We start from the raw sequence: 144,179 nt of genomic DNA, 5'->3' as shown, positions 1-144,179 counted from the left end.
ATAGGGTCCTTTTGCTGCTCCATACCCAGGATAGCTGCCCTGTGAGCTTCCCACGATCCTTCTGTCTCTGCTTCCTATCTCTTTGTGATAGAGCTAGAACTATAGACACATCTAGCTATACTTCCTTTCCTTGGATTTGATCTCAGATCCTTATGTTTTCACAGCAAGACCTAGACCAACTAAACATTTGCCCCCACCTCCTAACTTAGAGCTTCCTGAAGCATGGGCTCATGTTCCATATTGACAACTAAACCATCAGAGCTTCTGTTGCTATGGAAAATAATGTGTCTGTTGCTAGAACACAATTTCCAAAGGGTAGCAAGCCTCCAAATCTCCATTATGGATCACAGAGGGGGCAAATACTTTTGACAGTCTCCATTCCTCAACTACCAAAGTTTTGAGTTCTTCTGATACATTACTAACTTTAGGGCATTTTTACTTAAGTGTTTGTGATGATGATTTTTCTTTGTTGTTAATATAATAAGTATTTTTGTAATCCATCCCAGTTCATATAATACACACATTTCATATCATTAAAGCATGTTTTGTGTGTGTGTAATGTTGACTAGTTTTTTGATTTTGGAATCTTTCCTCATGTTTGATTACAAGGCATTCAACCAGCTGAAGCAATAATCCCATCTCAATGTGTAATTGCCAAATATTTGCAGTCCAGAATCCAAACTCTGGGATCCTTTGGAAGCCACCTCAAAACAAGAACCCACATGCTCCTTTATTAACCACAGAGGCACAAAGTTGAAAGTAAAAGATTAATCAGTGGACTCAATGCACCCATCTCTTTTGAAACGGTAAGCATTCTGAAGGGCAGAAAGGTCAAAAGGGATTAACCTTATTGGTTCAATCACACCCTCCTTTAGCAACCATGGAAATAGCAACGTTATAGCAGTCTATGTTCATGGAGGCCTGCTACAGCACCCAACACACACATTAAAATCTAAAATTTCCATTGCTTTTATCAGGTGCATATATTCACTATTTAGCTGCTTTCTGTCCTCTCCACCTGTTCACATAGGATACTTTGTCACAGATGACTTTCTAGTACATACAAAAGTGTATGTGTGTGTATTGCATGTGTATATACTATGGCATGTGTGTAGGTTTGAAGAGAACTGTCAGAAGTCAATTCTCTACTTCTCCATGTGGATTTAGAGATTCAATTAATGTTCTCACACAACAAGGGAATTTTAGCTACTGAGGCATCTCATAAGCTCTTTTATAGGTTTTGAAAGATATTATCCCAAGACTCAATTCAATATCAACACTGTGTTTAGGTAATTATCTGTAGGGTTTTTTTTTGTTTTTGTTTTTGTTTTTTTTGATAGAAACAGTCTCTCAGCATTTTCTTGGAAAGAGGGGGATTCTTGCCATTTACACAGAACATCAGGGGGATGTTTCATTGATTAAGAGCTCTTGCTGCTGCTCCAAGAATATACATCAGATGGTTCAGACTCATTTCTAACCAGCTCCAGATCTAATCCATACTTCTAGCCTCCTTTGGTACCAAAACACATGTGACAGACACAGATACACACATACAAAAAATTTTAATTTTAATTGAATTCTCTAAGAATGTCAGCTTTTCAAAACATCTGTCAATGCAAATCTGTTGAAAGCTCTTTCCTGAGAAAGTTCTCATTACATAGTGTATGGGAATGATATGATGCCTTTCCAAAGGCTTAAGTATGTGATCTCCATTTATTTCAGTGTTAGGAATGTGAATTTTCCTCTATTTGCATTCACCTATCAATAAGTTCATGGCCTCTCCCACTTCACTGAAGTAAAACTGAACTTCCAAAAGAATTTTTCTATAGTATTACAATTATTAACCAAGGACAGCAGTCATCTGTATTTATGATTCCCGTGGGTTTGCCCATTTGTCTCCTCTTAGCACTGTGTCCTCTCACTGCTTGCTTTTGTGTTTACTAGACTATAGCAAAGGAGAAATAATGTTTGAACTTCTTTCTTGATGCTGTTTTGTTTGGATTTGGTTATGTTTTCCTATTTGCTTTTGGACAGAACTTTACCTAGATTGGTTTCATAGTACATTGCCATCCCATTTAGTAGAAACATGAGACTCTGACATTTTACTCCAGCTAATAAACCCTTTTCTGGGAACATATATGGATAATTTATTGTTTAAGGTTTTTTTATCCTTTACTAAGATATTCTATACAAATCCAGCTCTTTATATGTTAGCATGCATAATCCTTGTATGAGGAGAGAGAGCTGATGGGCTGTCTCAGGGAAAGGAAAGCTGGGACTGGAGAGATGGATAGATGGTTAAGAACATAGATGAACTTGCTGAGGACACGTTCAATTCTCAACATAGTAGCACCTAACCACATATAACTCCAGTTCAACGGGATCCAACATCCTCTTCTCATCTCTGAGGTCACTTTACACACATAGTACACAGAAATACATGCAATCAAAACATGCATACACATCATTTTAAAAAAAATATTCTTATACCTTCCATCCAAACTAAATTTTCCATACCCTTTCTCTGCCCTCTACCTCCTACATCTCCCCCTCCCTCTCCTTTCACTTCTCAGCTATTTCCCTCTAAAAAGGACAGGCCTCCCAGGGATATCAACCAAACATTACATATTAATTTCCAATAAAATTAGGCACTTCGCCTCATATTATGGATGGGTGAAGCAACACAGTTGGAGGACAAGGGTCCCAAAGCAGGCGAAGGCATCAGAAACAGCCCATTTCTTCTGTCCCACAAAATCACCAAGCTATACAATTATAACATATATAAAATGGGCCTAAGTTAGACCAACACTGGCTGTCTGATTGTTGGTTCAATCAAAGAGAGCCCCTAGAAATCCAGGTTTGTACATCCTGTGAGTTTTCTTGTGGTGCCCTTGTCTCCTCTGGCTCCTATAATACTTGTCTGCCCTCTTCAGTGGGATTCCCCAAACTCTACCTAATGGTTGTCTGTGAGTCTTTGCATCTGTTTACATTAGTAGCTAGATGAAAGCCACTCTCATGACAATTGGGTTAGGCACCAATCCATAAGTATAGCAGAACATTATTAGACATCATTTCATTGAGTCGTGTGTGTGTGTGTGTGTGTGTGTGTGTGTGCCAGTTTTGTTTGGTTCTATCCTAGGTCTCTGTACTATCAAGCCTCTAGTTTCTTCATCTACCAGACAGTGATAGAGGTAGACTTACTGTTGTGACATGGTCTCAAGGGAGAGCAGTCACTTGTCAGCCACTCCTACAGTTTCTATGCCACCTTTACTCCAGCATATCATGATGCCAGGACAAATTGTATGTCAAAAGTTTTGTGGCTGGGTTGATGTCCCAATCACTCAACTGAAAGTTTTCCTTGGTTATATGAGATGGCTAGTTTAGGCTTAGTATCCTGAATTACTTGGAGTCTAATGGTCACCCTAATAGATTCTGGAAGTTTCCACTCTGCTTGGTTTCTACTTTGCCCCTGTTCCAGTTGTCTTTCCCAGTACTCTTTCCCTCTATACTTTCCCCGCCTGATCCCTCCTGTTTCCATCCCTCTAGTCCACCTACAATATTTATTCTATTAACCTTTCCCAGGGAAATCCATGCATCCCCTCACCCCTCCCCAATCCTTCTTGTTGCTTAGCCTCTCTGGGTCTGTAGATTATAGCATGGTTATTCTTTATATTTTGTTAATATTCACTTTGTAAATAAGTACATACCATGTTTGTCTTTTATGGTCTGGGTTCCTCACTCAGGATGATATTTCTAGCCCCATCCATTTGCCTGAAAATTTCATGATGTCACTGTTTTTGGTAGCTGAGTAATACTCAATTGCATAAATGTACCATTGCTTTAAATTCAATCTTTGGTTAAAGGATACCTAAGTAATTTTCAATTTCTGACTATTATGTATAGATCATCTATGAAAATAGTTGAGCAAGTATCGTTATAACATCTTTTGGGTATATGCCCAGATATAGCTTGGTCTTGTTTATCAAGTCCCAATTTCCTGAAAAACAGTCATTGATTTTCAAAGTCTCCATACAAATTTGTACTGCCACCAGCAGTGGAGAAGTGTTCTTGCTCCACATCTTTATGAGTCTGGGACATTACTTATGTTTTAAATCTTAGCCATTCTGACAGGTCTAAGATGAAATCTCATTAGTGTCATTTTGGTTTAAATTGCCCTGACGGCTAAGAATGCTGAACAGTTCTTCAAATACTTCTTAGACATCTGTGATTCTTCTATGAGAAGTCTCTGTTTATATATGTACCCTAATTTTAATTGGTTTATTTGGTTTCATGATAGTTAGTTTCTTGAGTTCATTACATATACTTAGAACTCCTGCCTCTGTTAGATATAAATAATAATTTTCAAATGAACAATAAAGGAAGCTGAAGGAATTTTGAGGTAAAGGAATGTAAGACAGCATGTATATGTCCATGATTTTCTTACTGATGGGAACAAAGTCACCTACAGAACTTTAAGTGATCAAAATATCACAGGCCACTCAAGTAGAATGGAAAAACTAACCACAGAGACCAGGAAAACTAGAACCAAAATTAAAATAGAAGTAAGTGAAGAGTCAGTGGGTCCACCTGATTTTCAAGTGTGAGATTGAGGATAAGATGTGTTTTCAAAGAAGTTAATCAAGAGCACAAGATGTGTGCTATGTATATTTTCTTAACTTGAAAGGAAGACAAACATAGATGCAGGTGTCCACCTCAATCTGACAAACTGACAATTTTGTTTAACATGGATGCACACATGAAAGAATCTATGCATGCATCCAGTAAGTAAAATTTTAAAACATTGACTGTGAAGACAACTTCACAGTCCCTATTCCTGTTACTGCAAGAAGAAAAGAAGAAACAAAGAAGTTGTTTAAAAATGTGAAGGAACAACATGATTCATATGAGAAGCTGATTACTTAAGGATATCAAAGGTACTAAAAATATAAAGTATATTAATACAATGGGATCTTATGAAAAACATTTGGAAGGGTTTTCTGGTAGGAGGTATGAGAAGTAAATAAAATTCTGCATGTGAGTGTGTGTGTATGTGTTTGTTTGTTTGTGTGTGTGTGTGTGTGTGTGTGTGTGTGTGAGAGAGAGAGAGAGATCACTTATGTCTGAGTGTACCTGTGTGACATGTACATATGGAGGGCTATTTATGTTGAGAATTTTTCTTGATCATTCGCTACCTTCTTTATTGAGGAAGGTTCTCAAAAGCAAATCCTACTTCTAGTCAAGCTAACCAGTTTTGCCAGAGAATTCTCTGTATCCAGGGATTATCTGCCATCACATGGGTCCTGGTTTGACCAAGGCTTTGGGGATCACACTCCAAGTCTTCCTGCTTGCTTTGTAAGCACTTTAGCTACTTTAGTGAGTTGTCTTCCCAACTCACAAGAAGTAATTGCTTAAGATAAAAGGTAGGGCCGACCTAAATGCAAACAGATGAGTTGTTTTAATAAAAGTGTCAGTGATGAGTCAGTGAAGTAGAAAACTTCAGAATTGCTAGTGAACAAACACTTGTTAAACAGGATGTGAAATCTTCTCAGCCAAAGCACAACAATTTTTCAAACAGGCCTTCTGGAAACTTTTAGATTATAAAGTTAGTGTTTCACAAATATACTTAGCACTTGACAAGCTGTGTACTCATCTCTCATTACAAAGTCAACATTTTAAACTGTCTTTATATTTCTCCTTTCTCTTGTCCCCATGCTTGCACACAGGAGTCAATGAAAACTTAATATTTAGCCATGGTGAAGCTGGGATGCTTCTGGAATAATTGCTGAGACTTCAGGAAAGTTATAGTTCACAGTAAGTAAAGTAAAACAGTCAGAATTCCCAAGGGAGATAACAGAAACAAACTTTGTAAAAACTCAAAGTTAAGTCTACAACCATACCCTCCATCAGTTTATCACTGAAGAATTCCAAACACACCTGTTATAGTAAACACTCTGAGAACCTCTCTGACTCTGGCCCTTGATGGCCACAGATGGCTCTGAGAGGTTTTATCCTAGGGGATGAAATGATGGCTCAACAGTTAAGCACACCTACTGCTCTTGCATGAGACTGGTATTTGGTTCCCAGCACCTATACAGTGGCTCATAATGGCCACTAACTCCCATTTCTGAGGATCCAGTTCCCTCTTTAGCCCTCAACAGGTACAGCATGCACATACATTCAGGCAAATCACATATACATAAATAAAGATACATCTTTGAACAAAAAGGAAAGTGCATTTTATTACAAGGCTCTTTGAGAATCAAGTAGAGATTTAACTGTAAAACAACTGAGGATAGTAGATAGCTGGTAGCATTTAAGTAGCACATGTAACTTGGTAGAACTAGTCAATACTAATAACAAGCATCAAGGTTAGCATATTGGTCCATATTTTGTTGTCAATGGAATCTTGCTAAAGAATGCTCAGATTAATATTTTAAAGAGGCTTATTTGAGCCCAGTGATTTTGTCTAAAAATTATGTATCTCACATAGGACAAGGCCTTGGATTTGTGGAGTTTTGACAGCACAAGGAATCATATAGTCAGAAAACATGAGGCATGACAGACCTAGGCTTTTATAACACAGTCACTCAAGATAACTTTCATTAATTAGATGGGTGAATTGATCCATTCACAGGGCAGAACCCTATGTCATGACTTCTTGATCCAACTTGCTTGCTCATGATTTCTCTCACCAGCTCATGATGGAGATTAAGTTTCCATATCAGATGTGAAAGGGCCAACCCCTGTTCAAACACTATCAGTCAGTGTCTTCACAAGTGCTCCTATCTAAAAAGTCTGCTTGAGGTTAAACTGAAGAGATTTGGATTAACTACCTTGGCAGAAATTTTCAAAATAGCCTAGTATTGACTCTGTAGTACGGTTATTAGTGTTCACTATATATGCAGATTTATAATGAAAAGGAACAAATTGAGTAAAGAAAAACACAAAATGTACAGTTTAAGAGAGAGGGCATCAGGAAGAAGAGTATAGTTAAGTCCTGAGTTCAAGGAGATAAACAGATTAAAGAAAAGTCTGATATTCAATGGTATAAAAGAAGTGGTGACCCCAGGGCAAGATCTCACCTGGTAAGCTCCCACTTTCTGAAATGAAAGAACAGCTCAGGTCCAAGAATGGTGGTACATGCTTTTACTACCAGCACTCTGGAGACAAAGGAAAGCAGATCTCTGATTTGGAGGCCAGTTTGGTCTAAAGATTGAGTTTCAGGACAACTATGCTCTTCCATCCCATTGAAACAATCCCATCTCTCATACACTATCCCACTGAATCTTCAACGTGAAATATGTGTAATTTCTCATAATGGTTCTTATGATCTTTTGGCTGATTTTAGGCCTTCATTGTATAAGCAGGACTGCCCCTGACATCTCCTCCCTTCTCTAACTATAGAAGGGCTGTGGCGATTCTAATCTTCTGAAAGCGAGGATAGGGGCCCGACCTCCAGTAATTGAAGGGGACCTGGTAATGGCTCCAGTCCCCCTGTCATTGTCCAGTGAGGCATGAGGGCCAAACCCATCCCAATGTCTTTTTTGTGGAGATGGGATACTTTTGACATCAAAGTTAGTCAGCCTATTTGAGGCCCAGGGTCTAGAAGAAATAAGCAAAAATAGCCCAAAGATGGTCCCAAGATGGGAGGAAGTAGGGTTGACAACCTTGGAGAGGCTAAAAACCAATTCTTGTACCACCACTCATCTTTCTCTTTCTATCTCTGACTTTTCTCAGGGCCTTCTCTGATGTTTTTCATGCTCTCTTTAACCATCCCTGTCTTGTCTATGTAAAGGCAACATTCTTCTTTAAGGGTTGTACACAGTCAAGAGTTGTACACAGCCTTTTCTATTGTAATAAAGTAAATTAAGTCCTATAAGGGTCTTTGCAATTTTTGGAGGTCTCTTCAGACAGCAAAATGAGGGATTTCCTCAGATTAGTGATGTCAATCTCTAGCTGTTTGATGTTCTTGTCAATGGCCGATCAAAGGTCTGAGTAGTATAAGTTCTGAGGCCAGCATCTGGATTAGAACTTCTAACAGCAGGCATCACAAGTGATTCTTATTTACCTGGAAAGGAAAAAGAAGAGAGTTCTCAGGGAGATTTTTCTTCCCTGGATGGCAATTGTTATTCATCTTATTTATGGTTGGGCCTGGCTTTGTGGGGGGTATCTACTTACTTTATTAATCTTTTTGGTAGCCAGTTTGGATTTCCTAGTGTTGGGGGAATTCGAGAGCAGGGAAATGGGACTGGGAGGATGTTTGGAGCATACCTTCATAAAAATAGGAGGAGAGGGTATGGGATAAGAGGTTTTGGGGGAGAATGGGAGAGGAGATAACATTGAAAGGTAAATACGTAAAATATCCAATTAAAAAAAAACAGATAAAGGGTCCAAAAAAAATGACAGAGTTTACTTATTTCAATTTATTTTCAAAAGTTCCTAGGAGATGCTAATTGGCTAAGATCTTATTTTAAGCTCTCCACAAAAGAATTTAAGTCCCTGTTTAATATTCTCAAGAGAGATGTAAATCCTAATTTCCCTCAACAAATAATTGACAAAAGAGAAGTAATCTCACAAAAAGTAGAAGCTATTATTAATCGGTAAATTATATAGTCTGAATAGTTGATGGCTGTGCTATAACAATCCTTTGATAGAAGAGATTATTAATATAGATTTATATTTCTTTAAATAGTGTCTTCATGACTCTCTGTGGAAGGAGTGGATGTTGGCACTTCTGCCCTGATTTTATAAGAAGTCTGAAAAATTGGCTTTAAAAACAAAAGAGGGGGAACGGTACCCCCCAGAAGGAGTCCCCCTGAAATACTCTCCATCATGCCTTGTTCACTTTTATCTCTCTAAAACGAAAAGCTCATGGCAAATGTGCTGCTGACTGCCTCTGACATAACCGAGACCAATAAAAACTATGCCACAGCTATGTGGAAAGATCCTCTTACCCTTAAAGGGAATGGCCCAGACCCGGTTATCTTATGGGGCCGAGGATTGATATGCCTATTTGATACGACAGAAGGCACAGCTAATGACAGTGCTTTACTAGTGAGGACACCAAATACAAATTCAATTCACAACTACATTCCTTTGAATTATTAAAACTTTCAGTTTCTTGTAACAGTTTGTAGATAGCTACCAACTTCCTTTAACTTTGAGACTGCATAGAATTAATGTCAGTATACCAGTGGTTAAAGTATCATCTCAAGCTCATGAAGTTAACTTAATGCAACTCCTTAAGAGAATATTATTTTTAAGAATTTAATTTCAGCCAGATATTAGTAGTACATAATCCTAGCCCTCTGGAGGCAAAGACTGACTGATCTCTGTGAGTTTCAGGCCTGGATTACAAATTGAGTTCAAGGACAGCCAGAGAAATCCTATCCTGACAAATAACACAAAAATCATTTATTTTTATTATTTTAATTATGTATATATGTGTATCATCATGAGAGTATGTACATGGGAGTACAGGTGCCCACAGAGGCCAAATGTGTCAAATATGCTGGAGCTGTAGTTACAGGTAGTTTTAAGTTTCTCAACATAGGACTGGGAGCTAAACTGGGATCCTCTAAGAAAACAGTAAGTGCTTTCCAACACTGAAGCCATCTCTCTTCCCACCTTGAAAGATACTATCATGTAGGTAGATAAACATGTTAAAATACAAAATACAACCTCCTTTATGAGTTCATCTAATCTTGGGATTGACAGCACAACAGTGGTGGGACAGAAAGTCTCTTGATACACAAAAGCAAATAAATATCCATGGTGCTAACTGACTATGGTCAAAGGCTTCATTCCCCCCCCCCAAGTTTTTGTAAAAGACGAATTATGATTCATCAGCACAGGTTAATATAATTACATGACATTCTACATTAATTACCAACCAGGCCATAATTATGAATTTGTGAAAACGTGTCTGTTTTCAGTTTCATCTCCACAATACCTGAAATGGTTTTGGTTATTATGCAATGTAACAAATAGATGAAATTTATTCAGATTTTTCTTCTTTGAAATCCCATTGACTCTATCAGGACGCAGGAATGCAGTTATTGCTTTACTTTCCTCTGGATTACAGTGTCCATCTACCTGATGCAATGATAACTAAATCAATACCAATCCACCATTTTTAGGTTGCTGAAAATTTCCATGCTTCTCTATGAGGAAGCATTGAGGACTTAATCTTTAACATGTACTTTAGGATGTGATCTGGCTGTGAAATCTGCCATGCAGAGTTACCAGGGTTAATCCAGTTAATCTGGCTGGCTACATATATATACTTTTCTACTCATTCAGTGCAAGAACCTTGCCTAAGGATAGTGCTATGTACAATGAACTGGCTTTTCCACCATCTAGTAAAGTAAAACAATTCCAAAGATATATACCTGCCAATGTAAATACTTTCTTATTAAGACTCTTCTCCAGCTGAGTCAACATTGTGTCAGGGTGACAATTAAATCTAGCCATTGGCACCAGTATAAGCTATATAGATAGGTTGTTGGTCATCCTGGATATATAGTAAGACCCTGTCACAAAACAACCAAAAGAAAAAAAGAAAATGAAAAAGAAATGAGAAGACAAAGAAAAAGGAATGAGATCGGTAGAAGTTATTCCTTTCCCAAGAAGTAACACCCTTTGATTCTGATAAAATTACAGCTGAACTTTGAGAATTGGTACTTTTATAAGTAACGTCATGCATTTTCAAAATTTATATAAATCTAATTCACCAAATGACTGAAAAATTAAATTTTATATGAACTGCCTTTGAGGAACTTATACACACCAATAAGAGGGAAATGAGCATAATGTCAAACAAAGCTTTGCCCACCACTCCACAGACCTCAGCAGATCTGAGCAACACAGCAACCTGACACACAGTACCTTCCACCTGACCTACTGTCCACAGCCTTTCTTGTTAATCTTTAGTCTAGCTGCCAGCAAAGTCACCTAATTAGTAAATTCCCCTCCCCGCCCCCCCCCCCCGCGGCCGCGCCCGCGCCGCTCCGCTCCTGTCCTCTCCTCTTCTCTCCTCACAAACTTGTGAACATGTGGGTACATGTACCTATGCACAAGCAGGCAGAGGCCAAAGAAAGACATTTGATGCACTTCTTTATCAGTCAGCTTTATTACCTTGACACAGGGTCTCTCACTGAGCCAGAGGATCTACTTAACTCTACCTCCCCAGTGTTAGGGTTACAGGTATGTGCAGTAATACCTGACTTTTTTACATGGGTACCAGGGATTTGAACTCAGCTCCTTGTGTTTGCACAAGTGCTCTTGCCTTCTGAGACATCTTCCCAGCACCAGGTTTTACAGACTTGATCTTCTTTCTCTCTCTCTCTCTCTCTCTCTCTCTCTCTCTCTCTCTCTCTCTCTCCTTCTTTCTTTCTTTTCTTTTTTGAGAGAGGGTTTCTCTGTATAGCCCTGGCTGTCCTGGAACTCACTCTGTAGACCAGGCTGGCCTCGAACTCAGAAATCTGCCTACCTCTCCCTGCCAAGTGCTGGGACTAAAGGCATGCACCACTACTGCCCAGCCACTTTCTTTCTCTCTCTCTCTCTTTCTCTCTCTCTCTCTCTCTCTCTCTCTCTCTCTCTCTTTCTTTCTTTTCTTTCTCCCTTACTTTTAAGTCACTTAAACACCCCTTATTCACTTCAGCATCTGTAAAAAAGAGATGCTGTGGGCTTGGGCTATGATTCAGTGCTTGAGTGCTACATCATACAAAAGGAGCCTGGCATTCTATCCAAGAATAGGGGGGGTGCAAGTTTATACACATGTATGTAATTTTTTAAGACAGGATTATTTGATGTGGTTTGGCTGTCCTGGAACTTGCTCTGTAGAGCCTGGTGGCCTCAGACTCATAGAGATCTACCTGTTTCTGCTTCCTGAAAGCTGATCTTAAAGGTGTACAGCACCACTGCTTTGTTGCAGGATATTTGATCACACTGTAAATCTGGAGATTACGTGATTTACTAGAAAAGAAAATGTTTCTAGCTGTGGTCTGGCTCAGTGTTTAGCACACACATTTAATTCCTCTGTCTAGAATACAGACACATCCTTAGTACATACTTTAACCCCAAACATTGAAGGCAAAGTGAATTTGTAGAAGGAAGCACTTGTGTTTGAAAGTGAAGTCTAACTCTTCACAATAGTCACAGATAATATAAAATGCCTTGGTGTGAACCTCACCAAGCAAGTAAAAGGCCTGTATGACAAGAACTTCAAGCCCCTGAAGAAAGAAATCAAAACAGATCTCAGAAGATGGAAAGATCTCCCATGCTCATGGATTGGAAGGATTAATATAGTAAAAATGGCTATTTTGCCAAAAGCCATCTACACATTTAATGCAATCCCCATCAAAATTCCCACTCAATTCTTCACAGAGATAGAAAGAGCAATCTTAAAATTCATTTGGAATAACAAAAAACCCAGGATTTCGAAAACTACTCTCAGCAATAAAAGAACTTCTGGGCAAATCACCATCACCGACTTCAAGCTGTACTACAAAGCCATAGTGATAGAAACTGCATGGTATTGGAACAGAGAAAGGCAGGAGGATCAATGGAATAGAATAGAAGACCCAGAAATGAACCCCCATACATATGGCCACTTGATCTTTGACAAAGGAGATAAAACCATCCAGTGGAAAAAAAGACAGCATTTTCAACAAATGGTGCTGGTCCAACTAGAGGTCAGCATGTAGAAGAATGCAAATTGATCCATACTTATCTCCTTTTACAAAGCTCAATTCCAAGTGGATCAAGGACCTCCACCTAAAACCAGCTACACTGAAACTAATAGAAGAGAAACTGGGGAAAAGCCTGGAACACATGGGCACAGGAGAAAAGTTCCTGAACAGAACACCAATGGCTTGTGCTCTAAGACCAAGAATTGACAAGTGGGACCTCATGAAACTGCAAAGCTTCTGTAAACCAAAGGACAAAGTCAGTAGGACAAAGCGGCAACCAACAGATTGGGAAAAGATCTTCACCAACCCTACATCTGATAAAGGGCTAATATACAAGGTATACAAAGAACTGAAGAAATTAGACTCTAGACAATCAAAGAACCCTATTAAAAAATGGAGCACAGAGCTGAACAAAGAATTCTCAACTGAGGATGCTCGAATGGTTGAGAAGCACCTAAAGAAGTGTTCAGCATCCCTAGTCATCAGGGAAATGCAAATGAAAACAACACTGAGATTCCACCTCATACCAGTCAGAATGGCTAAGATAAAAAACATAGGTGACAGCAGATGTTGTCCAGGATGTGGAGAAAGAGGAACACTCCTCCATTGATGGTGGGATTGTAAACTGGTACAACCACTGTGGAAAGCAGTCTGGCGGTATCTCAGAAAATTGAACATAGTGTTACCTGAGGACCCAGCTATACCACTCCTGGACATATACCCAAAAGATGTTTCAACATACAACAGGGACACATGCTCCACCATGTTCATAGCAGCCTTATTTATAATAGCCAGAAGTTGGAAAGAACCCAGATGCCCTTCAACAGAAGAATGGATGCAGAAAATGTGGTACATTTATACAATGGAGTATGACTAAGGTATTAAAAACAATGAGTTCATGAAATTCTTAGGCAAATGGAGGGAGCTGGAAAATATCATCTTGAGTGAGATGACCGAATCTCAAAAGAACATACTTGGTATGCACTCACTGATAAGTGGATATTAGCCCAAAAGCTCACAATTTCTAAGAAACTACGTATAGACCACATAAAACTCACGAAGAAGAAGGAAGACCAAAGTGTGGGTGCTTTGGTCCTTTCTAGAAGGAGTATCGAAAGTTTCAACCAGAGCTCCCAAAGTCTAAACCGCCAGCCAGAGAGCACAAAGGGAGGGACTCATGTCTCCACCTGTATAGGTAATTGAGGGTGACCATGTCAGACTTCAGTGAAAGTGGAGGGCCATGGTCCCCGAAAGTTTGGATCCCCTACTGTGTGGGAATTCAAGAGCAGGGAGAAGGGACTAGGAGGATGTTTAGAGCACACCCTCATAAAAAAAGGAGGAGGGGGTATGGGATAAGGGGTTTTGGGGGAGAATGGGAGAGGAGATAACGTTGAAAAAGTCTTCGAGAGAGAGAGAGAAAGAGAGAGAGAGAGAGAGAGAGAGAGAGAGAGAGAGACAGAGACAGAGACAGAGAGACAGAGAGACAGAGAGACAGAGACACACACACACATAGAGAGAGAGAGAGACAGAGAGAGAGAGAGACAGAGAGAGAGAGAGAGAGAGTTTACTTATTTTAAATGATTTTCAAAAGTTTCTAGGAGTTGTTAATTGGCTAAGATCCTATTTTAAGCTCTCCACAAAAGAATTTAAGTCTCTGTTCAGTATTCTCAAGAGAGATGTGAAGCCTAATTTTCCTCAACAGTTAATTGACAAAAGAGGGGTAATCTCACAAAAAGTAGAAGAAGCTACTACTAATCGATATATTATATAGCCTGAGTAGTTGTTGGCGGTGCTATAACAGTCCTTTGACAAAAGATTATTAATATAGATTTACATATCTTTAAATAGGGTCTTCATGACTCTCTGTGTCTGGAAGGACTGTTGGTGCTTCTGCCCTGATTTTACAAAAACTCTGAAAAATTGGCTTTAAAAACAAAAGAGGGGGAATGGTACCCCCCAGAAAGAGTCTCCCTGAAATACTCTCCATCATGCCCTGTTCACTTTTAACTCTCTAAAGCTGAAAGCTCATGGCAAATCTGCTGCTGTCTACCTCTGGCACCACCGAGACCAACAAAAACTTTGCCACAGATATGGGGAAGAACCCTCCTTAAAGGGAATGGTCCAGACCCAGTTCCCTTACGGGGCCGAGGATTGATATGCCTGGTTGATACGACAGAAGGCACAGCTAACCAGCTACCAAAAAGATTAATGAAATAAATAGATACCCCCACAAAGCCAGGCCCAACCATAAATACAATGAATAACAATTGACATCCAGGGAAGAGAAATCTTCCTGAGAATTCCCTTCTTTTTCCTTTCCAGGTAAAAACGAATCACCCCTGATGTCTGCTGTTAGAAATTCTAATCCAGAAGCTGGCCTCCGAAATTATACTACTCAGACCTTTGAAGGGCCACTGACAAGAACATCAAACAGCTAGAGATTGACATCACTAATCTGAAGAAATCCCTCATTTCACTGTCTGAAGAGATCTCCTAAAATCTCAAAGATCCTTATGGGACTCGATTTACTCTATCACAATAGAAAAGGCTGTGTACAGCTCTTGACTGTGTACAACCCTCAAAGAAGAAGGTTGCCTTTACATAGACAAGACAGGAATGGTTTAAAGAGAGCATGAAATAGGTCAGTGAAGGCCCTGAGAAAAATCAGAGAGAGAAAGAGACAGATGTATGCTGGTACTAGAATTGGTTCTCAGCCTCTCCAAGGTTGTCAACCCTGCTTCCTCCCATCTTAGGACCATTATTTGGTTTCTTTTTGCTTATTTCTGCTGGTCCCTGGGCCTCAAATAGGCAGACTAACTCTGTGATACAACAGATAAATAATTTGGTAGCAAACTTATTCAGATACATTAACATAAGTTAGCTATGGAGGACCACGAGACTCAAGATGAGGTTGTTACTTTATACAGGGTGTTTTCAAAACCCATCTCCACCCAACCTAAAAGGGGGGACTTCTGCCCCTAGACCAAGCAGAGAGGGGCCACCCAGAACCCCCTCTGACTGGCGATCTGAATTCTTGCTTAGGCTGCGAGGCTAAGCACTGAAAGGGAATATAAATAAAAGAAAAATATATCTCCGGGTTCCCTGAAGGACAAGCCTGACTGCATAGGGGTTGATGTCAAAAGTATCCCCTCTCCAGGAAAAAGACATCGGGATGCATACGGCCCTCATGCCTCACTGGACAATGACAGGGGGACCGGAGCCATTACAAGGTCCCCTTCAATTACTGGAGGTCAGGCCTCTATCCCCGCCTTCACAAGTTTAGAATTGCCACAGCCCTTCTATACTTAGAGAAGGCAGGAGATGTCAGGGGCAGCCCTGCTTACACACTGAAGGCCTAAAATCAGACACAGGCCTAAAATCAGCAATAGGCCTGTCATACATGTATACTAACACCAAGTCTCAGGTCTCAGTGGAAAAACATTGAAACGGATGGCTATAAGCTAATGTAAACAGGCAGCTTTTGTGGAAATCTACAAGCCTGAGTAGTCATAGACCTTGTAAATAGGTAGCCTTGGCAGACAATAACAACTTAGATAAGGTCAAGCAAGTCATCGCAGAGTCATAGTGACTTGTCCCCTGAACCTTCACCCAGCCGATACCTGGTTCTGAAGACATCTTTATTCCCCCTGAACACCCACACTCCAGTGTCATTCCCTTCCCCACATCCTGCCTTTCTGTGTTTATAACCCCTGTGTGAATGAATTACGATTTGAGAAAAAATAAATGATAAAAAAAAGTGATGTCTAATTGAATGGCAGACAAAGTAACTAATAAGACAAAGATTTGACAGAATAGGATATGCCCAACTCACAGAAGAGAGAGGAATAGGAAGCTACTTAAGAGAGCAGTGTAAAGAGAGAATGGGAAGAGGGGGCAGTTTTACCAGAAGAGTTTTACAGAAACAAGTAGAAGAGAGAATAAGCAAGACACAGGTAAAGATAGAATGAGCCAGAGAATGAAAAAGAGGCAGACAATTAGAACAGATTGCTAGAGTTAATTTGCATTCAAACAGAGCGATTCAATTTGAGACTTAAAGACAGAAGCCAGATTGAACCAGTCATTTGGTTTTCTTTCCAAGCCTTTTGAGCAGACAATAAGAAAGAAAACTCATGGGTCAAGATGTTTAGGAGATCTGGTAGCTACATCTGGTAAAATGCTGCAGGGCTAAGGTTCTGGAGTATATCTGGGTGTAGAAACAACCCTGCTGTACCTTACCACTATAAGCACACACTGCAGTCCAACAACTGCTCAGGGTGACTGTTTTGAGTCACTGTGTGGTGATTCCTTAAAGCCTGAGATAGCGCTTATCACTAGTACAGGTTGCCCTGTGGGTATAGTTAGCTACAGGGGCTGGATCATCCAAGATGGATAATACACTGTTACCTCCAACAAATAGCTTGTTCACTGTGACCAGTAACCTGAAGTAAATCATTTTTCCATCTGTAACATGTGAAGACAACAGGATATAAAATTGATTAATTTAAAAATTTGTCCTGATTATTCTGGTTACCCTGTGCTTATGTGATGTTACCTCAGGAAAGCTTTAGAGGTTTATCCCCGTTTTTAAAACCATGCATATGCTTTTCTTTCTAGTAGCTTCTAGGAATATATTAGAAATGACCTATAATTATAAACAGATGAACAAATACCTAAAAACAGGGTATTTCACTGGCCGGAACTCACAAGTAGGCAGGGCTGCCTGGTTAGCTCTAGGATCCACACAGCTCCAACTTTCTACCACTGATATGACAACTTCATGCCACCATACTTGACTTTTGTTTTACATGAATTTTAAGGAACAAACTCAGGTCCTCCCATTTGCAAGGTGAGTACACTTCCAGCTGAGCAGTCTTCACAGAATGGAAGAGGTCTTAGTAACCTCAGTCAACAGTGAGTGTTCTGACTAGAAAATGAAAAATGGCATAACATCTGAGTTGTTGTTGTTGTTGTTGCTGCTGCTGCTGCTGCTGGTGATGTGTGTGTGTATGTTACACTCTTATGGAAATACAGGAAAAAGTTATGATAGCAATATCAAAGCTATATTCATGAAAGTGGATATTCCTAAAACTATAGTCTGTGTTGAATTCAAATACTGAGTAGCCATATCAGTTACCTTCATTTAGCACCAAGGTTTTACAAACTAGAGACAAGAATCACACAAACAGAAATGACACATCACTAGGACATTTTAAAATGATATCCCACAGAGATGAAAGACTTCCTCTGGGCTTTTCATAGCATTACCCAAGATGTTGTTTAAATGTTTCATAGAATTTTTTAATCATGTAAATAAACCTTTCAGGTCAAGGAGTGTACAGTGATCACACACACATACATATATACATACATACATACATACATACATACACACACAGACATATACACACATACATATACACATACATAAAACACATAAGTATGTACATATGTTTCCAGTGAGCAAGCTATTGTTACTTCATTTTATTTTTGCATACTCATACACAAACCTTCAACTCAGTCTATACTATCAAAAAAGAAGGAGGAGAAGGAGGAGGGGTAAGGGGAGGGGAGGGGAAGGGGAAGAAAAAGAAGAGGAGGAGCAAGAATGAGGGGGAGGAGGAAGAGGAGGAGGAAGAAGAGGAGAAAGGAGAAGAAGGGAGGGAAGGGGAGGGAAGAGGAGGACAGGGGAAGGGAAGGGGAAGGAAGAAAGGAAGGAAGGGAGGAAGGGAGAAAGGGAGGAAGGAAGGAAGAAAAGGAGAAAGGGAGGAAGGAAGGGAGGGAGGGAGGGAGGGAGGGAGGAAGGAAGGAAGGAAGGAAAGAAAGAAGGAAGAAAGGAAGACAGGGTCTCACTTCTATAGCTTACATTTTCATTGCTTCCAATCTTATATCACAGCATTTTACCTGTCACTAATATGAGCAGGCACAAAATCCTGCCACTGTAGATCAAGCTGTGCTTGCCATAATGGTGTGCTGTACCTCTAAATCCAGAGCCAGAAAAAAAAAAAAACATTCATTTCATTAAGTTGCTACTGTCAGGTATTTGGTCATCTCAATCAAAAAAAATAACTAACACATCAAAATATTATAATTTCCAAGGCAAGACATCTGGAAAGTCATTAGCCCCAGTACTGCCTTGCCCCATGCCACCCCTAACCTCTTATACTCAGTAGTTCCTAACTCCAGCGCTGCCTTGTCCCATGCCACCCTTAACCTCTTACACTCAGTAGTTCCTAAGACACTTCTATTTTATCTGTCCTTATTTCAAACATGTGTCATGTAATCCTGTTTCCCATCTTTTCAGAAATATATAACATTTGAAAGAGTAAAAATGGTACTTACTGGCCCGGAGTGGTGGATCAGCAGTTAAGAACACTGATGCTCTTTCAGAAGACTCAGGTTTGATTCCCAGCTTTATGTATAACTCTAATAACAGAGGATATAACACACTTTTATGGCCTCAACAGGATCTTCCACACACATTGTTCACACAAACTTCTTAAAACAAATGAAAACACACACACACACACACACACACACACACACACGCACATGAAAATAAGATAAATTTTAAAAGTTGAAATTCAGATTATTTATTTTTCTCCATCCAGTTTGTTCTTATCACCTAATACTCATTTTCTTCCCTAGATGAACAAAGTGACTCAGTCAACTCTGGTTACATCTTGAAAGGAATGGTTTGATGAAATAACATGTTGTCTCTGCCTGTCTGCTCTATTTTTAAATCTGGTGTATATTTAAATCTGGCTTTCTCTTCATGGTAGCATTAGTGGGATCTTTGAAAATCTCAGCCCCCTTGCATTATCTTTAGGATCAATGCAACTCCCTTGGTTGCTACACACAATGTCTCCTGCAGTTATAGCAATACAACTTGAACTTTTTCTCTTGGAATTTTATCAACATAGTGTACAGTCCAAGCCTTCTCCAAGATAGCCCCAGACTCCCAACAGTTAGCCCCTGGTCTCAATTAGATGAATGTTCCTTTTAAACTACGAACCCTATTCATGAGACTGAGAGATGGCCCAGCAGTGAAGAGCACTGGCTGCTCTTATAGAGGACCCAGGTTTGATTCCCAGCTCCAACATGGTAAATCACAATTATCTGCAATTCCAGTCCAAGAAGATCCAACATCCTGTGTAGCCTCTACATACACTGCACACACATGATACAGAGACATGCATGTTGGGAAAATATCCATTCACATGAAAGAAACAAATGAATGAATAAAATCTTAAAAATAAGCATAGTTCCTCTTTATTTCAGGTAATTGCTACATCAGACATATCCATTTTTAAAGATAGAATTCTTTGTATCTCAGGATGACCTCAAATTCACTAGACTTGTCACTTCTTTTGTTAAGGTTTATTAATTTTTCATTTTATGCATATCTGTGTACCATGTGCATACAATGTCCATAGAGGCCAAAAGAGAGCATTGGTCCCTGACAACTGGAGTTAGAGATGAGGATAAACCACCATAGATGCTGGAAACCAAACATGGAAAGTTGTCTATGGAAAAGCCAATGCTCTAGCTGCTGATCCATCTCTTCAGCTTTGCCCTTGATTGTCTGATTTTTCTTTCTCCACCTCTTGAGTGCTGAGATAACAGCTATGCACAACCATGTATGGTTTTACCTTGTGCTGGAGTTTGAATCCAGGGCTTCTTGCATCCTAGACAAAAATTCTACCAACTGAAATACCACAAGCTCCAATCTTTTGTCTGGACTCCTTAAGCACAAATTTGACATCTATCCCCAGAATCCTTAAAAATTCTGGAAACACATATAGGCAATTAGAATAAACTTCTTAAAGTCATGCTTACTGAACTTGAGTTCAGGAGAAGGAATGCTGTCACTACCCCATGGGACTGAAAGCAGAACACACAGCCCAACACTATCACTAAAATTTCCCTTCTCTTTAAACACAAGGATCTTTTATGCTTGCTTCATTCATTCATTCATTCATTCATTCATTCATTAATATGTGTATGTTTATAAGTAGTGGTCCAAAGGCAACTTGCAAGAATCAGTTCTTTCCTTATACTGTTGGTTCCAGGAACTGAACACAGATCCTCAAGATTATCAACAAATACTTTTTCCAGTGATCTATCTTGTCAGTCCCATAAATCCTAGTCTTTCCCACTTGTTCTCTAAGCTCGCCTATATTCTAGAACCCCATGATCTAACTAAGACTTATGAATAATTAGCACTTACATCATTTTTGACATAAGTTCTAGAAGTATGAGGACATTCACTGTCAGTTTTCTCTAAACAAAAACCAATGTAAAATGTGCCCATAGTTTAGACATCATATAGTGTATTGGCCTGATGCTGCTTGTATTCTAGTGCTACTATTTAGCTCACAAGACTGGTTGCTCCAGAAAAGAGAGAGTTCTCACAGAGATGCTATCATGTGATCCTGTCCCAAGTTACTTCTGATTGACAAATAAAGATGCCAATGTCCAATGGCTAAGCAGAAGAGATACAGGTGCAGTTTAGGCTTCTTGGGATTGGGGTCAGAGGAGAAGCATGAGGATAAAAAGATGGTACAGGAGGAGGAAGGAGAAGCCACCACAGATTAGGAGTCAAGGAAAAAGGGCTCTGAGGGCTGGCCAATTGGAATTAAGAGTGGCCCAGTTGAAACACAGTAAGTGATAACTCCAGGTTATAAATGCGAAAGTAGAGTCTAAAAGTGTACAGCGTTGATAGCTGCCCAGTTCTTGTGTGTTTTAAGGCTTATTATGAATATAAGGGTTGTACATGTCTTTTATCCAGGAGCTAAAAGGTCAAAGGCAGGGTAGAAACCCTGGGTCGAGATAAAAAATTACAACATCATGTAGTAATTTTCCAATCACCTGTTACATAATCTCTCCTCCCACATTTTGTATAAAAGGCTTACCTCTCATCTCCCATAAACGTTCATTCTGTGCTTCCCCTTCATCAAAGAATTCACTTTGCTACTTCCCTAGGGAACATCCCCATGAGGCGAGGCTTCCTGCAAGCGTCCTATGTAGTAGGGGCCAAATATTTTGCCTTTGAAGTTAGTTTCTAAAAAGGGAAATTGCATTCTTAAAATCATAATATCTATGTTTATGCAAGGAAGGAAATATTTTTAAAAGTCATTGAAGTAGCAATACCCTAAACCTTAGAAAGCTGTTTCCTTTGTTTAAGACTGATTACTCCTGCTCTGAAACTGATAAGCACTCTAATGTTAATAAGCACTGTTGAATCACTAAGGAAATTTCCAATCAATCTAGATCCAAAATTCTACAAAAGATACTTTTCAATCTGTCTTAAATCTGTGTTGAAACATCTCAGAGACCTCTATATTTAAAGAAAAAAACATGTTGTCAAAGGTAAACATACCTTTCCTTGACTTATTATTGGCTGAGGAAGTCCTACCCACACTAAACAGTACCCAACTAATTATTTGTTTAGTGTTGTTGTTATCTATGTGGAAGAAGTGCAGCTGATAAATCTTTTATAAATCTAAATAATATATTTCAAATACTTCTCAGAAACCAATAAGGGAGTGAATCTCACAACCAAATAACAAATTTCTTTAAAGGAGATTGGTTCCCTGGAATCAGTAGAAGAGATACCCAGACACCAAATTCTTAGCACAGGGGATTTATCACTCCAGAGGGGCAAATAGGAGATAAGGGGAGTAGTTGCTGCAAGGGAAGCATCAACAGCAACAAAAAAAGCAAGCAAGCAAGAGCAGGTGAGAGTGTTTCTGCAGGATTAGGTTTGTAAGGGGAAAGGGGGGAGTATGCGCTAGAGGAAGTTGATACCTAAATGTACATATTAACAAAATAAGAAATTTTTATTGTTGGACCTTAGTATTTCCTCTTGGGAATAAGTCAGTGAAAAAAAAAGGAAATAGATTTTGGTGGCTAGCTTTAGAAATTTAATGTTTTTTTTTTTCTTTTTAGCAAGGGAAAGAAAATGAGTAAAAGGGCAATATCAATGTGCAATGTTTGCCACACTTGTCTATGTTCCACATACTCATGCCTATGTTTGCCACTCTAGACTTGTTGGAGCCCTTTCATTCCCATTTTTGTTTTACTATTGGGCTGTTGGGTATAGGGTAAGGGACATCATTCTGGATAATGTCTGATGACATTGCATACATTCTTATGAAATACCTGTGAATACTGGCATCTTGCTCAAGGTTGAAAAAGAGAGCCTGTGTCATTTGATTTCCTGGCTCTGTTGGACAAGCTGAGGCTAGGGAATTGTAGTTTGAAGGATTGACCAAGACATAGATCAGAAGGAACAGTTGGATTTGATGCTGGATTTACTGGAACAGTCTACATCTGATTTAAAATCTGTGAGGAGATATACTAGGGACAGAGGTAAAATTAAAGAGTTGAGAGAAATAATTTTTTCTTGGGTGTACACTAGAAGTTTTTAGGTTCATGGCCCTGAAAGTTAAAAGAGGGGAGTCTCCAGACAAAGGGAAAATAGGAGATGTCTTACCCTTAAGACACATTTTAAACATAGACTATTGGTTTTAGGAATATTCATCTGGAGTTTGATTTAAATTGATTTTCTGAAGCTTTCAAGAATTTTTAAGTTGATAAAGGAGATAAATGTTTTAGATATATTAACATTGCTAGTAATTTTTATTATAGAAAGTGTAGTAGGTTTATGTTTTTGAGTCATAGTACAAGTTTGGGAACCCAAACAAAGCATAGAAAGGATTGAAATTTGAAACAACTTCCATGTATTTTTCAAAATAAATTAATTTATTTAAATCCCAAATGCTGCTCCCCTTCCTAGTCTCTTCCTCACAGAATCCCTCCCCACCACATGCCCTTCTCCTCTGAGAGGGTGGTGCCTCTCCAGGTATCCTCGTACCTTGGTACATCAAGCAGCTGCCAGATTAGACACATCCCTCTGAGGACAGACAACTCAGCCATAAAGACTGAGCTGCCTATTTGCCACATATGTGCTGTGGGTCTTGTTGCAGCTCTTGTATGTTCCTTGGTTGGTGGCTCTGAGAGATCCCAGGGATCCAGGTTTATTGGCTCTGTTAGTCTACCTGTGGGGTTCTATCCCTTTAAGGGCCTTCAGTCCTTTTCCCAACTCTTTCATAAGTGTCCCTGACCACTATTGACTGTTTCACTGTAGGTATCTGCATCTGTTTTAGTCTGCTGCTGGGTAGAGCCTTTCAGAGGCCAGTTATACTAGCCTCCTGTCTGCAACCATAACAAACTATCATTAATAATGTCAAGATTGGTGCTTGCCAGTGGTATGTGTTTTGAGTTGGGCTGGTGATGATTTGGCTTTTTCTTTGGTATCTACTCCATCTCTGCATTTCATTTAGACAGAACAAATTTTGGGTTCAACATTTTGTGGGCAGGTTGGTGTCCTTATCTCTCCACTGTGGATCCTGCCTGGCTACAAAATGTGGCCTCTTCAGGATCCATGTCTCCACTGTTAGGCATCCTGGCTAAAGTCAACTGCATTGACTCCTGAGAGCCTCCCTTATCCCAGGTTTCTGGAACTTCCTAGAGATTTTCCTTTCCTCATCCCACAAACCCTCACAGCTGCAGATTTCCAGTAAGTCTCCCGGCCTTCTGGACCTCTCTTCTCTCTCTCCCTAAACCTGATCTTGCCTCCCCATTTCCCTCCCATCCAGTTCACTTCCTCCCTCTGCCTCCTATGACTATCTTGTTTCCTTTTCTGAGTGTGATTCAAACATCCTTGCTTGGTCCTTCCTTCTTGTTTAACTTCTTTGGGCCTGTGGGGAATACTTTCTCAGACGTATACATCACTTTTTAAACCCATATAATTTACTTAAACTGTTAAATTCTCAGACCTTAAAACGTTTTCTTATAAATTACATTTATAGACTTACAATTAAGCTTTTACATCCTATCTTCATACATCACAGTTAGATAACTTTAGTATTTATTAGACTATTATAAATTCAGTCTTATATAACTTGGTGAATGGGAAAGGAAGAGGGTTGAACAGTATATGTGGGATTGGTTCACTGACATACACTGTAAGTTTGGGTTCTGTTTTGTAAAAAAGTCTCATCTTCTGGTGTGAGAGTCAGATGAATTTGGAGAAAGGAATACAAGGGATTTAGATTTGAGGGAAGTATTTGATATAAGTAATGGCTAATGTCCCATGTTGCAGGAAGGTTAAGTATGTTGTTATTTAGTTTATGAAGTAAGGTAGTGCTAATATGGGTCTGCTTTTCCCTTGTGGGATAGCCAAGAACTATTGTATACTGGACCTGAGGGGTAAAAAAATGAAGCTTAGCTGGGCAGGTAGATTAGACAGGATCTTGATTGGTGTGACTGAGGGGAAACAACCTTCTCTGCGATGGTTTTCAGTGACATATCTCTTTATGGGGAATAAAAAGAGCTATGTAACGTTTGTGGAATGGGCACGAGGTTTTTTTCTAAATAAAAAAAAATTGTATTTACTTAGAAGCATTCAGAATGTCAACAAAACAGGCGCCTTTTTTTTGTTTTTTTTTTTTCAATTACAGAGTGGTATTCAGTTAACAGAACAACAATTATCTTCATATAAGCTGCATCAGAGACAACTGAAGATGGAAAAAAACCCAAAAATATAACCAAAAGAAAAGAAAAACAAAAACCAAACTAGTGTCCCCATATATAACTAATTTGTGCTGTGCACCAACAAGAACGTGCTTTAAATTTCCATGCCAATTTACAACCCCCAGACTGTACCAGGCAAGGTTAGTGGCTATTGAAAATACCACCAGGACAGGGCTATCTAAAGACACATTCAGTAGTGTGTTAACTATACATAAAAAGACACTGTACAGTTTAAAAACAAATCTTACACAGCCTTACATTTCAATTTTTTTCTTTAAAAGGAGTGAGTTGTGTACAGGGGGGTTAAATGCTTTATAGACAAGAAAAAAACTGCGCTAGAACCAACTTATTCATCATCATCTTCTTTTTCATCTTCGTCTTCCTCTTCCTCCTCCTCTTCCTCCTCCTCTTCATCTTCCTCATCATCTTCCTCTTCCTTCTTTTTCTTGCTCTTTTCAGCCTTGACTACCCCCTTTTTTGCTGCATCAGGTTTTCCTATAGCTCTGTAGGCAGGAATATCCTTCTCATACTTCTCCTTCAGCTTGGCAGCCTTCTTCTTGTAGGGCTGCTTGTCATCCACTGCAGTGTTGTTCCACATCTCTCCTAGCTTCTTTACAACATCACCAATGGATAAGCCAGGATGTTCGCCTTTGATTTTTGGGCGGTACTCAGAACAGAACAAGAAGAAGGGCGAAGTAGGCCTCTTGGGTGCATTGGGGTCCTTGAACTTCTTTTTGGTCTCCCCTTTGGGAGGGATGTAGGTTTTCATTTCTCTTTCATAACGAGCCTTGTCAGCCTTTGCCATATCTTCAAATTTCCCCTTTTCTTTAGCAGACATAGTCTTCCACCTCTCTGAGCACTTCTTAGAGAACTCTGAGAAGTTGACAGAAGCATCTGGGTGCTTCTTCTTGTGCTCCTCCCGGCAGGTTTGCACAAAGAATGTATATGAGGACATTTTGTCTCTCGACTTCTTAGGATCTCCTTTGCCCATGTTTAGTTGATTTTCCTCCGCGAGGCACAGAGTCGCCCAGTGCCCGTCCGGCTCTCGCTTGCCCCGGTGCTGTCTCTGGGTAGGAGTTTTTAGGGTAAGTGTACATTATTTGCTGAGGCCGAGGTGCTGGGAACACTTCATTTGCATGGAGAGGAAAATCTGAATTAAGGTTTCCATTGCTGTGAAGACACTCAATGACCAAGACAACTCTTATAAACAACAGTATTTAATTGGGGCTGGCTTACAAGTTCAGAGATTCAGTCCATTATCATCAAAGCAAGAAGTATAGCAGTTTCAAAGTAGGCATGGCACTGGGGAAGGAGCTGAGAGTTCTACATCTTGTTCTGAAAGGAACCAAGAGAAGACTAGCAAAGGCCAACCCAACAGTCACACTTCCTCCAACAAGGCCACACTTATTCCAATAAGGCCACACTGAATCGTATCACTCCCTGTGGGCCAAGCATTCAAATACATGCGTCTAAGGGGGCCAAATCTATTCAAACCACTACAAGGAATTTCAGGTGCTTGCTGGACATGTCCTTCTAAGGAAAGAGGAAGTTTAACTTGTAACGTGGCCACCACCTTAAGGGTGACAGAGGTGGCAGTCACAAGGCTATGTGCATGGGGACATGCAGACCCAGAGCAGAGAGGAAGGAATCCTACTCCTGCCAGACTCAAGACAAGATTTTCAGTGTTTGGACACATTTGGACTTCATTCTTGCTCCAGGCTGGTTTCCCCAGTCATAGGGCTCTGTGGACCCACAGGGTATGCTGGAAGGAAGTGGGCTGTGTTGAGAAGGGTGACAGGATAGATTGACAGGCTGTCATCTCAGTGTGATTATTGTCTTTACAGGAAAGAATCGTAAGCGATGATGAGTTTTTCCTAAAAGAAGTTCGGAGGAATAGAATCCAAGACAGCAGAAGAGATTCGAGTCTCCTATGAGGGAAAGAGAGAGAGAGAGAGAGAGAGAGAGAGAGAGAGAGAGAGAGAGAGGTAAGGGTGTATCCAGAGTTAGTTTTTTAGATTTAGTAATGAATAGAGATGCTGAGAGAAGACCACACAATCCAAGAAGTCAGTTGCAGATGGCGTTGTTTAGAGTTTGGAGAGCTCAGTGACGAGCACAAGGGTAGGTCCTAGAATGTGTTTATGTGTTTTAGAACTATCAAGATGGAAAGATGCATACAAATCTGGAAGGCAGAGGGCTGGGAAAGAAAGGGGTTTCTATTTTGTTTAGGACAGAGGAAGGTAATGAGTGAAGATGGGCAAGTATTAGAAAGTAAGGGTTTTATGGGATGGGATGAGAGAGAATCCAAGAGAAGTGACTTGGGGAGAGCTGAGTTGAGCTTTTGTAGGTGAGATTTGATATCTCTTGCTGTTAAAGACATTGAGGAACAAGGTAGTGTCAGATTGACTCTTAGAGAGAGACGGACTGTAATGGAGATCTGTCAGAGTCATCTATATACTGAAAGAGGTTGGAGGGAAAGGAGGCAAGGCAGACCAGGTCCAGTGAAAGTACCAAGAAGGAGACTGTATGGAAGGGGATGAGCCATAGTGTAGAGAGGAACAATGGCAATGTTAATTGAGAGAAGGTTTGTGTTAAGCATGCATATGTCTTTCTAATGGGAAGCAGAATATTTTAAATATATTCAGGAGATCTCTGAAAAGTTTGAGGACCATCTCTTTAATATGATTGATTTTATCCTTAACTTTGTAGGTTTATGCAGGCAAGGAGGGAGAAAGAGTGTGGAAAACTAAAATTTCACTGAAGGAAGGAGGGAGATAGGAGACTTTTGGAATTGTAGAAGAGAATCATGATGTAAAATAGTTTGAGATCCTGTGTTTGTGTAATCTGTAAAAAAAAAAAAAAATAGTTTTGTCAGAGAAAAAGACAAACCAGGCAGTACAGGATAGAAAATGTTTGTGCTGAGAAAGTGGCTGAAGATGATGGAGAAGGCTGAGGTAAGAGCCAGATAACAAGACTATAAAGTACACTGCATTTGCTGGGGAGGGAACAAAGAGACTGCTTGGTAATCATAAGTGGAAAAATTGGCTTCAGGAAGGGAGAGGAAGCAAAGGAAGCTGCTGTTAGTAGCCCTAACAGTGTCACACAGGCGATTGGGCTGGCATATACAAAGTCTGTATTTGTGAGTCATGGTTACTCACATTTGGATGTAGACTAAGCTATCCCTTATCCATACTGAGGTGAGAATTTTGTTTTGCTTGAATAATTTTAATCCCTATGTCTAACAGCAAAATGTTAGACTCAATGGTTAGCTTCACAGAGAAAATTTGAGTAAAGAGTCTCTGGAAGTTGTGAATTCTTGCACCTACAGATAAGACAATGCTTCAAAGCCCAAGGACAAAATCCTTAGGAAGCTTAGAGGAGATCCATCATATGAATGGGTCTACAAGAAACTTACCTTTCTTTCAGATTGATTAAAGTGTCTGAGCAAAATCTAAACTGTGACCACTTCAGCACAGCAACTAAAACAAGTGATCACAGAACAGGGTTCTGGACAGCTCTACAAACTGAGCTTTACACAAAGGGGAAAACATGCCATAATATCCTACCATTGCTGTCGTGAATGGATGAAAATGTTGCCCAAGATCTCTTCTGGTGATGCTGTTTGGGAGGTAGGAAGAACTTTAGGACATGAAGCTCCTCTGAAGGAAGTAGGTCCTTGTAGGCCTGGCCTTGAGGTTTCTAGCTTGGCTCTACTCTATTAGCTTTTATTTTCCGCTCCACCAATGGACCAGTTTGTTTGTGTGTGTGTGTGTGTGTGTGTGTGTGTGTGTGTGTGTGTGTGTCCAAGTGCAGAGGTTTATGTCTATAATAACTGAAACATACATCTGTGTCTTTGCAATCTCTCTTCTGCCAGCCATGTTTGTTTCTCAGGTTTTTCCAATTTTGTCAAAGCTCCTAAATAGGTAGGATTACAGGTATTCAGCACCACATCCAGCAACTTACACATACAGACATACACACATGTACACACATGCACATACACACACAGAGAGACAGAGAGAGAGAGAGAAAAAAGAGAGAGAGAGAGAGAGAGAGAGAGAGAGAGAGAGAGAGAGAGGTCAGACAGACAGACAGACTGACAGAGACAGAGAGACTCCATCCTTGTCTAGTTAATACTGATTTATGGAATATATTGAGAGCAGAAAACATGAAGTATGGCTTTCTGCTGAAGACTATTTGGGTCTTTGGATTCATATACATTTGAGACGACTTTCCCCCCACTTCCACCCTCCCCCCACTTCCCTTACTACCGTTAGTCTCTAGCTCTATGGTGGGTCTTCATGAGGAGAACACACATCATTAACTTCTCATCTTCTATGAGACGCCGTCAGTCTCATATTGAGAATAATGTCAGTTATGTGCTTATACATACAGATTCTGTATTGAAGTAACTCATTTCTTCTTTCTAGTTAGTCTATGTGTACTTGTCACTTTTCTATTGCTATGATAAATCATTATGACTAAATAAATTTATAGGATAAAAGACATATTTGGAGCTTACAGTTCCTTCAGAGAGTTAAAGTCCATGATCATCACAGCAAATGCATGGCAGAAGGCAGGTAGGCACTGCTGCAGTAGTAGCTAAGAGCTTTCAGTGTGAGGGACATCAACAGGCAGAGAAAGCTAACTGGAAATGGCCTGCACTTCTGAAATATCAAGCTCAACCCCTAGTGACACACCTTCTTCAATAGGCCTTAACTCCTAATCCTTCCACAAAAGTTTCACTAAAAGGAGACCAAGTATTTAAATATTTGAACCTATAGAGGGCATTCTCAAGCAAACCATCACACTCTTTTTTCTTTTTAAGTGTATAGTAGTTACAATATGATTTTTTACACTTATCACAATGTTTTTGATTATTTGTTTTAAGTTCTTCTGTTATACTTAACATCCAGACAGCAGTTTCTCCTTTCTCTACTCCTTCTGATCTCTCCCTCACCTCTCTTCTCCCCAAGATCTACCCTTCCTCACTTTTTCTCTGAAGAAAAAAGAAGATATCCGAAGAAAATAGAAGAGTCCTCTCAGGGATATCAAGTACACATTGGAACAACAAAATACAATGGCATTTTTGTTCATTAATTTTTTTATTGGATATTTTATTTATGTTTCAGATGTTATCCCCTTTCCCCATTTCCTTCCCACCCAGGAACCTCCTATCCTATTCCCCCTCTTCCTGCTTCTATGAGGATTTGCCCCCACCCACACCCACCTGCCCACTCCCACTTCCCCACCCACAAATTCCTCCACACTGGGGCATCCAGCCTTCACAGGACTCAGGACCTACTCTCCCATCTATGCCCAACAAGGCCATCCTCTCCTATGTATACAGCTGGAGCCATGAGTCTCTCCCTATGTGCTCCCAGGCTGATGGTTTGGACCCTGTGAGCTCTAATTGGTTGGTACTGTCACTCTCCTTATGGGGCCACAAACCCCTTCAGCTCCTTCAGTCTTCTCTCTAACTCCTCCATTGGGAACCCTATGATCAGTTCAATGCTGTAAGCATCCGCCTCTGTATATGTCAGGCTCTGGCAGACCTTTAAGCAGACAGCTATAAAAGGCTCCTGTCAGCATGCACTTCCTGGCATCCACATCACTGTCTACCTTTGGTGACTATACATGGGATGGATACCCAGGTGGGACAGTCTCCAGATGAAACCTCCTTCAGTTTCTGTCCCATTCTTTGTCTCCATATTTGCTCCCATGAGTATTTTGTTGTTCCTTCTAAGAAGGACTGAAGCACCCACACTTTGGTCTTCCTTCTTCATGAGCTTCATGTGGTCTGTGAGTTGTTTCTTGGGTATTGTGAGCTTTTGGGCTAATATCCAATTATCAGTGAATGCATATCATGTATGTTCTTTTGTAATTGGGTTACCTCACTCAGGATGAGACCCAGCTATACCACTCCTGGGCATATACCCAGAATATGCTCCAACACATAACAAGAACATATGATCCATTATGCTCATAGCAGCCTTATTTATAATAGCCAGAAGCTGGAAAGAACCCAGATATCCTTCTACAGAGGAATGGATACAGAAAATGTGGTACATTTACACAATGGAGTATTACTCAGCTATTAAAAACAATGAATTCGAGAAATTCTTAGGCAAATGGATGGAACTAGAAAATATCATTAATTTTTTAAGCTTTAGACTGAATAATTTTTATAAATTGAATCATCTTTTCTTTTTGTTTTATAAATCTCTCCAGTTAACAATTTTTTAAAAGATCAAAATGATATTAATTATTTTCCTGTATCATAACAGAATTAAATTAGAAAGTGTCAGGAAAATAAAAACAAGAAAATTCATGGTTTTCAAACATGTGATTTTGTAAAGCACTTTATTTTTTTACTATTTTAACAATTATTTATACATGTTTGTCTGTGTATGAGTGTGTGTATTTAAGTGCATACTCCTACAAATTCCACTAGAGAGCGTTTTGTACCCTAAAGCTGGAGATAGAGGCAGTTGTAAGCTGTCTAACATGCATGCAGATATCTGAACTCATATCTTCTAGAAGAGCAGTAAATGTCCTTTACCAGTGTGCAATTAGTCCAGACCCCATAAATCATGTGTTCTTAAATGACCAATAGATTGAGAAGAATTTTTAAGTGATTTTGAAATGGCCTGGAGACAAATGGAAAGGCACTATTTCAAAATTAATAGAACGCAAGGGAAACAATATGTGGAATCAATGTTGGCTGTGTTGCCATGTCCTCAGTGTGCTGTTGGGTTCTTCCTGCTAGCAGGTTGGTGAGCATTTCTCCTTTATTATTCAGTAGAATTCCTGGACCACAATCTTTGTCCATTGTGTCATACCCCATACAGGTGTCAGGATGATGGTGATAACATTTAGTGTGGGCAATTTCTTTTCTCTTTAATCCTTAGAAGGAGTTTGGAAATGGTTATTTAATTCACCTCTGTTTGCTAGAGTTCTCAAGTGGGGCAACCTGGTTTTGCTTTTCTTGGGAGGGATTCTTATGGTTGTCCCACTAATTTCTCTAGTTAAACGTGTGCTTAAACTTGCTATTGATTCTTGAGTCCTCTTTTGTAGATTGTTTGCCTCTAAGAATTCATTTCAATTTGTTGACTTATATTTGATAGTACCTTTTATAATTATTTTTTATATTTAATATACACTTTATATTTTTCTTCTTTTTCTAATTTTAGATATTTAAATTGACTTTTTACTCTTTCCTAATTTAGGTTTTGTTGGTTCTATAATTCCTAGTCCATTTAGGGGAAAAAGTAAGTTGTTTGCTGCCTTTCTACTTTTTAGTAACAATATCCAAACACAGTCTCCTAAAAGGGGGGTTTGGGGAGACTAATTTTACACAGACACATTGCTTTCAAACTAACACTTCTGAGAGTCTGCCTTCCCTTTCCCAAGATGATCACATGTGAAGAAAAGTTGAGAGAGCTATAATGTAACAGGGTATTTGAACCTAGTTTCTAGTTAGGGTGTGGCTCTGATCTTAGCATACACCTTGATCCCTTTGGCTGGAATATAAACATGCCCTTAGTATTCACTTTTAATCTCAAACAATGAAGGTAAACTTAATCTGTAGAAGGAAACACCCATATATGAATATGATACCTTATTGAGTGGCATAAAAGTGATGAATCTGAAAAAGATTTGACAGAATAGGATATGTCCAAGCCTCACAAGAAGAAAAAGAAAATGAAATCTACTTAAGGGAGGAACAGATACATGGGAAGAAGAGAGTACAGTAAGGGAATACAGTAGAGTTTGTGGAGAGTAGTACAGTAGAGATGAAAGAGAGAATCAAGCATCACAGAGAGAGAAGAGGCTGTTTTTGTTTGTTTGTTTGTTTTACCAGGAAAGTTTTACAGAGACAGGTTGAAGAGAGACCCTGCTTGACACAGGTTAAAAAGAACAAGCCAGGAATAAGAAGGAACCAGAAGATTATAATATATTGCCAAAGTTAGTAAGAGGCCAAACAGAACAATTCAGTAGAGGGCTGAGAGAGAGGGAGAAGCCTGATTAAATCAGTTAGTCCGGAGAGGTGTTTGAGCCAAAAGAATTGAATTGAGCCAGCCACTCAGCTCAGAAAGAATAAGGAAGGACAAATTTATTCAACAGCAAGTTTCAGAGACTGACAACATTCTAGGCCTAGATAGGATTGTATGGAAGCTAGAATCTTCCATGACTAGGTCTTTGTTAGCAGATGAAGGCTGTATGCCTCTAAGATGATAATTATAGCAGGAGAATAAGAGGTTACTTTTACATTATAGTAACTTTGATTCACAGAGCAAAGAACTGCTTCAGCATAATCTAATTTTTGCTCTTTAACCCTGTTGGGATTTGGATTACAACACTGAATATATGTTAAGGCCTAGGTAAAATATTAAGTCCTACATGGAATGTTAAGACCTAGGTAACAGTTACTTTACTAGTCTGCCATTTTGTACTGTTACTAATATTATAAGGAAACTTTTTCATATATTTTTTCTGCCATTACTAGAAAATTTTCTCATGCTGAAATTGATTACATATTCTGTTATGTTCTCTGTCTTTGGAAAACAATCATGATAGAAGACAGGATAACTGCTTTGTATAATTACCCACAATAAACTTAGACCCAAATCTATGACCCAGCAATACTTTCTTCACTGGTGAATAAGCTTTTATGGATTTGCTTTTATAATCTGCCCCTGGAATGGACCCCAATATAAGAGAGACACCAACATCAATATAAGAAGACTTCCATTTGAGTGGATGATGAGTAAAGTTTAAGTTCCCAAGACCTCCCTTGGAACTGACATCCTACTTGGCAGAAAAAAGACATGGGCATGAGAAACTGATATCCTTGTTATCAAGTTAAGACATGAATGTTAGAAAAGTCTCATCCTGGTTGACAAGTTAAGACATAAATATTAGACAAGGCAAGTCCCTGCCACAGTTGAATACATCAAGCAATGGAAGGAGGATAAATGTACAACAAAAATATGTTCCTAATGAAATCCTATATTCCTAAATCTTGATTGGTAGAATATCTCAGTAGAGATGTTTGCAGACTTTAGGTTTAGAAAACCCTGTTGGACCTTAACTCAATGCCATGGTACAGTTTCCAAATCAGCACCATGGTCCTGATAGATCACTCCTGGGGCATATGCTCAATAAACTATTCCTGTCTGACTGAAATCAGTGTTCATGTGTTTTGTGGGGTAGTTCATGGACCCCAACAAGATGTTACTCCGTTGCTTTCAGATTAATTTCAGCATCTTCTTTGACTCCTGAGGTATATGCTCAATAAATTATCCCTGTCTGATTAAAATCAGTGTTCATGTGTTTTATGAGGTAACTCCTGGACCCAAACAAGATGTTACTCTGTTGCTTTCAGATTAATTTAAGTATCTTCTTCCAAAATACCCAAGTTCCATCCAGTTACCTACGGGGATTCTTTTCTCACCCTATGAAGCACAAGCTTGTTGCATCTGCTACATTTTCCCCCTTTTAATTATTTGGAGATACTCACAGTTATTTCTATCAAATGGATTTGAAACATTTTCTCCAAATTTGAAGCTAATTTTCCATAAAACTTGACTTAGGACATATTTAAAATGGTTTTAATAAGTAATTATATAGAGGAAAATCCATTTGTCTTTCTGTATGAATCCTGAAATTTTTTGGTGGAAAAGAGTGTTTACATCTTATATATCTTTGAGTATTTCACTTCCCTATCACTGAAAAGGTAAATGCAAACAAACAAAAAAATTAAAAATGTGTGTCTACATGTTAATATGGGCAAATTTGGGAGGAAGACCTCAGACCCTGAAAGGGGCCTTTGACTATCCTGAGGCTAGATTTATAGACAGTCATGAGCTATACAACTTGGTTACAGGAAGCCAAACACAGGTCCTCTTCAAAAACATCCACGTTCTCAGGCATTCAGACATCTCTCCAGCCCCACTTCACTGTCTCAATAAAAGCAGTTACAATTTGACATTTAGAATGATATTGACTTTCAAGTTGCCTTTATAGTGTGTTTCTTCGCATACATGATTCTTGAAACTATGATTCCAAATTTTATCTTTTTTTTTTCTTTTGTACATCTCTGACATGTATTTATTTATGGGCAAAAATGAGATGCAGCCCTGCTTGTTGAAAACGTATTTCTAGAGACATAGGTCTCCAGCATTTAAAAGGTTGAGGCTAGTAGCTATGAGTCCTGAGGACTAAAACATCACTGCTGCAACTTGAGAAAAGATATATGTACTTGTAGTTTTAAATCCTTAGTAAAGATACTTGTTGCTCTGAGCCATGTGCACTAAAATGTAAGTAGTAAACAGGTTAGCCTCACACTTTAGACTTCTGGAATTAAGTTACTCTACATATTTTTGTCAACGTGAACAACAATGTTCTTATCATAGCTGAAGCCAATAATCTAGAAGTCTTGAAGTTTTACCTTCAGTTTCTAAAGATGTATTGTTTTTATTTTATTATATGTGTATGAGTGTTTTGTTTGTGTGTATGTATGTGCATTGTGTGTATGCAGAGCTAGTGGAAAGCAGGAGAATGCATTAAATTCTATGGAATTGGAGTTACAGTAAATGACTAATATCCTGACATGCGTGCTGGGAACTGAACTAGGATCCTCAGAAAGAGCAACCAGTGCTTTTCACTGCTGATCCATATCTTCAACGCTAATCTCCACTCTAGTTCATATTCAATAAAAGGATGCTTTAAAGGATGTCAGGAATGTATGAAAACTGCATTAATTAATGCATTTCTCTCACTGTAGGAAGAGTTTTGTCCATTTGTTTTCATTACTTTCAATCTAAACAATTTGAAATTCTGCAAAAAGACAAAGAAATGTTTTTCAACAATATTGTCAGACAATCTAAGCAATATTTGGTTTCTAAAAAAAAGTATTCTATAGAATGATGCAAAAATAAATTCTCTTATGCAACCCAAAACTCTGTGTGTGTGGTTTTTTTATGAATTTTGTTACAGGAAAAAAGAAATGTGATGATGTTTAGTTTAAAATGATATAGATATTGATAACCATCAAGCCTGTTCCAAAACAAAAAGACACTAAAAACTCAAAGAAACAACTGATAAAAATAACACAGTGGTTAAGATAACTTACTGTTCTTTCTGGGGACCCTGAGTTTGATTTCCCGCACCTAAGTCTCGTGACTTACAACTACCTGTAATTCCAGCTTTAAGTTATCTAACCCTCTCTTCTGGCCTCTATGGGCACTGCACTCACATGACCATATACTACAGGCATAATGGTTTTTGTGCACTCTGTAAAGGTTATGCTATGTTACTCAAATGCTGATTTCTCTGCCCTCATATCTTGCTTCAATTCAGACATGATCTTGTAATGCTTTTACCATGAATCTCCTGTCTCAAGTTTGTGTAAACTGGTCTTACCATTTATTCTCTGCTTTGTCAATAAATGCTCATCACCCAGTGTCTGGGCAGAATAGAGAATAAGGTGGGAGCTATGGAGCTATGAAGAAGGAGTCCAAAAAGCCAGATTAATAACATTCAAGTTTCATGGGGTGGATCTGGGAGGCAGCTCTCTTAGCATAGGAGTTTAAGATACATCATCTAACTGCTCAGCTATCGAGGTGCAGTTTTAAGTAAACCTTGGTTTGTTTGTAAAGTTATTGGGGATTACCAAAAGGTAAATAAATACAGTTGCCAGATTAAGTCAGTTTGCATTTATATTAGAAATTATTCATTTTCATGTCTCCATACTAATTTTATTAATTATGGTTAATATAATAGTAAGTCAACAGATGGCACCCAACATGGGCCATGGAATGCATACTCTTAAAATTCATACTCAGACATGAAAATTTCCAGATGGAAAATGCAAACTAATACTCCCTGGGACCGAAGACATTCAAACAAAAGGGGTAAAGAAAGGTGTAACTTCTGCAGTCACAGTTCAATCCCATTCACTAGGGCTTGGGAGGATGGTCACCCTCTAAGTCCATGTTGTTCTGGTAAGATTGGGGTCCCAAATAAATGGAGCAGGCTGTGAAGAGCCAGAACTGGCTTCCAAGAATGAATGCCCTGTTGCTGCTGCCTTTAGCTGATACTGCCCAGTACTCACCTGGGAAACAGAGGGCAAACTATCCCACACAAATGCTTAGCTACAGCAATTTCTATGAGGTTTTATTCAAAGTATTGGAACGTCTACCATTCTACAAGTGTTTGGAGTACGCTGAAGCACCTGGGACCCAGAAAATAATGAGAATATGATCTGATCTTAGGCCAGAGCAAGGCAGAACAAAAGTATGGGGGAAAAAACAGTGAAGCTTACTACTACTTAGGAAATTTCAAAGCAGTGGCTTGCAGCCTTGAAGGGAGAAATTAAGCACATGATAGCTGAAGAAACTCCTTCTATGTACATAAAAACAGTCACTTAGCAATCCTGTAAGTTAGTAGACCAATCCCTGGGTCATATAGTTTGCCAGACAAGCTCTAAGACTTGAATACATGAATGAATGAATGAATGAATGAATGAATGAATGAATGAATGAATGAATAATAAAGTGGCTCTATTGTTATAGTCTCAGTTAGCTGCTTGTTGGGTCTCTCAGAGGACAACCATGCTAGGCTCTTGTCTGTAAGCATACCATAGCATCAGTTTTACTATTAGGCCTTGGAGCCTTCCCTTGAGCTGGATACCAATATGGAACCATCACTGGACCACCTTTCCCTCAGTCTCTTCTCCAATTTTTGTCTCTGCAGTTCTTTTAGACAAACAGTTCTGGGTCAGAGGTTTTGACTGTAAGATGGCAAACCCATCCCTACATTTGATGCCCTGTCTTTCTACTGGAGGTGGATTTTATTAGTTCCCTCTCCCCACTGTTGAGCATTTCCTCTAAGGTCCCTTTATTTGAGTCCTGAGAGTCTATCACCTCCCAGGTCTCTGGTACTTTCTAGAGATTCCCCCCTCCCATCTCACCCCCAGGTTATACATTTCCATCCATTCTGCTTGCCCTCAAGGCTTCTCTCCTGACCCCCCCATCATACCTGATAATATTCCCCTCCCCTCTCTCATCCAGGTCCCTCCCTCCCTCTGCCTCCCATGATTATTTTCTTCTCCTTCCCAAATGGAATTGAAACATCCTTACTTGGAATTTTTTCTTGTTAACCTTCTTGAGTTATGTGGATTGCATCCTAGGTATTCTGTACTTTTTTGACTAATATTCAATTATTAGTGAGTACATGCAATGCATACCCTTTTTGGTCTGAGTTGCCTCACTCAGGATATTTCCTAGTTCCATCCATTTGTCTGCAAAACGCATGATGTCCTTGTTCTTAATAGCTGAATAGGATTCCATTGTGTAAATGAACATTTTCTGTATCTATTCTTCCATTGTATGACATCTGAATTGTTTCTGGCTCTCACAGATAAGGATTCAATGAACATAGTGGAACACGTTCCCATCTAGGAACATAGTGGAACACTTGCCCTTGTGGTATGGTGGGATATCTTTTGGGAATATGCTGAAGAGTGGTATAGCTGGGTCTTCAGGTAGATCTATTTCCAATTTTTTGCGGAACCTCCAGATTGATTTCCAGAGTGGTTGTGCCAGTTTACAATCCCACCAGCAATAGAAGAGTGTTCCTCTTTTTCCACATCCTTACCAACATGTGCTGTCACCTGAGTTTTTGTTCTTAGCCTTTCTGATTGGTATAAGGTGAAATCTCAGAGTTGTTTTGATTTGCATTTCCTTGCTGACTAAGGACTTTGAACATTTCTTTAAGTGCTTCTCAACCATTCAAGATTCCTCTGCTGTGAATTCTCTGTTTAGCTTTGTACCCCATTTTTTGATTAGGTTGTTTGTTTTTTTGGATGTTACCTTCTTGAGTTTTTTTTTATATATATATTTTGGATATAAGATCTCTATCTGATGTGGGATTAGTGAAGATTTTTTCTCAATCTCTAGGTTGCCAATTTGTTTTATTAACTATATCCTTTGCCTTACAGAAGCTCTCCAGTTTCATAAGGTCCCATTATCAATTCTTGATGTTAGAGCCTGAGCCATTCGAGATCTATGTAAGAAAACCCCCTGCTTCCTGCCCTGTGCCAATTAATTTGAGACTCTTCCCCACTTTCTCTTTTACTAGATACAGTGTGTCTGGCTCCTGTTGAGGTCCTTGATCCACTTGGACTTGAGCTTTTTGCAAGATGACAAATATGGATCTATTTTCATTTTTCTACATACCAACTGCCAGTGAGATCAGAACAATTTATTGAAGATGCTTTCCATGGTTTATTTTTGGCTTTTTTGTCAAAGATCAAGTTTCTACAAGTGCATCGGATTATTTTTGGGTCTTCAGCTCTGTTCCATTGATCACCCTCTTGTCTCTGTACCAATACCATGCAGTTTTTAATCACTATTGTACTGTAGTACAGTTTGAGGTCAGGGATGGTGATTCCCCCAGAGATTCTTTTATTGTTAAGAATTGTTTTTGCTATCCTTAGATTTTTGTTTTTCTATAGGAAATTGAGAATTGTTCATTCCATGTTTATGATCATCTCGGATCAATTTATAATAACTGTTATAGAAGGACAGGATCTAAGTCCTCTACTTTTAAAACTTTTATGTCAATAGAAAAAATTTATACCAATGAAAACTTTGATTTTGCATTAAACTAAATTCTGTACCATTTAAGAAATTATGACTTCAATTAGTAACAATTATAAAAATTTCTACCAATTGAGATTACGGCTATACAATCAATTTAAGCTATTTTCTCCCTGTTCCAATTATGAACACTTCTACATTCCCTAGAAAGACAACCTATAATAACCCCCTCTAGCCCTAAAGCCCAGGGAATTTGAACACTGACTCTTCATAACTTCTTCAAGCTGAATGTGGGTGTTGAAATATTTTTGAATGGTGCAGGGGTGAGGAAGGGTAGGGAAAACAGAGGAGCTGGTTGGTCTTCAGAAGGCCAGACCAACGATTGATTTAGTCTCTGATGCCTATGTTCTAACTGGATCTGGCTGAAAGCCCAAGACATCAGGAGTTCAAGCAGGTCAGTTCAGCATGTCTGAGGATTAGACTCACCAAGGCTGCATATTCTGTAATATACAAATCTCAAAACAAATTTTTAGTATCATCAAGGTAACTTTGTTGTTTGATTCTCTGGAATCTAGTTCTCTGTGAGTCTCCCTTAATCAAATCTGATCCACATTGCTCTGGAAGGTGTATAGACACTAATCATCTTTTCTAAAAAAATGCAGAGACAAAACCTTTTCCCCAAATCGGCATATCCTTGAACAAGTAACCAGAAAATCCTTTATATTGACTTCTCTCCCAGAGGAATAGTATAACCACAAAACTCAAAATCACACACATTTTGAAAATGAAAACAATACAAAACAAATAAAGTAAACTAAAATGCTGTATGTGCCTGTTTTTAGGCCTTTTCTATTTTTTCAAGCAGGCTAATAACCTAAGATTCCCATGGAACCCATGTTAGACAGAATTTGAATATCCTGTGAGGCGTATTAGAGCAGTATATCTTTATATTATCTTCAAAACAATTGATTTACACTTCTATCTATACCTGCTTATAAACAGGCAGTTAGTCAAAGCAGGATTTAATCCCAGAATTCCTGTGGAGCCCACATTAGACAGAATTTGAGTATCCTGTAAGACATATTAGAGCAATATAACTTTATACCATCTCTCTGTTCGACTCTCTGCCTAGAGCAGCCATCTTGTTATACCATCTATCTATTCGGCTCTCTGCCTTGAACAGCCAACTTGTTATGCCATCTATCCATTTGGCTCTCTGCTTGGAGTCACAGACATTTATAATTGATACCTGATCATGACAGGTAATTATCACTTCTCTCTCCACTTGGAGTCAGTGACTAATTTTCCCTATCCTAGTTCAGAACCATGGGCAAAAATTCCCACGAATTCGGACAAAATCTGTATATAAATCTTTCCTAAAAGCAAATCAATCCCAATTTAATAAATTCACAGTTCAATCCATCTCTGCCCTAAGAAGTAGGCAACTTCCATCCTCCTCCTGACTCAGGGCAGCCTGCAACTCCCTGCAGCCTGCAGCAGGAGACTTCAGAGTTGCTTTCTTTGTTTTAATTCACATATTTGAATCCACCTGACTGGTCTCAGTGCTACCCAGCTACTTGCTTAAAAATATAAAACTCTAACTCTCAAGCTAATAATCTTAAATTTCTAGCGGATTCTTATCCCACGGTGGAAGCCACCTGTTGCAGGAATTATTAAAAACAATTGGCAGTTCCCACACTACTGCCAGTACCAGCAGGCCATATGGCACCAGAGCTCCAAAATCTCTCCACCCAATTTGCTTCGAAACCCCCATGGCCTTTGTGGTACACATCAGGCAAACTCACACCTTTCCACCATACCTTTCTCTCTTGAACTCAGTTGAGTCAACACAAAAAGAAAAACACCACACAAATTTAGTTCAGAATCAATGGTTACTCAATCTCTGGGCACAACAACTAGAATGCTAATCTTGTAAGCAATATTAAATCTAAATCCTCTGGTGGCCAGTACTGGCAGATTCATCATAAACGGGGAGACCTAGTATCTACATCTTGCCCTATCGCTATTCCGCCCAAACTACCTCTAACCTCTCTCCTGCTCTTTGTCTTCCTCCATGTGTGCCAGAGGTGCTACCTCCTACTCACCCAGCGATTGGTTCCTTTATTAATTAGGGGATGGTTCTCTAGAAATCCTGAGTATGTGACTCATTCCTTGTTCCAGTCCCTCCCAGAAGAGCAGAATTAGCATTAAAATACAAACAATACTAGGCCCATCTACAACTTGCTAATATAAGTGTTCTTCCTCAGGAGTGGATAGTTACCCCCCAAAAAAGTGTAACAATCCTGTGCAGTGGGAAGTATTAAAAGAGCAATCCATGCTACACCAGCTCTGTACCAGCAGGCAGGCCAGCCTGTTATCTCAGCAGACTCTCTGACCTGGAGCTCCAAAATCTCTCCACCTGGCTCACTAAGTTCCCATGGCAGGTTGCTGTCATACCAGCCCAACACTTCCAAATTTCCACACCCTTCTTTCTGGAACCCAATTGAGTCACCATGTGAAGGAACATATCACATAAACTTAGTTTAGAATCAACACGTAACAAGTCGTTGGAAACAGCATCCTAATTTGTTAGTCATTCTAAATTAAATCCTCCAATAACAGATCATAATGGATCTGCCACCTGAACTGGCCTCTGCTACCTACAATTTGACCCCCATGCTCCTCTCTCATCCCCAAGTCAAGTCCCTATCCTCTTCTTCCTTCCCTTTCTGGACTCATAGATTCCACCTATTTGCCCAGTGATTGGTTCTTTGAAATCTTTATTCATTATGGAAAGTCTCACAAGAAGTCACCTGAGTACAAGATTCACTCCTCATCCCAGGCAGCCACTCCTGGGGAAATGGAATTAGCATCAAAATACAAACAGCACCAGAGCTATCCACAACACTTCACCTTTTTTGTCTTATTAAAAGGCTCTTTACTCAGATATAAATTGACCACAACTATTACCATTTTGTAATTTATAAAGTACAAAATATACCTAGTACCCAGTCCATCATTTTTTGTCAATTAAATAGACCACTCTGTTATCTACCTACCTTTAAAAGGGCTTATAAATTCATGTTATGACCTGGAATAGCTTGTATACTATCTGAAAACTATCTTCTCAAATATATTCTCTCAATGCTAAATAGCTTGAGTTGGCTATGAGACTATCACTAGTCTTTCAACCCCATCAGAAATCCGAGCATGACTAATAATATCTGAAAATACCAGAAGCCTAACACAGCTTCCAGAACTGAGACAAATAGTAGAGACAGCTGCCTACCAATACAACCCCGGTATGTCAGGAAGTTGGAGAATCAGTCTTCAGCCTTCTGGCCCAGAATTATCTATCTGACAGACCTTGTAAACAGGAGTTATTAAGGACTAGCTTATTCTATCTCAGCAGAAGTAAGCTGTCCTAACCTGTAACTGTGTCCTCTCAAGAATGATACAGGGCTATAAAAGAGATAGGCAATTTCTGCCCAGTGACCACCTAGCTACTATGTACAGCCTCACCTGGAGAAGAGATGTGTAGGAGGAGCTAAGGTGGGAGGAGTAAGGAGAAGAAGAGGAGGAGTTGGGAGAGGAAGAGAAAAAAGGAAGAGGAGGAGTTAGAGAGGGCAGAGATGTAGGAGGATGGAGAACCACACAGGTATGGAGAGCACTTGTGGGGAACAACTTATAAACTTATAATTAGATTAGCTAATTGAGATACAACTCTCTTTGTATGGGCATCTTGTTATTAATCATTATCAAACATACAAAGCCTTTGATTAATCTATAAGAATTAGTCTCATTCTCTTACTGGGCCAGCGTGGATAGCGGAATGGTCTGGGCAATGCCCTGCTTGCAGAGACAGCATGGAAGATTGGCAGAGCCTTCTCTCACGCTGGCATCCAGTGGGTGGCAGGGCTGGTGTTTCTGGCTTGCCGGTTCTAGCTGCACCACACACATGGCCTCAGGCCAAGAAACATGGCTGCTGTGCTAGGGAGAACTGCTGCAGCTTAGATAGTTGGCTTGACCAGAGGCCAGTTTTAAATAATTACCACAACAGAGATGCTCAGCTTTTTCTTTGAATCCACAAATGGGGAGCTGGTAAGAGTAGATATGGCTCAACAAAAAGTGAATAAATAATATTAAATGCCATTTGTCTGCTTGCTTTTGTTTGTGTTTTACATAAATGGGTTTTTAAGAAGGAAAAGAGGGAGTCTATAGTAGTGTGAATTGCTAAGTCCTCATTGGACATATTAAACAAATAATCCAATTTGATTGTTACAACTTGGATTTTGTCTCAGGAATGAGTCAGTAGCCAAATAATGGAATAGACCTTGGAGGCTAGCTTTATGAATGCAATATAATGTTTTATAGCAAGAGACAAAGGGTAAGAAGCAAAATTTATTGATGCCATATTTGCCATGCTCTGTCCTGTGTTTGCTATACATGGGTCTGTTAGAGAGCTCTTTAGTGTAGAGAGAGGTAGTGTTTCCCTAATTGGTTTTTAACTGTGTCAATAAAAAAGACAGAAGCTAATTGCTTGGCAAAAGAAAAAAGGTGGGATTTCTAGATCCCAGGAGGCAAAAAGAAGGGACTCAGGGGGAGAAGGGAAGATACCGGAGGAGGCATTGGAGACAGTAGGAAGCTGCAGACATGTAGGTCTTGGGGCACATAGAGTTTGAAGCCTCTGCCGGGAGCAGGGTCCAAGGAGGTCAGCGGGAGCTAGCTGACAGGATTAGGACAGGAAATTCTTCGCCCAGCCATTGAGTTATGTGGCTAGTTTTAAAATAATAAAACTATTTTCTGTCCATGACACTAAGGTGGGTAGGAGGAGAAAGAGGGCAGCTGGGACAGATGTTGGCAGCTTGGTATAGCTAGATGAAAGGGGCTGGCAGGAGTATGATCTCAGAGCTAAGCGATAGCTCAGCTCTGGGAAGGCCATGGTGCATTTTATAAAATCACATGTTACACTTCAGCACTATCACTATCATAGTCAAAATTTCAAATGTTTAATTTCCTTTGGTTTTCTTCTAAATATAAATACAAAGGCACTGCTTATTGTTAAAACAACTCATATATATCCAGCGCTCTGGAGAGAGGATAAAAGTGTTCATGTCTTAACCCAAAATCATTTGTACAATTTCCCAAGCTTTTGATATGACTCAAAGGCATGTGTCTAGAGTCTACTCCAGCTGTTTACAGACACCTGTTAACTTTGTTTTTCCACAATGACGATTTCTGTATGAGTTACAGTGGTAATGTTGGCATATATATATATATATAATTTGTAAACTGAAATGATTAATGTAAGCTCCATGTAGTCATATGTTAGATCTACATGTAACAGGTCCAAAGTAAACCAGATAAGTATCCTGTTATGTAAGTCAACTGCCTGAGCGTCCTTGTCTATTGCCTGTTCCTATTGATGTGTTCTCTCCTTCCCCTGATCTTGAGACTTTCCACTGTCCCACCTATCATGAACACAGACCTAGAAATGTCACACATATACCCAAGATAACGATTTGCTCCTAAGTTCCTTAGCTTTATCCTCTGCCCCTAGTCTATATCAGTCCCAGCAATTTCCATTCAACTAAACACTGCAAGTCACACAAAAATGCCAGCCTCAGGTGGTCCTTTAAAATTAGCAAGCTCTGGACTTACGAAAAAGCTGACAAAACCTCACATTTCTAATGCAATTTTGTGTCAACTTGACTCCGAGCTTTAGACCAGCATTCTTCATTGCCCAAAGCTACTTGTACTTTGCTAGTTGCAGGTGGTTCAACAGGACCTGGAATAAAAACTGTATTACCCTGCTCCCTCCTGACCATTGACTGGTATCCCAGCCACCCTTGGCCTTGACAATCACATTCTAATTAAAGCTGAAAAGCAGTTATAGAACAGAATATGTCACCTCTTAAAGTTGACAAATGGCTGCAATGTTAGGTCTAAAGGAAACTTGTTCCTCTATACCAAAGGAGCCATTTATCTGTCACTGTCAAAAGGGACAAATGGCTATTTATGGTACCTATTGGAATACAAAACTCATGCTGGTCCTCAGGCTGCTTCAGTATTAGAAATACATTCATATGTACACACACACACACACACACACACACACACACACACACACACACACATATATATATATATATATATACATACACACACAGACATGTGTGTGTATGAAGACAATTAAGATGTCAACCTTTCTTTTTTATTTTTTTATTTTATTTTTTAATTTTTAAATCAAATCATAATTTTTACTTATTCACACAGGGGTTATAAACACAAAAAGGCAGGACAAGGGGAAGGGGATGACACCGGAGTGTGGGTGTTCAGGGGAGGGGGTACAGATATCTTTCAGAACAGAGTATCGGCTGGGTGGAAGTTCAGGGGACAGATCACTATGACTCTGCCTATGATTCATTTGTCCTTATCTAAGTTGGTACTATCCACCAAGGCTACCTATTTACAAGGTCTATGACTACTCAGGCTGGTAAATTTCCACAAAAGTTGCCTGTTTATAATAGCTTATAGCCATTTGTTTCAATGTTTTTCCACTGAGACCCAAGACTTTGTGTTAGCATACATGTATGACATGCCTATTGCTGATTTTAGGCCTATGGCTGATTTTAGGCCTTCAGTGTATAAGCAGGGCTGCCCCTGACATCTCCTCCCTTCTCTAAATAAAAAAGGGCTGTGGCAATTCTAATCTTGGGAAGGCAAGGATAGAAGCCTGACTCCAGTAATTGAAGGGGACCTTGTAATGGCTCCGGACCCTATGTTGTTGTCCAGTGAGGCATGATGGCCATACCCATACCAATATCTTTTTTCCTGGAGAGGGGATATTTTTGACATCAACCCCTATGCAGTCAGGCTTGTCTCTCAAGGAACCCAAAGAGATATTTTTAACTTTTATTTATAGTCCCTTGTGTTGCTTAGCCTTGTAGCCTAAGCAAGAATTCAGATCACCAGTCAGAGGGGTTCTGGGTGGCTCCTCTCTGTTTGGTCTATGGGCAGAAGTCCCCTCTTTTAGGTGGGGTAGAGATGGAGTTTGGGAGCACCCTGGATAGAGTAACAACCTCATCTTGAGTCTCCTGGTCCTCCATAGTTAACTTATGACAATGTATCTCAATAGGTTTTGCTACCAAGTTATTGATCTGTTGTTTCACAGAATTAGTCAGCCTACTTAAGGCCCAGGGACCAAAAGAAATAAGCAAAAATAACTCAATTAATGATCCCAAGATGGGAGGGAGTAGGGTTGACAACCATGGAGAGGTTGAAAACCAATTCTTGTACCAGCTCTCATCTTTCTCTTTCTCTCTCTGTCTTTTCTCAGGACCTTCTTTGATCCTTTTCATGCTCTCTTTAACCACCCCTGTCTTGTCTATGTAAAAGCAACATTCTTCTTTAAGGGCTGTACACAGTGAAGAGCTGTACACAGTCCTTTCTATTGTAAAAGAGTAAATCAATTCCAATAAAGTTCTTTGCAATTTGGGGGGTTCTCTTCAGACAGCGAAACAAGGGATTTCTTCAAATTAGTGATGTCAATCTCTAGCTGCTTGATGTCCTTGTCAATGGCCCATCGAAGGTCTTAGTAGTATAAGTTTGGAGGCCAGTATCTGGATTAGAACTTCTAACAGCAGACATCACAGGTAATTCATTTTTACCTGAGATATTGCCCAGGCTAGAGCTCCTGAGAGGACCTCTTCTTCTGGGTTTTGTGAGGTTGGGTACCTCAACCTTTCTCATTACATAAATGTGAATCAATGATTTGATTCTTCTGATCTAGAGCCAGTAATGAATACAATGCCAAAAATAGAAAGAAATAAGGAAAGAAAGAAAGAAAGAAAGAAAGAAAGAAAGAAAGAAAGAAAGAAAGAGGGAGGGAGAGAGGGAGAGAGAGAGAGTGAGAGAGAGAGAGAGAGAGAGAGAGAGAGAGGAAGAGAGGAAGAGAGAAAGAGAGAGAAAGAGAAAGAGAGAAAGAGAGAAAGAGAGAAAGAAGCTAGACATCTGTCTTGGTACCTACTACTCATTTGTCTCTGACTCCAGGCTCTGGAGATAAATTTCCAGTAACTCTAACTGAATGATCCATCCCCAACTCAGAAATACACACCTATGACCATGTATTTGTTATGTAATGACTTGTTATGTTTTTGTCTTCTGTAACCTGCTTATAAAGGCATTCAGATCATCTTGACTACATAATCTTGGGAGACCAAAACAGTTCTTAGCTTGCTTATGCAGAGCCTCAAGATATTCTTGTGGTTTTTATCTTTAAAAATCCTTCTCTCACCACCACCCCTCCTCTTGGAAAAATCAAGATTTGCTCAGAGAGTGATATCCTGCTAAAAGTAATCAATGAATCTTTGAATTGTAATCAGATTGATTCTATGGTCTTCTCTCAGGAGTCAAGAACTATATAACAATGACTCTCATTTACTTAACTTGATTGTAGTTCACAGACTCTCTAGCCAATCATAGTCATTTGATTACAAATGGTCCTCATAGGCTCATAAGAAGTGGAAATGTGACCTTGTTGAAGAAAGTATGTCACTATGGGTAGGCTTTGAGGTTTCACATGCTCAAGCCAGGCCTAGGAATTCTCTTTCTGATGCCTGCCGATCTAGATGAAGAAATTTTAGCTCCTTCTCCAGTACCATGTCTCCCTGCATGCCTCCATTTTTCCTCTCATGATGATAATAGACTCAGACTCTTAACGTGTTTAGACACTGATGATGACTGATAACTATCCACTAAAAATAACCATTTTAGGAATCAGCACACTGTGTCTTCACTAAGGGGACAGACGCCCCACCTTGGCAATCATTTAGATATCTAAAACCAATAAATGAGGGACTCCATTTCTTCCTCTTCTATAAAAGTCACTACTTATTATTAATTTGTTTTTAATTATACATCTTGGTGAAAATGTTCTCTAATCATGTATATTTGTACTAAGGAAAAGAACAAAGACATAAATTAGAATAAAAGACCGATGTATAGGCCTTTGTTCTTCCTGCTTTCTCTCACTGTGGCAAGGACATAACCACTTGTGATCTTGTAAACATGTGTGGTTCCCTTTTTAGTGAACTGAACTAGGCTAACCAACCCATATGATAGTGTGGCAGAAATGTCCCTGTCCAATATTTTTAAATACTAGTGCATCAGGAGGCCTGTGATTAGACAGGGAAAAGGGAGGTGATGCTAAGAGGGGGGAGTGAGAGAGACTCAGGAAGGAGAGAAGGGGGAGCAAAAACGGAAGCAGACTTAAACTAGTGTGGCCATTAACCAGATATGAGTAGATATGAAACCAAAAGATTAGGATAAATGGGATAGATTGTCTAATCTGCGTTGGCATCTTATCATTATCAATTGGCCTTAAAATTACTGTGAAGGTATCCTGGGATTTGAGTATTTGATGACATATAAATCTGGTTGGTTACCTATAAGCATTAAGAGTTTTGATTTACTGGATTACTGGGTATTGTGATATCTAACCACGAGTGTAGCAGTTATAGCCTGGAGCTAAGACCAGTGCTGTGGAGGTGGCAAGTTGGCCTAGGGGCCAGGCCTAGAGCCTTGGAGGCTGAGGGTGGCTGAGGGTAGAGGCAGTGACCATGCCAATGTCTCTGGGCTCTGGGCTTAAGAGCCTGCTGAGATGAGAACACCCAGCTGGGGCCAGGTAGCCTGCCAGTGTTGGGCATAGTGTGGGAACTTGGCAGTCCTATTTGGATGCTAGATTGTGGGACCACTCAGGCAGAGCGAGTTAGTGGCCAGGAGCAAGCTGGATGCCATCTTTTCAATACCTCCTGCTACATGATAGAACATAAGTTATCAAGTTCAATTCCACATTAAGGCAAACAGGATACAATTATTACTTCTCCTTTCCTTTCTGTTTCTTTTTCCAGTTTCAGTGATTTTGAAGATATATATTAACTTCTGCAGTGTTAGTTACATTGGATTATAGCTCATTCAGTGATAAATTACTATGAATTATGTTGAGTTTAGACATATAACTATTCTAAATGGAAAACTGATTCACTGGCAGGACACCCTGCCTCTTCCCTTCCTTCCCTCATCATCTGTCTGCTATGCCCTGATCACACACTGCTGAGAATAAAGCTCAGAATAATAACTCACTTCCTCGGACTTCAGGGACATCACAAGAAACTCCCCAAGCACTCCATTGCCTATATTTTTGGACTCTTTTCCACACTAAAAAGTGTAAGACGACCACCTTTATAAGGGTGAGTCCCAGGTACTGGGTATGTACATGTGAGCACAGGTACTTGGGAGGACAGAGGCATCAAATCAACCAGAGCTGAGGTCACAGGTAGTTGAGAGACTCTTGATGGGGGTGAGGAGAACCAAACTCAGAACCTAAGCAAGGGCAGCACATGCTCATATCTGCTGAGCCATCTCTCCACCTCCATGAAACTTTTCTTTTATAGTACACACTAACTAACTCAGGAAACTATAACAACTGGAAGAAAACTCCAGAAAGTGCTGCAATTAGGTTGTCTGCACTCTCTTTGCTGTGGTTTTGGGTTTGGATCACCCTTAATGGCCCATGTGTGAAAATCTCAGTCTTCAACAAGGTGCTATTCAATGATGGTGGGAGCATTAGAAAATGAGGCCTAGGGGGGAATCTGGGCCCATAATAATAACCCTCCGGAAGAGAGACTTGATCCATGGCCCCTTCCATCTCCTCTTCCTGCTTTCCAGCTTACTTCCTATGAGTTTCTTCTCCAATGTGCTGCACAGATATAGACCCAAAGCAGCAGGACCGTGTAACTGGAGACTTTTCACTTGTGCACCAGTTACCAAATAACAACTCTAAGAATTAATTATTTACGAATAAATGTCATGGATATAAGCTTGGACTTCTTCCTTGACCAGCTTATAACTTATATTAACCCATTTAAACTATTCTATATGTACTATACTTTTAGTTATCTCTCTTCAGTTTCATGCTTCTAACTCCACCAAGTCAGAATAAGGAATCTTCCTTCTCTTGACTCTCTCTGCTGGATATCCCACCTTCTAATTCTCCTTCGGCTCATTGGCCATCAATTTTTTATTGACAGGTTATACCTCTACACAGTAAATGAGAGATTCTTTCTACAGGGTGAACTGATTAGGGTTTAAGACCTCTGGAAGCAAGAACAAAATAAACCTTTTCCTCCTTGGAAATAGATTGGTTATAGTTCAAGTAGCAGAAAGCTGTCAACATGAACATTTTGGCTTCCACAAGGAGCCGCTGAGATTGTACCTGTGTTCATTCTGCCCTAATCTGTAGAAATTCTCACTTTACTGTGCATAAATAGCTATGGTATCTCTCTCACTCCCTCTCTTTCCCTCCCCACCTCTCTCTGTATATATATAATATATATATATTTATCAGTATCACTCATCTTCCTTACTCATCCTCCCCATCTTTAGGGATTCATTCCATTTTTATATTATATTATATTTATATATTATATTATATTTATTATATTATTCACTTTTATTACAAACGGAAGGATGGTAAGGAACAGAAGAGAATATAGAATATCTGACAATGATACTATCTTGAGCCACAACTCTAAATCCCGAACAAGGGTTCTGTTCCTTAAAAATCACTTTATTCTTTGTCAAACCCAATATAAGATGACTTCTGTATCAGTCACTTTTCACTGCTGTGATAAAACACCACAAAGCCACTTTTAAAATAACAAGAGTTTATTTTGGCTTATGATTCCAGAAGGACTGTAGTCCCTCATGGCATGAGGCATGACACCATGCAGCAGGTATAGTGACTGAAGTAGGAAGCTAAGATTTCATATCCTCAAAGAACAATCCAAAGTGCGAACTGGAAGTAGGGTGAGAATTTTAAATCTCAAAGCTCATCCCAGTGATGTATTTCCTCCTTCAAGGATGCACTCACCCAATCCTCCCCAAACAGCATTATCAACAGGAAACTAAATATCCTATTGCCCCATTGCCCTAGCTGAGAAGGGGCACTTTGTATTCCAACCATGACAAACTGACTTAATTTTGTTTTGTTCTTTTTACAAATATTTTAAATTCTATAAAAACAAATTTCCTTTCAGCAAGAGTCACTGCTTAAATCTCTCTCTCTCTCTCTCTCTCTCTCTCTCTCTCTCTCTCTCTCTCTCTCAAAATGTAGGGTGGAGTAGGACACATACACCATAGTACAGGATTAGAAGGCATAAAACATCTTGTAAGAGTTTGTTCCTTTCTTCTACCATGTTAGTCTCAGCAATCAAAGCCACCTTGTCAAGCTTGGTGGCAAATATCCCTTTCCATTGAACTACCTGCCTGGTCTCACTTTAAAGGTTTTAGTCTGATTTTGAAAGTTAATAGCCATGCTATTTTTATTCATGCTATAGCTTAATTTTAATTATAAATTTATAATATATTATAAGGTTATAGTTATACTTTTAAACATGATATTTTATTCATGTGCTCTGAGAACACATGAAAAAAAAAAAGATGACTGAACCAAAGAGGCATCCTGAGGATAAGAAAGTAACCTTTGAGAACATCTTATACTGGATCCAGCCCTAACTTATTTTATTTTAGTTTAGTTTATCTTATATTGTCAGTAGTTTACTCTATCTTTTGGTTCAGTGCAGGGCTTCACACATAATAGACAAACATAGTACCTCTGAGATACAACTCCATGCTTACAAAGGACCTTTGAAAGTACTGGCTTTCTCAAATAGTTGCTTTTTTTAAAAAAAAAAAATTTTTTTCATTAACGGTTTTGAATTGCTATGGAAAAAACAGGTCAAAAAATCTTTGCAATGTGATTTTTAATAACCTGATTAAGTCTGTCAGTGCTCTAAACAAAATGATCAACTGTGTGAGAGGAGTAAAGAAAGAAGGCACTAAAACCAGGAGATGACACATGAGGGAGAAGTCTAATCTTAGAAACATCATGACTAAAATAATAAAAGTTTGACAACTCCTAGGTACAGACATATGCAGACAGCTTGAACATAAAAGATAACTTTCTCAATGTGGCACAACCAGAATGCATGTTTTCAGCTCTAAATACCTCTAACATTGAAGCACAAATTCAGTGGAATTAAATACTGTTTTGAGAGTAGTAAAGTTTCAAATCTATTTGAAGACGTGTGGGAAGCACACACTTCCCTTGATTGAGTTAAAAGAGAAAATGTTATGTGAAAATGAAGGAAGCTTTAAAGTTCAGTGTGTGCATCACCATAGACATCTGAGAAAATCTTAAGTGGTACCCTAATATTCTGAAAATGCTATCAGCAATTATTTTTATCATGAGTAAAAATAATTGTTGAGGTCCTTAAAGGTAAAATTTCCTATCGTACCTCTCATGATTCAAAACTAGTGAAATTCATTCTGTTCACGGCCTTGCATAGGCCAGTAGAAAACTCATTACAGCTTGGTTTTCAGTTCTCCATCATTCTCCACCTTAGGACTTCTGTTCACATCTGTGCACTCGCTTTCCTTCATTGTGAGCTTCATCTCTGCAAGTTCAGTTTCTGAAGATTCAAACTCCCCAGGGAATTGGAATTTCCTCATAAATATTAGAATGAAGAAGGCAGGGAGAAAGCTTGATCCTCTCAGCGCTGCAGGCAATCCAAGGTAAATGCGCCTATTGAAAAGAACTAATCTGTATTAAGTCTTAACGTGTTTAGTGAAAGCTAATTTTCTATATTCTTACAGTTCTTTTATTCTTTCAAAAACCATCCAGGGATTAATTTGCTCATGTTCTTTATATAACCTACTTTGCTTAGTTATTAATTATGTTTGTTAAAATGTCACATATTTTCCAATATAAAAGTTTAAACCTATTTTCTTCATTTGCATGATGGCTAGTTAGTTTTCATTGTTAACTTTATTAGATTTGGGGTCATTATAAAAATGCATCTCTGGGTGTGTCTATAAAAATGTTGCTTTCAGACAAGTTTAGCTGATGATGAATTTCTCCTATTAATGTGAGCACCATGCTCTAGCATTCTAACACTTGGTGCTTCATGACATGTGGCATGATTAGACCACTCAAACCACTTAAACTAAATCTCCTGTGCCATTACCTCACATTTGGCCACATTGTTTTCTCTCCCATTTTTGCCTAGTCTCTGAGTCAAAAACCCCATATCATGTTCACAGAACTCTTCTTTTCTTTTTTGTTCACACACATATAAAATGACATAAAGTCACTTTTCAAGTTTTCTTCCCTACTCATCCTTGACAGGCTGTGTTCCATCAATGCAGTTTCATGATATGTAAAGCTTTTCATGTAAAGACTAAGGTGTATTAGTCTTTTTTATATATTTATAAATTTAATTTGCTCATTTTCATACATAATTTTGCATGTGTCAGCAAAAAAGTCTGTACAAGTTTTGTGAAATGAATTGGGTAATTTTCACTTTCAGGATTTCTTACAATGACTTATATACTGTTATAACTATCTAAACTTTGTCAATTTGTTAAACATGCCTTAAGGTTTCTGGAATTAATGTGTTGGGAAGTAACTATTTTCTCATATGCATGTTTCTAAACAACTATAAATTTCTTCCTTTGTGTTCTCAACATATTTATAATAAAATCTGGAAGGAGGAATAGTGTTTTCAACTTCATACAATCTTGACTCTCCTGTAAAGAAAGTTTCAGTGAAGGTTTTTGTGGATTATGTTGTCCAGTGAACATGTCATAAGACAGTGTCTTGATTACATTAATTGAGGTGAGAACACCAAGTCCACAGTCAGTGGCACCATTCCTTAGCTAAAAATCCTGGACTCGACTACATTTGAAGAAAAATATATTCACAGCTGTATCTGCAGAGAGAAAGTGTAAGTATAGTATATATGCGTAGATTCTCAATACTTCTAACAGTTTAGAAATATAACTGATTTTTTCTAGATGAGAAATAGGTTAAGAAATATGTTGTTTTCTCCCACTGTTATAAATGACTTTGACAGGAGATAAATTATCTCACAATTCCAGGATACAGTCCACCATTGTGGGGATATCAAGGCATCTGGAACTTTAACAAACACACATACGTTGACAGTAGTTGAGTCCTTCGAGGAATGGGATTTCAGCTATCCCCAGACATACACACTTGGGACAGGACATGCCAGCACGTTTCTCTCCTACATTTTTTTAGTATAGTGTTCACTCATCTAGAAATACAGCATGAGTGAGTAATACCAAGAAAGGGATAAAAATCCTTTTGGTTGAAGAGACTTTAGGAACAAGGAGGAGTCTTTGCTAAATTGAAGTCTGTAGCAAACAAAGTTCCTCTTTTCTATTTCATGGACCTGCTGCTATAGAGAACAAGTAAAAAGAGGGAGTCTGTTTCAAAATCAGCCTAACATTATCCCTGGAGATGGGTAAGCAGTGAACCCACAGTTCTTTCACTGTAGTGTTAGTAACAGCTGCCCAAGTAGCACTCAGAGTGGTGGGAAATAGATGAGTAACCATTTTAAGTCAAAGAAGCAGCATGAAACCACACACAACTGGGTATACCCTGACCTCATGGTATACCCTGGGCTCCCTGGTCCCATGGTTCTTAAGGGTAATGTCTCCAGTTATTATATCATCCCCCTTGTGACACTCTCAGCAGACTTGTAGCATTATTTCTTTACTGAGCCAAGTTGGGTTAATGAGGCTGCTAACCAATGAATACAGCAGTTTCTCAGAGATGTGACCAAGAGTGAAATGTAGATACCAGGTCCCTTTTCAAGATAGCTCCTGGCTATAGCATCTGGCACATTTTGCTAAACTGCATGCTACTACCCAGATTTGAGGTTCTCGGTGAGTGAGGCTGAAAGCATGAGAGTGTTGTGAACTTTCCAGGAGCTACAATGCCAGAATCCATGCTTCCTGGATGTGCTGGGAATCTGTTATACCAACCCCTACATAAGGGAGAAGTTCTTCTTCTCTGTACCTAGATATGGATTGATAAGAAAAGAAAATATTTTGTTCCCCCTATAGCACCCTTGTCCTAGGTCTCTGAATCTTCCTTCATAGCTCCCTCCATTATTCTGCCACACTAGCTCACCTCAAGACATAGCTTTCCCCTCCCAATTCAGGGACTCTAAGCAGATAACTCCTCTCATTCTAAAATATTTTTGATGGGTTGTATTAGGAAACCTACTCATGGTTAAATAAATTAACCACTGTAGAAAGAATGGGAAAAATGTCAAATATATAGAAGGAAACTATTCTACCAATGTGCATTCTGAAAATGAACCTGAATATAATCTTATCACTCAATAAAATTTTAGATATGAATGAGGACATTTTATGCTACAAAAATAGATCTTAAATGTTATAATTACCTGAAGCTGTTTATATCATACAGCCTGCAGGCCCCTGGCTGGCCACATTTCAGAGTTCCCCAGTGTAAACAGGTTCTGTCTAACAAAGCTCCAAAGTAAATAGGTGCAGGAATGCCAGCTGCAATGAAGAGAGAAAAGATTCAAAACAAAACAGACCCCAAACAAATCAACAACCACAAAAAACAAAACAAAACAAAACAAAAAAAAACCTTGCCCATTGAAAGGAAGGAATGAGAGAGGATTGGGGGGGGGGGGAGAGGCTATTTTACTTGGAGATACTTCAATTTTCCTATTTAGAATAAAACAACACGACAAATTATGAATCAAGTGTTATAAACTTGCTTTTAGGAATTATAAGTTAGCATAAAGTTTCTAGATCACAACAAATGAAAACTGTGTACAAGATGCTTAGAAATTTCTCCATGAGTTCATCATTATGAACACCATGTATTTCCTGAAATGGCTGCATTGTGCTTTTGAATATCCAACTAACAAAAATCATTTCCTACTGAGTTTTTTATTGAATGCACTAAAGATATAAGTTAATTTAGTTCATGTAAGTTCCTTAAAGGCAAGAGAAAACAATTTTATTTCTACAACTACTTCATTCGCAGACTAATTACTAGTAGCCAGTTGCAAACACGAGGGCTTGTAAACAGAAGTTCAGGGTAATGTGGGAGGAGCACAACTACATTAAAGTTATTTCAAGATGGTGGGACTTCCTGCATGTGGATACTTGGACTTTTGCAGATTTGAAGACATATTACCTCTACCTGTTTCCTGTGTCTGCCCTTATGTCACTGTGATTATGGCATGAAGCCTTTGGGGGATATCTTGACTTAAAAGGCAGTGCAGGAAAGAGGCCTTACAGTATCTAGCCTCCACCCAGCAAAACACTAAGAATGCCAACAAATAGCATCTGAGCCTACAGCACAGAAATTCTTGCTTTTCTGTAACCAACCTATCTGACATTACTACAGATAACTTTGAGAAGTAACTTGTTCATGGATTTCTTTGTTCTCTAACTATAAACATCACAAAATAGTCCTCATATTATAACATGATATTTGAATGACCTTAATTTATGTGTTTATGTCATGGTAACTCATGATTGATTACAGACTAAAACCCTTATGCTCTTTAAGGTAAAGGTTGTGTTTGGGGTTGACAATGTGTAGTGCTTGTGCTTGACTCTAGAAATAGCACTATTAGGAGATGTGGCCTCGTTGGCATAGGTGTGACCTTGTTGGAAGAAGTAGGTCACTGTGGGAGTGGACAATGAGACCCTCCTCCTAGCTGCCCATGAAAGAGTCTTTCCTGGCTTAAGTCAGATCAACATACAGAACTCTCAGCTCCTCCAGCACCATGTCTGCCTGCTTGCTGCCTTGCTTCCTGCCATGATGATAAATGACTGAACCTCTAGAATTGTAAGGCATCCCCAGTTAAATGTATTCCTTTATAAGTGTTGTCTTGGTCATGGTGTTTGTTCACAGCAATGGAAACCCTAAGACACAGGTAAAGGATATCTTCTTATCAGAAAAAAATTAATTGGTTACTAAGCACTTAATATTGGTCAGATATGTTGGGGAAATTATTCATACCAAATATTCTTATGAAAAATGAATGTAGTCCAACTCCAAGTGACTTCTCTTCAGACTTGATGCACCTGAAAAATACATACATACATACATACATACATACATACATACATACATATGTACATACATACAAGTTCATCAGGCAAATCCATATCTGTCCTAGCATCTTCTCAATGACAGTAGTAATTCATGATTCTAATGCTTAAGATTTTCATCCTGAAGTGAGAATGTTACAGCTTTACCTTTGCTAAGCCCATACAGAAGAAAGATGGTAAGGTCGTCTATCCTCTGACCTCCACATATCTAAAGCAGGGTCAAGCCCTTTAAGAGTTAGACATTGTCTGCAAACCCAGATACACAGTTTCCTGGTTCCCATGGCATATACCATGCCATACCCATGATAATGGCCCCAAACCTTAGAAGTAAGAAACCAAATAAATCACTATCCTTTTAAGTTTTTTTGCCATGCAGTTTGTTATGTTGATAAAGCAAACTCATGCCATGTAAAAATTGGAGATATGGTAAATACAGTCCAACAAAACAGAGAAATAATCCATTATGTACATTATGACACTAAGAAAATGACTTTGTTACATGGAATTACTGACCTTAGATTTTTTTCCTGTACTGCCTAAAAATAGACCTGAGGTGCTTTGAGAACTAATACAAGATGGAGACCTATTAGGATACAAACTGAAGGACTTCCGGTCTGGGCCCGAGCATAGAGCAGGTCACAGGCCGAAGCTCCGTACCCAACCCCAGAAAACCGAGAGAAAGAGGGACTCCCAGAAGCTTTAACTCAGGCAGCATCCCAGGTAAGGAAAAAGAAGCACTTGCCCCAAACAGGGAGCAAATGGAACCCACTGGGACCCAGGAATTCGCTCCTGGCCCAGAGCAGGGACTCCATCCAGTCTGGGCCCGAGCACTCGGCAGATCCCAGGAGGCAGCTCTGCACCCAATCTCACAGAACCCAGAGGAAGTGGGGGCTCTCAGTAGCTCTAACTCAAGCAGTATCTTAGGCTAGGAGGTGGCAATACTTGCCCCCAATCAGGAGCAAATGGGACTCACTAGGATCCAGGAATCCACTCCTGACCCAGAGCCTGGGCCCCTTCCAGTTTCCACCTGAGCACGGAGCAGATCCTGGGCATCAGCTCTAACCCCAGCAGCAAAACCCATCCCAAACAGTTCTGACACAACCTAGATAATAGGAAAGACAGGTCCCAGTCAGAGACAGCACAGATAGCACAAAGGTGATCCAGACGGCAAAAGGAAAGTGCAAGAACACAAGCACCAGCAGCTCAAGGTACTTGCGATCATCAGAACCTAGTTCTCCCACATTAGAAAGTCCCGAACTCCCCATATCACCAGGAAAACAAGAACCAGATCTAAAATCACTTCTAATGATGGTGCTAGAGGACTATAAGAAGGAAATAAATAACACTATCAAAAAACTTGAGGAGAACACAGGAAAACAGGATGAAGTCCTTAAAGAAACACAAAAATCCTTTAAAGAATTACAAGAAAACACAAACAAACAGATGAAGGAATTGAACAATACCATCCAGGACATAAAAATGGAAGTAGAAACAATAAAGAAATCACAAAGGGAGATTACCTTGGAGATAGAAAACCTAAGAAAGAAATCAGGAGTCATAGACACAAGCATCACCAACAGAATACAAGAGATAGAAGAAGGAATCTCAGGTGCGGAAGACACCTTAGAAAATATTGACACAACTGTCAAAGAAAATGCAAAATGCAAAAAGTTCTTAACACAAAATATCCAGGAAATCCAGGACGCAATGAGAAGACCAAACCTAAGGATAATAGGTATAGATGAGAGTGAAGATTCCCAACTTAAAGGGCCAGTAAATATCTTCAACAAAATTATTGAGGAAAACTTCCCTAACCTAAGGAATGAGATGCCCATAATCACACAAGAAGCCTACAGAACACCAAACAGACTAGATCAAAAAAGAAATACCTCCTGTCACATAATAATCAAGACACAAAATGCACAAAACAAAGAAATAATTTTAAAAGCAGTAAGGGAAAAAGGCCAAGTAACATACAAAGGCAAACCTATCAGAATTACACCTGACTTCTCACCAGATACTATAAAAGCCAGAAGATCCTGGACAAATATCATACAGACCTTAAGAGAACATAAATGCCAGCCCAAGCTACTTTACCCAGCAAAACTCTCAATTACCATAGACGGAGAAACTAAGATATTCCATGACAAAACCCAATTTACACAGTATCTTCCCACAAATCCAGCTCTACAAAGGATAATAGCAGGAAACCTGCAATACAAGGTGGGCAATCATACCCTAGAAAGAGCAAGAAAATAACCCTTTTCCATCAAACCCAAAAGAAGATAACCACACAAACGATGTCTCCACTATTAGCAAAAATGACAGGAAGCAACAACACCCTCTCCTTAATATCTCTTAACATCAATGGACTCAATTCCCCAATAAAAAGGCATAGGCTAACGGACTGGATACGCAAACAGGACCCAGCTTTTTGCTGCTTACAGGAAACCCACCTCAGTGACAAAGACAGAGACTACCTTAGAGTAAAAGGTTGGAAAACAGTTTTTCAAGCAAATGGCCCTAAGAAACAAGTGGGAGTAGCCATTCTAATATCGAATAAAATTGACTTTCAACTTAAAGCTATCAAAAAGGATAAGGAAGGGCAATTCATACTTGTCAAAGGAGAAGTCAACCAACATGAACTCTCAATTCTGAATATCTATGCGTCAAATACAAGAGCATCGACTTTCATAAAAGAAACCTTACTAAAGCTCAAAACACACATTGCACCTCACACAATAATAGTGGGAGACTTCAACACCCCACTCTCAGCAATGGATAGATCATGGAAACAGAAACTAAGCAGAGATACAGTGAAACTAACAGAAGTTATGAACCAAATAGGCTTAACAGATATCTATAGAACATTTCACCCTAAAGCAAAAGAATATACGTTTTTCTCAGCACCTCATGGTACCTTCTCCAAAATAGACCATATAATTGGGCACAAGACAGGCCTCAACAGATATTAAAAAAATTGAAATAATTCCCTGCATCCTATCAGATCACCATGGTCTAAGGCTGGTCTTCAAAAATGACAAAGACAATGGAAAGCCCACATTCACATGGAAACTGAACAACACCCTACTCCTTGATAATCAGGTAAGGGAAGAAATAATGAAAGAAATTAAAAACTTTTTAGAATTTAATGAAAATGATGACACATCATACCAAAATCTATGGGATACAATGAAAGCAGTGCTAAGAGGAATATTCATAGCTCTAAGTGCCTACAAAAAGAAACTGGAGGGAGCATACACTAGCAGCTTGACAATGCACCTGAAAGACCTAAAACAAAAAGAAGCTAATACACCCAAGAGGAGTAGACGGCAGGAAATGATCAAACTCAGGACTCAAATCAACCAAATAGAAAGAAAAAGAACTATCCAAAGAATCAATAAAACCAGGAGCTGGTTCTTTGAGAAAATCAACAAGATAGATAAATCCTTAGCTAGACTAATCAGAGGGCAGAGAGACAGTATCCAAATAAATAAAATCAGAACTGAAAAGGGTGACATAACAACAGAAACTGAGGAAATTAAAAAAATCATCAGATCCTACTACAAAAGCCTATACTCAAAAAAATTGGAAAATTTGGATGAAATGGACAATTTTCTAGACAAATACCAGTTACCAATGTTAAATCAGGACCAGATAAACCATCTAAACAGTCCCAAAACCCCAAAAGAAATAGAAGCAGTCATTAAAAGTCTCCCTACAAAGAAAAGTCCGGGACCAGACGGTTTTAGTGCAGAATTCTATCAGACCTTCAAGGAAGACCTAATTCCAATTCTTTTCAAACTATTCCACAAAATAGAAACAGAAGGTACACTACCCAATTCATTCTACGAAGCCACAATTATGCTCATACGTAAACCACACAAAGACCCAACAAAGAAAGAGAACTTCAGGCCAATCTCCCTTATGAACATTGATGCAAAATTACTCAATAAAATTATAGCGAACCAAATCCAAGAACACATCAAAACAATTATCCATCATGATTAAGTAGGCTTTATCCCAGGAATGCAGGGTTGGTTCAATATTCGGAAATCCATCAATGTAATCCACTATATAAACAAACTCAAAGAAAAAAAACACATGATCATCTCACTAGATGCTGAGAAAGCATTTGACTAAATTCAAGACTCCTTCATGATAAAAGTCTTGGAAAGGTCAGGAATTCAAGGTCCATACCTAAACATAGTAAAAGCAATATACAGCAAACCAGTAGCCAGCATCAAACTAAATGGAGAGAAACTTGAAGCAATCCCACTAAAATCAGGGACTAGGCAAGGCTGCCCACTCTCTCCCTACTTATTTAATATAGTATTGGAAGTCCTAGCCAGAGCAATTAGGCAACACAAGGAGGTCAAAGGGATACAAATAGGAAAGGAAGAAGTCAAAATCTCACTATTTGCAGATGATATGATAGTATACTTAAGTGACCCCAAAACTTCCACCAGAGAACTCCTAAACCTGATAAACAACTTTAGCAAAGTGGCTGGATATAAAATTAACTCAAGCAAATCAGTAGCCTTCCTCTACTCAAAAGATAAACTGGCTGAGAAAGAAATTATGGAAATGACACCCTTCACAATAGTCACAGATAATATAAAATACCTTGGTGTGAACCTAACCAAGCAAGTAAAAGACCTGTATGACAAGAACTTCATGCCCCTGAAGAAAGAAATCGAAGCAGATCTCAGAAGATGGAAAGATCTCCCATGCTCATGGATTGGAAGGATTAATATAGTAAAAATGGCTATTTTGCCAAAAGTCATCTACAGATTTAATGCAATCCCCATCAAAATTCTCACTCAATTCTTCACAGAGATAGAAGAGCAATCTTAAAATTCATTTGGAATAACAAAAAACCCAGGATTGCAAAAACTACTCTCAGCAATAAGAGAACTTCTGGGGGAATCACCATCCCCGACTTCAAGCTGTACTACAAAGTCATAGTGATAAAAACTGCATGGTATTGGAACAGAGAAAGGCAGGAGGATCAATGGAAAAGAATAGAAGACCCAGAAATGAACCCCCATACCTATTGTCACTTGATCTTTGACAAAGGGGCTAAAACCATCGAGTGGAAAAAGGATAGCATTTTCAACAAATGGTGTTGGTCCAACTGGTGGTCAGCATGTAGAAGAATGCAAATTGATCCACACTTATCTCCTTGTACAAAGCTCAATTCCAAGTGGATTAAGGACCTCCACCTAAAACCAGCCACACTGAAACTAACTGAAGAGAAACTGGGGAAAAGCCTGTAACACATAGGCACAGGAAAAAAGTTCCTCAACAGAAAATCAATGGCCTGTGCTCTAAAACCAAGAATTGACAAATGGGACCTCATAAAGGTGCAAAGCTTCTGTAAAGCAAAGGACACAGTCAATAGGACAGAGCGGCAACCAACAGATTGGGAAAAGATCTTCACCAACCCTACATCCGATAAAGGGCTAATATACAAGGTATACAAAGAACTGAAGAAATTAGACTCTAGGCAATCAAAGAACCCTATTAAAAAATGGAGCACAGAGCTAAACAAAGAATTCTCAACTGAAGAAGCTCGAATGGTTGAGAAGCACCTAAAGAAGTGTTCAGCATCCCTAGTCATCAGGGAAATGCAAATAAAAACAACACTGAGATTCCACCTCACACCAGTCAGAATGGCTAAGATAAAAAACATAGGTGACAGCAGATGTTGGCAAGGATGTGGAGAAAGAGGAACACTCCTCCACTGTTGGTGGTACAACCACTATGGAAGGCAGTCTGGCGGTATCTCAGCAATTTGAACATAGTGTTACCTGAGGACCCAGCTATACCACTCCTGGGCATATAACCAAAAGATGTTTCAACATACAACAGGGACACATGCTCCACCATGTTTATAGCAGCCTTATTTATAATAGCCAGAAGTTGGAAAGAACCCAGATGCCCTTCAACAGAAGAATGGATGCAGAAAATGTGGTACATTTATACAATGGAGTACTACTCAGCTATTAAAAACAATGAGTTCACGAAATTCCTAGGCAAATAGATGGAGCTGGAAAATATCATCTTGAGTGAAGTGACCCAATCTCAAAAGAACATACATGGTATACAATCACTGATAAGTGGATATTAGCCCAAAAGCTCACAGTTTCTAAGAAACTATGTATACACCACCTAAAACTCACATAGAAGAAGGAAGACCAAAGTGTGGATGCTTTGGTCCTTTCTAGAAGGAATAACAAAAGTTTCAACCAGAGCTCCCAAAGTCTAAACCACCAGCCAGAGAGCACAAAGGGAGAGACTCATGCACCTGTATAGGGAATTGAGGGTGACCTTGTTAGACTTCAGTGAAAGTGGAGGGCCATGGTCTCCGAAAGTTTGGATCCCCTACTGTGTGGGAATTCGAGAGCAGGGAGATGGAACTGGGAGGATGTTTGGAGCACACCCTCACAAAAATTAGGAGGAGGGGGTATGGGAGAAGAGGTTTTGGGGGACAATGGGAGAGGAGATAACATTGAAAGGTAAATTTGTATAATCTCCAATTAAAAAAACCACACAGATAAAGGGTCTAAAAAAAAAAAAAGAGAGAGAGGGAGAGAGTTTACTTATTTTAAATTAATTTCAAAAGTTTCTAGGAGTTGTTAATTGGCTAAGATCCTATTTTAAACTCTCCATAAAAGAATTTAAGTCTCTGTTCAATATTCTCAAGAGAGAGGTAAACCCTAATTTTCCTCAACAATTAATTGACAAAAGAGAGGTAATCTCACAAAAAGTAGAAGAAGCTATTACTAATCAATATATTATATAGTCTGATTAGTTGTCAGCGGTGCTATAACAGTCCTTTGACAAAACATTATTAATATAGATTTATATATCCTTAAATAGGGTCTTCATGACTCTCTGAGTGTGGAGGGAGCGACTGTTGGTGTATCTGCCCTGATTTTACAAGAACTCTGAAATATTGGCTTTAAAAACAAAAGAGGGGGAATGGTACCCCCTCAGACGGAGTCCCCCTGAAATACTCTCCATCATGCCTTGTTCACTTTTATCTCTCTAAAGCTGAAAGCTCATGGCAAATCTGCTGCTGACTGCCTCTGGCACCACCAAGACCAACAAAACTTTGCTACAGATATGGGGAAGGACCCTCTTACCCTTAAAGGGAATGGTACAGACCCAGTTCCCTTATGTGGCCGAGGACTGATATGCCTGTCCAACACCCCAGAAGGCACAGCTAACCGGCTACCAGAAAGATTAATGAAAAAAAATATCTACCCCCACAAAGCCAGGCCCAACCATAAATACGATGAATAACAATTTAAATCCAGGGAAGAGAAATCTCCCTGAGAATCCCCTTCTTTTTCCTTTCCAGGTAAAAATGAATCACCCATGATGTCTGCTGTTAGAAGTTCTAATCCAGATGCTGGCCTCAGAACTTATACTACTCAGACCTTTGAAGGGCCACTGACAAGAACATCAAACAGCTAGAGATTGACATCACTAATCTAAAGAAACACCTCATTTCGCTGTCTGAAGAGACCTCCTAAAATCGCAAAGATCCTTATTGGACTTGATTTACTATAGTACAATAGAAAAGACTGTATACAGCTCTTGACTGTGTACAACCCTCAAAGAAGGAGATTGCCTTTACATAGACAAGACAGGAATGGTTTAAGGAGAGCATGAAATAGGTCAGTGAAGCCTAAGAAATATCAGAGAGAGAAAGAGATAGATGAATGCTGGTACAAGAATTGATTTAGAGCCTCTCCAAGGTTGTCAACCCTATTTCCATCTATCTTGGGACCATTATTTGGGTTCTTTTTGCTTTTTTCTGCTGGTCCCTGGGCCTCAAATAAGTGGACTAACTTTGTGATACAACTGATAAATAACTTGGTAGCAAAACCTATTGAGATACATTGTCATAAGTTAACTATGGAGGACCACGAGACTCAAGATTAGGTTGTTACTTTATACAGGGTGTTTTCAAAACCCATCTCCACCCAACCTAAAAGGGGGGACTTCTGCCCCTAGACCAAGCAGAGAGGGGCCACCCAGAACCCCCTCTGAAAGGCGATCTGAATTCTTGCTTAGGCTGCGAGGCTAAGCACTGCAAGGGAATATAAATAAAAGATAAAAATATCTCTCTGGGTTCCCTGAGGGACAAGCCTGACTGCATAGGGGTTGATGTCAAAAGTATCCCCTCTCCAGGAAAAAGACATTGGGATGGGTATGTCCCTCATGCCTCACTGGACAATGACAGGGGGACCGGAGCCATTTCAAGGTCCCTTCAATTAGTGGAGGTCAGGCCTCTATCCCCGCCTTTGCAAGATTAGAATTGCCACAGCCCTTCTATACTTAGAGAAGGCAGGAGATGTCAGGGGCAGCCCTGCTTACACACTGAAGGCCTAAAATCAGACACAGGCCTAAAATCAGCAATAGGCCTGTCATACATGTATACTAACACCAAGTCTCAGGTCTCAGTGGAAAAACATTGAAACGGATGGCTATAAGCTAATGTCAACAAGCAGCTTTTGTGGAAATTTATAAGCCTGAGTAGTCATAGACCTTGTAAATATGTAGCCTTGGCAGACAATACCAACTTAGATAATGACAAGCGAGTCATAGGCAGAGTCATAGTGACTTGTCCCCTGAACCTTCACCCAGCCGATACCCGGTTCTGAAGATATCTGTATTCCCCCTGAACACCCACACTCCAGTGTCATTCCCTTCCCCACATCCTGCCTCTCTGTGTTTATACCCCTGTGTGAATTAATTATGATTTGAGAAAAAATTAAAAAAAATTTGTATAAGCTAAAATAATAAAATATATGCCTTGAAAACAAAACAAAACAAAAAAAAGGTGAACGATGAGAACTAAAAAAAAAAAAAGGATACAAACTGAAAAATATTATTGTAAATTAGGAATATGGAAGCCCTTTTAAAAATGTATTCTTTTCCCATCAATTACACTCTTGAGTAAGAAAATCATAATATATGCAACTTGGTATTTCATTTAGGGAGTGACTCCGTGAAAGAGTTCAAGAAAAACCACAATGTAGATGACTCATGATAGAATACAAACAGTAGTACTTTATCCATCATTTACATTGCAGCCATCAAACTCAGCAAGAAAAATCACAGAAATACAAAAAAATATTTAATAGACCCTAGCCTCATTGCATCAAGAAATCATACATTTGGGCTAAAAGATTGCTCAGTGGGTAAGGCTTCTTGCCAGCAAGCTGGACAAACTACTTCAATATGTGGAACCCACATGATGTAAAGAAAATCAACTCCTGTGACTTATTTCAACATGAATGCCATGGCATTCACAGACACAGACATATTCAAGTACCCATAAAGTATTTTAAATAACCATACATTAAAATATCAGTTAACCTTGTTTTTTTTGTTTTGTTTTGTTTTGTTTTGTTTTTGTTGATGTTGTTGTTGTTGTTGCTCTTTTATGTATTTTGGGATTTTTTGTTGTTGTTTTGTTTTGTGTTTTTGTTTTCATCCCCCTCCCCTAAGTGGAAGAGTCAACATCAAAATGTAAGTTAATTTAAAAAGTGCATGAGGGATGGAAGTTAGAATGGGGATGCAGTAAACGTGAAAGCATCTTTTGAGAGGGTGTTTGCAGACTCTAACAGAAGAGTTCAGCTGCTCATCTGCCCTTCAACTAAGACTGTCCTCCTCTCGGAGGAAAATTCATCCTTATCAATTCATCCTGCAGCTTTGGAACTGAGAAACCTGGAGTAGTGAGGAAGAAAGGAGACACCACTTAGCCACATCAGATAAATCTGCCTGGCAGGTGATGGAGTGACAGAAGTTATAGACAAATGACCCTCACTTTCAAGAATAAGTCTTAAGTCTTATTCACTAGCAATACTTGATGCATTTTTCTGTCCATGAATTTATGAACTGAATCAAGGTCATAAAGCACATCTTGATTTAATGAATATTAAAAATATAACATTTTACAATTGAAAGTGAATAAAGTACATATATCTATGCTCTTCCAGTGAATTTGTATAATGAATAGAAGCAGGTAAAAGGAAGAAAGACGGGGAGGGAAAGGACAGGTTAGACTAAGGAAGAGAAGAAAGGAGAAGAGAGGAGAGAAGAGAGAAGAGGAGAGCAGAGGAGGGAAAAAGGATAGGACTATGTAAGGAGGACAAGGGGGGCTGGACACAAAGTGAATGTAGACAAGGAAATGGAAAAGCCCAGGGAAAAGCGGGAAAGAAGGGAGAAATGACAACCTTGGTTCACACTAAAAGGATAAAGTATGAGTCACATACCATGGTTAATTCAACTTTGCTTCTGAGCTCCTATTAACAGGAAAAGTGGGGTTGAACTATTTCCCATTGCTAGTGGGTGTGAAGTTAGATAGACTGGAAAAAAACCTGGTAATAATACAAAATTTTGAAAATGGCTATACAACTTTCTCAGTTTATGTGATATTTTAATATCTATCATTGCATTCATGTACCTCATCTTTAATTGCATTAATGGTTTTTGTTAAAGACAGATTAGGCTCAGAATGTCAAGGTGAAATTGACCTTTTTACACAGAGTTTCACACTCTCTCAGTTAGTTAGCTGAGCCACAGATAATGAGTACTAGGCAACTACTCTCAATTGCTAAAACAAGAAGGCTGTTCATTTAGGCTTAATAAGGGAAAAAGATAGGAAAGGACAGGAAGGAAATTTTCAGAAAACTTTAAATTACTGTTAAATTTAGCAATCCTTTCTGTAACAGTCTTGATAAACGAATCTTACTTAGAACATTGAGGTTCTTGGAACTCTGACTCCAAGGGCTTTTCTTGAGAAAAATTTAATAAATGAAAAAAATAAATCTGGATGGTATCATTTGCATGAGACAGTGGGTAAACATGCTTGCCTCAAAGGCTTATCCAGTTTCTAGAGTCCAGGAATATATGTACAAAAAATTAAAATAGAAAGCCCAATTAAGTGGTATGCATCTCTAATTCCTTCAATGGAATAAAAGGAGAAAATAGAATTGCTTACAACCTTTACATAGGTCAGCAGGAGTACACAAACAGCCCAGCAGCAGAAATACCAAGAGAGACCATGCCTCAAATAGAAGGTGAAAGGAGAGAACAGATTCCCCAACATTCTGAAATGCCGGAACTCTTGAAAGCACATAGGAGCCACAGCATGCACACATGTGCACTCACATACGCATACACCACTATGAACGAAAGAGAGAAAACTAAATGAAGGGTTACTTATTACCTCAGAAGAACCATGTACCCAGGTATGGCTGCAAGTGAGTAGATGAAACTGCCAATTACTGTTAAGATTAAAAAGTACTGAAACTTGTTAGCACACCCAGGGCCTTTATTACACAGCCCCAGGACTGCAGATGAGTTTCCTGATGACAGAATGCAGCTGCAATTTTGAAACACCTGTCAAAAAAGAAGAAAGATATTGGGCTTAAACTTTCAGTATTGTCTGCACAGCTAGTTGGATCTAAATACAGAATCTTGGGTCAATGATGGTACTCAGAGGAAGAACACTCACCTCGTTTGAATGAGGATCCAAGTTTGAGCACAAATGCCATTAAATAGGAAACACTAAATAATTAAAATGCAGACTAATTGTCCTCTTTATTTTCATCTCCTTTTTGGTATCTCAGATTATATCATTAAAATATAAAAGGTAGATTTTAAAATTTGGTATATTTTAAACATAGTGAGTAAATTTGCAAAAACTCACTTATTTTGAATTCACACATTATCTTTAACTTCTGTTTGTTTGTTTTGTTTTACTTGTACGTATGTGTGCACATGTTGTGCATATGTGTGTGTGCATACATGTGCATATATGTGTCGATGTCTGCATATTGTTGTGCCATGGCATTCATGTGAAACTCAGGAAACAGTCTATGGGATTTAGTTCTCTCTTTCTACCATGGGAAACCCAGAATATGATTCTGGTAGTAAAACTTGCTGACAAATGCCTTTACCCAGTTAGCCAATTTTCTAGCCTGTAGATGATTTTTAATAATTACATAAAAATGGCTTTGTTTGTTTTTACCTACTACTAAGTGCTAAAATATCATGTGTCTCAGAATGTTGATGGAATAGTTAGATACTTAATAATAAAAAAATTTATGTCCCCAAAGAAAAGTGTGTTTACTTAAAAAGTAAAGCTAATATTTTTTTGAATTATTATGTTTCCAAGTGGGATTATGAATGAACCACCTCTAAGTATTCTAGCATGTTTAAGGAAAGGAAATATGCTTGATTCTTTATCATGTTAAACTATCATGATGGGGGCTGGGGAGATGGGACAGTCAGTAACGTCCTGTACAAGCATGAAGATGTAAATTCACATCCCCAGCACACATGTGAAAAATGCATGAATAGAGGATGTATTTGTAACACTGATGCTCTGAAGGTGGTAACAGGTGATTCTCTGCAGGGTGGTGGACTATGAGAGGAAGTGTGGTAAAGTGGAGCTAAAGGCTTGAAGCCCCAGAGACCCTGAAGGGACAGTAGGAGCTTTGCCTATTCTCAGAACCAGGCTCCTGTCATGTAGCCACAGCCGCCTATAGATTTGTGGCCATCAGTCACATAAGGGCAATTCCCCCAAGCCCTTCAACATGTAGCTGAGACAAGCATCACATCTCAGACCAAGACAATATAGAAAAAGAAATATGAGCACAGTCAAGTAGGCTCAAAACAGAGTTCTCCATTCTAATGAGGTACCTAGAAGCCTGGATGGTGTTGCCAATAAACTTCCAGTCCCAGACATTCCTTCCTGCAAAAGGTATTTAATCTCAGGCCCACCCTGAAAAGTGGGGTATGGTTTTATGCATCCACTTTCCACCATGACAATATGCTGTTTGGAACCATGAACTGACTCTTTCATCAAGATCTGCTGTCAGGGAGCCATGGAGAAGGCCTTCGTCTACAGAGTCGCACCTTAGTCTCCTGTAGATGGCCTCTCTGTGCTCCCAGCCATAACTGCCACCAAGCTGACAACAATCTCTCTGCTGGAATAAGCTAGACAGAGATCCCCTTTCCCCCACACCCACCCCATTCCCAGGCTAGACACTGTCCCCATCCACAGGCGACGACTCCCATTCTCAGCTCTTCAGCTATTATCTGCAGTCCTTGGATGTCCAAGAGTATGAGAACCCCACAGCTCTGGCCTCATCACAGGCCCAGGGAACCCCAAGCCAGCTTCATATTTTCCACATCTCAGGCTGTGCCTTCCAACCCCTGGAGCAGCATCTTGGTGCTTTGCTCCAGCCCAGTACCCACTTCAGTGGAGGCATGTGGTAAATGCAGTCAAACTCCCTGTGTTCCATCCCACCAAATGGCTGGGCCCAATGGTGAACATGGGCCAACAACCATACAAATCCATGGGTTAACTTACCAGGTAGCTTAACAGAACCAATAAATTCTAGAACACAGATCCTGTCTCAGAAGCACAAAGTACATGGGACCTGAGAATCAAGAGGTACTTACATTCTGGCCTCCATATGCACATGCTCTTGTATACCACATACATACAACCACAATAAATAAATAATAGATAGATAGATAGATAGATAGGGGACAAAAAGTTCATGATATGAAAAGTTTTCTTGCTCAACTACAGAGCAAGTCTGAGACCATCCTGGAATTCATGAAACCCTATCTCTACAAAGGAAAAATTCTGTGCAGAGTAATTAATTAATTTTAATGTTAATTTTTTAATGTATGCCTCTGTATATGTGTTAATGCAAACAGGTTCATGCTGGTGCCTGAGAAAGTCAGAAGACTGTCAGATGGTCTGGAGCTGGAGTTTTGAGCTGCACCTTCTGTCTTCAGGGAACTAAGTATGTCCTCTGAATGAGCAGCAAGTGCTCTTGATACCTGAGCTATCTCTCCAACCCCATTTAAACTCAGATCATTTGAATAATAATTTCCGCTCTTTGAAATTACAAAATAATGGTCAGACTCTGTCAAGGTTTTATATAATCTCTACATCAAGTATGTATATACAGAGTAAATTGGGTTATTCACAAAAAATATTAATCTATTTTAAGCAAGGACTACCCTTTGCTTTTTAGCAGAGGAAGGCTTAAATCATAGCACATGTTAACTCAGGACACAAAACATCAGCCTAAACACTGAAAGGATTTTTACCATGTTGGTTCCAGTTCCAACGAACTTCTTACAGCCTGCGAGGCAGGCTGACATGTATGCTAGGCCGTTGTCTCCACACACTGGATCCCATGTGTCCGTTACGCAGTTACACCTTGCGTTGCAGTCAGCAAGGAACTTATTCTCCGCATACAGTTGGTGATGAACTCTAAAATGATTTGAAATAATGCCATGAATTCTGAAAAATCTACCCAAGCACTTTATTTTCTTCTTTTCATCTCAGCTTGTACACACAGGAGGAGAGAGAGAGAGAGAGAGAGAGAGAGAGAGAGAGAGAGAGAGAGAGAGGAGAGAGATCTGTTCCTCCAGAACAGAAACAGAAATTATTCATATATCAACCTGTGGTCTCTATACTATGATTCACATAACAACATGTGGTCCCTATACTATGATTTTAGCACACAAGTAATATGCTCCAATTGTTAGTATAAGTCCGAACTCAGTGACGTCATATCCAGGAGACAGGCAACGACTTCTACATCATTGTCAAGGCAACCGATATACACTCCCCCTCCCACAATTCACTTGGCCACCTCACCTGTACCTGGGAAAAGCTACCCCATCGCTCATCCAAATAGGTGAAACTCCCCCGACCTCACTCTCTCTTCTCTTCTTCCCCCCATCCCATCTTCTCCCGCTTGTCTCCCACCCTCTCCTGTGGAACCGGCTGGTCTGCTGTGGTCTGTTCTAAGCTGTGTGCCGAAATCTTTCAGCAATGGTCTTATGAATGCATTTTAGTTATATCAGAACCAAAACTAAAGTACCTACCCTATGGGAAAATATTCTGCTGTCAGAGTTAAATTGGAGAGGGCCAATCTCTCATTTATATGCATGAAAGGAAATAATGATAATGATGGGAAATAATAAAGAGGGCTGACTTGAACAAAATCTGAAATTTCCATTTATAAGATAGGTGGTGCGTTTAGCTCGCAAAATGGAGTGTTTGACTGGTCACAAATGCTCTTCTCAGAAAGTACCCAGCACTGACAAAGAGATTTAAGCAGGAAAATGTGGGAGTCTAGAAGCTAAATTCAAATCCTGTCCTTCAAGCACAATGTAGAGTCAGCATGACAGAAGATGGACTTAATATGTACAATTCTACTCTGGTGGTGTTGGAGCCATCTTTTGTAAACACACTAATTGCCCCAGAGTTTCAATTTGTACATCTCTAAAGTGAATGAAAAATTTTCCAACTTAAAAAATAAATAAAATTAGATGAATATATATATATATAATTATACTTGAAAACATGTAAATACTACAATTCTTAATAATGTTGAATTTTAATTTTAATCTCTCTGTCTCTTTATCACTCTCCCTCTCTTTCATGAGTGTTTGTGTTTGTGTGTGTGTGTGTGAGTGTGTGTGTGTGTGTGTGTGCAGTTTGTGTGTAGGAACGTGTTTACAACAGTGTATATGAAGTAATCAGTTGATAATCTTCCACCTTGTTAGAGACAGAGTCCCCTGTTGCTCACTGCTCAAATGCCAGATTAGCAGATCCATGAACTTTCAGGTTTCCTGCCTATGCCACTCAGCTCACAGTGGGAGACCTAGGATTACAGAAACCCTACAGCGTCTACTTTTAGATGGGTTCTGGGGATCTGAACTCAGGTTCCTCTGCATGGATCTCTATTACTGTGTTCCCCACCATTCTGAAAGGAATCTCAAGCACATGGTCTACTTCATTTTAACTGATTAGTTGATCTTACAACTGTGCCCTAAACTAAGTTTTACATTTCTCAGGCTAATATATAATATGACCAGGAAACAGGTAAAATGCAAAATCGAAGATTACAGTGTACATGTGATATACCTATACCAGTGACGTTTATAAGCATACGCATTGACTTACCATGCATTAGATTCAATTATGATAGATTTGAGCCCATTGTAGATACTTATAAAGGCTTGTAACCTGTACAGTCAACTTTAAAGCTACCTGTTTAGAGGAGTATGAGATACATGAATAATCTAGGCTACAAAGCTCTAGGTTACTTTCTTTTATTACACTTTAAAACAGACAGGGATATCACCCACCACCCATGTGCATTTGGGATAGACTTACACGCTGATAGTCCTCAGACCTTTTTAATAAGCTCACACCTTGTATGAGATGGCATAAAATTGATGAATGGAAGAAAAACATAAAATAACCATGGATCACTGCCATTAAGTCATAATAAAATTATCTGGCCATTTTACAATTTGAAGAAAGTGAACAGCAATTGTGGAAATATTTTGATCTTCATTGGGAAACAACATACCCTTTATAAGAGGCAGTTAATCCAGCAACTGGGGCATTATCACAGGTCATCATAAAGTTACAGAAATAAAGAAGATATTCAGACAAGGATAGGCAGAATGCTAGGTATGCAGCTTTCTTGACAGTAATCTTAAACTTCTTCATAATAAAGCCACCAATTAAATATCCAAGGCATATTGGAGGGAAGGAATAAACACCTATAAACACAAGAGAAATAATATTCATCAGGACATCAGAAAAATAAATGTTATCATTCTGTCTAATAAATCTTACTTAACAATTTATCTTAAATATACTGTGATTCTACCCCTATTTACTCAAATATTATATAAAATGAGGTTTACAAATGCCCATAACACCACTTTAAAACACAATTAGCATTTACTTAATTATTTGCAGGGTGTTGTAAACACCTTTATGACCGTTATACAACACACACACAATATTGAATATTTCATTTGTTTCTTTCCACTTGGTGTATTGGGAATTTGACTTTGCTTCAGGTGATTTTGAAGGTTGCTACTGAGTCTCAGTTTATCAAATGTAAAACATTTTATGCATAATTGATGTCCAGGACTTTTCCTTCCTGACTCTCTTTCCCTGTACAAAAACAAAGGAGAGAGAGAGAGAGAGAGAGAGAGAGAGAGAGAGAATATCCTGTGTAGGGAAGATTCACACAACACTAGCCCCAGGGTTAGAAGAATTTAATCATCCTTTACAGCAGCACACCACTACATTGAGTTTTATACATCTTAGGGTGAGGATTGGGATTTGTACTTTCAGGGAATTCTAGATAATGTGGCAGCCCATGAATCTCACTTTTCAAGGGTTAAGTAGGGTCCCTGGATTTAGTGTAACTAACAAGAAAAGCAGAGTGTGGCTCGCAGACTTGTCAGACAACAGGGGTCTGAGTAACTGAATTCAGAGGAATGTGGAGAGAAAGAACTGAAGCCCAGATATAGCAAGTGGGTGTAAGATATAGTGGGTTAACTCTGTATTCCTCTTTGAATTAACATATTGGTATTTGAAAACTGACAAATATGAGCTTCTCCTAAGATTCCTATAACTATGATGATTTTCATTCGGTTTGGAGAGAAATCAGAGAGGGAATTTCGTGTTTCTTTCTTCTTTTATTTTTTTCTTGGTTTTCTTGGAGATTGGAAGGAGGAAATTTACCAGACTATCCTAAGAAATTTCATTTCTTTGTATTCTCCAAGTCACATTATCTTAATGTTAAACATATTCTTGTGTGAGAGGAAGGTGCTACTAAGTAATGAACGTACATACCTATGAGGAATACTACCTCTGCAGTCGATTTTCTAAATTGCTGTTCCAGGTATTTGGGCACGAAGGTAAACATATTGATGAACGCGTTTATCTGGAGCACGCTCGTAAGGACGAAAAGCATGTAAATTGGATTGCAGAAGAGGCTCTTCATGAATGGCAAGAAATCTGAAACAAGAGAGCATACAGACTATGAAACTAACTTGGCCTTCCTTGCATTTTACGTCCAGCGTTCTCCTAAAATATCATCGATTCTTTCCTATAACACAAATATATTTGATAAATCTTTACTCCTTGGGACTAAAGTTCTATACCACTGTTTAAGTCACGATGAAGTTAGCGACACAGCAGGCTATATATCAATCAAAGCACAACTGTGAGGACAAACAAAACTATAAATGATAGGATTATGTCTCTGTCCACACTTCATTTGCTTCTCTCTCGATTCCTTCTATCATGCATTCACCAGAGAGTGATTAATCTGTTTTCTGGTGTCAGCAAGAAACCAGCTTTGATGAAGTTTCCTTTCTGACTCTGAAGGTATTACCCCTTAATATACGAATGGATAAGCTAATAGCTTATGAATGCTCCAGGAATCATACTGCAGCCCAAACAATACCAGCATCTTGCCAGCTCTTCACAGAAGGACACATATAAGAAACACCTAGTGATAATCATAAAGGTCTCAACTCAAAAGTCTCACTTTAAGTAATGCCATCAAGTTGGTGTACATCAGGAACCTTCCAAATTTGCTGTCTTTAAGAAGCTCAAAGTCAAGTTTGTAGCCTGTGTCTAGGAAATGGATTGGATCTCACTGAAGATGATTTGGCTGAAATCCACAGTTAACCATCTCTTTCCTTTTCATGTCTTCATGTCTTCTGCTTGATTTTCTAATTTTATACTATCCTTCATAAATTACCTCAAGTTTTATTTAGATAAGTGTACCAAGAATAAAAAATTTAGAAGTAGAGACAGAGCAGTTCAGTGAAAAGAAAGGGACTGTAGTGGCAAAACCCATTTTTATGAATGAGATGGTTGCAGTCAGTATTCCTGGGAGCTTTGGAACTCACCATGTTTGTTGACATCCCTGTCCTCCTAAATGAGTCCCCAAGGTTCACAGTTACTTTCTGTATGTCTTATTCTCTGCTAAGCTCTTTCCTATTTTTGAAGTTTTGGTTGATCTAATAGATCACAAAATTGTACACATGTCAACATTTGCCCTTTCTGGAGAATCTATATCATGGCTATGATTCTAAGATGCTTCAAGTCTCTGCACTAGCTCCAAGTGTGATTGGCTCCTCAGCCATTGTCTCTAATGTTTAAGGCAGATGTGACCATTCAGCACACATTGGTGTTGGGGCTTGTGAATGGTGGAGGAAATAGCAATATCATCAGTAAAATGCCCACCACAGTAGTTTGTACCAGAACAATACAGAAACCCAGGCTATAACTCAGTATTACCTTCATTTGACAGGTAAAGCACTGGCATCCCATCTTTCAACTATATATTTTCAAACTTCCAGAGCCTAAGCCATGCCCCTTGTATTACTAACTCTGATTTCTGGAGAATACTACACAATTTTGAAAATAATTCCATGTTTTAAGAATGGGCACTGCTGAACAACACTCCACTGTCCCACCATAGCTTCTCACAGAAGCATCTCTACTTTGCATTGTCAGTTAGTAACATTCCTGCTTATTTTAGGACAGTTTGTCCTAAGGGAACATGTCTCCTATAAACTCCCACACACGATCAAATATAGTGTGTTATGTCATCTATCAGCCTTGACATTAAGGATGCTTACAGCTAAACATTTTTCTTATCAAACAGTTTTTTATCTTTGCCTTTAACTTTGATTTCTGTTTTTTTTTTAACTTGAACTAATATTTTCTGTAAATTAGGAGTGCCAAAACAGAAGGGAAAATATATTTGTTGATTGAGTGTTCAGATTGACTTAACACTTCATTATTCTAATCTAAAATAAGCCAAGCTACCTTTCATATCAGTTATTTTCAAGTGGTGACTGTGGAAGACATTTAACACATCTGAGTGGGGACATTTGGTAACAAACTGTCTTAACTCACACAAGTGACAAGTGCTCACTAAACACAGACCCATCTAAACCAAATAGAGTTTAAAGTTTTCATGTTTGCCTTTTGTGATTCCAAGGTTTTCCTTTTTCTTTCTTTCTCTATATTTCTCAACTTTCTCATATATAGTCATATCCACATTATCCTGTTGTCCTTTTCTTGGGAGTGTTTTTGGAAAAAAGAAAAAGGGAATGCTCGTCAGGATATTCACTCCTGCACAGACCAAAAAGCCGATCCACCAAGCACCGACCCAGCGTGTATCTGTGGGAGTTATGGTCAGGTCATCTGTAAAGAAATGTATATATTGTATTAGCTTGAATAATTTTTTCCTTAGTAAACTGTAGAAAAATTTTACAATTCATAAATTCATCTAAACATAATCTTTGTATATCATTGTTCACCATTCACACATTTGTTATCATTCTTCTTTGTGTCTTGAACTTGTGATCATCTTTATCTGCTTCCCACGTGCTGCGATTACAGGCACCTACCACCTCACTGGGGTAATTCAGACCTTTAGAAAAAGTATCTGATCTGTTTTGTGAAGTTAAATTAAGTAAGAAGAAAAGAGTCTATAGTGGTACATGTAGTACTAGTTAACATTTATCTCAAAAGATAGAAACAAAATTTGAGACATATAAAAGAAACTAGGTTTGTCCTGATGTAGTCATGTCTTAAAACACCACAAAGGATGAGGAAGGGTCCAGAGAGACAGCTCATTGGCCAAGAATTATTTATGCTTTTGCCTGCAATTCTGATTTCAGGAGGTCTGACACCCTCAGCAGGCAACACCACAAACATACATAGGGATACATATATACATAAAAATAATAAAACAAAATACATGGTATCCAATTATTTTTTATATTTTGTGTATTCATTAAAAATTAACTATTTTGGGAAGAAGTGGGGACAGGAAAAGGATGGATGAAGTCGGAGGAGGAAAGAGGGAGAGAGATCTAGTAGAGACACCTAGAATTGGAGATCATCCTTGGGGTGAGCTAGAAGCCTAAGGCAATGAAAATTCCCAGGAATCAATGAGAGTGACCTTAGCTAAGACTCTCAGCAATGTAGAATCTGGAGTCTGAACTGGCCATCTCCTGTAGTCAGGTGAAACTTCCAATGGAGTGGTAGGGACACCAACCCACTCACAAATGCTTAGACCCACAATTTGTTCTGCCTACAAGATATGCATTGGTAACATATGGAACAGAATTTGTGGGAAAAGCCAACTAATGACTGGCCCAGGTTGAAGCTCATGCCATGAGAAGGAGCCTACCCATGACACTATGAATGATAGTTTGCTACAGTAGCAGACAGGAATCTAACATATTTGTAATATAGAGACATATCCAACAAATGATCAGAACAGATTCAGAGAGCCACAGCCAAACATTAAATGAAGCTTGGGAAATCCTGGGGAAGAGAAGGAGGAATGATTGAAAGAGCCAGAGAGGCTGATACAACAACAACAACAAAAAAAACCCTACAGAATAAACCAACCTGAGTCCATAGGTGCTCAGAGATACTGAACTGCCAACCAGTGTGCATGCATGAGACAAATCTAGGCCCTCTGCACATGTGTTAACAGTTATACAGGTTGGTCTTTATGTGGCCTCTTAAACAAGGAGCTGGGGCTGTCTCTGACTGTCTTACCTGCTTTGGATCTCTTTCTTCTAACTGAGCTCAACAGAAGAAGGCACAACTAGTCATATTGCAATTTCCTGTGCCAAGGTATATCTGTGGGAGGCCATCCCTCTTTAGAGTGGATAGAGGGGGAAGAAGATGGGGGGAGGAAGATAAGAGGGAGGAACTACAAAGAGAGAAGGTAGGGAAACCTGTGATAGAGATGTAAATAACATAATTAATAAAAAGACTAAAAATAAGGAAAAATAACTAATTTTATCTAGCATTTTGTGATGAAATATTTTCCATCAGCAAATGAGCTTTTCTGTCTGTCATGTGAAAATTTCATAAATTGATGGTCATCACATAACTGAAACACTAGTTTTGTTATCCACAGTAACTGCCTTATTAAAAAAAAAAGAAAACAGTGTAAAGTAAATTTTAAAACAAATATATGGCTGAAATGTGGTGAGAGAATGGTGGATTTTGAATCAGAATTTGAAATTCTATCCTTAGCTCTGTTCCCCTTAAGTCTGCCATCTGTAAGCAGTGCGTATGTAAATTATGATCAAGGGAGGCAGTGGTATAACATTCCTGAGCCTTTGCACACACTTTACAGACTGGACTTTATGGAAAAAAATATCTTATGGCACCTATCAATAATAAATTTGATGGCCTATGGCTTTGGTAGAAAATAGAATTTAGAATATCTGGGAGACAGGAAAGATTCTGGGATAATGTCCAGCATGGGATATTTGCCTGAGAAGATGTGACAAGATGGATGCATGTACCTAAGCATAGGTAATCAGCCAAGTAGCAGAATGTAGATTAGAATGAATGGGCTAATTTAAGTTAGGAGATGCTCAGAGAAGAGCCTGTCTATATGGCCAAGATATTTGTAAATGTATTTTGACTCTGAGTCTTTTTTTCTGGAATCATGGGACTGTGAGGAAGAACCAGACTCAATTTCTACAAATGTTGCCTAACCACATTATAGAACCAAGCTAACTTGAGATAATTTTCTGAATAGAGGGAACAGTTCTCCATGAAAGCAAAATAGCGTTAAAGTTCTGTCTTTTTAAGAAAAGAGGAAAAAAATAAGCGATGCTTTAAAACTTTTCTAAAAGAGTGACCCTACGTATAGAAAGGCTACACCTAGGGGGAATGGAGGCCTATAAGCAGCAGATAGTGAGTGGGAATGCACACAACCTTCCATGGGTTCAACAGCTCAGTTTGGATCACACAACTAAGACCTAAAGCAACAGCCCAAGCAACAGCCAGAGTGCCCCTCAGAGAGGAGCAGATGAGCAGTTGCTGAGCTCCAGGCAGAGGGTTGGGAAGGAACATAAAGGCTCCAACCCTATTCTACCATGGGCCTACTACATTCATGGAGTAGGCAGAGGCCAGAGGCTCTGGCCCAGGTAAACATGGCAGGACATATGGATTTGAGATTAACAGTGGACAGAACCCCTACAGGGCAGTCCAGGACTGCTCAAAGCCAAGAGAGCAGAATGGGTCTCAGAAAAACGATGAAGTCAGGGTGGGGACCCCTGCTGATAGATAAAGCTGTTTGCAAATGAGTCTAAAATCCAAACTGAAACATTTCTTCCTTAAAGGTAACTTTTGCTTAATAGTAAGCAAGAATGTTCTTAGTAATCTAAAAAATGATTAACTATCTACCTTAAATTTATATACAGAAAGAGAAAATAGGCATATTTACCCACATGAGGTATGTTTGATTTCAATTTGAAAGATAATGCTTTTTTTTTTGTCTGTTGCCAAAAAGCATTTTGCCCTAGGAACATCATATTCTACGAGTTAATGTAAGGACTGTAAGTTAGGGTTGGGGCAGGGTTTATTGCTTTTATCTTCCAGGAGAAGAAATCATCCAACTAAGGAATTCAGAGACTACTGGACAAAAGAAACATCTAAAGAAAAATGATGTATCATTAAGATCCACGAAAAGGGGTAAACAAGTGACATAAAAATAATACTGTTACACTTATTAATTGTATTTGTTACTTATCATCTTGGCAATGCAGAATAAAAATGGCTTTTATTTGAGGAGATAAATAAATCAAATAAAAAAAGTCATAGAGATGATGTGATATTGTTTTACAATGTGTTTGAATGTATGCTTAAGTAAAAGTTATTTAATAAAGTTGAATAGAGTGAAGAATGTTAAAATAAGAGAAAAAAAGAATGATAGATATATCTACATAAAAAGTAGATATACAAAAAATGAGATGGAGATAAAAATGATACAAATGTTTTTAAGAGTACATAGATGCTAAATAAATAAACTCATACCTTTGATCCCAATACTTGGGTGACAAATCAAAAACAGATAAGTTCCTTGTAAACTCAAGGCCAGCCTTATCTACAAAGAAAAATCCAGATCAGCCTGGGCTACACAGAGGAGCTCTGCCTCAATAAATAATAATCAATATATTTTATTATAGAGGAGTATATTTGGACACCATAAGTTTGTTTTGATTTGGCAATATGAGCATGGTTACATGGTCAGTGGTAATGGTGATATTATATATCCTCTTTGAGAGTAGTCAAAATGGAGCAGACCTGAATAGAAAAGAGACTGCTATTGGATCAGTCTATACTTATAATGACTTCAAATTCCTGGAAAATTATTATACTGGGGGGATACTTTGTGTATGTATCAACAGGAAAGAAGAAATGATTTTAGATTTAACCCAAAGCAATAAGCATCAGATTTGATAGAGGAAGACCCCCTGGAGATCTTAGCTGCAAACAGGAAGAAAGGAAAAGAAGACCAAACAGAACAGGTAACATGATTTGCTTGTCCCTGTATATGGAGAAGCCCTGAAACTAGCTGAGACATAAAAATGTCTCTGGCCAGAACTTTAGGTATACATAGTCAATGGATCTTATTGGCTGGAGAGTCGTTAAGATTCATCATGCCATCCTTTCATATAGCTTGGAAGTAGGTTTATATTGTAGTTTGGTTATATGATCCAAACTAACTTAAGGAAAATGGATGTCTTTCACCTGCTCAAAAAGAAAACAAAGAATCTTCATTAACTGGTCTGTGCACACTGGACATTCCATACATTGTGTTAATAGGAAAATACATGTTACCTCTGAAAGCTTTATGTTCACAGAAAAAAAAAACCAAACAACAAAAACAAAAACAAACAAACAAAACAAAAAGAGAGTCTTGACAAGATTTGCCTTTGGGAATGTTGAGATGCTGAGGCTTAATGTTCCAGCATCCTGCCTGATCCTACCTCAGACTACATCAATGCTGTTTTTCCTAAAGATTGTTTCAAGAAAAACTTCAGGACATCTAGATTATTTGGTCCAACCTTACAGACTGTTCCAATCAGGATTTCACTTAACTCTGAACTCTCTCAGAATGTAGATTGAACAACCAAAGCTACATCTAGGTTTCTTAAGACTTAACTATTTTCCCATTTTTCTTGGTTCCCCCAAAAGAAAACTTAGCCCCATTCCCAAGAGATTGGGTGGAGGATTTTTGATCATTCAATTGGTGTTGGATGTTTGTTGTCATTTAATAGGGGAAGATTACAATTAGTTATGAATTCAGACAGGTAGAAGACCAAATAGGGAGATGGGATTCAGGGATTTCTTTTTTCCTTCCCTTCCTTTTCTCTAACCTTTTTTTTTCTTTATTAGGTAAGAGAAATGGGTTAAAATGAAAACTGGGATATGCAAATATTACAAGACTATTAGACAAACAGAGATAGATTATTGAATCTACTCAGATATAACCAAACAAAAAATTATAGCCGTAATCTTACATTGGTGGAGCTCTTTATTTCGAGGCAAAATTGAGGTTATATATTGTTACACTAGTATAAAATTTTCTATATTGATACACAGATAAGTTTATTTTAATAAATCTAATAAATTTATATAAGTTATGTATAACTTAACATACATAGGTTTTCAATCTTTATTTGAAGTACTATATAACTCTGAAAGACACAATATAAAGTTCTAGTCCTTTTAAAAGCTACCCTTACAAACTGTTAGGGATAAATAAAATTACAAATTGATACTCAGGTAGTCAAACTCGTGGTCATATTAGATCCTAGTTTAGTTAATTACAATAAGATGCTTTCAAAGTTATTCAGATAGTAAATAACTAAAAATAAACAGTGTTTCTTAATTCATATATACTATTGATAGACAGTTTTCAAAAACATCAGAGAGCCACAAAATAAGGCATTTAACATTGTATCATTATTAAAAAAAAAGTCTTTTTGACTATGATACAGGTCTGCTCCTGATAGTACCACCATTTCAGTTCAAAGATGATAAGCATCAATAACAACCTCCATATGGAGTTGCTTCAATTGTGGCAAGCTATCCACTGGGCAAAGAAAATGTCCATGCTTCAACTGTAGCCCACAACATTGGGAATTTGGAATTTGAATAGACCACCTCCTGTAGCCAGGCCAGAACCCTAGTAGAGAGTTAGGGACACAACCACGCACAAAACTTCGGACCCAAAATGTATCCTGTCTAAAATAAATAGAGGGATGGGGGATAGAACAGAGACCGAGAGGATGGCCAACCAACAAACTGCCCAATTTCAGACCCATCCCATGGGCAAGAACAAACCTCTGACACTATTAATGATACTCTGTTATACTTGCAGACAGAAGCCTAGAATAACTGAACTCTGAGAAACTTCCCACAGCATGTGACTGAAAAAGATGTAGAGACCCACAAACATTGGACAGAGCTCAAGGAGGAGGATTGAGAGCCCAGAAGGGCATAGGAACTGCACAAGAAGACTAATAGAGTGGACTAACCTGGGCCCTTGGGGCTCTCGCAGATTGAATCACCAACCAAAGAACATCTAAGTGTTGGGAATTGGTTATAATGCTTTGTCTTAATTTGGCTCCCAAAAGCCGCAGTTCCAGATATTGAGGGTCTTTATCCCCAGCTGTCTTTGATTGGTAATAAAGAATGGCCATACTGTCAATGGCTGGGAAGGGAGGACTTTTAGAATTCCCACACAAGGAATCAAGGGAGAGAGGGAGGGAGGAAGAGGAGAATCACCATGATGGGGGACCAAAGGGAACAGATTTAAAGGCCAGCTCACATGTAAGAACCATGGTAAGTGGCCACAGGGGTCACTCACCTGACTGGGCCTAGGGCACCAGAAATAAAATATCGATTTAGCAAATATTAATTCAAGAATACCAGACAGGAATGTGTGTTACCTGCAGGGAGGTTTAGAAGTGCCCAACCATTGAGCTAGTCAAGGCATATCAAAATTAGCTGGCATGTGTATGTCTTTCATTCATAAATCCAGAGTTCTTGAATTGGTGCAATAGCCTACACTTGCCAGAAGCCAAAGCAGTTTAACTAACTCTCTGCTACATACATGGGCTGGACCTAGGCCTCCTCACACATATGTAACATGTGCAGCTCAGGCTTCAAGTGAGTACCAAACAAGTGGAACAGGCACTATCCCAAATGCTGTTGCTTGTTCATAGGATATGCTCCTCTACCTGGACTGCCCTGTCTGGCCTCAGCAGGAGAGGATGTGCCTTGACCTGCAGAGACTTGATATACTTGGACGGGGGGAAGAGAGTCAGTGGGTCCCCACTCAATCAGAGGAGAAGGGGAGAGTGAATTGGGAAAGGATTGTGGGAGGATGTAATGAGAATGTAAAGTGAATAAATATTTTAAAAAGAAAGAAACAAATGCTGTCTAGAAAAGACAAATGCATGCAGTGAAGTCAACTGCCAAACTCTGCCAAGACAGGGTAAGAAAGTGCTTCATAACTCTTGCTTTACAAATATGTCTATCAGATAAACTTGGCCAGAAGGCTGAAGATGGATGTTCCAATATTATAGAGACAACTCTGGGGATCTGTTCAAGTAGACAACTATGACTGTCTTTTATATAATATTGTAAGCTGCTTCTCTACATTTTCTCCTTACTCAGGTAATGTTTATTTCTTCTCAGGTCTCTGATGGGGTTGAAGACTAGATGGTTATAGCCTCACAATTAAGTTTAAGTTGTTAAGGACTTCAGAAGATATTTTTAGGTTCATAACATAAGTTAGGGTTGAAATTTAATTAAGTACAAAACCTTAAACATGCCAAGATAGGATAGGTAATAAAATAGTATCAAAAGCTGTCAAACTCTATAGACTGGTCATTGTAAATGTTCCCTTACAGTTTTTTTTTAATTGTTTAGTAATTATTGTATTTGTATACAGGTTTTAGTTAAAAGAAGATCCTTTTACTAGACTCAACTGGGGAATTGTGTAGAAAATATCTTTAGTATGAATGGATGTCACACCTGTCAATAATAAATTGATGGCCTATATCATAGATAGGAAGTAGGAGGTGGAATATCTGGAATGCAGAATGGATTCTGTGATAGTGCCAGGCACAGGAAATTAATGCTTGGAAGATGTAACAAGATGAATTTATGGTACCTGAGTACAGGAAACCAGAAGTGACTGAATTTAGATTAGAATAACTGGGTTAATTTAAGTTATGAGCTAGTCAGAGAAGAGCCTAGCTATATGTCCATGGTACTTGTAAATATATTTTAAATCTGACTCTTATTTCTGGGAGCACGGGGCTGGCAGGAAGAGCTAGGCTTAACTTCTACAGGACTTCATAAATAAAATGCATTGTTTTACCTGTATTCACAGACCCAATGTCTACATACATGCGTGCACAGAAAGATCCCAACACAAGTCCAAAAATTGGGCCAACAACCTTCCCCATTTCCAAAATCCCTGGAATTAAACAAAAATAGAAATATACATAACCACATATGAATTTTCTTGCACACAAAAATCTGTGAGATTGAATTATTTATAATCTTGATTTCTTTTCCTTCCTTTGCCAAGCTGCATATAAATGTAATAGGGTAAGCAAAAGCTCTACCACTGAGCTGCATGCTCTATAACTGAAGATACATTTTATATATTCAAGATATTAAGAAATTGTGCTTGGTATCTATGTTGCATCTACATACATATGTTCATATAACATACATATGGCTATATATCATATGTATGTTACATGTACCTATGTTGTTGTTTATAAATATTGAGAAAGAATTTTTCATTGTTTCAATATTCAACATTCTCAGAAGATCATGTGTTAGAGAATTGTTTCCCAGGAGGGCATCGCTGGAGTCTGATGGAACCCTTCCCATTCAGGGCATGGTGGTGAGACTTCAGGTCATCTGGAGTAGAACCATAATCTCTTTCACTTTTTGTTGTATTTTTCCATCATGAGATGAATGAGTTTACCACACTTATCCTCCTGCCATAATTAGCTTCTTCATGCCAAAACCACAAGTCCAGCAACATAGGCCAAAACATCCAAAGAAGTGACCCAAGTGAACTATTTGTTTTTATAAACATTATCTCAGATATATATTAGAGTGGAGAGAAATTGACTGACACAGGAGCTTCATTACTTAAAGCAACCTTCCAAATTCTTTTTTATGTTAAGATAAATGCAAGGGTGTCGCTATCAGTCCCCTCAAAAACTGGATGTGAACAAAGCCCTCTGGTGTTTCCATAGCCATGTTTTAAAATGGCCACTATACTGGTTACCTTTCATTGTCAACTTGGCAGGACATGGACTTACCTAAGAGGAAAGCCTTAATGGAGTGCTGTCTACATTGGGTTTACCTTTGGACATCTCGGGAGTAAATTGTTTTAATTAAGTTAAATGATTTGGAAAGGCTAAGCCCTGTGGGCAGTTCTGAACTGAGTAAGAGTAGAGAAATAGCCTAACACAACCATGTAAGCAAAGGCATAGCATGCATACATGCACTCTGCTTTTGTAGGTGTGACCAGTTGCTTCGACTCCAGCTACTGTGGCTTAGTTGTTGTGCTGCAATTGTAAGTCAGATGAACTTCTTTCTCCAAATGAACCCCCTTTTCTTCAAAGTTTAATTTTCACACAGAAATAAAAAAGAAACTAGAACAGTTTCTAAATTAGTGTATGTTGTACTGCAGCTTAATCAAAGCTCCACTATGGAAACTTCTTTTCACAAAAAGAATGTGTCCTCATAACAGCAATTATCTTTGATGTTATCCTGGTTACCTTTCTTATCTTACAGTTATTTTCACTTCCTTGGTCCTTTCTAACCACACCATGGCTTCTTTGAAACTATCTCTAGCATCTCCCAATGTATTTTCAGTTCAGAATCCCTCCTAAATCATCCCTACCCACAGAAAATTCAGATATGAACAAAGTCAACTTCCTTCTTTCTCTTTACCTTATATCCTGTCTTTTCCTCTTCCTCTGTGGTTCTATGGGTTAGTCTTCCTCTATGTGCCTGACTTCTCAATACCAAACCCTTCTATCTTCCTAGTTCGCTCAAACACTTCCTTCTGTTATGTCCTCTATGCAAAGATTCCTACAAGATCTTCAACTTCTACTGAATTCTTTCCTGTCCTACACTCTCTGCCTGTCATTCTGCTCAGATAGTTTGTGATTCTAAGGTGCTCTCTTGGTACCAAAAGTTATCTCTACGATGGATCACATTCTCCACTATTGTTCTTTATTCTTTTAACTTACTTGACATTATTGGCCAACTCCTCATCTGTCTGCTTCCTCTTAACACCTTCTTCAAATTGTAAATTTATTTCTCACGTTGTTCCCATGAATAGTCCCTGTTGCCTATTTTGCTTCTCATTCTACCCACTAAGTAGAAGAGTTCTGAGTGTGGATTCTTATGAATACTCAGTACTTTTATGCATTCTCAAGGACTTTTATGCATTTCATTTCTTCTTGATTTAACGTATAGTCTACATAGATAACTCGCAGTTTTTATCATTGGCTTCTTTATCCATGCATCTACAGATCCATATATCAAATTGTATTCTTAATTTATTTGTTTTGTATTTATTTGATTATACACATTTATATAATTAAATGCCTATTCATTTAAGAAAACAAGCTACTTATGCACTAAATATGACTCCAAATTATGTATCTTATTCAGTTAATATAGTTATTATTGTAGTTTATATCTATGTATATAATTTGTCTCAAAATTTGATAAATAGATCTATTTTCTAAGATCTATTTATCATTGTAGGACATGCTTGTATTTTTTCTTAGGTGAATGAGAAGGGATCTAAAGAGAATGACTAAATTAACACTAGAAAAGATTACTGTCAAATTAATGTCTCCATAAAGTGACAAAGGTTATTTTTAAATTTAATTCATCTTCATTAATCCTACCTCTTTTCCTGTTATCTCTTACCCTATTTGGTTATTTATTTTTTTGTTTGATTTATTTTACATCTACATTAATTAAAAAAAAAAGTCTACATAGCAGTGGTTCTCATTCTTCCTAATGTTGTAATCCTTTAATATAGTTATTCCATAAAATAATTTTCTTGCTACTTAATAATGTTAATTTTGTTACTATTATGAATCACAATGTATATATCTGTGTTTTATGATGTGTTAGGTGACCACTTTGAAAGGGGCATTCCACCTCCAAAGTGGTTGCCAACCACTTAATGAGAATCACTGGTATATACAAAGTTAAATCAACTACAGAAAAATTTACTTAAATATATAGTCAAATTATTCATATTAAATTCAGATCATTTAGTAGATAACATAAGAAGATGGAAACTAAATTTACTCTTGCCTGGGAGAGCATACATTTTTTTAAAAAGATAATTTCAAGCAATACACCAAAAGAATGCATCCAGATATTTGTTAAAATGATAAAAAAAAAAAAACCTCTCTAGGCTGAGGGATTATAAGGAATGTAACTGTCCCATTTACTTCATAGAGAAGCAATGTGTAGAATTCCCAGTAGTAAAAGAGAACAGACGGTAAATAAGAAAATGATTGGTATGTTACACAGGATAGGGAATACAGGTTTAAAACAGTGTCTGGTCCACTAACATTCCAACGTTTATGAGTGCATGACAAGAGAAAACATCACAGGGCTGGCAAGATGGCACACACACACACACACACACACACACACAGAGGGAGAGACACACACAGAGAAACAGAGACAGAGAGAGAGAGTAAAACTGTATTTTAAAATACTATAGACACAAAATGGTCAACAATGGAATTGGAATAACTTATAAATAAAGAAATTAGAACCTAAAAGCTACAAAAATACAAAAGCAAAACAAAACAATTGAATCTAAGGAACATTTTCCAAGAATTGCCAGCAATTCTTTTAATGGGTTACAGATACCGTGGCAGCAACAGAGGACTGTTCTCTGGCAGATATAAGGGCTCTCCAACAATGAGAAGCTGTTTGATAAATTGGTAGATCTGGAGCTAGTGGTTTCCCCCATTTGAACAATCTCCTGACTAATGATACAATAGAATATTGTTCACTATGCTGAAAACTGCAAAGCATTGAAATCAATAATCACTTTCTACCTTTGTAAGCTGATTTTTAAACTTACCAATGTACAAAGGAGAGTTTTCTGATTTGGCAAAATCTTCAATGTAAGAAATACCCAAGGGCATGACGGGAGTTTCACCAATTCCACGCATAATATTTCCTACTAGTACATATATCCACATTAATGATTTCATTTCTTTCACACACTCTGCATTAAAACAAGAGAAAACCACATAAGTATTTCAGGGTTAAATGTTACTAACAGTTAATTCAAAGTTTTCTTTAAATGTTTCTCATGTCAGTGTTTTATTATAGCAGCAGAAAGTAAAATAGACCAAACTCATAGATCACATTGTGTATCTAAATTCATCTTTCTAATTCATTTTCTCTTGTGAGACTATCTCTACAATAGTGCTAGAAATAGAAATAGAGTAGAAAGCTATGGCTGGTTTGTTTGTTTGTTTGTTTTTTATACACACTTGAAGAAACAAAAGCATCTTAACAAGTATTTCCAAACTCAAGAGGGAGAGTATTCTAAGTTGTTAGATATCTCCTGTCCCTGAAAATGGAAATAAATTTTCCTTTGTCTTAACATGTTTACTAAACCTAGTTTCATATTAAAGCCCTTCGTAAAAAGTATTCTGTGGCCAAGTGTCTGAGCAGAAAGCAATGAGATGCAGGAGTCAACCTGTTGGGTCTTGCATTGGCTTTAAGGTTTGTGTTCTGTTTTCCATACACATGAAGCTGTTTGAAGACAAGTTGCTTGTAGGTGAAATCGTTGTTTCATATTCATATCTGTGTGGACACAGGAAACATTCACTATGAGAAGTTGAGTGTAAGGAGGGCTTCTGCAGATTATTGACTCCTGTTTTCCTGAAAACAGGGTATCCAGACCCAGTAAATATTGAAGAGAATTGTAAACAATTTCCTCAATCTATTATTTATCATTGTATGGATGATATCCTATTGGCTGATTTAGATATAAATAGCTTGGAAAGAATGTTTGAAGAAGTTAAAAAAAAAAATAAGTCCCTTGCTGGAGATTGCAAATCACCCCTGAAAAAATACACAGACAGGATTCTAGGAATTATCTAGGGTATAAAATAACTCTACAAATGTTTAGGCCACAAAGGTGCAATTCAGAAGAAACCAATTAAGGACTTTGATTTTTAGAAGCTGCCAGGAGATATGAACTGGCTAAAGCCTGCAATTGGCTTGGCTACTCAAGAGCTAAGCAATTTATTTCAATCCTAACAAGGTGGTAGATTTAAATAGCCTGAAGAAATTATCAGCTGAGGCTGAGAAAGAGTTAGCTTTGTTAGACTATGGGATCATTAATTGGGTTATTTTTGCTTATTTCTTCTGGTCCCTGGCCCTCAAATAGGCTGACTAATTCTGTGAAACAACAGATAAATAATTTGGTAGCAAAACCTATTCAGATACATTATCATAAGTTAACTATGGAGGACCACGAGACTCAAGATGAGGTTGTTACTGTATACAGGGTGTTCCCAAAACCCATCTCCACCCAACCTAAAAGGGGGGACTAGACCAAGCAGAGAGGGGCCACCCAGAACCCCCTCTGACAGGTGATCTGAATTCTTGCTTAGGCTGTGAGGCTAAGCACTGCAAGGGAATATAAATAAAAGTTAAAAATATCTCTCTGGATTCCCTGAGGGACAAGCCTGACTGCATAGGGGTTGATGTCAAAAGTATCCCCTCTCCAGGAAAACGACATCAGGATGGGTATGGCCCTCATGCCTCACTGGACAATGACAGGGGGACCGGAGCCATTTCAAGGTCCCTTCAATTAGTGGAGGTCAGGCCTCTATCCCCGCCTTTGCAAGATTAGAATTGCCACAGCCCTTCTATACTTAGAGAAGGGAGGAGATGTCAGGGGCATCCCTGATTACACACCGAAGGCCTAAAATCAGACACAGGCCTAAAATCAGCAATAGGCCTGTCATACATGTATACTAACACCAAGTCTTGGGTCTCTGTGGATAAACATTGAAACAGATGACTATAAGCTATTGTAAACAAGCAGCTTTTGTGGAAATTTACCAGCCTGAGTAGTCATAGACCTTATAAATAGGTAGCCTTGACAGATAATATCAACTTAGATAAGGGCAAGTGAATCATAGGTAGAGTCATAGTGACCTGTCCCCTGAACCCTCACCCAGCCGATACCCTGTTCTGAAAGATATCTGTATTCCCCCTGAACATCCACGCTCCAGTGTCATCCCCTTCCCCATGTTCTGCCTTTTTGTGTTTATAGCCCCTGTGTGAATGAGTATAAACTACGATTTGAAAAAAATAAATAAATTATTTAAAAAAAATTACAGGACACACATCTAGATCATATTAGTCCAAAGATGGCCTGAATCTTAGTTATCTTGCCTTATACTCATTTACCTACAGGAATTCTTGTGCAGAGGGAAGACTATATCTTATAATAGATACTTTTAGCACATAAACAGAGTAAGAACTTTAAAACCTACATAGAAGAGGTTTCTGAATTGATATTAGCAGGAAAAAAATAGACTTTGACTATTAGCTGCAGTGAATTCAGATGAAATTGTGGCACCTTTTACTAATGCGAAAATGGCCTGGTTATACATATATATATAGACATAGGATTAACATTGGCAAAGAATGTACAGTAATTTTTTGGAAAAGATTAGCAGCAAATAGTCTAAAAGCAAGTGACTTCAGTTCACTTAAAAAAAAAACGAATTGGATTCTTCCTTCTATAATAAAAGAACTCTAATTTCTGGTGCCCCTACATATCACACTGTGATAATAAATCAGAAAACGTGGAATATAAAGTAGAAGATGTAAATAAGTTATTTGAGAACCCCTATAAATCAGTACAAAAATCAGAATTATATGCATTATTTATGGTATGATCAGATTTTCAACAGTCTCTTAATATAGTAACTGACTCTCAATGTTCAGATAGGGTTGTTTTATACATAGAGACTGCTGATCTTATTTAGGATGATTCTCGATTGACTTCACTGTTTATTCAGCTACAACAAATGATCTGGAATAGGAGTCATCCACTGAATATAATTCAACATCCTGTACAGGTCTTCCAGGACCTCTGACACAAGGTAATAATGAAATTGATTTGCTAATGATAAGAAGTTTATTAGAGGCTTCAGAATTCCATAAAGCCATCGTGTTAGCACCAAAGATATAAAGGAAAAATTCTCTATCACTTGGTAACAAGCTAAACAAATTGTGAGGCAACGTGCTATTTGCTCATTATATAACCAAACTCCATTGCCTACAGGAAGTAACCCTAAAGGTATCCAAAGAAATGAAATTTGGTAAATAAATGTTTTCCATTTTACAGAGTGCGGTAAACTAAAATATGTGCATCATACAATAGACACATATTCAGGATTTTAGTGGGCCACTGCCTTAGCTTCAGAAAAAGCTGATTCTATATTATGCATTTGTTAGAAGTTATGGTCATTATGGGAATACTCATGCAAATAAAAATGGACAATGGTCCAGTATGTCTCTCTAATAAGATTAAGCAGGTTTTACACATTATAATATAAAATATGTTACAGGCATAACACATAAACCTATAGGAAAAGCAATTGTGGAGTGATCTAATAGTACTTTTAAAATGATGATTAACAGACAAAAGGGGACAACAAAGACCCCCAGAAATAGATGACATAATGTTTTATTAACCTTAAATTTTTCTAAAATGCTAATGAACAAAATGCTATGGCTGCTGAAAGACATTGGATTGTGGAAAAAGCCTGCTGAACCAAATCAGCCTATTTATTTTAAAGCTGGTCTAACATCAGAATGAAAACCAGGAAATGTGATATGCTGGGGGAAAGGTTATGTCTATATTTCCACAAAAAAAGAAAAGCTATGGGTTTCTTCTAAGTTGATAAACATAAGACATGACAAAGGGAGACCCCCTGAAGATCTTGGCTGTGTACAAGAAAGAGAAAATTGATAAGATCAAGAAGACAAGTTATTTTATGAATTATAGAAATCAACAAAAGTTTGATGTAATCCTGAGATAAATATTAAATTCCAGACCAGCCTGGGCTCCTTATCAACCCCCTATTGCAGAAAGCAAAGCAAAGCAGGACTGGAAAGATGCCTCAGTGGTTAAGAGCATTTGCTGCTCATGGAGTGGACCTGGTTCATTTTCCAGCACTCACATGATAGATGACAACCATATGTAACTCCAAATTCAAGGGATTAGACACCCTCTTCTAATTGCTGTATGCACCAGACATGCAAGGGGCTTACACACACACACCCATATGCACACACACACACATACACACACACACACACACACACCTAAAATATATAAAATATATTTTAAGAAAAGAAAAGGAAAGAAATAAATAATAAAAAAAAGAAATAATGGAAAAGAGAAGGGAGAGGCAGGAGGAAGAGGAAGATGAAGGAAGTAACATTCATAGGGAAAAGAATAATGGAGAATTCCAAGGAAATGACATTGAGCCGACCTAAAAGTTTGTAGTTTTTAAGCAGCAATATAACAGATAGCAGCAAGAGACATCCTCAGGAAAACCATGAATCCCCTGACCTGTGTTGATGAATGTTACCATGCCCCCAGTGAGGAACTTGTGATATAATGAAAGACACAAAGGATCTTTATAAAATAGAAAAATAAGCTTATTATTAAATCTATATAAAAATGGAATCTATAACAAAGAATAACATGATCCTATGACAAAGGACATTCTTTATAGTATGCTAATATAAATAGTAAATCTTGTATGTATTTTATAACTAACAATACATTTGAAAACATTCAAGCAAACAAGCAAGCAAATAATCAAACAAAACCTGAAAACTGTCCCCAAAAAGTAGAAAAGGGTAAGCGATAACTGACAATAATTATACTTTTACAATTTTCTCTGTAAATTGCTTTGATTTACATAGAAATAAAATCAGCCTTGCCATTCTTCTATCCCTTGGTGACCCATGATTATGTCATACTGTAGACCTCATGTAATCAAAGAATCTAAATAGTCTTGATGAACAAATCAGCACAAGGGTTAGCAGATTCAGAGAATCTGTTTATATGACTCAGCTTCATGAAAGAGATGTCTCAAATTCCCATGTCACCAGTGGGCTGGATGGGATCTTAAATGGGCCTGAGGCCACAAGGTTCACAGATCATACCAGCAGATCAGAGACAACATCTTCTAATTTACATATTAGCATTCTGTACATTGGGGAACCTCCCCTTCCAGAAATGAAATTCTGAGCCTCATTTCCTGTATATTAAAGTTAAATCTAAAATACCATCAATGATTGGAATACTCACCTGCCCATGAGGAAATGAGGTAATGACATTAAGAAGCACCCCAGGCCCATAAGGACACATCCAACACCAATCATGATAGGTCTGTGCAATTTCCTCCCGAAATAACTCACGAATATAATCAACACAAGGTTTCCTGGTTGGAGAAACAAGAATGCTTTTTTTTCAGTAAAGTATTATCAACTCTTAGTGAACACAGCCTCTAAAACATTTGGATTCTAGAGTTTGTTGTTTAACAACCACCTTAAGAACTCAGGAATTGGAGCTTATGAAGTTTTTCATATTGTTTTCATGTGTAAAGCAATTATGACCTGGAAGGAAAGTTCTCTTCAATTTTGGAGAATATTAAATGCTCTACTCATGATGATCCTGCCTTTGGCTTTGAATACAATAGCAAGTGTCAGCCTTCATGTCACCTCTGACCTTTTTCCTCGAGCCTACACGATGCAGAATCAAATGGGGTCATTTTTTGTAAACCTATAATTTAAAAACTCTTTTATTGCTCAACAAGGCCACATTGAATGTCTGCTTCTATTTTCAATTATTTTTTTAGGCCAGTTAATACTGTTAAGCAGAGAAACGGTAAGAGTCCTGGTCCTCCAAATGGGTCTTAGATCAAACCAAAAATATTCCTTTGTGGTTTAGAAGAAAGCTTTGGGGGGGGGGAACCTCATTGGGAAGCCCTATTGTCAGGGGCAGCCCTGCTTATACACTGAAGGCCTGAAATCAGCCATAGGCCTAAAATCAGCAATAGGCCTGTCATAAATGCCTGCTAACACAAAGTCTTGGGTCTCTGTGGAAAAACACTGAAACAAATGACTAGAAGCTATTGTAAACAAGCAGCTTTGGTGGAAAATTGCCAGTCTGCAATAGTCATAGACCTTGTAAATAGGTAGCCTTGGTGGGTAGTACCTACTTAGATAAGGACAAGTGAATCATAGGTGGAGTCACAGTGATCTGTCCCCTGAACCTTCACCCAGCTGACACTCTGTTCTGGAAGTTATCTGTACTCCCCCTGAACACTTACTCTCCTGCATCATCCCCTTCCCCACATCCTTCCTTTTTGTGATTATAACCTGTGAGTGAAAAAGTAAAAATGGCAATTTGATCAGACTATAGACAGATCGCCATTTCTTTGAGTCTTTGCCTGTTTCTACTCCTCTCCACTCCTGCTCTCTTTCATGTGACCTTCCTGGACTCCTGTTTAATGCCCTGCTGGACAGGACACCCTGTTCTGACAGAGACTTTTGTCAAATATGTTTGAGAGTTGAAAGAGCTAGTAACATCTGGTGGCAGAGTTCTGTTATCCCCAGCTACAGGGATGCCAAGAGAGAACAATTACAAGGTACAAATTTGCCTGGGCTACAAAGTCAGCTCAAGACCATTCTAGGAAACTTAGTAAGACTTCTTTTTTTTTTTTTTTTTTAAAAAAAGACTAAATAAAGGAGGGATTAAGGGGGAAAATGTCCCTGAGGCCCTAGGTTCAATCACCAGCATTAGTTACATAGATAAAGAGCTGAAAAAGAACCAAATACATAAGTAAGTTCTCTATAAACCACATACTTTAGTTTGATGAGAATGTTTACTCTGTTCATATAATACATAAAGGAAAGAAGGAAAGATCAGAAAAATCAAACACTCTTCTTTGATGATTTAGTAAATCTTTAAGTGGTCTTAACTGTTTGAAAGATATTTGAAGACTTTGTTTTTCTTTTTTTTTTTTTTATAAATCTTTTTTTTTAAATTTTTATTTATTTATTATATGTAAGTACACTGTAGTTGTCTTCAGACACCCCACAAGAGGGCATCAGATATCATTGCAGATGGTTGTTAGCCACCATGTGGTTGCTGGGATTTGAACTCGTGACCTCTGGAAGTGCAGTCAGTGCTCTTAACCACTGAGCCATCTCACCAGCCCGAAGACTTTGTTTTTCTTCCAGTTTTATTTCACTCTAGTCTGCTTATCTAAGAAGAGATGTGGTGTTGTTTTTGAATGGCTTGTTCCCCACTACTATATTCTTATTTTCATTTTTCCAGCCAGTCTGTTTCCAAAGACCCCGTCAATGAAGTCATCATACATCAGGTAATGTTCCAAGATACCCAGGGTTTGAACTTTCTATGGTTCTTTCTAATATATGGCTATGCTCTTGTGAATGCACAGGCAACTGTCTGAAATCTTTATTGACTGAAAGGAAAAATATTCCTGCCTTACATTAGGCTGAATTCACCTTTTACATTGTCTTTTTATAAGCAGTGGAACAAGCTGGGGAGAGAAGTAAAGTGTTATGTAGGCTAGCAGGAGGTTGCTTTCAAAACTGTTGGGGAAATACACACCAAATGCTTTCACTGGCCACTGTGAATCACTTCTGCTAATAACAATTTCTAATTAATTCCCTTTAAGTCACATGCCACAACCATTGTGGTAGAAAGACTTAATATTTTCAACTTTAAATGGGACTTTTTAACCTTTAGTCTAGAAGCTATGGAGCTCAGAGAAATTAGACCAATTTTGTGAACTTGGATGATAATTATTGAAGATAATTTTTAATGAATATCACTAATTATTAAATAATAATTATCATTAACTGAATTAATCGATTTTTACTCCCTTCAAGGCAATATTGTGTTTAATGCATTTAATGAAAACACCAAAGCAAAATGGGATTAAGCAGAAGCTCACCAATACTGAACATGCACCGTTCTGTCTCCCAGGGTCAAGTTCCCTAGTGCTGCTCATTTCACTATTAAATAATAAAATTATTCAGATATTTCATTAACTGAGTGTTACCTTTTCTACTCATCGTAAAGTAAGAAGCAATAGTAACATGGACAACAATTATTCCTCTACTGATAGAAGTATAAATAGTGGCTTATGATATTGTGGTTGTTGTAAGTACTGCAAACTGTCATGGAGACAATAATTACTTGAAAATAAGATCTAGTTAATATTTACCTTGCTGTTAAAAAGCACAACTATTTCTGCATGGCAGGTGGTTTAACTATTCTGGTAATTTTACTTCAGTGTAACTGGTTTCCTCTTTGCCTATGTAGTTTAATTATTTTTGCAAGTGAAATATTATCATGAAATCAGATATCACTGGGTTTTGAATATGAGCTTAGAAAAATTAATATCTACTTTTCATCTTATACTGGAACTCTGCTACCTTGGAAATAAAAGACATACTCCAGAGTAAGCCACAGTCTCTACCTATTTTTCATTCCTGCACATCTCCCAGGCTCATGCTCTAACAACTTCCAACTTCCCATAAAATTAGGCTGACTCTTTCTCCTCACAAACAATTTGATGCTTTGTCCTCTGCACAAATCTCTTCTTCACCTTAACCTGCCCATTTCTTTATGTGGGAAACCTTTCCTCCTTCAGACTTTCTTCCACAGCACAAATGTGTCCTGTAAGATCTTGGTAACTGACAAACTGCACTTGCTCCATCTAACAGAACACTAGCAGAATCTGTGGAAGGTCTATGTAAGGCATTTATCCTGAAACCACCAAAGGTGTAGGACACTCAGGAAATAGTAAGCACTAAGGAGCTAGACCCTGGGAGACAGAATGGTGGATCCTCAGTATTGGTGAGCTTCTGCTCAATCCCATTTTGCTTTGATGTTTTCATTACATGCATTAAAGACAATTTTACCTTGAAGGAAGTAAAACTTGTGATTAAACTAGAAAAGAGAGGCACCATTACTTCCAGCTCACTTTGTTTCTAGAGGGAATCTTTTTGTCGTTCAGCCTTGGTACTCTGATATCCCAGTTTATCACCAAAAATCAGGAGTTGAAGTTAATCCACTATTCTTAGAAATTGTGTGTGACAGAGATCAAACACAGGAAAACTTCCTAGTCTTCTCTAGTGAATAGGAGAGGGGACCATCAACTTCCCAGACACAGTAGGTGAAGTGAAACGGGTGCTCTCTCCTTTGGGACACAAGTTTCTCCTACATCATCCTTCTAAAATGCCAAGGAAAACCCACTTGTCTTTGAGTTATCAAGAGATAGAATTAGAGGTTATTACTCTAAATCTTCTGCTGCTCCTCATAGAAAAGGGTCAGTGTCAGGCTATATGGCAAGATTTAGGCCCATCATGAGAATATTTAAATACATGGTTTGTTCACATCAAATTAGGCTTTTCAGTCAATATCAGGAAGTAATTCATTCAGATTAAATAGGCTACTGCAAGAAATAAGGAGAAAATATCAATATATAGAAGTAAGTAAGTGTAAAAATAACTCACCAATTTCAAAGCTCCCATTGATAAGACCAACTATAGATGTGGGGATATCAAATTGTCTCTCTATTTGTGTGAGCATGGAATTCATATAAACTCCTGATAGTGATTTGGATACATATGCACATGTTAATGCCAAAAGAAACATCTAAGAAGAAAAATATTTAAGAAAAAAATGTAAACTTTTGGTTTTCATATGTATCTGATCAAACAACTTCCACCATGAGGTAAATGATTATCTCCATCATAAATAGTCCTTGAACATGCAACAAATTTTAAAGTGTAGTATCTTCTGTATGTCACTGTGTTCTCATTCTGGAAAAACAGAGTTAGAACAGTTGGTTAGCAGTGGTAAGTTTTGTAGATATTTATGGATTTCCTCTCTTATCAGTGTACCTTATTCATACAGAAAGACATGGAGATGTTCTATGTAACACACAGCTATTGATGGGTCATCAGCACTATACCTACAGGTCACACATTGTCCACTTTATGGAGGAGAAAGAAGAGAACACAGAACTATACCAAGGCATTGTGTCTGCAGCAAGTCTACTGTGCTCTCTTTGCAGGAATGACAGGTCTCTGGATTTACTTGTGTAGTTCAACACTTTGTCCTATTTTCTGCATTCTTGGACACAATAAGCTACATTCTCACTGTTGGTGTCAATGGCCATAGAAAAGATATCTAATTTTTATTCTTTCCTGGTCCAATATCCTCTGTAACACTTTATCTCATTAGTGGAAGTGATGTTCAAAGAAAACCAGGGCAAAACATTTCAGGGGTCCCTCGGGTGCAGGATAAAGGGTGGCTATGCAGATAATGATGCTCACTACCTGTCTGTGACTAATTAACTCACTTTGAGTAATGTAGTGAATGAATTTCCTTTTTCCCCCAGCTTATCTTCTAGCAGCTGATTGATGACAAAAGTCACTATACTATCTTCTCTGAAATACTATGCAAATTTATTGTGTTAGATTAGGGTTTAGTGCTTTTAAACTTATTGTCTCAAGTGCCAACCAATTTGGATAAAACAGAGCAGAACAATATCCAAAAAAAAATGAAGAAGAAAGAGAGAGAGAGAGAGAGAGAGAGAGAGAGAGAGAGAGAGAGAGAGAAATAGAAAAGAAAAAGAATCGAGAGTAAAATGTGAACACCTAGTTCACTGTAGGTCAAAAGTATAGATGTTTGTTTTCTAATTCCAAATGCAATTTGCATAGATGTTCTTTGATCTCACTGTAACTCTCTCAGGGTATGTGATTGAGATTTGAAAATGTTCACATAAGTGTTATATTTCAGATCCTATCATTATAGTCAAGGTCTACTAAATTTCAAAAAGTCAGATTTGTGAAGATCATTTACTCTATTTATGTTTTGAAGCAAAAAGCTAAATACTTTCTTCCTTTGTCTTTCCTCTAAAATACATTTTTTTTCTATGCAGAAAACAAAAGGAACCAATGGCTAGGCTCATTCTGGTCTATTGCTACATAACACCTATATTTAAAAATCTAATCCTACTAACTTTTTACCTCAGTACTCTATAATCTGCAGCAAACTCCTTTAGAGCAGTCTTTTCCTGCTTTCTAGGGGAGTTTCTTTTTCTTTCATCCTATGTTTCTGTGTATGTGTACACACATTTTCTGTGATGAGTTAATGTATGAATATGTACATGGGGAGATCAGAAGACAATCTCAGGAAAATTCCTCAATATTTGTACATTGTTTAAAAAAGAACATGTGGAATTCACCTAGAAGGCAATGCTGGCTAACCAGTGAGTCCCAACTATCTGACTGACATCAGCTTTCCATGCTGGAATTACAGTTATATATTGCCATATCTAATTTTTATATAAACTTTGGGGACTGAACTCAAGCCCGCCTGCCTAAAAAGCAGTACTTTACTGATCAAGGTGCCTGTCCCATCCCCTTGATAAATGTTCCTGTCTTTTCTTTAGTAATTTTTATTGACTAAACTTACTGTTTGTTAATTTCATACATACATAGTATGTTCACTTTCTCTCCTTTCCTCTCTCTCTCTCTCTCTCTCTCTCTCTCTCTCTCTCTCTCTCTCTCTCTTTCTCTCTCTTGCCCATCAACATCTTTTTGTTAATATCAGTCTTTTTCTAAGCTTTATGAGTTTTGATTTTGTTTTGTTGACTAACAGGTGGTATTGAACCACCATGTTGTGTGGGACTTTTTTCCTTATTCACTAGTGGTTTGAATATTTTCCCATAACATTTATCCAAATATCTAGTTATTAAACTCCAAAGTAACTGTAGTGGATTGAATAGGCATGGACCTCATAAGATCATACATAGATTTGAATGCTTGGCCACCAGGAACTGACACTAGAGTAGATGTGGCCTTGTTGGATGAAGTATGTCAGTAGGAATGGAATTTGAGGTTTTAGAAGCTCCAGCAAGCCCAGTATCATAATTTTCTTGCTGCCTGTCAATCTTGATGTAGAATTCTTAACTTGTTTTCTAGCACCACACCTAGTGGTTATCATGGTGTTTCTTCATAGCCATAAAAACCCTAACTAAAACAGTTAACAAAAGCAAACTACTGGGCACTACTGCTTATAATGATACTTAATGACTTCTCTCTACAAATACAGTCTAGTAATCATAATACTTATCATTATCCTAAGATCTGAAGCTAGAAATGTGACTCAGTAGTTAAAAGCACTGGCTGTTCTTCTTGAAAACTTGTGTTATGTTCCAAGCACCAACATGGTGGTTCAAAGCCACCTGTAACTCCAGTTTCAGGTGACCCAATACCTTCTGTCCTCCAAAGATACAAGACACAAAAATGGTGTACCAACATACATGGGAGCAAAACGTTCACATGCATAAAATAAAATGTAAATGTAAAGAAATTAAAGCACCTTAAAAGTGTTTTAAACCATTCTAAGATGCTTTCAACATCTAAAAGGAGGTACAGCTCAGGAAAAGAGAAGTTGCCTAGTGTATGTAAGTGCCTGGATTTAGTCCATCATATCAGCAGTGTAGGATAACGCTGGGAAGTGAGCAGATACATATACAGTGACAGAGATAGACACAGAGATACAAACACATACACAGTGAGGACATAGAAAGACATTTTAAATCTTAAAATGTAGGACTGCCATTATCCCTTTCAAATGAATAACACTGACATATATACAGATTGCATAAATTGTCCAGAATGGCACATCCAGTAAGCATCTGGCAAGGATTAGGAGCCAAGGGATCTTGGCTTCTCAGAAGCTTGTAAGAACTTGAGGGTGGTTGGCTTGCAATAATTTGTACATCATTACAAGTAACAGTATTTTCCAGGGGCTGAGTCTGAAGCCTCTTTTACATTAATATGCAGATTCAACTATACGTGAATAAAGACAAAATGAACTTTTAATAGGATGACATAAGAGACAGCATCTTAGAGAGTAACATCTTGAGGAACTGCAGAAACTAAGCCAATGCTTGAATTTCATGGGTTAATGTACGCTCACATTCTTTGATGTAAAAATGCCTCTGGAGCTATGAGAACAATAATTATTTCTAAAATACTGAACCCCACCAAAGCAGCTCACAGACTGTACTATTTTCTTACAAACAATGATTATTATACTGCCAAAGCTTGAAGAAAATATTTTTCTAGCCAGGTCATAAAGTCATCTTTCCATATTAATGAACAAAGTACCTCTGCTGTGGAGGTGATTTCCAGCTACAAACCCTCACCTTCTGTCAGGACCCTAGAGCTGAGCACTGGATTAACCTCTGATTTCAGACTAAATTCTATCACAGTATAATACACATCTCAAACATTTTAAACCCCATTCTTCTTTAGAAACCTCTAGAGTAGTGGTTCTCAAGATTCCTAATGCTGTGACCATGAAATACAGTTCTTCCTGCTGTGTTGACTCCAACCATAAATCTATTTCATTGTTACTTTGTAAATTTCATTTTACTACTGTTATGAGTTGTAATTTAAATATCATATATGCAGGATAACTGATATGTAACCTCTGTGAAAGGGTCTCTGATCCATATGTTGAGAACTCACAAGCTGAGAACCACTGCCCTAAATTATTCTGTTTTCTGAATGAATAATACTGGTTAGACATCCCTCATTATAAAACCAACAGTTTCTAATGTAAGAAATTAACAACACATTGGGTAAAAAAGCATTTGTGTTCAAAATTTTTATGTGACTGAGCGACAATACAAGCACTTTCAAAGATTGCTTTAAATCTTTATGACTCTCATGAGTATGTACATGCATACAGAGAAACAATCCACACCTTCATCTTGGAAAAGAATCTTCCCTCTTGTGTAGCAATCTTTTTCTCTGTTTTTTCCATGGTGATCTTCTGGTTGTTTCTAGTGCCTTTGCTCTAAAAGTCCTACTGCAGTCTTTCTAAGAAAAGAGAAAGTTGTTAAATAAGTTATTTTCTGAACTGTAACAAGTCATTCAAAAAAGATCTCTCTTAGGGATAGGATGTCTTAGTGAGAGTTTCTGTTGCTGTGACAAAATACCAGGACCAAAAGGTAATTAAAGGGAAAGGGTTTATTTTAGCTCACAGTTGTATATTACAGTTCTTCCCTGAGGGAAGTCAGGACAGGAATTCAAAACACCAACCAAGATGCTAGAGCCAATGCAAAAGCCATGGAGAAATGATACTTCCTGCTTTGCTCCTCATGACTTGCTTGGCCTGCTTATACAACCCAGGACTAACTACCAGACAGAGTCCCACCTACAGTGTTATGGGCCCTCTCATATCAATTACAAATCAAGAAAATGCACTACATGCTAGACCATAGGTCAATCTCATTGGAACATTTTTCTCAACTGAGGTTCCCTCTTCCCAAATTACTCTAGTGAATATCAAGTTCTTATAAAGTTGTCCAGCACACCTAAAGGGGTGGTTCAGTGGTAAACTGTTTGATTCTTAAGCTTGAGACCATAAGTTTTGTACTTCTTAGCAGGCAAGTAAAAAAGCTAAGCTTCTCTGCACATGCCTATAAGCCTATCACTGGGAGAACTCAAAGAACAGGATCACTGCAGTGTGAAAATCTGACACTCTAACCACATTAACCACCAAGAAGTTGAATAAAGAGACCTCCGTCATAAAACATAAGGTAGAACGTTCTACAAGGAGACATTCAGCATTGACTTCTGGCTTCTGTAATATGCACATGTATACGTGAACACCTGCACACATGCTTATGGAGAGACAAACCCATATACACAAACCCATAAATGCACTGAACACACACACACACACACAAATAGGAATAATTTAACCAGTACCTGAAATGTTACAAAAACACCTAGGAAATTTTTTCTTTGATTGGTTTTCGGTTTTTGCCTTTTCTGTTTTTATTTACTCTGGCTAACCTGTTAAATAACTGCATAGGGTAGAATTGGATTTGTTTGATTTCTACTAAAAAAAGCAAACACAAAATTTTATCCTGATTATTTGGCAATATTAAAGATACCCTCAGAGATTGTTAGACTCTGACCTTAAGTTAATGACAAATGTGGTTAAAAGCAAGCTTTTGAATTCTTTAGCCAAAGCAAATGAGACCGAAGTGATGCCTTTTGAACTGACCTTGAAGGTTCCTGCCTTTACAAGTGGGACATCTGTTGTGCTTGTACTAAGCCTTTGCTTCACTGAAGCCTAAGCTAAGTTTCCTTTAGGGGTTCTTTGCATTCCAAGACTTCTCTGGAGTCTCAAGAAGAAAAACTGTGGATTCCCAGAAACCTGCAGAGACACAGAATCATTTTAATCATAAAAACAGCCAAAGTGGAAATAACAATTAAGTCTAAGATCTGGGGAAGAATCTAGCAATTCATGTTTGAAAAATGTAGAAGTTAGGAAAAGACCAGATACCTAAATAGAAAGTTCTATATGCTTATTCATGATCTACAGATTATATATGGACAAACATGTCTCTCTGTGTATAGGTGATATGTCATTACAAGTATTTATATGCAATGGAGGAAAGGGACATGTTCTATTCAGCCTCATTAAACTTTCTACTTTTCATCTTGAAAGTACAATTTTTCATATTTATTCTATAGAATTTATTTCAACATACCTGGATGGTTTCTCAAATGTATTTACAGCATTAACTTATGAAAATCCTCTGAACACATCCACATCATAAATGATTTGGAATGGCACTGAGTATATAAAACGTTGTAAACATTTATCAGAGTTCCAAATCCCAGCCACCACTGAGTGATTATGTATGACCCCAGTTCTTTTTACTGCCTTGTACTTCCAACAAATACTTATTGAACACTTACTATGTGCCAAGCCCTACATGAACCACCAAGATCCAACAAAGAAGACAAGCAACAAAAGATTCAGTCACCAGAGAAAGTTGCTTGGACCCAGATCTCCTGGGAAAGCTAACAATTTCCAAATAAATAAATAAATAAATAAATACTGCACTAAGATAGGATTGGGCTATGCCTCTTGGGAAAGCTAAAATTTCCAAATAAATAAAATAAAATAAATAAAATAAAATAAAATAAAATAAAATAAAATAAATACTACTCCACTGAGATAGAATGGTGCCATGAAAGTTGAGGTACAACTTATTTATTCTGTAAATAGGGCTGAAAATTTGCAGGATGTAGATGAAAATTATAAGGACTATCTTGACAATTCTGAACAGGCTTACAAATAAAACCTCCAGATAGAAGGCTCCCACATAAAACTTTAAGTCCACTTAACTTCCTGAGAGGACATGATACTGATTTTGAAAAGAATTGTAGAATGGGGTGATTTCTAGAACAGAGGAAGCTCATAATTCAAATCTACGTGACATATGGAAGAAACATCAAATTCTCAACTTTCTTCACATGGCTCTATTTTTATCATTCATAGTGCATTTTTTCATTAGCCTTTTTTTCTTCTGTTCTTCCTTGCTCATACCTGACTAGGAATGGTTTACCCTGTAAGCTCCTTGAGACATGAGAGTGGCCAGGCTTCTCCACTGGGAATCTCCAATCCTGAGGTCCTACCATCTGTATATTCTAACTTCCCTAACAGCTGGACATAGCCCCTGTCCTACAGAGTAAACAGCCCAAGCTCTGGACTTTAAATCCCACCAATTCCCACCCTAAATACTCCACCCCAAAGAAATTCCATAAAGAAAACCCACATTGTGCTCAGTTCTCTGCTGGTTCTCTCCTGAGCCGAGGCAGATACCCTCCTGGGTTCATCCTTCCTAGGTTCATACTTCCTAGTAATTCTCTTACATGAGGTTTGTTGTACAGTGGAACTTTATGGTATTCCTTGGCTTTCAACTGTCAGGATATCTTTCTTCTCAGAGCTGTAAAACTTACATTGGTTCTGTGACTCACATAGGCTTTCCTGGTGCCTATTTCCCCCCTTGAGTTCTAAGCTGCACTAAGATGCTATCCCTCTAGTCTACCAGCAACAGATTGACCTTCCGGATCGCCAAGTGCTCAGCACTTCCATCAAACAGTGGCAATTAGGTAAGATTCCTTTCGGGTCAGTGTAAATGTTTCCCTGAGTACAAGGACGAGACCATTGAACATCTCTCCCTCATCTAGGATTCTTAAAGATGAAGGTACTCCCAGCCACCATCATTAAAGCTATGGCTGGCCCACTTCACCTGGCCCCATTCAGCCACATACCTTTCAAGCTTCAACCTTGGAGTTTCCTTAGGTCCATACGTTTTGTGTACGAGTCGCATTAGACCTTTGTTTTTGTGCTGTTCCACTTCAATTAAAAGTTGACTCTAGAGTTGGGGTATGGCTCCCCACTTCTAGACCCAAGCATACTTGTTGAAAGGTTTCCTCCAAATTCTCTCTCCCATATCAGGTGATCCATTTAACTTTGTGTCAGAGAAAGGAGAGAAAAACAACGACAAAAAGGACAGACTACTACGGGGACTATGACTACTCACCGCATGCTCTTTTGGCTTTGAACTCTCTAAAATTTTGCTAAGGTTGTTAAATCTAACCTCAAGATTTTTAAGCATACCGAATATGACTAAAAACCTGTAAAATCTGTAACATAATGGTTAACCTAAAACTCGTAACACTAGTGTTGATGGTTAAAAATCTATACATAGGTAGTCTTAAAAGAAATGAGTGTTGCTGCAATCTCAATGGATTCTCCTCTTCCATCAGAATGGAAGCAGCTATGAGTCTGACATCCATCTTCGCAAGAGTTGGGAAGAATGGATTTTTTTTTTCTGAAAATTTCATTTACTTGTTTACTTATTTATTTACACCCCAGTGTGAGGAACAACATAATGTGAAAGTTATTGGGACCCAGGCCTGTTCAAACTCTTATAAACCATTTTAACTGTGCCCATGGTGCCATCAAGAGAGACTTTGGGAAAACATCCTCATATTCTTCAGGATGTGAGAACGTGAAGCGCAGAAGATCCTACAGCCCTCTTAGGTTTGGCCATTGACACCTGAGGAGTCCCAGTTCCCTTTGGCCCAACCATTGCCATCTCCTACAGGGAGCCTCAGGTAGTCATCGTAGTATCAGGGTGACCCAACTCCTTCCTTCTGGGAGTTGGAACCATGTATTTTGTTATGACAGAGTTTAGAGGATTCACCTCTCCTTTCCCTTTGTTATTGTCAGTTTAGGGGGACAGCCTTAACATACTTCCCAAACCTCACCACTTTGCTGTATTTTTAGGGGTATTCCCCTTGCCTACTTTTTCCTAGTGGTACCAACCTGTCCTGTAACCTCGTTGGGAAGGGACTTCCTAGCCAAAGTTGAAGCTTCATTTTTTTTTTTCTTTTTGTTCATCTCTTGACCCCAGATCCAAAATCTGTCCTCCTCTTTGTTCTTGTCTAAACCACACAGTCTGGCACAAAGTTTTCCCTTGCCAGCTTTTCAGGTGGATTCCCTAGTATGGTATACCAAAACCCCTTTATAGAAAAACAGCATTCCCCTTTCATTCAGTTAAAAAACCCTTTCACTCCCTTCCAAGGGAAAAGGTGAGATGTAGCCTACCCACCTGATTCTGATTGTTTGGAAAGTTACGTCTATCTGTATTCGGTGTGCAGATGGGACTATATTTTCTGGTTTTTTTTTTTTTTTTGTAAGTTCCATTGTTAACAAGGGAGCAAAAATGAAATAAATCAGGCTGAATGAATTATGGTTAGTTGAAGGTATAAATGATGGCAGACACTACACATTTTGTTTCTGACTGGTGTGCAAACTTTCTATGTTCTGTGATTTTTATTTTGTTTTTGCTTTGTCTCCTGCTGCTGCCAGCTGCCAGCCACCACTTGCTACGTTTGTAATGTCCAGAGGGGGGAAAGATATCTCTGAGCATTTTTGTCACTAAATTCAGTTTGTTAAAGATAGGTTTTAAAAACAATATTTGTTTAATAAATTATTAACGCTGCACCTTCATGCATTCACATGCAAGAATGTAAAGTTGCCTGAAACTTAAATTCTTATATGGGAATCATTGAGGTTAACCTTTGAGTCACCTGTTGCTGTCATCTCTCATCAATTCTTCTACCTTCTAACATGCAAGGGTCTTCAAACATTACTCCCGTTCCAAGGTCTCTTCAAGTAGTATTAATAGAGGTTGCCTTACCCTTCAGCACTGTGCACATCATAACATCTCAAACTGATTCAAGCTGCTGATTTGATATCTAAACTTGCTCTCTCCTCTCTTCTGTTATTGCCTATCTATACCTGCCTGTGCTAGATCTTACATGTGGATGTGTAATATCCAAGAGACATCTGTCTCTCACCAACTACCTGTCATTGTAAGTTCTGGAAATTCCTCAATATCAGAGTGTTAAAAGTCAGTTAAGTCCCCTGCAACTCTCTATTTTCTCTATGAGAAAAAAAAACTGTAAAAAGTGGCCACAAACTTAAATTGGTTACCCACATTGATCCTGAAAATATTTTAGGACAATCTGGGCCATTCCAGTTGCATATCAGCTACTGAATAACACTCTGCCTGGTCACTTTGGAGAGTGCTGGTTGAGTCCTTCTAGATGTTGAAGGATATTTGATCATACTGTGTATGCCAAGATTGCATTATTTACTGAAAAATAAACCAAACAATTGTTTCTAGGTGTGCTGTGGCTCAGCCCTTAGCACACAATATTGATCCCTCTGGCTGGAATAAAGACAGAACATTAGTATTCACCTATAGTTTGAAACAATGAAGGTAGTTAGTTTGTAGAAGAAAGTGCTCACATTAGAAAGTGATGTTTAATAGAGTAGCAGACAAAGTGATGAATCAGAGAAAGATTTGACAGAAGAGGATATGCCCAACTCTTATCAGAAAAGAGAGGAAAGGTAAGCTACTTAAGAGAGCAATGCAGACAGGGAAGGACATAGTTTTAGAGGGAGAGTTATACAAACACAGGTTGAAGAGAGAATAAACTAGACACAGGTAAAAACCAAAGGAGCCAGAATATGAGAAGGAGCCAGAAGATTAGAACAGATTCCCTAAGTTAGTATGAGGCCAAGCAGAGACACTCAGGAGAGGCAGAGACAGAGAAGTCAGATTGAATTAGTCAGCTTATAGAGGAGTTTTAAGCCAAAACATCTGAGTTGAACCAGCCAGTAAGAGCATAGAAAGAACTAGGAAGGTATTCAGCAGCAAGTTATAAAGGCAGAAAACATTCTAGGCCTCGGGTAGATTGTACAGAAGCTAGAAGCTTCCAGAGCTAGGCCTAGGTTTTCAGATAGAGCCAGAAGCTTCAGAGATGTCAACTACATCTGGCAAATAAAAGTTGCTGTTATTTCCTGAGTCAAATTCTTGACCACAATTTATAGCCTCACCCACCGGACTACTATACTCTCTTACCTCACCTCTCATTACCATCAGTCTTCATAAAAGTTCATCTGGATTCTCCAATTGGTGGCTCAGACCATCTTACACTCCAGGACAAAATAAATTCACTGACTACTGTTCTATTACAAAATCAGTGAAGATTAGATTTACAGTAGAGGCAGGTTGTCTTTGTTTCTTCTTTAGGGAGGAATTTTGCTTCTATGTTAACCAATAGAATATAGTAGACAAAATCTGACAACTCCAGACAGATCAACAAGACCATTTCAGAAACAGCTCCTCAGTCCCACTGGCCAGTAGATCATTGACCGTTCAATATGTATTTAGATATTACCTTTGTTAACCTCCTTTCTCCTTATTTCTTAATCTAGTCATACCCTATCATATAAACTTCATTTGTAGATTTCTTCAATAGCCAATCCAAAATATTTCTAACCAGACTTTTAAGTAGTTGCTACTACAAGCTTACCAGTCCCGAGATATGAATCAAAATTCAAGGGATTTCCAATTATACACCAATGGTGAAAATCAAGTTTGTCCCAAGGACTTTGATGCCCTGATTCAGCATAAAGCAGTCTCTTGATAACTTATTCATGCCCTGTCCTGGGTTTTTAAATATAGTAAACACAAAAGAGTGTGTAAGCCTTAATAATTCCACTTGAAAAGTTTGTTGTATAGTTTGATTTTGTGGTAATCCTTGGCTCTTGACTGCCAAGATACCTTTCTCTTCAAAATGAAACACTTATACATCCTGTCCATCAATAAGAGAGAAGTTACTCCCATTTAAAACATGTTTTCACTTTTCTTAGTGGCTTAAAATATGACCATTCTAAATATCTATTTTTTATTTTTTATCCAAGAGAAACTGAAATCACCCCCCCACACACACACACACCTAGAATATCACTGGATACTTCTTTCCATGTGCACTAAGTAATCATCTCGGTAGTTTTATCACCATCTTCAAGATTCCTTTTAAAACACTTTTGCTGATTTAGAGAAGTTTTACAAACAAATCTCTTGACTATGAATAAATCATATAAAACTAAGCACTTGAAAATAGATTAAATGTTAATAAATTAATTCCTACCTTTCCTCTAATGTGACAACCTTTTACATGGAAAACATTATATCTTTCAGATGCACCTTAAAGATGTCTATAGAGAAAAAGAGGCAAAACAGTATCTGTTTCATTGATTCAACAAAATCTGTGTTCTTGAATCATATCACATTCTCTTGTTGAGAAATTCAAACATAAATGAGAAATGTACACAGATTAAGTGATAGCCAAATATCACTTGGTTAGCACAGGGTTGTTTCAACAATCACTTCTGTTCCCAGGATCACAGAACACATAGATAAATCCATATCAATGCTCATGAAAACAGCACATTGTACTTTTAATTAAGCAGAGAAACAAAATGGAATGTCTCCCTCTCTTTAACATCCACTTGAGGAGTGGGAGCATACCACACCCATTCTTAGGCAAGATTGGCCACAACTGTGAACCATTTTCATTGTTTGTTTTATTTTAAAGATATATGATGGAATGTCTGCTCTCAAACATTTTAAGAATACCATACAGAATTGCTAAGTGGGTGGGTAAGCATACTACTACAAAGCAGGTCTCTAGAACAGTAACTACCTTGTCACACTGACGCTCTACAGTCATTAAGCAGAAACACTAAGTAGGAGGCAACCTTCAGTTGATGATCCTTAATAACATCTCAAACATGGGAGAATATAGCTCTATACAAACTGAAGAAACACCTTCACTCCCACTCAGTCTCCACATAGTTTGTCTTATCAGAAAGCTCATGTTGTTCCTTGCATCTACTCTGTACTACTGAATTAAAGGCTTTGCTTTACCTTGGCCAAGTGAGAAGTAAATACACGACGAGATCATAGGAAACGGTCCTCTTGCTGGTGACGGTAAACGAAAACCACAGCAGCAAGTCTTATGTAAAGCACCTATTTCCAGAATCCTCAAATTGCCACTAGCAATGAGAGACAGCATATTGGATGCCTTCCAGCTGGAATCATTTTAGCCAATACCAATCCTGGGAAGGACATGAGGAATCTACAATGACTTGTTTGATTTCTAGCAAATGAGTTTACTTTGGTCAACTTCTTTCAATCAGAAATCGTAGGAGACAGCACTAAATTCCACCTGTTAAGCCTTACATATACAGATACAGTTTTATTTCCTACTTTTAAGATACATGGAATGTGCCCCTCTGAGAAAATTTATCCAGACATCTACGTTACTCATTCATGTGGTTTTTACCATGCAAAACAAGACTGGAACATGGGCAAACTCTTCACCAGCAATATAGCCAGCTTGTAAGTTTAGATGTATTCTAAGTCTAGACTCAAAAGCAGAACAGAAAATTCAAAACATGAGTTCTGTCTTTAAAAGGGGCAGCTGTGAATGGCATCAGTGTCACTCTCTGTATCAAACTTATGTAGAGAATGAGGAGATACTTATAGCCGAAGCCAGTTTTCCACATTCGAGTCACTTGTTTTGACCTAAGACTTACCAGGAAGTTTTAAGCTCTGTAACACACAGTTCTTTTGAAGCTATTTTGTCCTGTTTCTCTCTGTGCACTTTGTCCTCTGATGCTTGCTTCTATGTTCACTGGATTGTAGCAAAGAGAAAATATCTATTTAACATATTGATTGATGATTTTTTTGTTTGTTTTTCTTTTAACCTGCTTTCCTATTTACTTTCATCTAGAACATTAGCTAAATTGGTTTCAATAAAACACTGCCCTTTCATTTATTGGAAACACAGAGATTCTTATATCCCCCAGCTATTAAACACTGTCTCTGGAAACATACATGGATACATTTCTGTTTAACTCTTTCACATCTTAGTAAGATAAACTTTACATTTACAGCACTTTATATGTTCCCATGTATAGTCCTTATATAAGAAGGGGTAGTGGACTCTGTCAGAAAAAATGTAGCTAAAGTCAGATAGGTGGCTCAGTGGGTAAAAGCATAGCTGTGCTTGCAGGGGATATATGTTCATTTCCCAACCCATCCTCTCATAACCACCTATAACCTCTTCCAGGGGACCCAACACACTTTAGTCTTCTGGACTCTAAAGTCACTATGCAGACATGACACACAGATATAAATGCAGACAAAATACCTATACATATAACATAATTAGTAACTTAAAAATAAAAGTAAGAGAAAACAAGAAATTTCAAGGTACATCATTCTCTTGCTGAAGGGAACAGGTGACCTACAGACTCAAGGTGATTAAGACATCACGGAGTGCCCAAGAAGAATAAAAAAAATCAACTGTAATCATAAAGATTAAAAGTCAGAAATTAAAACAAGTGAATGAGAGATCTATCTGTCAATCCAGTTAATTTTTGAGTCTAAGAATATGAATGAGAGGTGCTTTGCAAAGAAGTTGATCAAGATCATGAGAAATATTCAGGAAGTATTTAGTTGAGTGGAAAGGAGGAGAAAAAGTGAATATAGGTGTCCACTTCAAACTACAAAATGACAATTTTATTTTAACTTCGATGCACAGAGTTAAAAAAATAAAAGCCAACCAACCAAACAAAAACTATGTATGAGCCCAGTAAGTACAATGTTAAAATATTGACTGTGAAGTCAGCTATTAATGGGTGAAGAAAAGAAGAGTCAAATATTTTATTTAACAATTACAGATAAAATCACAGATTGAGGTACATGATACATATGAAAAACTGATTAATTTAGCACATAAAGAATTACATCAGTATAACACTATCTTACAGAAAAATATGTGGAAGTATTTCTTGGTAAAAGGTATGAAAAGTGAGTAAAGTATTTGTGTGTTTATGTGTGATCACCTGTATGTGATATCCCCTGTGTGTGGCCATACCTGTATGTCACGTGCTTATACATATACCTACTGATGTTGAGAATTTTCTTTATCATTCTGCACTTTGTTAGTTGAGGCAGATTCTCTCAAGTGAACTCCACCACTAGTCTAGCTAGCCAGTTTACCAATGAAGTCTTGTCTCCAGGGACTCTTCCACCACACCTGTCCTGCTTTTATGTAGGTTCTGGGACTTACACTCCAGTCTTCATGCTTGCTTGGTGTGAGTATGTACTGGATTCTTTCCATAGCTCAAAAGTAGGAATTGTTTAAGACGGCAAGACCAACTGAAACCCAAACATATGCTTTGTTTGATTGTTTTTCATTTAAAATATCTTTGACAGCCCTCTGATATGGAAAACCTCAGCTTTTCTGGTGAGGGAATACGGAGTCCTTTCAGGCAAAGCAAAACAGTTTTCTGAACAGGAATTCTGGAAGCTTTGGATTCTAAAGTTAGCATTTGTCAAATATACTTAGCATTTGAAAAGTTATGTATTCACCTCTATTCACAAAGACAGCACTTTAAGTTGCTTTTATACTTTCCCTTGCCCCTACACTTGCTTACAAGAATCAATTGAAGTTTAATATTTAGCCATGGTAGAGCTAGCATGCTTCTGGAGTAACTCTTGAAAGTTCAGGAAAGTGATAATTAACACGAAATAAAATAAAATGTTCAGAACTCTCAATAAAGTTCTGAATTCCCAAAGGAGATAATAGAGAATAGGTCATTTTAAAAACTAAAAGATGTGAACCTGTTTCAGGAGACATGCAAGCAAGATCTTCATCTATGGCGCCCATCAGTCTGTCACTGTAGAATCCTAAACGAATTCTGTTATGGTGAGTACTCTGAGAACCTTAGTGACTCTGACTCTGGTCCTTGATGTCCACAGATGGCACTGAGAGATGCGATCCTGGGGCTGAAGTGATGACTCAGCAATTAAGAATACCTGCTGCTTGGACGTGGATTTCGTGTCAAACATCCTCATGTTGGTCAGTAATTCTCTGTAACAACAGTTGCAGCAGACCCAATACCCTTTTCAGGCCTTCACAGGAACTGCATGTGCATGGTACACAGACATGCATTTAAGTAAAATACATATAGAAATAAATAAACCTCCAAAAACAAAAGAAAGACTATAGAAAAGAGTTCTCTGAGACTCAAATGGAGATTTAACTCTGAAAAGTAATTGAGGATTGTGGATAGCTAGTAGCATTTAGGTAGTACATGTAACTTGGTAGATCCGTATCAAGCATCAAGGCTAGCATATTGATCTGTTTATTGGTGCCACTGAAACAGTGCTAAAGACTGCTCAAGTTACTATTTTATAGCTGTTTATTTGGGTTCAAAGTTTTTGTCCAAGTGTGTTGTATCTCACTAGCACAAAGCCTTTTTGTGGGTGGCGTGCTGGCAGCCGAGGGAATCACACGGTGAGAAACATTGAGGGCATAGCAGACCTGGTTAATGTGGCTTTTATATCACAGTCATTCAAGATAACTTTCATTAATTAGATGGGTGAATTGATCCATTCATATAGGTGAATGGGTACCAAAGTTACCACTAAACCTATGCCATTAAAAGACACCAAGGATAGATTATCAGGAGGCTGGAAGCACCATTTCTAAAGGTGTTAACGTACTTTGTTCAGTTTCCCAAACTGAGTCATAATTTAACACCAGTGCAATGTTAATGTTGAAGATTTGTAAGCAGCAATGGAAGACATCAAGGGATGCAGCATCATAGTGCCCCCATATCTAGTTCTGTCATCACTATTGTCTTTCCCCGTGCACTTCCAGTCCACTGAAATTTTCTCCTGTCTCTTCTTCATTATCCCACTGACTCTTAAATGTGAAGTGGTTGTGTGTGTGGTTGTGTGTGTGTGGTTGTGTGTGTGTGGTTGTGTGTGTGTGTTTGTGTGTGTATGTGAGTGTGTGTGTTTCACTGTGTGTATATGTATGGAGTGAGGATCAAACCTAGGACTATAAGCATGTAAGATAAACAGTCTGCCACTAAACTATAGCTTCAGCCCTTGGTCTATTAAATTATTTTAAATTTTGGTAGGTCATTTGTGTTCAGAAATATATCTATTTCTTTGAGGTCTTCCAGTGTTTTAATAAGTAATTGTTCATAATAGTATCTTATGATTATTTGTATTCCTATGAGATCCACTCCAAACATGGTGGGAAAGACATAGTGCCTGCAGGTCAAGTCAATTAATGACATTATCCATTAAGTCAAAAACAGAAAGAGGGAAAGAGATCACTTCTCACTGTTTCATTCTTCTCAGGACTACAGTTAGTGGGACAACACCATAAACATTAAGATGGGTCTTTCCTCAGTTAACACAGGAAGAGACTCCTGTCTGTATAGTCAGTCACACTTGGGTTTCTACCTGAGTCTAAAAAGGAGAGTACTTCCTCACAGTTCTGCAGGCTCTGGCCAGCAGAGGGCTTTTTCTTTGTGCTGAAGGGCTGCACTAGCTTCCCAGGTTGGCTGACTCCAGCTGGAATGGTCACTTGAGCCTCCCTGTCTGCATGCTGTCCCAGGCTGAAATGTGTTTAGGCTGATTTCATCATCGCTCTCTCCACTGGTGTCTGCTGAAGTCTCTACACAAACTAGACCTGAAGCTCCACTGAGCAGAAACTTAATCCACCTCACCTCTATGTCACCTTGCCACCTCTTCTTTAGTTCAGTTTCTGGAACAAAAGAGACGCTGGAGGTTGAGGCTATCACTCAGTGATGGAGGGAGCCTAGTGTGCAGGAATCCAGTGGTTCAAACCTAGCATGGGAGGCCTCAAGAATATATATGGTTTTATTTGGTTAGTTGATTGGGCTTTTGGTTTGGTTGGTTTGGTTTGGTTTGGTTTGGCTTGGCTTGGCTTGGATTGGCTTGGTTTGTTTTTGTTTTTGTTTTTGTTTTGAGACAGGGTTTCTCTGTGTAGCTGGCTGTCCTGAAACTTGTTCTGTAGACCAGGCTGGCCCTGAAGTCATAGATATCTGGTATGCACCACAGCTGCCTGGCTAAATAATACGGATTTTTCAACTGTTTTGATTAAATATATATATATTTCAAAACAAACCATGAAGACTTCGTCATTGAGAATAATGGTCTTTGTTATATACAGTATGAAAGGATCCTTTATTTTTAAGTCTTCTATTTTTAGAATCTAAATTCTAAAAAAGAACTTGAAAAATACTAAATCTAACAAAAATATTGCCAACATTGGTTGGTAATAGTGTATATTCCTATTCCAAAATTTTATTGATTGGAATGCTATATTCTGATTTGTGTGTGTGTGTGTGTGTGTGTGTGTGTAATGTTTACAGAATATGTGTGTGAGTCTGAGCTCATATGTGCTGAAGAACATGTGGGAGGATCAGAGGATAATGCTAGCTGTCAGTGTCCAGCTTCTGCCTTATGTGAGGCTGGTTCTCTTGTTTGTTGGTCCCCTAACTGGAGATACCAGACTTCTAGAGATTCTCCTCACTCTTCTGCCCATTTCACCTTAGACTTTCTGGGATTATATGAGGATTCACACTCAGGTCTTCACATTTGTGTGGCAAGTGCTTGACAGATTAAGACCTTTCCCCATCACCATATTCATCTGCTTACTGAGATTGTTGTTTCTGTATTTGGTATAAAACTGGAAAACTTTCTTTCTTGGTTCAATGAGAATTTGAACCTAGTATTGTCAGTTCATCAAGAACTTTCACATGAAATTTCAGAGGAAGAGTCAAATACAGTAGGACATTAAAAATAAAGAAGTCAGGCAACTTGGAGGCTGAACAATTTGTATGTTGGGTTGTGCAGTAATTCAGAACAAACAGGGCACTTTTAGCATCCTGGGTGAGTTTTAAAATCTTTGTATATATTACTAAAATTTTTAGCTTTTGTTTCTTTATTCTACATGAAGAGATATGCACACATACATATAAAAAAGAAAGATACAGGATTAACCCAGCACAGGCTCTTAGTAAATAAAAATAGTTGACCTGATAACAGCACATTTTCGCTATCTAAAATATTATGACAAGTTTCCAAGCATGGAATGTTGAAATAAATCAATCAACAAATTTCATGCTTAGTTGCACATTAATTCCAAGACTTCTGAGAAAATTGTAACAAAAAAAGAATATCCATGGGTGAAGATTGTGGGGCAGTGGGCTGTGAGAAGCAGCTGGGTGCCTCTTCCAGCACAGGCCTCTCTCACAGAAAGGTCTATGGCCATTGGTCACGTAAGAATAGTGCCTCAGGATCTCCCACATGTAGATAAGGCATCTCCAAGCTCTCAGACCAAGCTAATAGGGGTTATCTGCTGCCAGACCCTAACCCACTCCTAATCTGTATATAAGGTCCCTATTCAGGAGAAGTAAAGGGGTACTAGAATCATCTTGTCCGAGATTTTATGTTGCAAGAGCTGTAACACTAGAGCTTAACACTTGGGAAGAGATCTACTCTCCTGAAACTCCTTTGGGAACCTCCCCTTCCTGCTAGCTAGCTGGCGCCTCACCTGCACAGCCTGGATGGCTCAGCATGGAGAGATAGGTGCAGCACCTGGGAGTAACCGGTCAACAACAGCGGAGACAGTGAAATCAATTCCCCCTCCTGGCTCTCACTCTGTCCCCTTCGTCCAGACCTCCCACACCAGACCAGGCCTGAGATCGAAGGACAGTGGAGACGTGGGGCGGAGGCAGCAGCAGACCCTTCCTACTTGTACCATGACCTCAGCTGGGCCGGAGATCGACATGGGACACCCTCCAGAACAGGGACCCACACAAGATATTTGGAAGAAAAAAGAAAAACAGAAGGATGTGGGCACAGTGAAGAGATGTAGAACTGGAGATGTGAAAGTAGTCAGGAACAGCCTTCTGTGATGCCACCTGGAACCATGATGGGGTTCTAGCTTGTGCTGTTACCAGGGGCCACATCTGGGTCCATGGCCCTGAAGCAGCATGAGTCTGTTACCACCAATAGCCAGGCAGATGTTATAGGTCTGGGCTGCCACCCAGGGACATGTTGCTATCTGAGGATTGTGAAGATTGGCTCCATCCCTCACCTGGGGCTTGTGAGAGAGCTCTCTCTGAGGTCATAAAAGCAAGAGAGCTGGCCCTTTCCCTCACCTGCTGCAACTCTTGGGGAAGTGATCCCCACACTTCACCTGGGCAGCTAGACTTGGATGTGGGGGTTGCAGGTGAGCTGACCCTGGGAATGTGAGCAGACCTGACTCTTGCCTTCTGTCCAGTACAGAAGAGAGAGAAATGTATAATACCGCCCCCCCCATTGTCCATTACTGTCTATAATAGATGGAAGAGTTGGTCCCAGGGTCATGAGAGCAAGAGAACTAGCAATGTCCCTCATAGGCTCCAACTCTTAGAAGACAAGAGCAGGACCTCACCTAGGAAGCAGGACCAAGTTAGCTATTGTTTGCAGGGGCTGCAGGTGAGCCAGGAGTGTGAGAGCCATGAGCTGACCACCTCATAGGCTCATAGGAAGTGGAATTGTTAGAGTGTATAGTTTTTTGGAGAAGACATGAGAGGACGCATGTCACTTACTGTGGGCTTTGACTTTTCAAGTACTCAAGTCAGGCTCAGCAACTCTCTCTTTATACTGCATATGGATCCAGAGGTAGAATTCTTAACTCCTCCAGCACCAAGTCTGAGTATATGTTACTATGCTTCCCTCCATGATGACAATGGACTAAACCTTGTAACTGTATGTCGTCTCCAATTACATGCCTTGCTTTATAAGATTTCTAGTGGTCATGTATCTTCACATATATAAAACACAGACTAAGACCTCAATAAATTTTAGATTCGACAGACAAAATCTAATATGGCTAATATTTTAAAATATATGCATAGGGCAGAATGCATAAGCAGTAAAATATTTGGGATTCAAGTGTGAGAACCTGAGTTTAGATGATCAACACATTTAAAGTGCCTTGATATAATTGGAATATGATACATGCCTTTTACCTTTGGTCTCAGCACATACATGCACAGGACATGAACCTCTTTGTCCCTGCACATGTCACACATGAACATACATAAAGCAATAAAAAGAAGTTTTAATAGAAAATGATAATAATGCTTACAAGCATTATTAACATAACCTAATTTAACTCTCTGGTTTAGTTTTGGTTTCTTCATTCTTTCCAATTAATTCAATATTTGTTGCTATTATATAACACTTTGATATTATTTTATTTCAAACTCTGATTCTTGTCCCAAAATTAGAAAAACGAATGCTGTTAGTTGAATCCCGTAGTACCTAACAGGAAAAAAAAAACACTGGTATCAGATGTTTGTTCTTTCATACACAGCTTCTCATTCAGACTCATAAACTAACCATTTTTTCATTTATCTATTCAGTTTCCATCCTGATTGCTCCCCCTTTCATCCCCCCTTGTACAGCCCTCCCCATCTCCTCCTCATATTCTCCTCTGAGAAGGTGGAGGATCCCCCCCCCCATGCATCCACTGACCCAACCCTGGCATATCAAATCTCAGCAAGGCTAGGTGCAACCTCTCTCACCAAGAACAAATAAAGCAGCCCAGCTAGAACATATTCCATAAACAGGCAACAGCTTTAGAGATAGCCCCTTCTCCAATTGTTCAGAACCCACATGAAGACTGAGCTGCACATCTGCTACATATGTGCAGGGGACCTAGGTCCAACCCATGTATGCTCTTTATTTATTGGTTCAGTTTCTGAAAGCCCCAAAGGATCCAGGTTGGTTGACACTGTTGGTCTTCCTCTGGAGTTCTTATCACCTTTGGGACCCTCAGTCCTTCTATCATCATTTCCATAAAAGTACCCAAGCTCCATCAATTGTTTGGTTGTGGATATCTGCATCCTTCTGAGTCAGCTCCTAGGTGGAAACTCTTAGAAGACAGCCATGCTAAGCTCCTGTGTACAAGTTTAACAAGGTATAATTAATAGTATCAGGAACTGGTGCTTGCACATGGGATGTGTCTCTAGATGGACCAGTTATTGTTTGGTCATTTCCACAGTATCTGTTCTATCCCCAGTCCCTGAATTTCTTGTAGACAGGATAAATTTTGGGTCCAAAGTTTTGTGGGTGAGTTGATATCTCAATCATTCCACTGCAGTTCCTGTCTGGCTACAGAAGGTGGCCCCTTCAAGTTCCATATACCCACTGTTATGAGTCTTAGCTAAAATTACTTTTACCCAAGATGATATTCTCAAGTTTTATCCATTTGCCTGTAAATTTCATGATATCTTTGTTTTTAATAGCTGGAGAGTATCACATTGTGAAGATGTACCATATTTTCTTATTCCATTCTTCACTTGAAAGACATATAGGTCTTTTTCCAGTTTCTGGCTGTTATGAATAAAGCTGCTATAAACAAATGTCTGAAAGCATGTAGTTAATGAAATGTATATATGGCATAGTGGAGCATCTTTTAGGTATATGCCCAGGAGTAGTATTGAGTGTGTTGATTATTGATTGTTGAGTTATTGGGTGTTGTTGATTGAATACTGTATGTTGAAGTAGGAATATTGGCAGTTTTCTGAGAAATCACCAGATTAATTTTCAATTAAATTTGTACCAGTTGCCATTCTAACCAGAAATGGAGGAGTGTTCCCTTGATCCACATCCTCAACAGCATCCATTTTCAATTCAGCTTTTTATCTTAGGCTCTCTGACAGGTATAAGATAGAATTTCAGTCATTTTGATTTGCATTTCACTCATGATTATGAACTTTGAACATTTCTTTAAGTGTTTCTCATTCATTTGATATCCATCTCTTAAGAACTCTGTCTAACACTAGTTAGTCCCCATTTTCTATTGGGTTATTTGTGTCTAACTTCTTGGGCTCTTTATAAAATTTTAATATTAGCCCTACTGTAGTCTTGTCAGATGAAGTCTTGGTGAAGATCTTTTTCCAAATCTTTAGCCTGGTATTTTCTCCTAGTGACAGTGTCCTTTGCCTTACAGATTTTCACTTCACAAAGGCTCATTCATCAATTGTTGATCCTGGAGCCTGCATCATTGGTGTCTGTTCACGAATTTATCTTCTGTACCAATGAGTTGAAGACTATTCCTCACTTTCTCTTCTGTTAGATTTAGTGTATCTAATTTTAGGTTGAGATCATTAATCTACTTGGACTTGAATTTTGTGTAGGGTGATAGATATGGGTCTATTTCCACTCTTCTACATGTAGACATCCAGTTAGACCAACACCATTTGTTGAATATGCTTTCTTTTTTCCATTGTATGGTTTTACCTTCTTTGTAAAATCAAGTATCCATAGGGTATAGGTTTATTACAGGGACTTTAATTAGGTTCCATTAATCAATCTGTCTGTTCCTATAGCAATAACATTCAGTTTTTATTACTATTGCTCTAAAATACAGCTTGATGTCAAGAATGGTGATTCCTTCCAAAGTCCGTTTATTGTTCAGGATTGCATTGGCTACCTTGGGTTATATGTTCTTCCATATGAAGTTGAGAATTGGTCTGTCAAGTTCTATTAAGAATCATGACGGGTAGGCAGTGTCATAGTGACCTTTCCACTGAACTTTCACCCAGCCGATTCCCTGTTCTGAAAGATATTTGTACTCCCCATGAACACCTACGCTCTGGTGTCATCCCCTTCCCCACATCCTTCCTTTTTGTGTTTATAACCCCTGTGTGAATAAGTAAAACTTACGACTTGATTTAAAAAAAATCAAGATGGGTATTTTTTGGGAAAGGCATTGAGTCTTTAAACTGCTTTTGGTAATATGGATATTTTCACTATGTAACTCCTACCACTTAATGAGTATGGGAAATTGCCAGGAGCCATAAGGAGATAAAAATCTAGCAGGTCATCTTTCTGAGATGGTTTCACCATAGACTATAAAGCCATGATAGATTCTAGATAAAAGTCTAGCAGATCAGAGTGACTGTGACTTCATAGAGCTAGTTAGGGGCTTCTGCTTCTATTTTGTGGAATCATTTGAAGAGTATCACTATTAGCTCTCTTTTGTAAGTCTGGTAAAATTCTACACTGAAACTGCCTGGCTCTGTGCTTCTTTTTGTTTGGAATACTTTTACTGACTTCTATTTCTTCAGAGGCTAAATACTTTACCTGATCTTGATTTAACTTTGATAAGTGGTATCCACATAGAAAATCATCCATTTTGATTTGGATACTGTCTCTCTGTCTTTGGGTTGGTTTTTCTAAGGGTTTTTCTATCTTGTTGATTTTCTCTCTCTTTTTAAATTATCTTTGATTGTTTTTTACAGTCCTTATCCCCTTCCCAGTCCACCCTCTGACAGTCCCTCATCCCATTCTTCCTTCTCTCCATCTCCAAGAGGATATCCTTACCCTACCCTATAACATATCAGGTCTCTACACTCCTGGGTGCTTCATTCTCTCAAGGTTTAGGTGCATCTTCTCTCACTGAGGCCAGAACAGGCTGTTCTCTGTTGTATATGTGTCAAGGGCTTCATACTAGCTATTGTATGCTACCTTGTTGGTGTGTCAGTATCTGAGAGGTCTCAGCAGTCCAGGATAGTTGAGACTGCTGACCTTCCTATGGGGTTCACTTCCTCTACAACTTCTTCCAGCCTTTCTCTAATTTAACCACAAGTGTCCCTGGCTTCTGTTCATTTGTTGGGTGTAGAATCTACGTCTATCTCATTCAGCTACTTGTTGGACCTCTCAGAGGGCAGCCATGCTAGGCTCCTGTCTCTCAGGGATTTTTTCTGATAATTATATATTTAGTCAGTTTGGTGAAGTTGTTTATCAGATTTAGGAATTTCTGGTAGGATTCTTGGGGTCACATATGTATGCTATCATATCATTCACAAATAGTTATACCTTGACTTCTTCCTTCTCAATTTGTATCCCCTTTATCTCCTTTAGTTGTGTTGTTGCTCTAGGTAGAACTGCAAGTACTAAATAGAATAGAAAAAGAGAAAGTGTGCAGCTTTGTCTTGTCTCTGATTTTAATGGGATTGCTTCAAGTTTCTCATCATTTAATTTGATATTGGCTGTTGGTTTACTGAATATTGCTATAATTATGACTCTGTATATGCCATGAACTCCTGATTTACCCAAGACTTTTACCATGAAGGAGTCTTGGATTTTGTCAAATTATTTTTTCAGCATCTAATGTAATGTTTATGTGACATTTTCTTTTTATTTGTTTATATCAAAGACACATTAGTGGCTTATTTTATATTTAACCATAACTGCATCCCTAGGGTGAAGCATATATGATTGTCATGAGTGAAGCTTTTGCTGTGTTCCTGGATTTGGCTTTTGAGAATTTTATTGAGTATTTTTACAGCACTATTCAGGAAGCAAAATTGGTCTGAAGTTCTCTTTCTTTGTTGAGTCTTTGTTTTTTTAGGTATCAAAGTAACTGTGACATCATAGAATAGTTTAGGTAGTACTTTTTCTGTTTCTAATTTGTGAAGTAGTTTGAGGAGTACTGGTATTAGCTCCTATTTTATTTGTTTCTAGTTGATTGATTTTAGCCTTGGTTTTGATTATTTTTTTGCCTTCTAATTCTCTTCATTGTGATTTCTTCTTTTATAGATCTTTCACGCTTTTGTTAAATTGCTGGGGTAAGAACTTTCTAATTGCTTTAGTGCAATGTCTTTTCCTCCTAGCAGTGTTTTCATTATGATTCATAAAATTGGGTATGCTATTACTTTTTTTTCATTGAATTCTAGAAAGTCATTATTTTCTTTCTTTATTTCTTCTCTAACCCAGACATCATTGACTAGAGGGTAATTCACTTTCCATGAGTATGTAGCCTTTCTAGTGATTCTGTTGTTGTTGGAGTCCAGCTTTAATCCATAATAAGATACAAGGTATTATTTCAATTTCTTGCATCTTTGGGGGCTTGCTTTTTGACCGAATATATGGTCAAAATTTTGAAGAAGGTTTCATGAATTTCTAAGAACATATATTCTTATTGTTTGGGTAAAATGTTCTGTAGGTATCTGTTAAGTCCGTTTGATTCATAACAACAGTTATTTTAATTATTCCTATGTTTACTTTTGATTGGATGACTGGTCAATTGGTGAGAATGGGGTATTGAAGAGTCCCATTATAAATGTATGGAGTTCTGTGTGTCATTTAAACTTTAGGGTTGTTTCTTTTATGAATGTGGCTGTCCTTGCATTTAGGATATATATATACTCAGAATTGAGATACTGTCTTGGTACGTTTTTCCTTTGATAAATATGAAGTAATCCATCCTGTCTCTTTTGATTAATTTTGGTTGAAATACCATTTTATTAGAAATTAGAATGGCTATTCTGGTTTTCTTCTTGTGTCCACATGCTTGGAAAACGTTTCTCCAGCCCTTTACTCTGAGGTAATGTCTATCTTTCTTACTGAGGTATGGTTCTTGTATGCATCAGAATGATGGGTCTGTTGTTAACCTGTGTCTTTTATTGGAGAATTGAGTCCTTTGATGTCAAGAGATACTAATTACCAGTGGTTGTTAATTACTGTTATTTTGATGTTGTTGGTGTTAATTTATGTAGGCAAGCAAGGAAAGATCACCCAGAGCTAGTGTCACAAGTGGTTGTGAGATTCTTGGTGTGGATGGTGGAAACCAAGCTCAGATTCTGAGCAAGATTAGCACATGCTCATTACTCCTGATCTATCTCTCCATTCCCATGAAACTTTTCTTTTGCAATACACACTAATTTAGGAAGTCATAACAATTGGAAAATAACTCTAGAAAGCTCTACAGTGAGGTTGTCTGCTTTCTCTTTGCTATGGTTTTGAGGTTTGGACCACCCACATTGGCCCATGTATTAAAATCTCAGTTTTCAATAAAGATTTATTGAATGCTGCTGGAAGCATTAAAAGATGGGGCCTAAAGCAGATTTGGGCCAAAAATAATAAACCATTGGAAGAGATGCTAGGTCCTTGGCCCCTTCCATCTCTCTCTTCCTACTTCCCAGGCAACATGAAGTCTGGAGCTTACTTCCTATGAGTTGCTTCCACTAAGTACTCTGAGAATATATGAATAAATTGAACAGTAGGCCAAAAATTCCCACTAGATATAACAAGGTAGCCTTTAAATAACATACTGCACCCATCCATGATTTATTTTATTTTGTTAGCATTTTACTATACCTTGGATCTTAACACAAGGCCTCAGATATATTAGGCAAACATTGTAACCGTGAGATACAACCAAGTTTCCACAAAGGGGTTTGAAAAGACAAGCTTCCTCAAACACATGCTTTTAAGAAATAGTTTCTTCCACCCAATAAAGGGCTAATATCCAATATATACCAAAAATTCAAGAAGTTAGACTCCAGAGAATCAAATGATCCTATTAAAAATGGTGTACAGAGCTCAACTGAAGAATCTCAAATGGCTGAGCTCATGAAGAAATGTTCAACATTCTTTGTCATCAGAGAAATTCAAACCAAAGAACTCTGGGATTCTATCTCACACCAGCCAGAATGGCTAAAATCAATTGCAGATGATGGTGAGGATGTGGAGAAAGAGGAACACTCTTCCATTGTTTGTGGGATTGCAAGTTGGTATGACCATTGTGAAAATCAGTCTGGTGGTTCCTCATAAAATTGGACAATGTATTACCTGAGGACCCAGCTATATCACTCCTGGGCATATAGCCAAAGATGTTCCAACATATAACAAGAACACCTGTTTACTATATTCATAGCAGCCTTATTTATAATGGCCAAAAGCTGAAAGAACCCAGATGTCCTTCAACAGAGAAAAGGATACAGAAAATATGGTATATTTATAAAATGGAGTACTACTCAGCTATTAAAAACAGTGAATTCATAAAATACTTAGGCAAATGGATGGGACTAGAAAATGTCATCCTGAGTCAGATAACCCAGTCACAAAAGAATACACATGGTATGTGCTCACTGACAAGTGAATATTAGTTAAAAAGCTGAGAATACCCAAGATACAATTCATAGATCACATAAAGCTCAAGAAAAAGGAAAAGCAATGTGTGGATCTTCAATCCTTCTTAGAAGGGGAAAAAAAATACTCAGGGGAGGAAATATGGAGACAAAGTATGGATCAGAGACTGAAGGAAAGACCATCCAGAGACTATACCACCTGGAGACACATCTCAAATACAATCACCAAATGCAGACACTATTGTGGATGCCAAGAAGTACATGCTGACAGAAGCCCAATATAGTGGTCTCCTGAGAGGCTTTGTGAGGACCTGAAAAATACAGAGGTGGACTTTTGCAGCCAACATTGGACTGAGCAGAGGGTCCCCAATTGAAGAGTTGGGAAAAGGATTGAGGGAGCTGAAGCGGTTTGCAACCTCATAGGAAGAACAACAATGTCAACCAACCAGACCCCCCCCCCCAGGACACCCAGGGACTAAACCACCATCAAAAGAGTATACATGGAGGGAACCATGGCTCCAGACATGGAGGAGAGGAAGAATTTGTCTGGCATCAGTGGGAGGAAAGGCCCTAGGATCTGAGTAAGCTCAATGCCCCAGTGTAGGGTAATGCCAGAGCAGGGAGGTGGGAGTAGGTGTGTGGGTGGGGGAATACCTCATAGACACTGGGGGAGGAGAGGGGATAGGGGGTTTCCTGGGGGGAAACTGAAAAAGGGGATAGCATTTTAAATGTAAATAAATAAAATATACAAAAAAAAAGAAACAGTTTCATGACCAACTTTGAATTGCTAGGAAAAAATAGGTCCAACAATATTTGCAAAGTGATTTTTAATAATCTGATTAGGTTTTTCAGTGGCGTAAACTAAATGATCAAATGTGTGACATGAGTAAAGAAAGAAGGAACTAAAAACAGGAGATGACACATGAGGAAGAAGTCTAATCTCAGAAGTGTCATGACTAAAATAACAAAAAAAGAGTTAATAATTCCTAGATACAGACATATGCACATATCTTGTGCATAGAATGAATAATTATTTCTATGTGGAACAACCACAATGCATATGTTCAGCTCTAAATAACTCCATCATGAAAACATAAATTCAACATACTTAAATAGTGTTTAAGGACTAGATTTTAAAGCCGTTTGAAGGTATATAGGAAACACATACTTCCCTTGATATAATAGAAAATACTATTTGCAAATGAAGGACACAAATATGTTCAGTATAGGGTCTCTATAGAAGTCTGTCCTAGGAAAATCATAACTCCTACACCAAACTCCTGAAAATATTATCAATAATTATTTTTGTCATGAGTAAGAATAATTGTTGAGTTTCTTAAAGATAAGTATTCTTATTGTAAGTCTCATGATTCAAAACTAGTCAAGTGTACATTCTGTTCATGGCCTAGCACAGGTCAGTAGAAAACTCATTACAGCTTAGTTTTCAGTTCTCTAATATTCTCGACCTTAGGACTTCTGTGCACATCTGTGCACTCATTTTCCTTCTCTGTGAGCTTCATCTCTGGAAGTTCAGTTTGTGAAGAGTCCATGTCCCCAGGGAATTGGAATTTTCTGAGAAGTATTAGAATGAAGAATGAAGGGAGATAGCTTGCTCCTCTCAGTGCTGTATTCAACCCAAGGAAAACGTGCCTATTGAAAAGAACTAATCTGTATTAAATCTTAATGTGTTTAAGGAATGTAAATTTGTATATTATTAAAGATCATTTATGCTTTGAAGAAAAATGTCAGGGAAAAATGACAGAAGATAAAATATTGACTGAGTTTATCTAAATGAAACATCACTAATACCTTAGTCACAAATATGGATTTTAATTCACCACGAATCTGCAGATCTGGTGACAGGTGATGAATGTTTAGCCAGATAATTACTCTTCATGGATGTGCATGCTGTTGTTAATTTCTTGTTCAATTTATGATTTGAATTTGTATGTAAACTTAGGATGAGCTTTTTACCATGTGATCATGTATTCTGAAAGATGCATAACTGCAGAGATGAAACAGGAGAAAGAATTAAAGAAAACTTTTTTAGATAGAACTGAACTCAAGAAGAACTTAGGAAAGAACGCATTGGGAGTAAGAGTATTTTTACATCAGAGCAGGAGGAGAGAAAAAAATTAGAAGGAAATGCAGAGTGGACTAACTTAGAAATTATAAGGCAACATTAAAAATTAAGTGAGCAGTATGCAGAATGCAGAGGGAAAGAGGAAAGAAGAAGCTGCAGATTGAACAGAAGGAGCTTGCAGGCTTCTCCTTACAATGGGACAAATAGATCATTTTATAATAACAAGGCAGTCTTAGTCTTACTAAAGAGAGCAAACCTTTGTTCTTTCAGACTTGGTTTTAATTCATTTAACATTAAAAGGTAGAATCTTCTTCTTTGTGCAATAAAGTTTAGAGCTCATTTTTCAATCAGAGTGAATTCTTTCTGCTCTGGTGCTTGGTCTTTTGCTCTGTATACATATGTAAGTACTGATGTGTGTGTGTGTGTGTGTGTGTGTGTGTGTCTAAGTATGTAATTATGAGATAGTCTAAAAGCTGAGCCCAACTGACTTGAATGGAGATTTAAAAATGTATATGCATGAAACTTTTTTAGATAGAACTGAACTCAAGAAGAACTTAGAAAAAAGGCATTGGGAGCATTTTTACATCAGAGCAGGAAAATTAGAAAATTAGAAGGAAAATGCAGAGTATGAACTTATCAACCTACGCTTGATTGTGTGAAAGTTTTTTCCTCCTGTAAGTGTGACTTTCTTCTGGTTTATTAATAGAAGTTTATTTCTCCAAACTTCCCTCTAGCCTGACAAGCAAGAGATATCTGGAAAAGAAGGAAAAGTCCCTAGCAGTTAATCATTACTTAATCCCCTGATGAGGAGCAAATGCCGGAGATTTCAGCTTCTAGCCTCAGAGGAACTAAAACAGGCATATCAGCTACTGTATCAAAGGGACTAAGACTTAAGATAGTTAAATGCTTTGTTTTGTTTTGTTTTGTTTTGTTTTGTTTTGTTTTGTTTTATAGCAACCCTAGATATCTCATAAAACCAAGTCTTACCCCTGCCTTATCTCTTCTCCCTCTGATGCATCAAGAGGAATCAAGAAAAATGGCGACCTACGGGTCTGGGCCTTAGCACATTAAAATAGACAAATGAAACTAGGACTCTGTGGTCCTCCCACTTAATCTCAGCACTTGGAAGGCAGAGGCAGAAAGACATATCTCTGTGAGTTCAAGCCCAAATTGGACTATAAAGTGAGTTCCAGGACAGCTGAGTCTGTATACAGAGAAGCCCTGTTCTGAAAAACAAAATAAAAAACAAGGAAACAAAAGGAATAGAGAAAATGATCACAGCTATTTCTACAGAGGGAAAGTATAAGTACAGTATGTGACTGTAGATGCTTGAATTTCAGACATAACAGTGTGGACATATGATTGAAGTTTTTTTCTAAGTAGACAATAGATTCATAAATATCTTAGTTTCTTTTCCTGCCACTGTTTAAAAAGACATTGACAAAATCAAGGTAAGGAAGAAGAATTAGTTTGCTCACAATTCTGGGATACAATCCACGATCCTGTGGATGTCAAGGCCACTAAAACTTTGACACACACAGATACGCAGACCAAAGTAATTCTGTCCTTTCACACTGTTACTGTGGGTATACCAGTCATGGAATGGGATCTTACCCACTCCTAACAATAAACACTGAAGACAAAGCAATGTAGTCTGGAGCAAACAAGATTTCTCCCTGGGTTAAAGGGCAAGACTAGGTAACAGCCAGAGTCCTGGTTAAAGATAAACCTGGGAAGGCCACTGGTGGTTGGGCAGCAAGGAACCCACAGTTCTTTGACTAGAGTGTTAGTGGCCTGCACGGAGAATGGTGGGAACCATGTAAGTAACTGCTTTTATTCCACGCAGCGGTGTTAAACTACACACAACTGGATGCACACTGATCTCAGAGGGTGAGTTTCCTACTTCTTGAGGGAAATGGCTTCCAGTTATCATCTCATCCCACTTGTGACACTCTCAACAGGCTTGTAGCATAATCACTTTACTGAGCAAAGTTATGTTAATGAAGCTGCTAACCACTAAGTCCAGGGGAGCATCTCTGGGTTTCCCCCAACAGTGACCAACAGCAAAATGAAGACACCAGGTCCCTTTTCAAGATAGTCACTGGCTACAGCATCAGGCACATTTTGTTAAACTGCATGCTACTACACAGATTTGAGGATCTCAATGAGTCAGGCTTCAAGTATGAGAGTGTTGTGAACTTTCCAGGAGCTACAATGCCAGAATCCATGCTGCCTGGATATGCTGGGACTCTGTCATCCCCACCTCTGCGGGAGGGAGATCTCTGCAAAAGGGTAGAAAGAACTGATAGATTTTGTTCCCCACTACAGCACCCGTGTGCTAGATCTCTGAATCTTGCTGTATTGCTTATCTTTAGACTTCAGCCATGCTAGTTCAGCTCACGATGCAGCTCTTCTCTGTTACTCCAGGGCCTCTATGCAGATACCTGCTTGCATTCTGAAATATTTTGAAGGATTTTTAGGAAAGCCACTCAGGCGTATATGCATCAAGCACTTTAGAAATAGTGAGGAAATATTAAAATATATAAGTAAGGATGTAATTCAATATAGCATTCTGAAAATGAAGCCCTATATAATCTTATCACCCAAGACATGCTTTATATGCAAAGGGAATGTTATATAAGAATTTTATGCTACAAAGCAAGTCTCAAAATTATATTTACCTGAAGCTATTTACATCATACATCCTGCATGACCCCGGATCTCCACATTTCTGAGTTCCCCAATGTAAACAGGTTCTGTCTATCAAAGCACCAAAGTAAATAGGTGCAGGAATGCCAGCTGCAATGAAAAGAAAGGAAAAACAAAAACAAATCAACAACAATTGAACACATCCCTCTGATGAGAAAAACAAAAAGAGATGTGTGTAATTGTATTTGGAAATACTTGAGTTTCCGCTTTTGTAAATCTACCAAAAGATGAAAGGTGTAATTAAATTTGGGTAAGATCTTTAAAGACAAGTGGAAACACCTATCATCTCTACAGTTACTTCATTCTCAGACTAACTACAAGTAGCCAGTTCCAAGCACAAAGGCTTATAAACTGAAGGTCACATGAAGTGGGCAGAGAACATCCATGTTAATGATGCTACAAGGGCATGAAACTTTCTGAATGTTGACATTTTGGATATTGCTGATCCAGAGACAGATTATCTTTACCTTCTTATTGATTATTCATTGCTCCATCCCTGTGTCTGACCTTATATCCATATGACTATCACATGAAGCGTTTAGTGATATCTTGACTTACAAGATCTCTAGCTTTGACTTTGACCAATACAAACACTAAGAATGTCATCAGATAGCATCTGAGCCTACAGCACAGAACTATTTGCTTTGCTTAGCCATCCTACCTGACATTCCCACACATATATTTGAGAAGAACCTACTTCCCAGATACTTTCATTCTCTAAGTATAAACATTATAAAACTGTCCTCATATAGTAACGTGATGTTTGAAAGATGTGAATTTGTGTTCCCATGTTACGGTCACTTCCAGAATAAAACCTTATTCCATTTATGGTGAGAGTTCTATTTTGTATTGACTTATTCAGAGAAAAGTAATTTGTTTACTAAGCCCTTAATATAGATCTGAAATGTTGGGAAAGTCCTCATACCAAATACTCTTATGCAAAATGCATGTAATCCAACTCCAAGTGACTTTTCTTCAGACTTGATACACCTGAAAAATACACACATACATACAGATCATCGTACCAATCCACATCTGCCTTAGCATCATTTCAATGACCATGGAAGTCTATGATTCTAATGGTTAAACTTTTCATCCTGAAGTAAGAATGACACATACTTACCTCTGTCATGTCCACACAGAAGAGGAGAATAAGGACTTCTGAAAGCTGTCCTCTGACCTCCACACATCTGAAGCATGACTGAGCCCTTTAACACTAAGAGATATTGTCTGGTAACCTAGGTAAATAGTTTTTTTGGGTTCCTTGGTAACCACCATGCTGTACTCACCATAAAGCTTCCAAACATTTGAAACCGCAAACCAATTAAATCATTCTTCCCTTAAGTTGGTTCTAAGCCTTCTGTCATGCAGATTTAAAAAAGCTAGTACTACAAATGCAGTTCAACAGATAAGCAGAGAAAGAATCAATCATGTAAGCTATGACATTAAGAAAAGTATTGTGTTATATGGAATTAGCAACTGTAGACACTTGTCTCATCTGAGATGATTTTGATAATTACATAAAAAGGACTACAAACAAGTCAGGACAATAACTAAAAACTATTTTTAGAAATCCAGAAATCCTTTTAATATGTGATGTATTTTCATCAAATACTCCGTTGTGTAAGCAAAGCATAATATAAACACCTGCTGGGATTTCATTTTGGAAGTGATTGCTTAAAAGAGTTAAAGAAAACACAAGAGTCTGGAGGAATGATGATAGTATTGCAACAGTAGAACTGAATTATCCATCATTTACACTGCAATCGTCAGAAATGCAAAAGAAAGAGAAATGAAATGCCAAAAAAAAAAAAGAAAGAAAACTTGAGTAGACCTTAACCTGATTACATCAAGAAATCTGTTCCTAGCCAACTGATTGACACACTAATTTCAACACCGGGAATGCACATAGTGGATAGAGAACCAGTTCCTGTGATCTCTCCACTCATTTCCACATGCATGCCATAGAATACACATACACAAACACATCCACACAGAAACTCATGTACACATAAAATGTTCCAAAAAATCATACACTAAAACATCAGTGAACCATAAGGTTCTTTGTAGAACAGTCAACTTATAGAATCTAAGATAATTTAGAAACTGAGTAAAGGATGGAAACGGGAATAGGTGTGCAGTTAATATCAGAGCATCTTGTGAGGGCATGCTTAGAGATTCTAACAGGGGAGTTTAGCTGACCATATGCTTCATCTGTGACCATTTTCCTCTAGGAGAAAAAGTCCTTATCAACTGAGCATGCAGCTTGGAAACTCAGCCACCTGGATCTTTGAGGGAGAAAGGAGACACCACTTAACCACATCAGCTGAATCTGCATGGCAGGTGATGAGGTTACAGTTGTCACAGACGAATGTCTCTCACTTGCAAGAATAAGTCTTAATAACTAGCAGTACTTTGTGCCTTTGTATTTTTGTGAATGATGAACTGAAACAAGGCATATACCACATCTCCAATACAACATCATGCAATTGAAAATGATAGTAAAAGTGTTGGGGTACACAGTGTGAAGGTGTATCTCTGTCCTTCCTCGCCTGCCTAAGGCACACTCTGATTGGCTTTAATAAAGAGGTAATTGTCAATAGCTAAGCAGAAAAGGGAAGGTGGGACCGCTGGGCTGAGATGCTGTCTCTGGGAAAGAATCAGAGAAATGACAATTTGTCGGTGGGATCTGGAGATGGTACCGAATAATGGGACTAAGAATGAAGTAAAGAAGTAACCATCTGCAGGGCCATGAGCTAGCATAATAAGATTAAGTTAGATGAACCAGCTAGCCAGTATCCCCAGCTAAAGGCCTAAACTATAATAAAAATTAATAAGTCTCCGTGTCATTAATTAACTGCTGACAGGTCCAGAAAGTCCAGCAATATTTGCCATCCAATGTGGTAGCAAGAAATCCAAGCTTAGAACACTAGAGACAGGCATTAGGCCAAATAGTTCCAAGTGGTAGTCAGGGGGGGAAAGTTTTTCTTATCAGCCACAAGCTGCTTTGTGGCAGTGACACTGGCACTCAGACAGGAGGCACAGCCCCTGAAGTGTGAGTAGAGCTCCAGAGGCTTACATCATGGTTGGATCTGTTTCCCACACCTGAAGCTCACCCATTAAAGACAGGGCTGGTAGTTGTTGGAAGGATTGAGGAATCTGGAGAAGATAGTGACTCTATAAGAAGACCAACAGAATCAAATAGCCTGGACCTTTGGGAGCTCCCACTGACTGAACCATCAACCAAAGGGCATACAAGGGCTCCACATAGGCACCACCCCATATGTAGCAGATTCACAACTTGGTTTCCCTGTAGGACACTGTATAAGTGTATCAAGGGATTACCCTGATGCTCTTGCCAGCCTGTGAATCCTGGTACCCCAACAGGGCTATCTTGATTGACCTCAGTCTCAAAGGGGAAGGTGAAATGTGGTGAGAGGAGGGGCCCTATGAGGGAGGGAACTAGGAGGAGAGGGGGCAGGCTGTAGGGGAAAGTGAATAAAAAAATTAATTAATGGGGAAAGAAAAGAGCCCTATCTGTGCAGCCAGGCTGGACACCACAAACTTGAATGGGGCCTGTGAGCTGCTGGCTCAAGGGCAGGTGGTAGAAACTGCTGAGACACACAAAGGGCCCCTACCTCAGTGTAATGAATTACACATCATGGTTAGCTCAGTAATGCTTCTGAATTCCAATGATACAAGACTAGAGGTTCAAACTCTTTCCCATTGTTAGTGGGTTGGTCTGAAGTTTGCTAGACTGGATAGAACACCAGCTACGAAAATAAACTTTGGAACTTGACTCTGCAGGTACCTCAGTTTATGTGAGAGTCAATCATTGCACTCATGTAGCCCCTGGTTAGACAGTGTCTAGTATTGCATTCAGTTTTTGTTTAAGACAGATTGGGCTCAGCATGTCAAGGGACCCTAGTCCAGTTTGCACAGAGTTTCACTCTCTGCCAGTCAATTAGCTGAGACATAGGAAGTGAGCGCTAGGCAACTTCTCTCACATTCCAAAACAACACAACACATCTGCCTAAAATAGGAGATGAAAGAAGAGAGCTGGTTCCCCAACATTGTTTTCTGACATCCTGTTTTCTTTGGAGCACCTAGGATCTCACAGCACATAAGAGCCTGCACTCACACTACTAAGAAAGAAAGAGGGGAAATTAAACGAAGGAGTTACTTATTACCTCAGAAAAACCATGTATCCAGGGATGGCTGAGAGTGAGTAGAAGACACTGAGAAATACTGACGTGATTAATAAGTACTGCAGCTTTTTAACACAGTCAGGCCCTTTCTTACATAGCCCAAGGACTGCAGATGAGTTTCCTGATGACCGAATGCAGTGGCAATTCTGAAACACCTGTCAAAAAAGGATGTCCTATTAAAGAAAAAGCATATTAGTTTGAACTTTCAGTACTTTCTGCACAGCTAGGTGGAACAAAATGGGGAGTGGTATATCAATGATATGACTCAGAGAAAGACCACTCACTTCGGCTAAGGAAGACCTGAGTTGGGCCACAAAAATCACTAAATAAATAAAATGCATGTTTCTTTCATATGAGAACTCTACCATAAAACATAAAGAGATATACTTTAATGGTACTATTTTTTTCAAATTCGTCAAATAAATTTGCAAAATTTTAATTATTTTAAATGCATAATTTATTTTACTTCTGATATCTAATTGCTTATTTGTTTGGCATTTCTTGTATAAGTAGTGTGTGTGTGTGTGTGTGTGTGTGTGTGTGTGTGTGTGTCTGTGTGTCTGTGTGTGTGTCTGTGTCTGTGTCTGTGTGTGTGTGTATGTGTGTGTGTTTGTGCTTGTCCGTGCATTCATGTTTCTAAGTGTGGACTGAAATATACCATGGATTCCATGTAGAATTCAGGAAATAAGTTATGAGAGTTAGTTCTCCCTTTGTACCATGAGGGTCCCATAATATAATTCTAGTGTAAATGGCTGGTGGACAATGCCTTTCCTACTCAGCCAACTTTATAGTTTACACATAATAAATATTATACAAAAATAAATAAGTATGACTTTGTTTTATTTTGATGCTTGTACTAAGTTCTAAAACAAAATATATTTAGAATGTTAATGGAATAGTTAGGTGCTTACAACAAATGTCTTGTCCCCAAGAAAACAGTTTACTTAAATATATATTTTTATAGTTTTATAAATATATATAAATTTTAATAAATAATGTTCCCAGGTCTGATTAAGAATGTAAATTTATATTTTACATATTTTCTGAATAGGTATTGTTTCCAGGTCTGATTAAGAATCAAAATTTATACTTCACTTTGATTATCAATCAACTCTCAGGATTATAATATGTTTGAGGCAAGAAAAATGTGGAACAGTCTATGATGCTAAACTGTCATGATAAGGGCCTGGGGAGGTGGAACAGTCAGTGATGACCTACACAAGCATGAGAACCTGAGTTCTCATCCCAGCACACACGTGGAAAGTGCATGCAAGAGGATGTGTTTAAAACACTGGATCTCAAGGTAGGAACAGGTGACACCCTGAGGTTCAATTGCCAGGTAGCCTAAACGAATTAGCAAATTCCAAGCTAGGAAGAATCTGTCAGAAGAACAAGGTGCATGGTCCTGAGAGTCAACAACTGAGGTTTCCTTCTGGCCTCTGTATGAGCAGTTACCTGCACAAACACACACACAAACACACACACACAAACATACATACACTACATACATCCATACATACTCACACGCACAATCTTTAAATAAATAAACAAATAGATAAATAAGTAATTGAAAAAAGTTTGTGAAATGAAAAGCTAAGTTTTTGTCCACCTCAACTAGATGAGACTTTAGTGGCATATTTTTCCTGCAAGTTGGCAGGAGCTAAGGTGGGAGGAATAAGGAGAAGAAGAGGAGGAGTAAGGGGAGGAGAAGGAGGAAGAAGAGGAGAACAGAAAAGTGAGAGAGGATGACAGTGAGGGGAACATGGCTGTTAATGTTCACATGTCTCTAGCAGTCAAAGGTAGTTGATATATCTAGGTTGAGTATTTGGTTACACGTCTGATTGTGTGGGCATCTTGTTATAGAGCATTACCAAATATATAAAGCCTTTGGATAATATAAGCATTAGAATCGCATTTCTACTGGGCCAGCATGGATGGCGGGATGGTCTGGGCACAGCCCAAACTTGTGAAGACAACATGGAAAATTGGCAGGGCCATCTCCCATGCTGATGTCTCCTGGGTGATAGGGCCTGTGTCTCTGGCCACCTGAGTGGATGGCCTGAGCTGAGTAGTGAAGCCACCGCTGCTTATGGCATCAGGTCTAGGCTACTTGGGAACATGTCAGTTCCATAACTACAAGCCAGAATTGGTGCTACCATTTTAAATATCTCTACCCAAAGTAGTTTAAAGTTTTAATTTTAATGTTGATTTATGTGTAAGCTTAAGTATCCATGTGTGTACAAACAGTGCAACTGGGTGCCTGAGTCAGGCAGAAGAGAGTGTCAGATGGTCTAGCAATGGTCATGCGAGTTCTGGGTACTAAGCATGTCTTCTGAAAGAGTAGCAAGGGCTCTGTAAAACTGAGCTCTCTCTCCAACCTGACCAGAGCATTTTAAGTCAAGTCGTTTGACTAATGACGTCTACTGCTTTGCAATTACAAAATAATACTCAGACTCTGTCAAGGTTTTGGATAACATCTAGGAGTTGTTAGTCAAGTATGTGTATGCTGAATAAATTGAGTTGTTTTTACAACCATTAACCTACTATCAATTTATTAAACATATTAATCTCTTTTAAGCAAGGTCTACTTTGTTCTTTTTAGCAGATGAAGGCTTAGGTCATAACACTGTTAATCTTAATGCAGTACACGAAATATCATCCCACACACTGAAACGATATTTACCATGTGGGTTCCAGTTCCAACAGACTCCTCACAGCCTGCAAGGCAGGGTGTCATGTATGCTAGACCATTGTCTCCACACACTGGATCCCATGTGTTTGTTACGCAGTTACACCCAGTGTTGCAGTCAGCAAGGACATTATTTTCCACATATAGATGATTCTGAACTCTGAAATAATTTAAAATATGTTATAGATACTAAAAGCCTAAACAAGCATTTTATTTTCTTCTCCTCATCCCAGCACATGCACACACACTGAGAAAGAGAGAAAAAAGAGAGATTTAATCTTCTCTCCCAGAACAAAAAAAGAAATCATACAAATATCAACATGTCATCTCTATACTATGATATTCACAGACAATTATCTGTTCCAGTGGTCACGAAATTTAAATCAGACATATGTAATCTCTTAGAATTTTATGTTTGAAATTATTTAAATCATAATTCTTGAGGGTTTTGAAAGAAATATTATTTTTAATATCACTATGTCTATGTCTCTCTCTTTTTGTCTCTCTGTCTCTGTCTCTCTCAGGTGTGTGTGTATGCACATGCGTAAAACAGCTTGCAGGTAGGTGTTAGTAATAATTTTTCAATTTCTTTGAGACAGAGTCTTGTTTTTTACTGCTGCAAAGCGTGAGTACCAGGCCCATTATCTTCCAGTGTTTCCTGACTATGCTGGTTAACTCACAGTATTAAGAATGGAGTTACAGGTACCCAACAACGTTAAGTTTTCCCTGACTTCTAGGCATCTTAACTCAAAACTTCCTGCCTACTCATCAAGCATTTTCTTACTGAGTTTCTCCTCAGACCTTTGAAAAAAACCTACAAGTACATGCTTTGTTTAATTTTAACTTATTGATTATGTAACTGAGTTTTAAATTCCATATGCTAATACAGAATATGACCAGAAACACCTAAAATACAAAATATAAGACCACAGAGTATATGAGAAATAACTTTAGCAGTGACATATAAAAATAGAAACATTAATTGACTTACCATGTATTAAATTTGAATTTGTTAAATTTGAGCCTATTGTAAAAACCTGTGAAGGCTTGTTGGCCTGTATAGTCAACTTTTAAGGCTATCTCACAGTTGAAGTATAAAATACCTGGATTATTTAAGCTAAAAGGTCCAGGTTACATTCCTTAATTGCAATTTAAAGCTGACTAAGATATCACCATGATGAGATTTATAGTATGTGGAATCAAAGGCTGACTCATGGATAGTACCCAGTCCTCTTTTAATAAGCTTAAACATAATATGGGTGGTATAGGATTGATGGATCAGAGAAAAATTCAACCTAGCCATGGATCACTGCCATTAATTCATAATAAAATGATCTGATCATTCATAATACTTGAGGAAAATTAACTAGAAATATTGAAAAGGTCATGATCTTTATTTTAAAAAACAACATACCTTTCATAAGATATAGTTAAGCCAGCAACTGGTACATTATCACAGGTAAACAGAAAGTAACCAAAATTAAGAATGTATTCAGACAAAGACAAGCAGAATGCTAGGTATGCAGCTTTCTTGACAGTGATCTTGAATTTCTTCATAATGAAGCCACCAGTTAAATAACCAATGCATGTTACAGGTAACATATAAAGACCTATAAATGCAAGAAAACTTGTATTTATAAAGATGGCAGAACAAATGTTGTAATGTTGGTTTTTTATGAATTTATTTTGAATATTTTATTTATTTTCAATGCAGATGTCACCCTTTTTCAGGACTTCCCCTCCCTAGAACACCCTATCCCATACCCCCTCCTCCATTATGCTTTTATACCATTTTGATTACATGCATGTATTAAGGTCAGTTATAGGTTGAGGGTATAGCAATACAATTGATGAAGATAGTCAACAACAGAGAAATTCAATAAACACAAATATTCAAAGAAAAAGCAAGACATTAAACCCAATTAGGTGAACACATCTGTGATCACTGTTTTTAAGGGCTTATCAGGTAACCAAAGTATCTGAGCCTACTTCCCTGTCCTAGCCCAAGATCATTTTCATGTCTGAAGCCTACTTGCTTGTTCTAGCCTAAAATTTAGACTCCTGTCTGAAATTACTTCTTTGTTCTAGCCTAATATATAGATTCCTGCCTGAGATTACTTCTTTGTTCAAACCTAAGATTTAGATTCCTACCTGAAATTACTTCTTTGTTCTAGCCTAATGTTAGATTCCTGCCTGAAGCCCATTTCCTTGTCCTTGGCCCAAGTCAGATTCTTGCCAAGCAGCACCAATGGCTCTCTGCCTCTCCCCATTTCTAATTTCATTAACAAGACTAAGCCTGTCTTAGGGCATTCTGACCAGAATGACCTCCTTACTCATCATGGAATAGGAATTATCAAGTGCAAGAACTACTTCTTAGGTTGGTAAGGCTCTATGCAGAATCCTACCCGTCTTTCGCTTGCCAGCCTATTAATTTAGTAAATCTGTTTGGGGGTCCATTTTCAGGATCAAGTCATGTACTTAGCTGCCAACATGTTGATGTTGTTGAAAAAAAAGCTTTAATACAATGGGCAGGAATAAAAGTATTCCCAGGACAAAAAGGACTAGTATAATCAAGCTATATATGCCCTATTTGAAGTTTTACCAAAATAGAAATACTGACCTCAGGCCATAGGTAATTTTATCTGCAGTATCTACCACATTAACTCTCAGCAGAGCACCATTCTTGAAATATATAAGCTCCCTACATATGGTTAAAACATCCTGAGAGGTGTTAGAATTATGCCTAATACACTGAACGTGTCATTAAAATTCTTCCTAATTATAATGACTAGCACTGTAAATTATAGAACTAACATGAATCTAGTGGTATTTGTCATGACACTCAAGATGGCTCTTTACCCTTAAAATCTGAACCACCTTCCAGTAATTTGAGTAAGATAAAGAGCATCAATCCTTTCTTCCAAATGCCTATCGAAATCGTCTGCTATATTCAACTCAGTAAAATTTTGCTAAAAAATTAATAAAAGTAGCTGTATTAACTAATTGTGTCATAGGAATTGAAGAAGCGGTGATGCTAGCAATTAATGTAATTAAAGCTATTATACCAGCAATAATCAAGTCCACTACCCTCTTGCTTCTGATAAAACCTGATTCATTTCTTCCAGTATTTGCAAGCTATTTTTAGAATACTATGGTTCTGTGGTACTCAGGGTACTAAAACAAAAGCTAGTTGATAGACTTCCATAACTGGCATGCTGGATTTCAAAACATAAACATAATTAGAAGGTCTACAATTAATGCAATTTACATTAAATACTGTAGAAGGAACAAAATTATTTTTACCTTGACAATTAAAAGAGCACTACCACATGGGTTAAGACCTGTTTGAAATCCAGATCTTGCCCCAAATTTTTCTCTTGCTAACATAACATAATAGAGAACTGCAGCTAATTTCCATATATGTCTCTGAAATTGTCCAGAATCAGACTTCCAAATGAAGACTGTTATTTCCAATATTGGACTGATTTCTAGACCAGTCCATGATTGAGTCTGAATAATGGGTCACATTTAATAACAATACAAGAGGCATTATAACTTCTCTTTTTGAGTCTCTGTTCCACAAGATCTAATAACTTGAAGCATCAGGGGTATAAGTAAGCAATGAACTCTCATTTCTGAATATCTATGCACCAAATGCAAGGGCACCCACATTCATAAAAGAAACTTTACTAAAGCTCAAAGCACACATTGCACCTCATAAAATAATAGTGGGAGACTCCAACACCCAACTCTCATCAATGGACAGATCATGGAAACAGAAATTAAACAGAGACAGAAAAAAAAAACTAAAAGAAGTTATAAACCAAATGAAATTAGCAGATACTTAAAAAACATTCCATCCAAAACAAAAGAATATACCTTCTTCTCAGCACCTGATGGTACATTCTCCAAAATTCACCATGTAATTGGTCACAAAATATGTCTCAACAGATACAAGAAATTTGAAATAATCCCATGAATCCTATCAGATCACCACAGGCTACGGCTGGTCTTCAAAAATGATAAAATCAATGGAAAGCTCACGTACACATGGAAACTGAACAATGCTCTACTCGTAGATAACTTGTTCAGGGAAGGAATAAATAAATAAGTTAAAGATTTTTTTAGAATTTAATGTAAATGAGGACACATCATACCAAAATTTGTGGGACACAATGAAAGCAGTACTAAGAGGAAAACCCATAGCTCTAAGTGCCTACAGAAATAAACTCAAGAGCGCATATACTAACAACTTGACAGCACACCTGAAAGCTCTAGAACAAAAAGAAGCAAATGCACCCTAGAGAAGTAGATGACAGGAAATAAACTCAGGGCTGAAATCAACCAAGTAGAAACATAAAGAACTATCCAAAGAATCAACAAAACCAGAAGATGGTTCTTTGAGAAAATCAACAAGATAGATTAACCCTTAGCCAGACTAACCAGAAGGCACAGAGATAGTATCCAAATTAAGAAAATCAGAACTGAAAAGGGAGACATTACAACAGAAACTGAGGAAATTCGAAAAAATCATGAGATCCTACTACAAAGGCCTATACTCAACAAAACTGGAAAATCTGGATGAAATGGATAATTTTCTAGACAGATACCAGACACCGAAGTTAAAGCAGGAGCAAATAAACCATCCAAATGGTCCCATAACCCTTAAGAAATAGCAGAAGTCATTAAAAGTCTCCCTACCAGAAAAAGTACAGGACCAGATGGTTTTAGTGCAGAATTCTATGAGACCTTCCAAGAAGAACTAATATCAATTCTTTATAAACTATTCCACAAAATAGAAACAGAAGGAACACTACCCAATTCATTTTATGAAGCCATAATTATGCCCATACCTAAACCACACAAAGACCCAACAATGAAAAAGAACTTCAGACCAATCACCCTTATGAATGTCATGTAAAAATACTCAATAAAATTCTCACAAATCAAATCCAAGAACACATCAAAACAGTCTTCCACCATAATCAAGTAGGCTTTATCCCAGGAATGCAGAGATGGTTCAATATAAGGAAATCCATCAATATAATCCACTCTACAAACAAACTCAAAGGAAAAAAACCCACAGGATCATCTCACTAGATGCTGAGAATACATTTGAAAAAATTCAACACCCATTCATTGTAAAAGTCTTGGAAAGAGCAGGAATCCAAGGCCCATAACTAAACATAGTAAAAGTAATATACAGAAAACCAGTAGCCAACATCAAACTAAATGGAGAGAAACTTCAAACAATCCAACTAAAATCAGGGACTAGATAATGCTGCCCTCTTTCTCACTATCTATTCAAGATAGTACTCAAAGTCCTAGCCAGAGCAATTAGGCAATGAAAGGGGATCAAAGGGATAAAAATTGGAAAGGAAGAAGTCAAAATATCCCTATTTGCAGATGATAGTATACTTAAGTGACCCCAAAACTTCCACCAGAGAACTCCTAACCCTGATAAAAAACTTGAACAAAGTGGCTGGATATAAAGTTAACTCAAAACAAATCAGTAACCTTCCTCTACTTAAAGGATAAGCAGGCTGAGATAGAACTTAGGGAAATGACATTCCTCACAATA

At 38.3% G+C, this 144,179-nt stretch overlaps 2 protein-coding genes across 5 annotated transcripts in view; both read right to left on the bottom strand.

Moving 5' to 3' along the window:
* Positions 1-51,601: 51,601 nt before the first annotated feature.
* Positions 51,602-112,125, bottom strand: LOC114612598 (solute carrier organic anion transporter family member 1A1). Of its 4 annotated transcripts, XM_028757566.1 has the most exons (17): positions 112,007-112,109; positions 106,986-107,185; positions 104,923-105,075; positions 103,612-103,727; positions 99,339-99,480; positions 95,095-95,227; positions 90,442-90,548; positions 89,815-89,961; positions 86,038-86,136; positions 77,802-78,023; positions 75,651-75,815; positions 74,365-74,560; positions 72,083-72,248; positions 69,177-69,349; positions 57,834-57,898; positions 56,233-56,350; positions 51,602-53,537 (listed from the first exon to the last, which is right to left on the bottom strand). In XM_028757566.1, the coding sequence occupies exons 4-17, from the start codon at positions 103,669-103,671 to the stop codon at positions 53,318-53,320; spliced, it is 2,013 nt and encodes a 670-aa protein (XP_028613399.1). In that variant the 5' UTR covers positions 103,672-103,727; positions 104,923-105,075; positions 106,986-107,185; positions 112,007-112,109; the 3' UTR covers positions 51,602-53,317. The 4 variants fall into 4 exon arrangements, with proteins under 4 accessions (XP_028613399.1, XP_028613398.1, XP_028613400.1 ...); XM_028757565.1 differs by lacking the exon at positions 106,986-107,185 and having other exon boundaries at positions 112,007-112,125; XM_028757567.1 differs by lacking the exon at positions 106,986-107,185 and having other exon boundaries at positions 103,612-103,723; positions 112,007-112,125.
* A 16,214-nt stretch (positions 112,126-128,339) lies between these two features.
* LOC114612599 (solute carrier organic anion transporter family member 1A5-like) overlaps positions 128,340-144,179 on the bottom strand; it is a 35,780-nt gene continuing 19,940 nt past the window's right edge. The window contains exons 9-14 of the mRNA XM_028757570.1: positions 140,013-140,208; positions 138,593-138,758; positions 135,892-136,064; positions 132,627-132,691; positions 131,674-131,791; positions 128,340-128,559 (exon numbers count right to left, since the gene is read on the bottom strand). Coding sequence (XP_028613403.1) covers positions 128,340-128,559; positions 131,674-131,791; positions 132,627-132,691; positions 135,892-136,064; positions 138,593-138,758; positions 140,013-140,208 — 938 coding nt within the window. The remainder of the gene's footprint in view (positions 128,560-131,673; positions 131,792-132,626; positions 132,692-135,891; positions 136,065-138,592; positions 138,759-140,012; positions 140,209-144,179) is intronic.

The sequence above is a fragment of the Grammomys surdaster genome, unplaced genomic scaffold (genome assembly GCF_004785775.1).
Source record: "Grammomys surdaster isolate TR1022 unplaced genomic scaffold, NIH_TR_1.0 126176, whole genome shotgun sequence".
NCBI classification, from domain to species: Eukaryota; Metazoa; Chordata; class Mammalia; order Rodentia; family Muridae; genus Grammomys; species Grammomys surdaster.
The sequence above is the reverse complement of the archived record's forward strand: the minus strand, read 5'-3'. Positions and strand labels throughout refer to the sequence as shown.

Excerpts from the sequence above, each read along its gene's own strand:
- LOC114612598 (XM_028757565.1), bottom strand. The coding sequence starts at position 103,671 with ATGGAAAAAACAGAGAAAAAGATTGCTACACAAGAGGGAAGATTCTTT. Across the intron at positions 74,561-75,650 it reads AGAGGTAGTATTCCTCATAG|GTGTTTATTCCTTCCCTCCA; the intron begins GTATGTACGTTC and ends TTGTGTTTATAG. Across the intron at positions 53,538-56,232 it reads TATGATATAAACAGCTTCAG|GCGCATTTACCTTGGATTGC; the intron begins GTAATTATAACA and ends TCTTTTCAATAG.